Source organism: Acomys minous, assembly GCF_964271855.1.
Source record: "Acomys minous genome assembly, chromosome: 7".
Classification (NCBI taxonomy): domain Eukaryota; kingdom Metazoa; phylum Chordata; class Mammalia; order Rodentia; family Muridae; genus Acomys; species Acomys minous.
The window spans coordinates 105,081,105-105,203,000 of record NC_140488.1 but is presented as its reverse complement, the minus strand read 5'-3'; the positions used below and the strand labels follow the sequence as shown (position 1 = coordinate 105,203,000).

Sequence of the window (121,896 nt, the reverse complement as noted above, 5' to 3'; positions counted from 1 at the left end):
CAGAGATCCACCTGCCTCTGCCTCCCAAGTGCTGGAATTAAAGGCATGCGCCACCACTGCCCAGCGAGACCGAACTTTTAAAGTGTTCAAACTGTAAAAGACTGTGATTCTTTTCAAATTTGGAATGTTTCATGTTGTGATATTAAAATTAATAAACATGTGATCTTGGGAACAAATAAGAATGGAAAATTTGAGGCCTAGGTGCTGTAAGAAAACAGGCTGTGATGCCGGGCAGAGGCAGGTAGATCGCTGTGAGTTCGAGGCCAGCCTGGTCTACAAAGTGAGTCCAGGACAGTCAAGGCTACACAGAGAAACCCTGTCTCAAAAAAAGAAAAGAAAAGAAAAGAAAACAGGCTATGTAAACTATGAGGTTAGCAAGCCAGTAAATAGCACCCCTCCATGGCCTCTGCGTTAGCTTCTACCTCCAGGTTCTTCCCTGATTTGGCTTTCTGCCATACTTCCTTTGATGAGGACTGTGATGTGGAGGCATAAGCAAAATAAGCCCTTTTCTCCCCAAGTTATTTTGGTCATAATGTTCTGTAGCAGCAATAGAAACCTAAGGAAGACACATGCTTTAAGAATTAGCTTGTGGCCAGGTGGTGGTGGCACACGCCTTTAATCCCAGCACTCAGGAGGCAGAGGTCAGTGAATCTTTGAGAGGCCAGCCTGGTCTACAAAGCGAATCCAGGACAGCCAGGGCTTACACAGAGAGACCCTCTTGAAAAACCAAAACCAAACAAAACAAAGAATTAGCTTGCTTAACACTCTGCCTCAGGCTTTACTCCATGGTTCAACTGATTCTAAAGATCAGTGGACATGAGAAGTAGAGTCTTCCAGATCGCCACTGAACATGGGCACCATCTGAGATTTTCAAAGTCACTATCATTCCAGATTTGCCCTTTATAGTTACACAATCATTCCTCAATATTATCCTACTGGCTCAGTTAGCTCCGTGTTCAACAACAGCCTATGCTGTTTTTCTTGAATACCTGATGGGAAATGGATGAATGAAGACAAATAGAGATAAGCTCTGCGAGGGAGATTTTATAGGACACTCCAGACAGGTCCCCACTGGAGCTGAGAAGAGAGCATAGTGACAAGACAAGTCTCGTAGCTTGTTTCACCTTACGTGGATAAATAGTTTTAAGATTACTGTTGACCTTTAGTGAAACTTCAGGATCCTGAAAAAATTGACTCAGGGTTACTGTTTCCTCTTTTATGGAGAAGAGAATTTCTGAAGGCCCGTACAACAGTACTTTTGTTGACCTCTGTCAGCAAAAATCCCAACTATGATTCCAAAATGAATACTATGTAGTTTATCGTGAACCACCTGTGAGTGACCATGGTCCAGAAACGATTCTGGTTATTGTAAATGACATATCCTATCAAAGAAGTGCTTCTATGAACCTTTTCTAGTTATAGGACAAAAGAAATCTATAAGCCATTTACAAAATCCACTGGCCCATGGTACACAGAGCAGAGAACTCTGCTCCAGGCTTCAGATGTTGTCTTAGGGCATTCTTAGCGTTTGGGTCAGTGAAGCAAATGGCCTGCCAAGTGAGTGCATGTTCAAAATGGTTACCTGGTAGTCAGCGGAGTGTTGGATCTGAGACAGAGGTGAGTGACGAAGAGGATAATGAGCAGCCAACATGAGTTGGTTCATTATCTGTGGCATTCCAACTCTTCCAATCAGGAACTTGTGGCGAGTGGGTCAGCAACATTTTCAATATACTTGTTGTAGCTTTTCAAGAACCTTCAACTCATACCTCACTCAATACTATAAGTTTAACCAGGACCCAACAATTGGGCTTTAGAAAACCAAAATTTCTTCATATACTCCTATGCTGGGGATCAATTCTAAAGGTTTCACATCAGAAGGAGACCTCCCGTTGCATCAGGAAGAGATTTTTCACACTTCTAATAACTTAGCTAACAGCCAAACATATAGATAGTTCCTGCTTTTTGTTTCATTTTAGAAATTGTTGTCACACTGATATAGGAGAAAGAGGAATTAAGATTTTTTTCACTCTAGTTGTGGCCCAAACTATACACAACCCTATTTTTCTTTGTTAGTTTGTATCTCTTGGTTTTTAAATAAGATTGGAAATAAGCAATGGACCTTTGCACTCCTGTATCAATATTGCTCTTGGTCTATAAGGACAGCACTAATAAAAAAACACCTACCCTAACTTGAAATCAAGCTGTTCTTGCTCTAAATAACTGAATATCATGTTAAAAAACAAAACAAAACAACAACAACAAAAACAAAGGCTGGGCCTGGTGGCGCATGCCTTTAATCCCAGCACTTAGGAGGCAGAGGCAGGTGGATCTCTGTGGGTTCCAGGTCAGCCTGGTTTACAAACTGAGTCCAGGACAGCAAGGGCTACACAGAGAAACCCTGTTTCAAAAAACCAAACCCAAACCCAAACAAACAATTGGCAACTCTGTTACAAGCAGTATTTGAATGATCCTTGCATTGGTGCAGAGGCAGGGTGTGCCCATTCTGTTACACACATAAACACCAGCACTGCTCAGCAGTACCAGACTGACAAATGACTTATCCCTAAAAGTCAAATGGTACTACTCTTATGAATTTACTAAAGTAGATTGGGACTAAATCACCACACAAGGGTATTCAAACCATGTAAGACACCACATGACGAGGCCTGGAGAGATGGCTCACAGGTTAAGAGCACTGTCTGCTCTTCCACAGGTCCTGAGTTCAATTCCTGACAACCACATGGTGGCTCACAACTATCTGTAATATGATCTGCTGCCCTCTTCTGGTGGGCAGGTGTACATGCAGATAGAGTACTCATACAATAAATAAATAAAATCTTTTGTTGTTTTGTTTTGTTTTGTTTTGTTTGAGACAGGGTCTCTCTGTGTAGCCTTGGCTGTCCTGGACTCACTTTGTAGACCAGGCTGGCCTTGAACTTGAATCCCGAGTGCTGGGGATTACAGGCATGCTCCACCACGCCTGGCCAATAAATAAGATCATAAAGAAAAAAGAAACCAGTGGGTGGTGGTGGCGCACACCTTTAATCCCAGCACTTGGGTGGCAGAGGCAGGCGGATCGCTGTGAGTTCGAGGCCAGTCTGGTCTACAAAGTGAGTCCAGGATAGTCAAGGCTACACAGAGAAACATTGTCTTGAAAAACAAACAAAACAAACAAACAAACAAAACAAAAAACAAAAAAAAGAAGAGTAAGGACTTAGCAACACACCAGACCAAAGAAGGATGCAACATCCGTGCAACACAGACTCCATGAAGAGAGGGAACCCTACACCAAAGTTTCACTACTTGTAGATGATAGGACTTAATACATAATAGACCCTAAAGCTTCCAAACAAACATACCAACAAACACAACCTGATAGAGCTAATGAAAACTTTCAGCAAAGTGGCAGGAGACAAAGTTAATATAAAAGAATCAGTACCAGGCTGTGTGTGGTGGCACAAGCCTTTAATGCCAGCACTTGGGAGACAGAGGCAGGCAGATGTCTGTGAGTTCAAGGCCAGCCTGGTCTAGAGTCCAGGCCATCTGTGTTTCTCGTATAGGGCACTCATGACATCAAGTTTGATTCTAAGTAACTTTCCACAGCTATTCTGGTAAGATACTTCTTATAACCAAGGGGCCAGTGGCCCAAGAAGCCTAAGGCTGGCTAAGGAACCAGGCAGGAATGTTGATAGCTACTACGATCATCTGGCTGCCGGGATCCTGGAAGCGCCTGATAAGGAAGGAAGCCTGATAAGGAAGCCTGAAGCTGTGAGGCCTCCTAAACTAAGGACTGGCTGATACCATCTGCAGGCCTCTGGGATCTGGAAGGCTCCTGACAAAGGAGCCCAAAGGATGGTCTGGTCTCATAATCTAAGAAATCTGCCTTCCTCCAGGGAAGAACATTTACTCCTCCTAAGATAACTCCGCTCAAACCTCCGGTGGTAATTACAGCTTTGAGACTTCAGGAGAACAGACCTGCAGATAGGCTCCTCCACCCCAAGAACCATCTCTGCCCGTAAGCCCCCTAGGGCCCCAGGTGTCACGTACACATAGTGCTATTCCCACAGAGGCACTGTCATCTCCCCTTGTTCTGGTTAAAGGACAATCTGCTCCTGTTGAAGGTTGACTTATTCTTTTATTTCCATGCAACCTGGAACAATCCTGGTTACGGTTGCCATGTATGGGATAGCAAAACACAAGAAATACCCTAAAATAAGTTATCAATGGAAAGCCAATAAAATAGGTTGTCCAGCTCAGATTATGGCACTGTAACTGTAAAAATGAAGCATTACACTTATTAATAAAACCACTGATAAGTTGCCTAGTTGAGTGAAAATGTAGGAGGCAGACATATTAATGGATGCTAATTTTTATATAAAAATGTGAACTACAGATGATTTGTAAGTTTGTAAAATATTACTAAAGTAATTTATAAAGCAATTTTAGCTATGAATATCACTCATGGGTAGGAGGCTTGGGACATTGAAGACTGAAGTGTGTGTGTGTGTGTGTGTGTGTACGTGTGTGTACGTGTGGATACACATGCATGCATGTGTGTAATTATATTTTGCTTTTGTGCATTATTTGAATTTAAAACTTGATGTATTTGTATTCCTTAAAAACTAATTGTTTGATATTCAGAGCATCTGTGTACCATATTGCTCCTTAAATGTCAATGGCCCAGAAACACTAAAAAGTATTTCTCTTAGAAGACCTACCGAGTAAACTAACCTGGGTCCATGGGGCTCACAGAGACAGAACCAACAACCAAACAGCATGCTTGGACTGGACCTAGACCCCCTACACATATGTAGCAGATGTGCAGCTAGGTTATCACGTGGGTTCCCTAACAATGGGGGTAGGAGCTGTCTCTGACTCTGTTGCTGCCTCTGGATCCCTTTCCCCTAGCAGGGCTGCCTTGTCTGGCCTCAGTGGGAGAGGAGGCACTTAGTCCTGTTGCACCCTGAGGTGCCAGGGTGGGTTGGTAACCATGGAGGGCTTCTTCTTCTCTGAGGAGAAGGGGAGGGTGAAGGGTGGAGGAGGGCCTAAGGACAGGACTGGGAGGAAAGGAAGGAAGGGGCTGCAATCAGGCTGTAACATGATTAAACAAACAAACAAACAAATAATGAAGCTGAATGTTGTAATATTAAGACCAGTTGTCAGGCTGGAGAGATGGCTCAGTGGTTAATTAAGAGCACTGGCAGCTTTCTCTTTTCTTTCTTTAAATATTTATTTAATTTTAATTTGTGTACGCTGGTGTGGGGGTGTCAGATCTTGGAGTTACAGACAGTTGTGAGCTGCCATGTGGGTGCTGGGAATTGAATCCGGGTCCTTTGGAAGAGCAGGCAGTGCTCTTAACCATTAAGCCATCCCTCCAGCCCCAAATGGCTGCTTTTTCAAAGGTCCTGAGTTCAGTTCCGAGTAACTACATGGTGGTTTATAGCCATCTATACTGAGATCTGGTGCCATCTTCTGGCCCGAATGTGAACATGCAGGCAGAACAATGCATACATAGTAAATAAATATATCTTTAAAAAAAAAAAAGAAGCTGGGTTCGAGGTCAGCCTGGTCTACAATGCAAGTCTAGGACAGCCAAGGCTACACAGAGAAACCCTGTTTTGAAAATTAAAAAAAGAAGACCAATTGTCTTAAGACCAAAAATCCATAATAGAGTTAGAACTATGGAAAAAAGTTAGCTTTAGGGCTCAGAGGATACATACACTGTATACATAATAAATAAATAAATCTTTTTTTAAAGTTAGTTTTATGTGTTCCTTCATAACTTGCATCCACTGATTACAGGTGGGACTTCTGCATACAGTATCAGTCACTGTGAATTAATGCAGGCAACAGCACTGGCACGTTTGGAAAACAGTTTCAAATCAACTATCTCTAGTTCTTACAGTCTTTTTTTTATTTTTTATTAATTTATTCTTGTTACATCTCAATGGTTATCCCATCCCTTGTATCCTCCCATTCTTCCCTCCCTCCCATTTTCCCCTTATTCCCCTCCCCTATGACTGTGACTGAGGGGGATTTCCTCCCTCTGTATATGCTCATAGGGTGTCTTTCTGATCTTTCTTCTGAGCTCATCCCAGTACCTTGAGGGAAATGGATATGATATTATACTCCAGTTTCAGGCCGAGCACTCCAGAGTCTCTTAGTCTCTACACTTTGACCATTTCTGACTCTCTGCATTCATTTCCATTCTATTGGCAATTGGTGGTTTCTCTGGGAAGGAGTCGGTTTTCTTTGGATATGGGCCCTGAAAAGCTGCCCATGTTCCAGTGTGTGGCTATGAGCCCATGCACATACTGGCAGCACTGAGTGAACTCAGTGGGTTTAAAAAGAATGCATAGATTTTGCACTTTCACTATTGAGTATTTTATGCAGTTATCTACCACGAAACCTGAAAAATCTGTAACAGAGTCAGAACTAGAAGAACAGCTTTGCATCCTTTCAGACTTTACATCCATTACCTGCGTTCATGTTTTCCTCATCTAATATGCACCCTTTCTTGCTCTTTTCTCTACATGTTATAGTGTACTCATACTACATTTCTTCTTCTTCTTCTTCTTCTTCTTCTTCTTCTTCTTCTTCTTCTTCTTCTTCTTCCTCCTCCTCCTCCTCCTCCTCCTCCTCCTCCTCTTCTTCTTCTTTGGTTTTTCGAGACAGGGTCTCTCTGTGTTAGCCTTGGCTATTCTGGACCAGGCTGGCCTCAAACTCACAGTGATCCTCCTGCCTCTGCCTCTCAAGTGCTGGGATTAAAGGTGTGCACCACCATGCCCGGCCATTGTTTTTTATTACTTTTTTTTTGAGTCAGGGAATTACTTCTTTTTTTAAAACAAATTTTAAAACGATTTATTTATTTACTATGTATGCAGTGATCTGCCTGCATGTACCCATGCAGTCAAGAAGAGGGCATCAGATCACATTATAGATGGTTGTGAGCCACCATGTGGCTGCTGAGAATTGAACCCAAGAGCTCTGGAAGAGCAGTAAGTGCTCTTAACTGCTGAGCCACCTCTCCAACCACCCCCCCTCTTTTAAAAAAAAGATTCTAAAAATGTATTATGTATACAGTGTTCTGCCTGCATATACCCAGCAGGCCAGAAGAGAGCATCACACAACAGGGTAGGCTCCTGGAAGGATATGGCGGAGACTCTTGCTGAGACCCCTAGTAACAGAGGTTATGGAGACTGAAAAGGCCAGGACAGGAGTCTAGACAGGACTCCTAGTAGAGAGGGGGGAACTCCAATCCACCCACAAAACTTCGATGTGCAGGGATAAAGATAGAGCAGAGATTGAGGGAATGTCCAGCTCATGCCTGGCCCAACCTGAGACCCACCCCATGGGAGAGAGCCAACCCCTGACACTATTGATACTCTGCTATGCTTGCAGACAGGAGCCTAGCATAGTTGTCCTCTGAGAGGCTCCATTCAGGATTGAAACAGATGCTGAGACTCACAGCCAAACATTGGGTGGGAGTCTTGTGGAAGAGTTGGGGGAAGGATAGAAGGATCTGGAGAGGAGAGGAGAGGACCTTTGCAAGAAAACCAACAGAGCCAATTAACCTGGGCCCAGGGTGGCTTGTGAAGACTAAAGCATCAACCAAGGGTCATGCACAGACTGGACCTAGGCCCCCTACACACATGTACCCGATGGGCAGCTTGGGCTTCATGTGGGTCCTCCAGTAAGGGGAATGGGGGCTGTCTCTGACAAGGACCCTGTTGCATGCTTTTTGTTCACTTTCCCCTGGCGGGGCTGCCTTGCCAGGCCACTAAGGAAGAGGATGTATTCAGTCCTGATATGACTTGATGTGCTGGGGTGGGTTGGTGTGGAGGTGGCTCCCATTTTCTGAAGGGTAGAACAGGGGGGAAATGGGGGAAAAGGAAGGGAGCATGGGACCGGGAGTATTCTTTTTGTTTTCTTCTAGAAGTTTCCATCTCATTTTAAAAAAAGATTTATTTGTACAGTGTTCTGAAGGAGAGATAAACATGTTTTTTGTTTAGATCACAAGTGGGGGATGAAAAAAAAAACACTTGTAGCCGGGCACCCTGGTGCACGCCTTTAATCCCAGGACTTGGGAGGCAAAGTCAACGGATAGCTGTGAGTTCGAGGCCAGCCTGGTCTACAAAGTGAGTCCAGGACAGCCAAGGCTACACAGAGAAACTTTGCCTCAAAAAACAAAAACAAAAACAAAACAAATCAAAACAAAACGAAACAAAAAGCAAAAAAGAAAAAAAGACTTGTGAGAGAGCAGGTGATGTTTATCCCCTTAGAAGTCAAACCACCATGTGGGAGAGATTGGTTGTTAACCAGCTGAAAAACATCCTTGAACAAATTTGAGAGGAGGTATAAATGTGAGCCAAAAACAAGAGGTGGGGCCTTTGAAGACTTGGGATAGTTTTGGCTGTTCATGCTCCACTTCGAAATGCTCCTAGAGAGAACCGCTTGAGGGAAGGCATCAGGGCTCCAGGCTCCAGCTGAGGTTCCAGGTTCTGGTTGCTCCAGGTACCATCAGAAGAAATCCTGCTGATTACGCCAGGAGACTCATTCCTCAGAACTGATATCCTTACGGTTTTGTTATATTATTCTTTAATCTCCTTTTTCTATTCTTTAAGTTAGTCAGGTTATAAGTGAGGTAGTGAGGTACTCTTGGTTATTAAGTTTGTAATAAAATGTTTGTTAAGAAAATTGAGCCTACAGTGTTCTGCCAGCATGTGTGCCAAGAAGAGGGCACCAGATATCATTAGAGATGGCTATGAGCCACCACATGTGGTTTCTGGGGATTGAACTCAGGACCTTTGGAAGAATAGACAGTGTTCTTAACCTCTGAGCCATCTCTCCAGCCCCCTTGAATTGGTTTTTGTACAAGGTGAAAGATAAGAATCTAAGTTCATTCCCCTTCAGGTAGTATTCCCCATTTGTTGAATACTTTTTTTTTTTTTACCAATGTATATTTTTGCCTTCTTTAAAAAAAATTAAGTGGGCTGGGCGGTGCTGGCACATGCCTTTAATCCCAGCACTTGGGAGGCAGAGGCAGGCGGATTTCTGTGAGTTCCAGGCCAGCCTGGTTTACAGCGTGAGTTCCAGGATACCCAGAGCTACTACACAGAGAAACCCCATCTCAAAAAACCAATGTGTATATATATATAAATTAAGTGGGCATAGGTTTACTGTTTTATATACAGGTCCTCGATTATATTCTATTTTGTTCCTGTCTGTTTTATGTCAGTACCAGACTGTCTTTTTATAGCACTATAGTTCTGTAGTATAATTTGAGGTTGGTCATTGTAATACCTCCAGAATTGTTCTTTATTTACTTTTTCCTTTTTGGTTTTTTCAAGACAGGGTTTCTCTGTGTAGCCTTGACTCTCCTGGACTTTTGTAGACCAGGCTGGCCTCGAACTCACAGCAATATGCCTGCCTTTGCCACCCAAATTCTGGGATTAAAGGTGTGTGCTCAGCATTGTTCTTACTATTTAGGATTTCTTTGGTTATTCATGGTCTTTGCTGATTTTAAGCCTGTGACATATGACATAGGAATGTTAATAAGTAATTTCATTAAGCCTGTAAATTAATTTTGGCAGCATGGCTACTTTCCCAGTATGAAATCTGTCAATCCAGGGGCACGGAATATCTTTTTATCATCTAGTATCTTCTGTGATTTTCTTTTCAGTATCCTGATGATTTTATTGTTGATGTCTTTCACTTCTTTGGTTTCATGCATTCCTAAATACTTAATTTTTGAATGGAATGTAGAAAACTAAAAAGAATACATGGTTGGGTGGTGGGGGTACTACAAGCACTCAGGAGGCAGAGGCAGGCAGATAACTGAGTTCTAGGCCAGCCTGATCTACATAGTGAATTTCAGACCTGGCAGGGCTACATAGTGAGATACTGTCTCAACAAAACTAACCAAGTACATGAAGTTAGTTCATAACCACTTACCCACAATGCCAAATAGTCCAGTAGAAACAACAAAGATTTTTGCATTTAGGATGTGACTTGGAATTTCACTTTCTGTCTGTAGGATCTTGGGCATGTTACTTTACTTTTCTGAGCTTCAATTTCTTTTTCATTCTTTTAAAAATTTATTAGGTATACAATGTTCTGCCTGGAGGCCAGAGGTTAAGAGCACTGGCTGCAGCCGGGCGTGGTGGCGCACGCCTTTAATCCCAGCACTCGGGAGGCAGAAGCAGGCGGATCGCTGTGAGTTCGAGACCAGCCTGGTCTACAAAGCGAGTCCAGGACAGCCAAGGCTACACAGAGAAACCCTGTCTCGAAAAACCAAAAAAAAAAAAAAAAAAAAAAAAAAAAAAAAAAAAAAGAGCACTGGCTGCTCTTCCAATAGTCCTGAGTTCAGTTCCCAGCAACCACATGGTGGCTCACAAGCATCTCTAATGAGATCTGGTGCCCTCTTCTGGCCATCTCTCCAGCCCTGGAGCTTCCATTTCTTTATCTGCATAGTGGAAGAATTTTAAGGCCCATACCTCATAGGATTGTTGGGGAGACAAAATGAGCTCACACAATTTGATTATGAAATTTTGGGTTTTCTTTACTTCCTTCCATGTGTCTGCTCTGATTTAAACTACCTAACACAACACACTCATCAAGTGGCCCGGAAGCATTCTAGACAGTTTTGTTTTCTTTAGTCCGTGTAGTGAGGCTGTGGCCTGATATGGTTTTCATTCCCCATACCTGAGACACAATATGCAGAATGTGTGTTTGCTATCATATGGAAACATTTGTTGAAGTTTGGCCTAGAAGGTAAATGCTTGTTAACATTTAATACCTCATCAGTAATATTATGGAACTCGAGACACAGCTTTAACAAACCTGAATATATATTAAAGTAGCCAGAAGCATATGCTGTTAATGTACAGCTTAATATGGCCATCCTAACTAGTGGAATGGTTTGAGTTATAGAAACCAGGGGAGGTCCAGATAGCGTCAATAGGAAGTAACCGACTCTTATGCCCATATCTTGAAATCCAGAAATGGACATCATGGTCTTATTTTCCTCCCCTACAAAAAAAAGCAACAACAACAAAATACCACTCCCTTTACCACCACTCCCCCAAAGACAAAATACTTGGTTTTGTTTTTTGCATGTGGGTTTTATTTTTTATTTTTATTTTTTACTTTGTTTGTTTCTTCTTGAGAACGGGTCTTACTCTCCAGTCTAACCTGGCCTGGAACTCACTAATAGGTAGCCCAGGCTTGTCTCAAATTCTCAATCATCCTGCATCAGCTTCCCAAATGCTGGGTTTAGAGGTGTGAGCCATCAAGCTCAGCTAGAGGATGAATGTCTTTCAACTTCATCTGTACGGCTTTTTTTTTTTTTTAAATTCTGGCCCTCTTTTGGTTTTCTTCCCGTTTTTTTTTTTTTTAAGATTTATTTGTTTATTATTTATACTGTATTCGGCCTTCATGTGAGCCAGCAGGCCAAAAGAGGGCACCAGATCTCATTATAGATGCTTGTGAGCCACCATGTGGTTGCTGGGGATTGAAGTCAAGACCTTTGGAAGAACAGCACTCTTAACCTCTGAGCCATCTCTCCAGCCCTAGTTTTATTTCTTTTCTTTCTTTCTTTCTTTCTTTCTTTCTTTCTTTCTTTCTTTCTTTCTTTTTTTGAGACAGGGTTTCTCTGTGCAGCCTTGGCTGTCCTGGACTCACTTTGTAGACCAGGCTGGCCTTGAACTCACAGCAATCCACCTGCCTGTGCCTCCCGAGTGCTGGGATTAAAGGCGTGCGCCACCATGCCTAGCCCTAGTTTTATTTCTTAAGATTAAAAAGAATATATATGTGTGTGTGTGTGTGTGTGTGTGAGAGTGTGTGTGAGTCTGTGTTGGGGCATGTGCCTACAGAGGCCAGAGGAAGGCATTAGATCTTCTGCAGCTGGATTTCCAGGTGATTGTGAACCAGAGCTGAATTTGAGTGTTTTGTGGGAACAGTGCTCCTAACTACAGCACAGTCTCTCGAGCCCTATCCTTTGGTGTTTGTTTTGGTTTGGTTTGAGACAGACACAAACTGGCCTTGAATTCCCTATGTAGCTGAAGAGAAATGTGAACTCCTAACCCTGCTGCCTCCATCTCCCACGTGCTGGGCTTACAGAAGTGAACCATAGTGGTGGGTAGCACTCTCTTAAAGTTACTTTCCTTGTCTCAGGGCTTGTCTCTTGACTTAATTGGCTTGTGGTACAGTAAGGTCAGTAAGCAGGTGGGTCAAGTAATCTTTTAAGCCCTATGGTCTCCTGTTGCTCATCACTCTCAGTTAAGCCCCTAGCCTGTATTCTAGGCTCTTGTTTATCAATGCAGTTCTGGAGGAATGTGATGGAGGACACCTTGTACCTAGTCCATTAGAAGACAGTGTTCTAAAACACTTGGCTCTGGGCTATTGCTAAACACATCCTAGTAAGTTTGGTTGTGCAATATAACTATCATGTGTATATGTGTGCATTTTAGACCTCTTTCACAAAAAGATACATTCACACACACACACACACACACACACACACACACACACACACACACACACACAAAATAGGTATTTATCTACCTTGCCCAAAACACTGAAAAAAATATTTACCACAAGAGAAAAATGTATTTTGTAAACCCGGAAAAGCTATTCCTATACTAGATAAAATTAGTACAATCGAGTAGATTGCTCTAATCTAAGGAGTTGGGCAGAGCCCACCTGTATTAGTCAGAGTTCTCTAGAGGAACAGAGCTGATAGAATGAATGTCTCTCGGGATAGAAAAAGGACCCATGACTGTGGTCTAGCTAGTCCAATAGGGCTGTCTACTAATGGAAGGTCCAAGAATCTAGTAGTTTCTCTGTCCATGAGCTGGCCTTCAGTATTCTCTGGAATCCCAAAGAAGTAGGCTCTAGTGACAGTGAAGAAATGGACTTACTAAGGAGGCCAAAGCAATAGACAAACAGAGCAAGCTTCCTTATTCCATGTCTTTATATAGGCTTCCTTCAAAAGGAGTGGCTCAGAGTAAGAGTGGAGTTTCCCATCTCACAAGATTCGAAGTAGAAGTAGTTCTTTACTCTTCAAATGATTTAATTAAGCACAACTCCCTCCCAGAATCCCCAGCCACTTGCGTTTCAGTTAATTCGAGGTGTAGTCAAGGTGACAAGAACGGCCATCACACCTCCACATATTAGTAGCAGAGCTGGGATTTGAAGGCTTGATTCCCGGGGCCTCAGTGGAATACATCTGAGTTGGCAAACTGACACAGAAATGTTTTGTCTCCCTGAGGGAGTGGCCATACCATTGTCCCATTTTTATTTCTCAGTAAGTGGTTTGACAGCGATGCTCAGTAGAAGCACAAAGCATCTGGCCAGAATCCAGAAGTGCACAATTTCTAAGAGCTTGGATCCTAAGCACTTGTCTTTGTTGGGTTTGAGCAACATAACAGCAGAGAACCGAAGGGAGAATGTGCAGATGCAGTGCCACATGCCATTGACCTGAAAGGTTACGTATGCTGTGAAATTCTAGGTACTCAGTCATGGAGGGATTCTGGCACATTTTCTTTTTCATTATGTCATGTTGTATCAGAGGAGATATGAGGAGCCAGCCTGTCACAGCCCCTTTCTAACTGTGACTCTGCCTGATAAGTGATGCAGTCTAGTGACCTTCCCAGTCTCACATGAACACACCATGTAATACTTGCTTTGGGTAACCTTCCAAATGTTTCACTTGTATCTACTAGGTTTTCAGTTCTAGTTTTGTAAATACATTAAAAATTTGAAATTATTTCAGAGAGCAGAAGGACCAGGGAAGGATCAAAAAGTCTGGACGTGGTGGCACACACCTTTAATCCCAGCACTGGGTGGGGGTGTGTGTGGAGGGGAAAGGCTGGTGGATCCCTGTGAGTTCGAGGCCAGCCTGGTTTACAAAGCAAGTCCAGGACAGCCAAGGCTACACAGAGAAACTCTGTCTTGAAAAAAGCCAAACCAAACCAACCAAACAAGCAAACAAACAAACAAAAACCAAAAGAGGAAAAAAAAAAGAAAAAGAAAGATAAAGTAAGAGATGGCTCACTTGAGGGTGGGGGGGGGGTCCTGTCTACATCTCTCATACCTAACAAAGCAGTCTGGAAACATGCTCAGTATTACTACTCTCAAGCCTAATTTCCCTTTTTCAAACTTGGGGCAGGGGGCAAACATGTTCAGGTAAAGGATAAGGATAAAACCCAACTAGATAAATGACACAAGTGACTCATTCAGTTTTTCTTTTTGTTTTTGTTTTTTTTTTGTCTTTTGCAATAAAGATTTATTGAAAGCCTCCTACATTCCAGGCATTATGTTAATCCTAAAAGTATAATAGTAGGCAACATGGCATGGTTCTTGTACTTATGGATCATACAGATATATAGATATACAGCAAAGGATAGATTTTAATCAGTTACACTGAGGCTATCTAATTATATGATACATATGACTGTATATTAGTAAGGATTCTCTAGAGCAGCGGCTCTCAACCTGTGGGTAACAAAGTCTTTGGGGGTCACATATCAGATATTCTGCATGTTAGATATTTACATTATGATTCAGAACAGTAGCAAATTACAGTTATGAAGTATCAATGAAATCATTTTATGCTTGGGGGTTGCCACAACATGGGGAACTGTATTAAAGGGTCACAGCATTGGGAGAAGGTTGAGAACCACTGATCTAGAGGAACAAAACCAACAGAGTGAGTATATATTGTGAACGGGGACTTATTAAATTGGCTTACATGATATGGGCCAGTTAGTCCAACAATGGCTGTCTGGATGCTGGAGAGATTGAGAATCCTGTAGTTGCTCAGTCCACAAGGCTCGATGCCTCAGCAGTCCCAATCTGGTGCTGAAGCCTCGAGGATTCTTGGAGAGTGCTAGTCTTCAGTTTATGTTAGAAGGCTGAAGAAGATGGGTTCTGATGTCAGTGAAGGTAGTAGCAGCAGCAAAAGCAACACAGCAGATGCACTGACCAGCAAGGAGCAAAGGCAGATAAACAACAACAATACTACTTTTCTCTGAACCTCTTTATATGACTACTAGAAACTTATGCTTACACTGGAACAACCAAGAGTCATGTTTCGTAGTAGATGCAGATCCAACCAAGTTGATAGACAATACTACTATTTTCCAATCCCACAAATCCAGATACAATGATGGTCAATTTCAACTGGCAAGTTCATTAACAAACACCCGGGGGTATCACTAAAGCATACCTTTCAGTGTCTGTGAGGGGCTTTCCAGAGAAAATTAATAAAGGGGGAAAGATTTGCTCTGAACCTGTGTAGTGCCATCCATGGACTGGAGTACTGATCCAATAAATTGGGAAAAAGAAGTCAGCTGAGCTTTACTGATTTACCAGGATGTGAGCAAGGCAACCTTCCACTGTCACAGACAGGAACTGATCCTGCTTTCAGACCTGCCTCAGGACTGTATCCCCTGATACAGTCCTCCCTTAAGTTGCATCTTGCAAGGAATTCGATAATAGTTATGAGAAAAGAAATGTCATTATATGGGAAGTGGAAGATAAGAGCAAAGGGATAACAATCGGGATGTGATGTGAATAAATGATAAAGAAAAAAGAAATGTCATTATCTTTAGATCATTAAGAAAATCTAGGGGCTGGAGAGATGGCTCAGAGGTTAAGAGCACTGGCTGTTCTTCCAAAGGTCCTGAGGTCAATTCCCAGCAACCACATGGTGCCATCTTCTGGCCTGCTGGCTCACATGCAGGCAGAATACTGTATAAATAATAAATAAATCTTTTTTGTTTTGGCTTGGTTTTGGTTTTTCGAGATAGGGTTTCTCTATGTAGCCTTGGCTGTCCTGGACTCACTTTGTAGACCATGCTGGCCTCGAACTCACAGAGATCCACCTGTCTCTGCCTCCTGAGTGCTGGGATTAAAGGCGTGGGCCACCACACCTAGCAATAAATAAATCTTTTAAAAAAAAAAAGGAGAAAATCTACATATTTGGTGTCAGAAATATTAGGAGTGAAAATTACAGGAGTAAAGTGACATACATGATGGGTAAATTTCTCCATTTAACTTGAAGTAGTAAAATACTGCCTCTAAGTAGACCATGAAATATAAATTATATATAGTAAGAGTCTAATACCTTTCTTATGCCCATTTAATCAGAGTGGTAGGACATACAATGTAAAGCAATAGTAATAATACTTCTGGCACATTCTGTCTCCCATTCCCTATCCCACTCAACACTGTAAGGAATTGTAGACCATTTAATCAATCAACCCTCTTCCCAGATTGTTTTTCATCATGTATGATTTTATATAAAACCATGTATGACCCTTTGCCATTAAGATCTTCTGGGAGTGGGTGATCACAGGCTTGCTTTTAAACTTGGTGAATTTGAAGGGCTTCTAGATAATTCTAGTAAAGATATGTGATCATTTGCACTGATTACGCAGGCAGATCACAATATCAAGTTGGAAGGCTTCATATACAATGTAATTTAAAGTCTTTGAGTTTGTCTATGCAGAATATACAGTGAGGGGGAAAGCTTTTTTCTCTTTCTTTTTTTAAAGATTGCTGTCTTGACTTTCCATCGCTGTGATAAAACGCCATGACCATGTAACTTGAGGAACAAAGGGTTTATTTTCTTTACACTTTGACATCACAGTCCATCATTGAAGGAATTCTGGGTAAAACTCATGGCAGGAACCTGGAGGCAGGAGCTGATGCAGAGGCCACGGAGGGGTGTTCCTTACTGGCTTGCTCTCCACGGCTTGCTAAGTCTGCTTTCTTATAGAACCCAGGACCACCAGCCCAGGGTGGTACTTCCCACATCGACCATTCATCAAGAAAATGGATCATAGGCTTGCCCACAGGCCAAAATAATTCTCAATAGAGGTTTCCTCATCTCAGATGCCTGTAGCTTTTGTCAACTTGAGAAGAACTAGCCAGCACAAATACTGAAAACAACAGCCAAAAAGGCAGGGACAGTTGTGCTATCACAGAAATAGAGGAAGAGAAATAGGAAACAAAGGAAGAGACTGTTTCCTCTCAAAGTGAGCAGTAAACATTGCCAAATATTGTCTTAATAATCAAATAAGATGAATAGAGAACGTTCCCATTGGCTTTTCTGACACGCTTGCCATGGTGATGTTTTGGTAGAATGATGAAGACAGAAGGAAGACTGGAATAAGCCAAGAAGTAAATGGGAAGTTAACAACTTTTGGTTATAAAAAGAAAAGAGATAAGATGGCTCTCCAGGAAGTATGCAGAATCTAAGTAAGTCTTTTGCCCAAAGATGGGTAAAACTTTTTTTGTTGTTGCTTTTGTTGAGACAGGGTTTCTCCGTGTAATAGCCCTGGCTGTCTGGGACATGCTTTGTAGACAAGTCTGGCCTCAAACTTACAGTAATCCACCTGCCTCTGCCTCCCAGAGTGTTGGGATTTCAGGTATGCCACCACATCCAGTGATGGAAAAGACTTAAGTGGGTGCTCCATGGAGAAAAGGGGACTCTTCTTACACAGAAGACCCTTCTCTGTCTAGGCCCACAGAAAGAAATGTTATTCTACAGTATGTCAATTAAATGACATTTTCCAAAAAGATCAGTAGATATCAGAGAACTGAGCAGGGCCTAAGGAAGAAAGATTGGCCAGGCATGGTGGCACATGCCTTTAATCCCAGAACTCGGGAGGCAGAGGCAGGCGGATCTCCATAAGTTTGAGGCCAGCCTGGTCTATAGAGCGAGTCGAGGACAGCCAAGGATACACAGAGAAACCCTGTCTTGAAAAACAACAACAACAACAACAACAACAAACAGAAAACAAAAAAGAGTAAGAAAGATTGAACACCATGGAAAGGCTGGATGGAAGAAACCATCCTGTATGACATTGTCCTTTTTATTTGTCAAAGCCCATAAATTACAGAAAACAGTGAGTCCTAATTTATCATTATCAGCGCATCAATTGTAACAACCGTGCCACACATTTGGCAAAATGTTACTGGTAGTGAACACTAGAGGGAGTTCCGGATATATAGGACGTTCTCATATATCTGTACTTTATGGGAATTTTCAGAAAAACCTAAAAATGCTGATTTAAAATAGAAAGAAGGAAGGAAAGAAAGAAAGAAAGAAAGAAAGAAAGAAAGAAAGAAAGAAAGAAAACACAGGCCAGGCACAGTGGTGCATGCCTGTAATCCCAGTACTCAGGGAGGCAGAGGCAGGAGGATCTCTGTGAGTTCCAGGCCAGCCTGGTGTACAGAGTCCAGGACAGTCAAGGCTACACAGAGAAACCCTGTCTTGAAAACAACAAAAAACTCCCCAACCAACTAAATAAACAACAACAACAACAACAACAACAATACAAACACAGTCTACTTAACAAAAAAAAAAATCCTTTACCAAAGGCCTTGTGACAGTTATTGGTGTGGTGTCTTTCCAGTCTTTTTTCTTTCACTTTGATTTTCTTTGTTTGATCTAGTTTGTTGTCACATCTGTATCTCAAAACATTTGGAGATGATTTTCAGAGAAAATAGCATAAAAGGAAGGCATACTGGCTGTTTTATGTCAAGTTGACAGAGTCTAGAGTCATTTGGGACCAGGGAACTTTAAATGAAAAAGAGGGCCACCAGATTGGCCTATGGACAAGCCTGTGGTACATATTCTTAATGGATGATTCATGTGGGAGGGCCTATTTCACTGGGACAGTACCATTCTGGGCTGGTGGTCCTGGGTGTTATAAGAAAGTAGACTTTGACTCCCTGGATGTTTCCCAAGAGCACCCCACATCCCCCATCAACCCCTGTCCCCACCTCACACAAGCTGCCCTCCTGAGAGGCAAGGACCCCAAACCCCAGCTTTCCCCATGTATTCCCACCTGTGTTCCATTTGACCAGCACAGAAATATTAAAGTCCTCTATTTACCGGGAGTGGGGGGTGGGTTGGGGTTGGGTTTACAAAAAAGTAGACTTAGCAAGGCAGTAAGCAGCACCACACCATGGCCTCTGCATCAGCTCCTGCCTCCAGCTTACATCTTCTTAACTGCTCTGTAGAACTGTAAGTGGAAGTAAACCTTTTCTTCAACTTACTTTAGGCCATGATCTTCTCGTAGCAATACAAAAGTGACAATGAAGCCTGGAGTGGTGGTGCACTCCTTTAATCCCAGCACTCGGGAGGCACAGGCCAGCCTGGTCTACAAAGTGAGTCCAGGACAGCCGAGGCTACACAGAGAGACCCTGTCTCAAAACAACAACAACAACAAAATAAATAAATAAACAAATAAGAAAGAAAGAAAGAAAAGAAAAGAAAAGTGACAAGGAAAACAGGTTTCCTAACTCTCTAAAAACAAAACAGGCACTGAGTCCATTCTGTAACATCAAAGTAATAGTCACAAAAAGTTCCTTTCTCTGATAATCTGTCCAACCAGCTCCTCAAGGACACACAGTGAAGAAGCTCTCATAAGTACCGTGAGCAGCACAGTCAGGAGCACAGTGAGTGCTGGGCATATGCCAAGGTCTCCCAGTCAACCACATAGCCTGTCTCCCATACTCTCTGCAAGTAATGATTCCTGAACATATATGGACTTCTGTCACATTACTTTCCACTCTGCAGTCCTTTGGGCAAGCCATTTAAGTTGAAGCCATGAGATCCTGCAAGATAAGCTACCATGCCTGCTCTGGGGCCTCTCTGGGTCACTGATGCAGTCCTTGCACAGAGATGGTAGATAGGAAGCAGCATCAGTATCCTCTGTACACCCAGGTCTTCTCCCATGTTCTAAGGGAAATCTACTCAAGGGCAAGATAAATGGATATTTAATGACATGTCTAATCTACTGTGCCCCAAAAATGTACATTTTCTTCTTAGTATCTGTAAGTAATTTTATAGAAAATAAAACAGTATACTCTTACACCTCCTCAAATGACCTGTTCATCTTTTTCGGTGTATGTTCCAACAATTTGGGATGAGAAATCTTGAAAGCCTTAGTAATTAAGTCATTTTACTCATATTTGAATTATTCAAGAAAAACTATCTTCCCACTAAAAAGTATAGCAAAATATCCTTCCTCCTTTCTGCCTATTGTTATAGAGGCAGAAACAGGCACCCAAATGAACAGTTTTTTCCTTCTACAGATTTAAGATTGTTAATGCCTCCTTTAATGGTGGTCTATGCATAAAAGATTTTACCAGTTCATTTCAGATATATAAGCTTGTAGCAAAATGAACTGCTTTTTAAAAATTATTATTCCTACATCCATTCTCCAATTTCTTTAGTGAAAAACATGCTCTTTCATTTGGGGATGCGGTTTACCTAATGAAAGATGACACTTTTGTTGTTGTTGTTGTTTTGAGACAAGGTTTCTCTGTGTAGCCTTGGCTGTTCTAGACTCACTTTGTAGACCAGGCTGGCCTCAAACTTACAGCAATCTGTGAGTTCAAGGCCAGCCTGGTCTACAAAACAAGTCCAGGACAGACAAGGCTGTCTGGAAAAACCAAAACCAGCCAACCAACCAAACCAAACCAAAACAACAAAACAAAAGAAACCGGGTCTTTTCTGTTATTCGGTGGCAGTCCAAGTCAAGACAATATGATACTCTATTGTATTACAACTTTAGACAACCATTACATATCGGAAATGTTCCCACTGTTTGCTATTATTTGTAGTGCAGAATTATTTTTTCTTTAAGAAAGAAATTTCTTCAAACATACTTTGACCATTTCCTTAGATTATTTTTCCTAATAAAAGGAATCATTACATCAAAGTGTTGTAAACATCGTGTCACATTAATTCTGCCATTACACTTATCAGAAAGGACAGGTTAGAAGCCAGGCATGGTGGCATAAACCATTAATCCCTGCACTCAGGAGGCAGAGGCAGGAGGATCTTTGTGAGTTTGAGGCCAGCATGATCTATAAATCAAGAGAAACTTTGTCTCAAAAAACAAAAACAAAAACCAAGGCCAGGCAGCGGTGGAGCACACCTTTAAGCCCAGCACTCGGGAGGCAGAGGCAGAGGCAAGCGGATCACTGTGAGTTCGAGGCCAGCCTGGGGTACAGAGTAAGTTGAGGACAGCCAAGGCTACACAGAGAAACCCTGTCTCAAAAAACCAAAAAGTAAAAAACAAAATTAAAGGCCAGGCAGTGGTGGCGCACGCCTTTAATCCCAGCACTTGGGAGGCAGAGGCAGGTGGATTGCTGTGAGTTCAAGGCCAGCCTGGTCTACAAAGGGAGTCCAGGACATGCAAGGCTATACAGAGAAACCCTGTCTCAAAAAAACAAAACAAAAAACCAAAATTTTAAAATTTAAAAAGGATGAGGTTGAAGGGATAGTGGTTAAAAGAGAAACTTACAACTGGTCAGCGTACACAGAATAAGTAACAGTGGAGTGTTCAGCCACAAATGGAGCATTTATATAACCCTCCAGGCTCAGAGCCCATCACAGAAATGAAGGCAAAGATCACAAGACCCAGATGTGAGGGAGGATGGAAGCTAAACAGTGCCTTCTGGATGTGACAGGCCTGCTTCACGTGTGAGCTCTTGGCAGCTGGGGTTGCCTGTGTAAGATCATGCCAACCAACAGTCTAATCTAGGGGGAGGGGGGCGATCACAAGCCTCCACACATCCCAGGAGCTATTGACAGTTGGTGGCTTCTGGGAGAGTCAGTTTCCTATAAGGTTGGGGTCCCTGGTAAGTTGATCATGCTCCAGTGGATGACCATATGCCCAGGAAGTATATGGGCAACACAAATTGGAATCAATGGATTACTAAGAAGCAAACAAACAACAAAAAATGAAGACGGTACAGTGGTGGGGGTGGATTTGGAGGGAGTTGGGAATGAACATGATAAAAATGCATGCCATAAATTTTTAAAAAGAATGACAATTTTTTCAAAGAAAGGACAATCTGGGGATACTCAGAAATAAACAAGTATAGAACTAAATGTTTTGTATTTTGAAAGGTGCATAGTGGTATCTTAAATGCATTTTTATGGCTAATGAAGCAATGTACATTTTTCTACTGACTTATCTTCATGTAGTGTTGCATAATTTCACCCAAACTAGATGAAGGTTCTCTAATAGAGCAGAGCCAAATCCAAAACATCTTTAAATTTTAACCTATTGTATTTGTACCATATTGTCAGGAAACAACTGTGATAAGGTTTGTGGACTAAATAAATAAACTATCTTTTCATAGTTTTTGTGGGTGGAGCACTAACTATGTCTCTATCTCAAGGTCTCCTTGGAGCTGCCACTCATGGTAGTGATGGGGATTGTGGTGTCATCTAAGGGCTATACTGAAGGAAAATGTGTTTCTAAGATCATTATGTGATTAATAGAAGGCTTCAATAAAGTCTGGAAGCTTATTAAATTGAAGTCTTTTTTCCCCTCATTACTGGCCAAAGGCCACACTTAATCAGTTTGTCTAGGTAAACATGCAAGAGAGAGGGGAAAATTAAAATGTAACTCAATCCTAGAAGTGACAGCCCATAATTTACAAAATTCTACTTGGAGGAAACAGCTCTCAGGTGCAGTTGAACCTCATGGAATGGACTAGGTGAATGCATGGAGGCTGCTGACTGCAACTGTTGAGAGGCCTGAAGGAAGCATTTGTTGAAAAGATGGATTATAAAAAAAATTCAATATTAAATTTAGACACATATTTAGATTGTGTGATGGCTATTTTTGGTTGTCAACCTGACTACATTTGGAATTAACTAAAAACCAAGTGGCTGAGTACACCTGTGAGGAACTTTTTCTCTTTCTTTTTTAAAAACATATTTATTTATTTATTGGATACGAGTCTCTATCTGCATATACACTTAGATGCCAGAAGAGGACATCAGATCCCAGTTAGGCTCCATGTGGTTGCTGGGAATTGAACACAGGACCTCTGGGAGAGCAGGTGCTCCTAACCCCTGTGCCATCTCTCTCTCTCTAGCCCTGAAGATTTTTCTTTTTCTTTCTTTTTCTTTTTGGTTTTTTGAGACAGGGTTTCTCTATGTAGTCTTGACTGTCATGGACTTGCTTTTGTAGACCAGGTTGGCCTCGAACTCACAGTGATCCGCCTGCCTCTGCCTGAGGATTTTTTCTTAATTAAATCATTTGAAGTAGGAAGATACACCTTTAGTTGGAGCCGCAATTTTTTTTTTTCTGAGACAGGGTTTCTCTGTGTAGCCTTGGCTGTCCTGGACTCACTTTGTAGACCAGGCTGGCCTTGAACTCACAGGGATCTGCCTGCCTCTGCCTCCTGAGTGCTGGGATTAAAGGCGTGTGCTACCACGCCCTGTGAGCCCCAACTTTTGATAGAAGCCTATATAAGGACGTGAAGAAGGAAGCGTGCTCTCTTTGTCTTCTTGCTATCTTTCAGGCAAGGTCCTTCTTCCACTGGCACTACAGCCTACTTCTTCAGGATTCCAGCGTATACTGAAGACCAGCTGAGACACCCAGCCTCGTGGACTGAACAACTACTGGCTTCTTGGACTTTGTGTTCACAGCCTGTCGCTGTTGGATGATCTGGACCACAGCCTGTAAGCCACTATAATAAACTCCTTTCTATGTACACAAAGATATTCTTTCTATTGGTTCTGTTCATCTAGAGAACCCTGACTAATAGAGAGTTTGGTACCAGAAATGGCTCTAGAGCAATGCTTCTCTACTTTCTTAATACTGTGACCCTTTAATACAGTTCCTCATGCTGTGGTGACCACCAACCACAAGATTATTTCACTACAACTTCATAACTCTAATTTTGCTACTTGTTCTGAATTGTAATGCAAATATCTGATATGCTATGCAGGGTATTACTCACAATTGGGTCACAACCCACACGTTGAGAATCGCTGTTCTAGAGTAACAGAAGGATAAGAACAAAAATTTAAAGTATCTGGAATGGGCTTTTCAAGTTGCCAACACTTATAGTTACTGAACACTTCTCTAGTTACTGAAGCCTCTCATGGAAGATCAGAGAGAACTAAAAGCCCATGGTGTGAACTATTTTGCAAATGCTTATCCTGATTTGCCGATTGTGAGAGGCAATGGATTTGGTGACGGTATATAAAAATTTTCAAAATTTGTGGAAAAATAAGGAAAATGGTGGGACTGGTCGGTTGCTCATACCATCTTTGGATAAATTGACAAAGGAAAAGAATGAGTTCCATGATGAAATTAACCAACTTCTAGCATCTTAGAATACAGCAAAGGACAACAATAAGTGATAAGACTGCCCATCTCCAGATGTACACAGACAGTCTAAAGAGTTCCAAGTGTACCCTGGAAGAGAATCTTCTCTCCAGCAGCCACAGAGTTCAAATAGTAGAAAATCAACCAGAAACTCTAAGTTTAAAGTTGGCTTAATTACAGTGAAAATCCCAGCCTCGGAGGATGTCAGTGGATAAAGGGCATCAGTTGGTAACAAACAGGATTCTAGGGGCTGGAGAGATGTCTCAGCAATTAAGAGTACTGATTACGGGGCCTGGAGAGATGGCTCAGTGGTTAAGAGCACTGACTGCTCTTCCTAGAGGTCCTGAGATCAATTCCCAGTAACCATATGGTGGCTCACAACCATCTATAATGTGATCTGGTGCCCTCTTCTGGCCTCCAGGGGTACAACAAGCATGAGCAATGTATACAGAGTAAATAAATAAAAAAAAAAAAAAAAAAAAAAAGAGTACTGACTACTCTTCCAAAGGACCTGGGTTCAATTCCCAGCACCCACATGCCAGCTCACAACTGTCTATAGCTCTAGTTCCCAGGGATCTGACACCCTCACACAGGCATGCATGCAGGCAAAACACCAAAGCCTGTAAAATAAAAATAAATAGTTTTAAAAAATGGGATTCTGTAATTTCGGATAGGGATGTATGGGAGGACCCACTGACACCAACAGCTTTGAAGTCTCAGATTCTCAAGGGATTATCTTACCCGTGGAAGTAGTTTTTCCACCCTCAGAAGATGTACTCCCACCCATATCCACTGAAATATTGCCTTTTCTGCCTTTGAATGATTGGAAATTAATCCTTCACTGTCTGTTAAACAAGCAGTGACTTTCTCTGAAGGAGACTCTGGGCAAGACAATACCGACATCCTTGAGGGCCCACCAGCAGTTGCCTCTGGACCTATAACCAGACTTCAGGCTAAGCAAGCTCCTGGGGGGGGGGAGGTGGAAAGTGCAGTCCATGAGGAGGTGCACTGTAGTACTAAAGAGCTTACTGAGCTTGCTACTTCACTCAAGCAGAGGTCTGGGCAATGTGTGTGGGCACAATTATGATTTGGCTATTGTTTTATCTGGAAATAAAGCATTACATAAGGAGATAAGATTGTATATTGAGTTGACAAGGGGTGAACTTTGATGTTTATTCTTGGTTGTCAACTTGACTACATCTGGAACTTAAACCCAAGTGTCTCGGTAAACCTGTGAGATCTTTCTTCTTTTTATTTCCATTACGCCCCCCCCCCCAGGCAGAGTTTCTCTGTGTAGCCTTGGCTGTCTTGGACTGACTATGTAGACCAAGCTGACCTTGAACTCACAGAGATCCACCTGTCTCTGCCTCCCACAGTGCTAGGAGCACAGGCCTGTGCCACCTACTGGATTTTTTTTTTCTTAGTTAAATCATTTGAGGTAGGAAGATACACCTTTAATCCAGATCTAGGCACACCTTTTCCTGACACCCTATATAAAGGGCACAGAAGACGAAAGCTTGCTTTCTTTGCTTGCTTGTTTTCCTTCTAAGAGTCACACTAAGACCTTTCAACCCTCTAATACTTGTGCGAAGTCATTTCTTTTCTGCAAGAGCTAACATTTTAAATTATCTTCCTCAGTCATCTTATCTACGCTTACTGTTTATTTGGTTCACACAATATCAAGACTACATGTGAATGTCTAGGCTCCATCTCACCTGAGGTAAGACTGCTGTATTAGACTATATCTCTGTTCATGTCTGACATAGCCCAGCAGTTCTTTTCAAGCTGGATTCTCCTGCAGTTACTCAGTCTCAGATATCTCCATTAACCTAGCTACTCAAGCTGAAAACCCTGGCTTATACCTGAATCTCATTGGCCACACCTCATTAAGAACCCCTTTGGGCTGTAACAAACTAGCCAGAATCCTTTTGTTGTTGTTTGTTTGTTTGAGACAAGTTTTCTCTGTGTAGCCTTCGCTGTCCTGGACTTGCTTTGTAGACCAGGCTGGCCTTGAACTCAGAAAATGTCGTGCTTCTGCCTCCGAGTGCTGGGATTATAGGCATGTGCCACCGTGCCTACTGCCAGAATCCTTCTAATTTTCATTATTCTGGGATAAAGTCCCAACATCTTATTTGCTACTCTAAAAGCCCGCATTCCATTTACTCATACCTCAAAACACGTTTTCAGGCAGGAGTCAGGTTTTGAAAGTATGATAATATCAGTCCTTGGCCTAAAAATTCTCTAGTTGCTTTCCCACTGTAGTGGGAATGACCATCAAAAACCTCTGTCACCTAAAGAACATGATAGTCTTCCTCTCCTGCACTTATTTTTAGATTTCATCATGTATGCATATGGACACACGTGAAGGTCACAGGACAACTTTGTGGAGTCATTTCTTTCCCTTTCCTTTCCCATAGGATCTGGGGAGTGAACTCAGGTTGCCAGGTTTGCTCTATTGCTGGAGCCATCATGCTTGCCCCTAATTAAAAAAAAAAAACCTCATTAAACCATCTCATCTATTTCTCACTACTGTTTCCATCCATTTAGTTATGTTGATCTTGCTGCTGCTCTTCTGAGATTCCAAGAATCCTCCCAAAGCACAGACTTTATACTTATTTCCTCTAATGCACATGGCTCATTAATTTTATTCACATCTTTGTTCAAATATCACTTCACCATGAAGGTTATTTCTGCTTTCCCTAAATAAAATAAACTCATTATTAGTTTCTGTCAACTTGACTAGGCCATCAGTTGTATAAATATATCATGTCCACGACCCAGGTTTTACATTAAAATAACATTTGCGCTGGTAGATGGAGTAAATCAAATTGGCTCTTGACTGTGGGTAATCTTTATCCAATGAAGACAACAAATAGAAAATAAAGGATGATCTGTCTGGTAGCAAGAGACTGGCCTGACTGACATATGTGGGGCCACTCATCCCTTTTCTTCCTGTTTTAACTAGCACTGGCTTTCTTGGGCCAGCATGTGGACTGGAAACTTCAATTCTGCTGTTTCTCTAGCTCTTGTGTTAGACGGCTGATATCAGAGTTAGACAGTGTTAGACTGACAGATAGTAGAGACCTAGAGGACATTTAGGTTGGACACCTTCATAGTCAACTGCTTGGCAATAGACCCAGAAAAACTGAGTATCAAAACTGTAATAGCTGTCAGAAAAGTTGGACCTGAGTCATACTTCATGCCCTGGGAGGAAACATGGCATCCTTAACTGCATGAAGGGTTAAGTAGGTAACTACTTACACCTGGTGCCAGTACCACTAAACCTTAAGACATAACCAGTGGTAGTCTGAGTGAGAACGGCCCATATAGGTTCCTATGTTAGAATAATTGTCTCCAGTTGGTGGAATTGTCTGGGAAAGAGCAGGAGATATTTTGAGGCTTCTAAAAACCCTGCCCACCCACCTCACCCTCAGATTCTCTGCTTCCTGGGATCTAATAGAATAGTGAGCTCCCAGGTGCTGCCCACCAAGATAAAGTCGAACTTCTGAACCCATTCGGTCAAGTAAATACTTCCTTCTATTAAGTTGCCTTGGTCATGGTGTTTCATCACAGCAACAGGAAAATAACTCATGCATAACCCAAATAGACTTAGCAGTCACCTGGACAGGACAATGTCCCTCAAGAATAGCTATTTATTCACAAGAGAGCTTTTAGAAAATAAGATTCAGCCTGCCTAAACTGCATCTCAAGGCTCTGTTCTCCTTGGCCATTGTTTGTCCTTGCCTCATAATTATATACTCTAAACTAACTGTGTCTGTCTTCGATGCTACATTCCGTGTGTCTCATCAGAATTCTTTTAATGAAGATCACAAGGACTAGGGAGACAAAGAGAGTCCAGACCAAGATGGTGGTGACATGTGAATTCAGACTGAAGCATCACTGTCTGTTTGTGTATCTCCTGTTTACCAACCATAGACCCCTAGAACTTTTCAGATCTCTCTAACCACATAGGCCAACCCCTTATAGTCACACACACGCACGCACGCACGCACCACCACCACCACCACCACCACAAAATCCCCACCTCTTTTTCTCTTGAGAACCCCTAATATGTTTTCATTTCTTGCTTCAACAGATTATCCAGAATTTGGTAGTTTGAGGTCATAGAAATTTCTTATAGTTCTGGAGGTCAGAAGGATGCCATGTTTCACAGGTCTGAACTCCAGGTGTTAACAGGGATAGTTCCTTCTTAAGCTTGTTGGAGAATCCACATCGTCCATCCCTCTGTCAGTTCCTAGTGGCTCTGCACATTTCTTGGCTTGTGGCTGCCTGCTTCTCCTTTTAAACCCCATAACAGTGATTCCAGCTTTTCTCACTCTTGATATTGATTGTGCTGACTTCCTGGCACAAATTTTAAAAGGCCCTTATATGTTGTGCTACATGGATCACCTAAGAAAATCTTAAGTCTTATGGTCAGTAGCTTTAATTATATATGTAATCTTAATTTCTCCTTGTTATCTAACATATTGACAAATTCAAGGAATTAGGTGGGAATAATTATTCTGCCTACCTGAATGCCTTCCTCCAATATTGGTTTTTTGTTTGTTTGTTTGTTTTTGTTTTTTTGAGACAAAGTTTCTCTGTGTAGCCTTGGCTGTCCTGGACTTGCTTTGTAGACCAGGCTGGCCTTGAACTCACAGCAATCCACCTGCCTCTGCCTCCCAAGTGCTGGGATTAAAGGCATGTGCCACCACTGCCCAGCCAATATTGTTTTAATTTTCTTCCCAATATACCATACTTAGTTGGTTGTTGTCCATCTCCCTTGTTAAAATATGAGAGTCCATGAATCAAGGGGGTTTTGTTCACTCCTGTGTCTTGGGCTCTGAAGATATTGTTTGAGCCATAATAGATAGTGGACAAACTTTCTGACTAAAATTATAGGGCTTGCAATTTTGTTAGTGAGAAATTAGTGTTCCTGTTTTAAAGAGGAGCCCTAAATTTACATAGGCAACCATAAGCTGTGTTTTGCAAAGCATTGTTTTTGGAGACCTAAAATGGTTACACACTTTGTTCCTTCTGGAGTAAAGTGGAGACTATAACCCTTCACTGTAGCAGTTAAGAGAAAACTTAAATATTCCAAAATTGCTTAGGTGTGGCCTAAATCCTTGAAGTATTAGAGGCTTTCCTTTTGGTTTCTTGTCTTTTTTTTTTCAGAGCTAAGGACTGAACCCAGGGCCTTGTGCTTACTAGGCAAGCGCACTACCACTGAGCTGAATCCCCAACCCCTTCCTTTTGCTTTCTTGTTAGCTGTTTTGCATCTTCTACTGTGGGAGTTTCTTTCTTTTTTTGAAGCGGGGGGTTCAAGACAGGGTTTCTCTGTTTGGTTGTTCTGGAACTCACCATGTAGGCCAGGCTGGCCTCAAACTCAGAGATTCGCCTGCCTCTGCTTCCCAAGAGGTGAGTCACTACTGCCTGGCTTCTGTAAGAGTTTCTGAATCCATGCAGCAAAGCTCCAGGGAAAATGTAGTGGGAAAGATTTGTAAGTGCTTGCTTTACTATTTTTATAGAATAGATCCAAAGGTAGGCTAACAGACAAGTTGCATACACGTGGGCACCTCCTACCCATCATTACGTTTAGGGAGGTCATGTAACTTCATGAATGGGAATGCATTGTGGATTAGACTACCGGAGTTCAATGCTCTGCTTCTCCAATAGCATATAACTATGCTTAAGTTTCGTTTTCTTTTCTTTTCTTCTTCTTCTTCTTTTTTTTTTTTTTTTTTTTTTTGTTTTTGTTTTTGTTTTCCGAGACAGGGTCTCTCTGTGTAGTCTTGGCTGTCCTGGAATCACTTTGTAGACCAGGCTGGCCTCGAACTCACAGCGATCCACCTGCCTCTGCCTCCCGAGTGCTGGGATTACAGGCGTGCGCCACCACGCCCGGCAGTAAGTTTCTTAAACAGTTTTCTACTTGCAAAGTGGACAGCCTTAGCTGTTCCAGACTCATTTTGTAGATCAGGCTGGCCTTGAACTCACAACGATCTGCCTGCCTCTGCTTTCCAAGTGCTGGGATTAAAGGCGTGCACCACGCCCAGCCAGCCAGTGCTCTCAACCTCTGAGCCATCTCTCCAGCCCATGTTTTGAAATTTTTATTCGGGGTTTATGTGTTTTTCCTGATTGTGCATGTATGTGTGTGTATGTATGTATGTATATATACATATGTGTATGTGTATATATATATATCTCACATGTGTACTTGGTGTCTACAGGTCAAGAAAGGGCTCTGCTGGGTACCCCAGCACTCGGTTTACAGATGGTTGCACACCACCACAAGGGTACTGGAACCAAACTTGAGTCCTCTACAAGAGCAATGGCCGCTCCTAACTGCTGAAAGGTGTTAGCCCCAAAGAATGCTTTTTTAACAAGCTATGTTTAAGCAGTTGTGATGTATGCCAAAGTCTGAGAGCCACTGTTCCATCCCACTCACATATTAGTATAAGCCAACTTCACTATGGCATTCTTCCTTCTCTACTTTTTATTTTTATCCACATTTCCATATGCATACTTCCATTGTCTACCTACCCACTTAAAAGCCTTCAAGGGCCTGGAGAGATGGCTCAGAGGTTAAGAGCACTGCCTGAGGGCTGGAGAGATGGCTCAGTGGTTAAGAGCGCCGTCTGCTCTTCCAGAGGTCCTGAGTTCAATTCCCAGTAGCCACATGGTGACTCACAACCATCTATAGTGTAATCTGATACCCTCTTCTGCAGATGAAGCACTCACATGCAATAAATAAAGTAAATAAATCTGTACAAAAAAAGAGAGAGCATTGCCTGCTGTTCTTCTAAAGGTCCTGAGTTCAATTCCTAGCAACCACATAGTGGCTCACAATCATCTATAATGAGATCCTGTGCCCTCTTCTGGCAGGCAGGCAGAATACTGTATAAATAATAAATAAATAAATCTAAAAAATTCTTATGAAATTCTTTTGAGCCTATGTAACATAGGGTACTTTGCTTAAAAACATGTTATTTTCTACTTAATAAAAACTTCTTATTTCTCAAGTGGGAATAATAAACCAAGATAGAGGAAGACATGCTGGAAGATAATGCTTTTTCTTTTTTCTTTCATTCTTTTTTTTTTTAATTTTTTGAGTCAAGATCTATGTAGACTAAAGGCATACATCCCATACCTGGCACCGAAAGACATTTTATACCATGAGGCACAGGAGCAATAGGCTGAGCATTCCCCCAACACGTGCCTGTGTGGTCTGTTATCATTCTGTTAGCAGTTAGTGGAAACCAAAAGTTTAGAGGTGACAGCAATTCCAATTAAGATTTTAAGGTCCATCTCATTTGTAGTTATGGATTATATCATGAAAATGGTAACCACAGCTGGAACTCAACATTTTTCATCTCCTAAATCTTACTTTCCATCCAGATTTTCTTCATTCATTCTCTAGGTACTTCCTAGAATTACTTTTAATCGTTTAACATTTTATTTATTCAACGTGTCTCTCTGGGTATTCGTTCATGTATGTGGGTACCCGTGTCAAGATCTCAAGATAACCTGCAGGGAACAGTCTTTGCCTTCCACCATGTAGTTTTTGGAAACTGAACTCAGCTTGTCTGGCCTGGCGGTGAGGGCTTTTATCCACTGAGCCATCTCACCAGCACTGGAGGCCTAGATGACTAATATAGCTTCTCCAACTTCTGTCAGTCCTTACAATATAAATAAATTAATTTTCAAAATATATTTTTATTTATTATGTATACAGTGCTCTGCCTACATGTATACCTGCAGGCCAGAAGACAGCACCAGATCACATTATAGATGGCTGTGAGCCACCATGTGGTTGCTGGGAATTGAACTCAGGACCTCTGGAACAGTAATCAATGTTCTGAACCTCTGAGCCATCTCTCCAGCCCAAATAAATTAATTTTTAAACATTGAATTCAAATAATTATCCTGCTCAGTAGCTTCTTGTGTTTGGCATTTGACTGTAAAATTCAGATACCATAGATATCAGGCATTTAAACTATTCCCTGGAATGAGGCTAAAATCTGGCTCTAGTCTTTCACTAACTTTGGTTTTTACTTTTCCCCAATAAGCAAGCTCTATTCTCTAACATAAGTGACCCTTTTAGCTCTTAGTGCAAAGTTCAAGATACAAGAAAAAGAAACACAGACACTGAAATCCCTAACAGCACAAGTTTATTTACAATTGAAGTTAAGGAATATATATACATATACACATATGTATGTATATGTATATATGAGTTTTTGAGACAAGTTCTTGATATATATATCCCTGGCTGGCCTGGACCTCCCTATGCAGACAGGCTGGCCTCAAACTTGCAGTCATCCTCTTGCCTCTGCTTCCCAAATGCTGGGGTCACAGGCACGAACCACCGTGCTTGGCTGAGTTACGGAATATTTTTAATTCATGCTGAGAAAACAGTAATACTTCAAACTTACATGGATATATTTGATAGTGAATACAAGAGGGTGCTGAGAAGGACTTTGGCATACACAACTACTAAAAGCAGGTTATCAGAACACTGGAAACACCATTAGAATCAAGTTATCAGAACACTTACATATATCACCTACGTATACGTTACACCAACTTCATGGACACCTCATGTTCTACCTCCTCAAGCTATTTGAATAAATAGCATTCAAAGTTAAGCGTTAAGACTGGGAGTAGAGAAGAAAGACAGAAGTGATAAGCATCACAATATCTCAGAGCCTACATATATGAATACAACAATAAAATTAAGAAACAGTGTTTCAATATTTTTGTGTGAAACAATAGTCAGCAATGTTTAGCGCATGAGAAGACACTGTTTTGGTCCATCCACTTTCTCCAGCTTTTCAAAGTGTTTTCTGGCATTGCGGATGTTGATCAGAGTAGCTGCAGAAGCTGAGGGTGGGGGCAGGGAAACACCCAACAGAGTAAGAAGGGCAGTCAAAGGAATGTCTGTCTAGTAAAAGCAAATAAATTAAAAGATCCAAATCCTTCAATGTATGCCAGAATACAGGAGCAGGAAGCCTCAAGCTATCAAGGTTTAATATTTCTAAAGCAGATTTGCATATATCCTAAACATAAAATTTCACAATCTTTTGGTTTGAGACTAATAGAATAAACCTCAATATTTTTGTTACCTTTAAGTATTAACCTAAAATAGATAGAACCAGAAGAAGAGAGATAATTTAAACACACAGGAATGTTCTGGAAATACTGTGAGAACCTTTAATCTAATGGTTGTAGGGATATCGCTTCCATGGTATGGAAATGATAAATACTGCCCCTTAACGCCTAGAACAGAAATACACAGCTGTAGAGCATACAGTGATCCACTAAGTGGCTCAGCTTTAATAACTTAGAGGGTACGTGGCTAGTCTTTTACAAGTTCAGAGATCTGGGTTCTCATTTCTTTAAGACTCATCAATTTAGTAATCTGAAATTTTTTGGTAATCTGAATTCTTAACTTCTCATGGAGAAAAACAATACGTGAGAAAAATTATTTTTCATCCCTAAAATTATGCCTATTAAATAAAGTGATTCAACATGACTACTATAACCACTAGTAGTAATTTCTTTCACTGTGGCTTTATATGTATGGATGGATGTGTATATGTTATGCATTATTTATATATAATATATCAGCTTTACCATGCTTACCATTTGTAAGTGTACAGTGCAGTGAGATTAAGTGCCTTCATGTTATTGTACAACTACTTCACCTGGAAATAATTTTTAAATATCTACTAAAGTACTAACTTGATGGCATTTGTTTAAAAATGCTATGACTTTGAAACTTTGTCAGCCAAGTTTAAACTTACGAATGGATGGATCAGACATCACGACCATGACGTAAGTGTTGGATGTAAATATGTCAATGAAAGCAGCAAAGTTAGAGTTCCTCACTTCCATACTCTGGAAAGAGGCAGCCAGCTTGCTATGGGAGAAAGGAAAATGGTAGTTAAAGAAAAGACTAAAATAAGTTGCTTTTTATTATATTAGAAAGCAGTATGGTACTGTATCTTAATTTACCACATTTTAAATGTCCAAGGACACTGTACTGATTAACTTAACATGTTTAGAGAGTGACTAGGAAATAGGATATGGACTGATGTAGACTCAGAAGGGAAAGTGAGCTTCAATCTAGACATATATTAAAAAGTGTTACCAAAGATTTGCTAATAGTTCTTATAATTAGCATACAAAGTAATGGGTTTTATTATGGCAATTTACACACACACACACACACACACACACACACACACACACACACACACACACTTTGTTCATATTTGCCCGCATTCTCCAAGAACCTTCTCCCCTCATTACTGCTAGCCCCCTTTCCCCTAAAATAGTGCACCTATCTGTTATCATGTCATGTGCATCATGTTTTCTTTTCTTCTCCCTAATCAAACTTAAGATATCTTCCTACTCTCTCACGGTCCCATTTCTTATTTTTATGACCTGCACAGAGAGCCACAAATTTAAGATTTACTATGTATAGTGCATGTACACCTGCACACCAGAAGAAGGTACCAGATCTCAGTATAGATGGTTGTGAGCCACCATGTGGTTGTTGAGAATTGAACTCAGGACCTCTCGAAGAAGAGACAGTGCTCTTAACCTCTGAGCCATCTCTCCAGCCCCCAAGAGACACAAATTTAATGTAGATTCCTCATACAAGGGAAAACACTGTATTTGAGTAGCTTATTTCACTTAACATAGTATTTCAAGTTCTATTTATTTTCCTGCAAATGTTTCTTTTTCCTTGTGAGGAATAATATTTCATACTGTATATGCATTAAGTTTTCATTATCTGTGAATCTGTTGATGGGCACCAAGCCTGGATCTATTATAAAGATAATGTTAGTAGATCAGCAATAACATGGATGTGCAAGTATCTCTGAAGATCAGTGGTTCTTCACCTCCCTAATGCTGTAAACCTTTATGTGTGGTGACCCCCAACTATAAAACTATTTCATTGCTACTTCATAACTGTATTTTTGCTACTGTTATGAATCATGCTATAAATACCTGATAAGCAGAATAGCTCACATGCAACTACCAAGGAAGTCATGACTCACCAGTGGTTGAGGACCACTGGTCTATAGTATTCTATTAATCAACATCTGCTTTAGTGTTGGTATCACAACATTTTTGTCACTATGGCTCTGTAGTATAATATGAGATTATTATGTCCTGGTCATTCTGCTTGGGACTGCATTGGCTATTCAAGATTATGTAATTCAATATGAATCCTAGACTTGGCTTCTATAATTCTGTGAAGACTGTAATTTGAATTTTGATGGAGCCTACAATGACTATTTGTACTGCTTTCAGTAATATGGTTACAATATTAATATTGCCATCTATGAGCATGAAAGGTCTTCCCATCTACTACTGTCTTCTTTAGTCTTCTATGGTTTTAAAGTTTTCATCTTAAAGGCCTTTCACTTTCTTCATGTGGTCTAATTTAGGTTACTTATTTATTTGGAAGCAATTGTGAATGTCATTTTCCCCCAATTTCCTTTGTAGTAAGTTCATTATTGATGTACAAAGAGGACTACTTTTAAAAAATATTTTTAAGATTATAATATATCCTTTCCCTTTTCACTTTCCTTCCTCTGAACTTTCCCATGTACCCCGCCTTGCTTGTGTGTGTGCATGCATTCCTAAATATAAAAATATAGCCAGCCGACTGGGCACAGCAGCACACACCTGTAATCCCAACACTGGGAAGGCAGAGGCAGGTAGATCTGTGAGTTCGAGGCCAGCCTGGTCTACACAGCCAAGGCTACACAGAGGAACCCTGTCTGTCTGTTTTTCTTTCTTTCTTTCTCTTTCTTTCTTTCTTTCTTTCTTTCTTTCTTTCTTTCTTTCTTTCTTTCTTTCTTTCTTGTTTTTCAAGACAGGGTTTCTGTGTAGCCTTGGTTGTCCTAGACTCCCTTTGTAGACCAGGCTGGCCTCGAATTCAGAGATCTGCCTCCCTCTGCCTGAGTGCTAGGATTAAAGGCATGCGCTGCTGTGCCGGTGCTGAGACTGCTGTGTATAGTATTGTTTTTTGTATTTTTTAAAGTGCTGGTTTGGTAGTCATGAATTCCCATAGTTTTGCTTATCTTGAAATGTTCTTGTTTCTTCATTTACTTTAAAAGATAGCTTTCCTGGATGTAGCAATTTTAGTTGTCAGTTGTTTGGTTTCAGGGCTTGAAATATATTATGCCATGTTTTTCCAGCTTTTAGGCTTAGTGATGAAAGATTTTATGTTATTTTGACGCTTGCCTTGGCAGTGAGTTGGCATTTTCTCCATAATACATTTCTTTTCATTATAATTTTGGCTGATTTGTCATGGCAGGGCTTTTCCTCAGTCATGCTTACTGGGGGCTGAAAATACCTCATATCTGGCTATCCGTTTCTTTCCCTAGATTTTGGGTTTTTTTCTGTTTTAATATCATCGAATATTCTGCTTATGGCTTTACAATTTTAAAAATTAGATTTATTTTATTTGTTTTGCTTCCATGTATGTCTGTGCACAATGTGAAAATTTTCTGGAACTGAAGCTCCAGATGGTTGTGAGCCACCATGTGGGTGGGAGGAACTGAACTCAGGTTTTTTTTTTTTCTGTTTTTGATTTTTTAACACAGAGTTTCTCTGTGTAGCCCTGGCTGTCCTGGACTCACTTTGTAGGCTGGCCTCGAACTCACAGCGATCCATCTGCCTCTGCCTCTCAAATGCTGGGGTTAAAGGCGTGTGCCACCATGCCAGGCTTAAACTCAGTACTCTTTTTGTTAGTTTCTTTTTGGTTTTTCCGAGTCAAGGTTTCTCTGTGTAGCCTTAGCTGTCCTAGAGTCACTTTGTAGACCAGGCTGACCTCGAACTCACAGCAATCCACCTGCCTCTGCTTCCAGAGTGCTGGGATTAAGGCATGTGCCACCATGCCCAGCTGAACTCTGTACTCTTAATCACTGAGCCATCTCTCCAGTCTGATGCCTTAACACTTTATCTTAGCTCTTCTCTAAGATTCTTAAGTCTGGGCTCTTGAACGTATCCTAAGAATTCCTACAAGTTTTGGCCATGTTAACTTTTTTCTTTATCTATACCTCAGGGTATTTTGTCCTCTATTTTTCTTATTCTTTTCTTCTGCTTCATTTTGTATGCTGATGATTCTTCTCACTGTGCTTTTTTGATAGATTCTTTCATTTTCTGAAGTTTAGCTTGGTTCTTTTTCAGAACCCCAACCTCCTTAGTGAATGTCTTCTATATGGTTTTTGCATTTTGCCTCCACACTGCTGACCTTTCCATCTACTTTGATAGCTTTAGTACCTAGGCCCTGAATTGATTTCCTTACTTCAGCCATCTGGTCATTTGAGTCCTTTACTTGAATACTGGTATCTTTTAAATAGGACTTTGAAATCTTTTCTTTCCAGTAGTACGGAGGAACGGTGAGCATATGAACACATGAGCTCAGTGTCACAGTGGCTCATTCTCTCTGGCTATACTTTGTTGTATTTTGTGTATCTGCTGAGATATGGCTTCTAGTTTTACTGTTTCTTTTTCTTGCTTATTTTGTTTATTTTCTGGGAGTCCTCATGGTGACCTGCCTTTAGTTGGGTTTGTATTTCTCATAATTACTTAGTAAGTGAAGCCAACCCAGTAACAGAAACAAAGGTTTGACAAAAAGCCTGGTGTTAGCATGCTGTAAAAACCCTTTGTACTTCCCTTCTGTCTTTAAGGTTCAAGACAGAGGGACTAGGACACTATGGAAAATGTATTTTAGTTGTTTACAGCCAAGATTATTAAGGATTAAAAGTAAAAAGAGCAATGAATGTGGAAAAGGGAAAGGAAGGAATAAAGTATAAGAAAAGGAAAAGAACAAGGCTACAGGTATGAGAAACAATAGAGAAAACAAAGAATAGGTGCAAAAAAAAAAGTAAGGATTCTTATAAAGGCTGTTCTTCCAAGATACAAATTAAAATAAAAGCATTGAACACTTAAAATACAAACATATAAGTTATTAACTACATAAAATAATATCTAAAACAAGCTATCATAATGTTAGTCTTTCTTTCTTTCTTTGGGATGAATATAGTTGCTTCCCACTTTGGTTATCTCTTTTAGCTGTTTCTGTAGATAGACAGCTGTCAGTCTCTGCAGTTTAAACAAATTAAAGGAGTATGTCTTCCCTGTTATAAGAAGGCTCTGTGTTGTACTTGCTTTCTGCAGTAGTTTCCAGTCTGAAACACTCCATGCCACCTACAGCCTTATCTTTGGATTATTTCTGATCACAGCTTCCATGAGGAGCTTTGTGAGTCTGGGGCTCTGAGGGAACATGAAAGTAGGGCCAATACTTGTATTTACTTCTGTCATAAGATGTTGTGTTTGAACCCAGACCCCTGCTGTTTATTTGCTAGTGGCCCATACATCTTGCCTGCAAATCCTTGTGTCCATCCATAACAGCATGCCAGGTTCACCATAACTCTTTAGTGTCACCATGCTATTGCTTGTGCAAGCAGTGCTGGTGGTAGTGCTTTCCCTTTATTCTTTAGCTTAGTCACTCTGGGGCTCTTGATTCTTCCTGCCTTGTTGTATGTCTACCTTGGTATCCCTGGGAGTCTCAATGCTTCTGGTGTGTCCAGTTCCTGGCTGTGTCTCCGGATCCCTGTTCCTATGACAGTCATGCTCAGGAGGGGACAGCTTCTCCCTGGTCTTCTTGGTGCCCTTGATTCCAGGGGAGGCAGTTTGGTATGTTCCTGTCTTGTTGCTCACTGTTTCTACTGAAGATGATTTTCCCTCTCAACTCAGTTTATTTCTTCTCTATGCTGCTCTTATCCTCACATGCCAACACTTTTCACCTGTTCCACTTGTGCCTTGCTTGATAGTCTGGCACTCTTTCCTTCTTAGCAACGGTGTTTCCTTTCTAAAAATCCAGGGGTTTCTCCTTCACCAGGTCACAAGTTCCCTCTTCCTTTTCAAAACTTTCTTGGATATTTAAAAAAATATATTTTATTTAGTTTTAATCTATGTGCATTGGTGTGAGGGTGTCAGATCTTGGAATTACAGACAGTTGTGAGCTGCCATGTGGGTGCTGGGAGTTGAACCTGGGTCCTTTGGAAGAGCAGGCACTGCTCTTAACCACTGAGCCACCTCGTCAAGCTCTGGATATTTTATTTTTATTTCCCAGATGGTATCAAAGATCTCAAAAGGTTAGTTAACTTGCATATTCTTATATGTTTTTGTATCAGTTTGGTTCACATGATGCATGGGACTTGGGTTGTTTTTTCTTTAAAATTCCTGAATATAGTAACTTTTTCTCTTAAATTCCCATGAAGAACTAATATCCTTGCCCAATTACTTTTCATGTTCAAAATATAAGCCTATTATGCTTATATGAAAAGGACAATGGGCAACAGTTCAGTCAGTTGCAGGATCCCTTAGAACTCAACTTCTTATTTGATTAATCTAGTGTAAACATAAATGCAGTCAACCAGTTTCTTTGAATGTCAAAAATGACAACTATTTCCCAGGCATGAACAGTTCCGATATAGAAAGTCTCTTACCTACAGCTCAGCTTGAACTGCTTGATAATGTTGCTGATTTTCTCAAATCTGTGAGCATCACGCTGTTCTTTACACTGATAATGAGAAATCACCTGTGAAAAGGGATATTATTTTTTAATTCATGCAAATACTCATATCACTATTACTAATTAAAACAGACATCTGGAGCCAGGCAGTGGGGTCTCACACACCTTTAATCGCAGCACTCAGGAGGCAGATGCAGGCAGATCTCTGAGTTTGAGGCCAGCTTGGTTTACAGAGTGAATTCCAGAACAGCCAGGGCTACACACCTGTCTCAAAAAATCAATAAACAAGCAAACAAGTAAGTCAGACAACTGTGAGTCCTTTGGTCATTCTAGTTCGTTGCTGTTGTTTTCTAGGTGCAGTGAACTTTGTTGCTGGTATTCAATAGATTAGGGCTCCCTGGGTCCCTCCCATTATTCTGGGGTCTAGGATGGAAACTGTGAGGGGAGATGCTCAGTGTTGGGCTGAGTTGGAACAGGGACTCCTCAGCAGCTGAGGACCTCTCTCTTGCTCTCATGTCCTTGCTGGGATGGGTGGTCCAGGGCTTCTTACTCCTTGGAGGCCATGTAGGCCATGAGGTCCACCACCCTGTTGCTGTAGCCAAATTTATTGTCATACCAGGAAATGAGCTTTACAAAGTTGTCATTGAGGGCAAGGCAAGCCCCAGCATCAAAGGTGGAAGAGTGGGGGTCACTGTCAAAGTAGCAGAATTTTGGGGGCGTTTTTTGTTGTTGTTGTTTTGATTTTCAAGACCAGGTTTCTCTGTTATCTTGGCTGTCCTGAAACTCACTTTGTAGACCAGGCTGGCCTACAGAGATTCACAGAGATCCGCCTGCCTCTGCCCCTCCCCCCCCCAGTGCTGGGATTAAAGGCATGCACCACCACACCCAGCTTTAAAGTTGCAGTTTTTTTTAACAGAAAGTTTTTTAAAGATTTATTTATTTATTATACAGTATTCTGCCTGCATGTATACTTGCAGGCCAGAAGAGGGCACTAGATCTCATTATAGATGGCTGTGAGCCACCATGTGGTTGCTGGAAATTGAACTCAGGACCTCAGGAAGAGCACTCAGTGCTTTTAACCTCTGAGCCATCTTTCCAGCCCCAGGTCCTAGTTTTAAGAACTGAGTTGCTACCTGGCATCCTGTTTCTTGGCCTCTGTGCCATATCCTTGCCAACAATTTCCATATTTATTTTAAAAATATACCCAGAATCATTTAGTTATAACTTGGTTAGATCATTCGTGTATTCTCTAGAGATGATTTTTTGACTCATGATGGTATGACTTTTGGCTTACTGTGATGAGTAAGCAATAGTCAGTAAAAAACATATTTTGAATTTTTCCAGGCTTGGAATATATTGAGCAATTTTTTTTTTTTGATGCTGAACAGCAACAGGGAACCATAGGTTCCAGAATACAAAGGTCAATTCCCAGCCAGCCATGGTGGCACATGACTTTAATCCCAGCACTGGGGAGGGGGGGAGGGGCAGAGGCAGGCGGATAGCTGTGAGTTTGAGGCCAGCCTGGTCTACAAAGCGAGTCCAGGACAGCCAAGGCTACACAGAGAAACCCTATCTCAAAAACCCAAAAATAAATAAACAAATAAATAATAACAATAACAACAACAACAACAACAGCAAAGGTCAATTCCAAGATTAGAAAAGTGAAGGTCTGATCACTCAGGGAATTTGCACTGCTAAGCAATGAGCTTATCAGAATATAAATCGAGCCCAAGTCAAAGGGCATTTGGTGTCTTCTCAATTATCTCACCCACCCCCATAGGGTTTCTCTCCTGGACTCACCTACCTCTGCCTCCCAAGTGCTGGGATTAAAGGTGTGTGCTTAATTGTTAAATCTTGCCTAATTAAGATGGCCTCCAGATTAAAATAATATAAAGTGGAAATAAATAAAAATATCAAGCTGCTCTTGGGCAGTACCTAACGTTTAATTTTAAAGAAGTCTATAACAAACTGTTTAAAAGCCTTTACTAGATGAGCCCAAGTCTTGACTAGCACAAATGACAGACATCCACAATAGCTAAAATACCTTCCTAACATCTTCCAATTTAAAAACCACAAGTACACGAAAGGCTGACAAGAACTTGTGAATTTCTAGCAGAAGAAATCCACATCATTTGCCAGAAGAGAATTGGCCCAGAAATCCTGACATGTTACCTATTCGAAATATAATTCTTTTACCAGTGACAGACCAGATAGATGCACCTTGGATTTATCTCCCTCAATACAAATCATCAGTCACACAAAAGCTGTCTGTTAGGAACAGAGTTTGCATTGGGCTATCATTGCATGCTAAGTGTGGTAGGTAATGACAAGCAAATACCACTGAAGCAAGGTTTGTTGTGCCATATACATCAAAACAAACAGAACAGCTTACATCCTTATTGATACAAACATTAGCCAGAAAAACAAATTAGGTTGAGTAGTAATTCTGGGGAAGTGAACCATACCAGTGGACTGACACAGAGGGGTACTCTAGTTAGGATCATAGCCTGGGTTCTACAGCTAGCAGGAAGAGTGTGTTTTCATAAAGGAAGAGGGGAAACTACATGCATACATTCTCTATCCTCTGTTACTAATTAATTACATGCTAAGGTTTGTGGGGCTGCATACCATTACCCTATCTATCTATCTATCTATCTATCTATCTATCTATCTATCTATCTATAGGGTTTCTCTGTGTAGCCTTTGCTGTCCTGGACTTGCTTTGTAGATAGGCTGGCTATCTACCTATGTATTATTTTTTAATTTGTAGACAGGATTGTCTGTGTGGCCTCAGCTGTTCTGGACTCACTTTATAGAGGAGGCTGCTCTCGAACTCACAGAGATCCACCTGCCTCTGTTGGGATTACATATGTGTGTCACTGTGCCAGGCCCTGTCTCATTTTAATGTATACAATAAACATTGTTCCTCTTATTTTGTAGAAAAGGCACAGAATGATTAAGGCATTTGAGCTCACCCAGCAGTGGTAAAATTCAGAAACTTAGTTCTTCACTTGGAGCTGTTTTTAGCCTTACATTAAACGAGCTTACTAAAATTACTTATGCACTGTGCTCTGACAAATTAGCTTTTATTACTATTTTGGTGGTGGTGGTGCCCTTTCAAGACAGTGCTTCTCTGTGTCACTGTCCTGGAACTTGCTCTGTAGACCAGGCTGGTCTGGAACTCAGAGATTCACTGCCTCTGCCTTTGCCTCTCCAAGGCCTATGCCATCACCACCCAGAGGCTATTACTACTATTTTTAAATGTATACATTGGGCTGGAGAGATGGCTCAGTAATTAAGAGTACTTCCTGATGTTCCAGAGGATACAAGTTTGGTTCCCAGCACCTATGCCAGGCAGATCATAAGTGCTTGTGTCTCCAGCTCCAAGAAATCTGAATACCTTCTTCTGGCCTCCATGGGTACCAAACACACAATGGCAACCTCACTCTTAGGCAGATAGACACACAGGCACACACACTCAAACACACACACACACATACACACACACACACAAATCTTATATATATATGAATATATATACATATATATATATATATATGAATAACAGGTTTTTGCATCACCCACTCACAGCTGATACTGTTGTTAAATTCAAATTTTTTTCCTAAGGAGAAAAGGTTTATTTAGATTCATAGTGTTCTACATTCCAGCCTATAACTGGGTGAACCCACCGTGGCAGGCCGAACACAAGGCCTATATCACAGCTGGAATGCATGGCACAGCAAAACTGGAGGGAGGGACAGAGGAAGGAACAAAAGTCTCCCAATTCCCCTCAAAGCCATATCCTTAGTACTTAAGGACCTCCCCCAGGCTCCACCTTTGAAAAGTTCTACTATTTTACAACAGCATCACTTCAGAATCTCTGGAGCAGTGGTTCTCGACCTTTCTGATGTTGCGAATCTCCAACCATAAAATTACTTTCATTGCTACTCCATCACTATAATTTTCTTATTGTTACGAATCATAATGGAAATATCTGTTTTCCAATGGTCTTAGGCAACCAATGTAAAAGGTTTGTTGGACGCCCCCAAAGGGGTTATGACACACAGTTGAAAATCACTGCTTAAGAGTGCCACATGGGCTGGACATGGTGGCTCATGCCATTAATCCCAGCACTCGGGAGGCAGAGGCAGGCGGATCACTGTGAGTTTGAGGCCAGTGCTCTACAAAGTCAGTCCATGACAGCCAACGCCACACAGAGAGACCCTGTCTCGAAAAAGAAAAAAGAAAAAAGAAGAAAAAAAAAAGAATGACACATGGGCTCTCAGAGAACACTTGGGATCCATACTGTAACAACATCATAGACAAGAACTTTAAATAGGCCGTGCTAAAAAAAAAACATGAACTTTTATGAAGCGTTACATTTAATTTATAAGAAAAGTAGAACTACCAGCATGTCTCTTACCTGCTCTACTCCTCCATCTGAACACTGACCACTTTTTTGTTTTTTCTTTTTCTTTCTTTCTTTTTGAGACAGGGTCTCTCTGTGTAGCCTTGGCTGTCCTGGACTCACTTTGTAGACCAGGCTGGCCTTGAACTCACAGAGATCCACCTGCCTCTGCCTCCCAAGTGCTGGGATTAAAGGCATGTGCCACCACTCCTGGCTTGTTTTTCTGGTTTGTTTTGTTTTATTTTTTTTGAGACAGGGGTTTTCTGTGTAGCCTTGGCTGTTCTGGACTAGCTTTGGAATTTAGGCTGGCAGCAAACTCACAGCGATCCGCCTGCCTCTGACTCCCTGAGCGCTGGGATTATAGGCGTGCACCACCACACTCAGCCTCCATCTGAATTTTTAAGTAAGTCATTGAGTCTTTTACATGTTAGAAGTTTTTATGTTGTATCAATCTTTTTGAGAAATGGGTGGGAGGAAGAGTTTTCTTAATAAAGGTTGGTGAGTAATAGTAATCCTTTACCATAATTGTATAGTTATTACTAGAACTAATCTGAAGTCTCTGACAAGGCGTAACTGCCAAAATCTAAATCTTACTACTTACTGAAAGGTTATTTACCAGAGGACTTTTTCCACACCACTTGCACACAATATTGCTCTATAAATAAGAACATACCTGCTGATGTGAATGGGTGTGGTTCTTCCTTAAAGTAGTAACATGCTGGTTTCTGACTGCAAGAAGACAGTTTGAAATCTATCTGTAGAACAGAAAATCCTTACCAAAAAAGTAGCTCTCTCAAACAGAAGCACTTCATCAGCCTCAATGATTTCAGCAAAATTCCGCAGGTTCATTTCCAGTTGCTGAACATTGGGAATCAGCTGGTAAACAATGCTGGACCAAGCCTAACAGGACAGAAACACAACTGACTATTACTAATAGGTAGCTAGTTCAAGGCCTTTGCAATGAGTAAGTACCCTACAAGAAACAAGACAGCAAAACACATTGATAATTGAGTCAAAAAATACAGACGTTAAATATAACAGAAATGAAACATCAAAATTAACCTAATACTTGATTTGTATCCTTGAGTTGAATTTCTAGAGTTCAAACACTTGAGAAATGCTGGAGAAATTTCTTTTCGTGAGCAAATAGGTAATTTAGTGCCATCATGTAGCCTTAGGAAAAAAAAATCACAAAGTATGACCTATTGTACTAAAACCCTTCTAATCCAGACATCCAACAAACATTGAAGTCCAACATGTACACAGCTTTAAAAGAAGAAATAATGCTATATTCAACATACATCCAAGAGTCAATTTTTTTGAAAATATCAGAGCTACAATGAGATGTAGGCCCTCCCTTCAAAGATAGAACATGTCATTATAAAAGGAACAACTGGGATTATGATTTTCAAATGTTTGGTGACATCTGTAAAAATTACGGATTCCTTTGAATTTTAAATGGCCTATCATATGACTGCGTGAAACTGACTTTATCCAGGAGTATGACCAATAAATGCATGCAGATGAAATTTGTTTTACCCTCCTAAGTATTCTCTTAAAGTGCTTGTTTCATATTTCTGCTATAAAATCTCCTTTACTCTCACTCCCAATTTGCCTGGTTAGGTGTACTTTGTTCTTCTGTCTCCTATAAGATGTCAGGAACCTTATCTTAGCCATTTGTGTAGGTGACAGCATCCAGGAGATAGACAACGAATGCTTGTTGAATAAAACTTAATATTAAAAAAAAATGTAAGTCAGTTCTATGCAACATTAATGTAAGAGATAGTAGTAGCGCCATGTCTCTGTTCCAATTAGTTTTTATTACTCAGGCGTAGTGTTCCAAATTCCCAGGTTGGTGTTAATGTCACTGCTGAATTTACCTTGGAGAAGGCACCAAAGCTAACCACAGCAGAGACATTGTCACTCACAGCAGTGTTGTGATTAGCCAATTGTCTTTGGTCGTGTTATGTATTGCCATCCTTCACACCGCAGCTGGTTCTTATCAGTGCGTCATGTCGATCCTTATCACGGTTACCTGTTCTATGGGAATAAGGCTTTGAGAGAAATTCGGCCCATATTAATCTAGAACAGTACTTCCTAGACAGGTATCTCAAAATGTGGTTATTTAGAGTGAGCCTGGGGCAACATTAATACTGGGGGGAAATGAACGAGTTGAAAAATCAGTGGGCTATTTTAAAAATTCCAATGGTTTTCCTCCTTGCAAGTCAGGTTTCTGTGCTTCTGGTTGTAGATGCTTGTCAGATGAGTTGATACTGAAGCTCTAGCTACCAGTGACGGAGAAGGAGCCTTTACCACCCAGAGTCACACTTGTCAATGAATACCAGAAGCAGTCTGAAGGAGAGGTTTGACCATATGAGGACACAAAGGTAGTTAGTCTTTAGACCACTAGTAAGCCAGAAAAACAGAAGCAGAAGCCTATGTACCACTAAGGTAACTTCAACTTCATCCACAGAACTACTGAGGTAACAGCCTCTAGACTGCAGATAAGTGTGATAGCCATTCCAGCAATACTAACAACAAGGGTTGAATGCTCCAATTCCACATGAAAGCTGAAGTTACACTGTACAATATACATATCGTATCTTGTTCTAAGATTGGCTTCTCTCATTTATCCACTAAATATTTTTCTTCTGGGGCTATCTGAATTTAGGCCCATTAGCGGATACCATTAGCCCCTGCACATTAGCCACAACTACAATAATCATCGAGACCATAATGGGTCCAAATGGATGGTGGATGTTAAACGACAGTTTTGCTATGACAAAGAACAGTAGCAGACTAATCATATCCAAACTGGCAAAGCCAGTGTGACTTGGTGACAATGTTGACCCAATCTAAGATTAAAACCAAAATTGTTGGACGTTAAGTTTGATGTTTTTCAAACAATTTGTTATAGATTATTTTCTTTTTAGTACAACAAATCTAGATGGGTATGAAATAGTTTAAAATATTTTAGTTTTGTTAATATCTTTTTTAATGTTTATTCATGCTTTTACAGTGCAGAACTGGGAAACATACACACCTTATACAGAGTTTCATCCCAGATAGATGTTCGGAAACACGAACATTCTAATGGACGTGATAAACGCCTTAAGTCTTCTTCGCGTTCTTTAAAAATCTGAATTAAAAAATCCAACAACTGATCAGCATATAACAGCTCTCCTCCTTCATTGCAAAATCTGATTTGTAATTATTTTATCATATTTTGACCAGGACCTCTTACTCTGGGTTCATAGGAATCTTGAGTGTTATTATTTCTCAAACAAGGCTATCAGTGTGTTAATAACTATTAATTAGATTTCTTCAGGCTTATCCTGTTTTTGCTAAATATTCATAGAGATCACTGTGTTAGAAAATAAAATTAATCATATACATCTTTTTTTGTTTTTGTTTTTTGAGACAGGGTTTCTCTGTGTAGTCCTGGCTGTCCTGGACTTACTTTGTTACCAAGTTGGCCTTGAACTCACAGCAATCTGCCTGCCTCTGCCTCCCAAGTACTGAGATTAAAGGCATGTACCACCGTGCCCAGCATAATCATACATCTTAAAATATAGGTATACTCCAATCTGCCAAATAGAGATCATTTTAATATGGCAAAACCTTTATTAAATTTTTACAAATCAAAATATGTTTAGTTCTCCAGTATTATAGAAATACTGTTTTATTTATTTTTTGGGTTTTTGACACAGGGTTTCTCTGAATTGCCCTGGCTATCCTAGAACTCGCTCTGTAAACTAGGCTGGTCTCAGACTCACAGAGATCCACCTGTCTCTGCCTCCCGAGTGCTGGGATTACAGATGTGCACCACCATGCCCCACTCAGAAATACTTTTTAATAACATATGTTTTAAAAGATGTATTTATTACTTATACAGTATTCTTCCTGCATGTATGCCTGCAGGCCAGAAGAGGGCACCAGATCTCATTACAGCTGGTTGTGAGCCACCATGTGGGTGCTGGGAACTGAACTCAGGACCTTTGGAAGAGTAGCCAGTGTTCTTAATCTCTGAGCCATCTCTCCAGCCCTTAATAACATATTACATGATTATATGCAAACTCATATATTTATATGTTTAGTATATTGAATTTGCCGTACATATAACCCATACAAACAAGTAAGCTCTAGCCAACTAGGATTTGTTTTTATGTATACATACTCATATATACAGAGAAAATATTTGTATAAAGAGTGTACACTCAGCCGGGCACAATGGTACACGCCTGTAATCCCAGTACTCAGGGAGGCAGAGGCAGGCAGATCACTGTGAGTTCGAGGTCAGCCTGGTCTACAAAGCAAATAAAACCCTGTCTCAAAAAACAAACAAACAAAAAACCCATGTATATTCAGATGTTTCCCTTTGTGGGTGGATTGCTAGTATGCATGTACACATAGTGATGGCCAATTCGTTTTAATTTTTAAATTATGTCTTAAATTAAAATATACTACTTTCCCCCTTCCCTTTCCTCACTCCAGCCCTCCTAAGTCCTCCCTCTCCATTTTGTCCCTTGTCCCACTTCCTTTTTTTTTTTCCGATACAGGGTTTCTCTGTGTAGCCTTGGCTGTCCTGGACTCCCTTGTAGACCAAGCTGGCCTTGAACTCACAGTGATCCACCAGCCTCTGCCTCCCGAGTGCTAGGATTAAAGACATGCACCACCACTGCCCAGGTCACTTCCTTCTTAAAATGATAGTCTTTCCTTTTGTTAGTATTCTCATATGCATACCCACTAATAAATAAAGACAACAGCTTCATTTTTTGCTGTTTGTGTGTATTTTGGTTTAAGGGCTGACTACTTTGTACTAGGTAGCCAACTGCTGTCTAATTGGACTTAAACTCCAACAAGAGAGAAATCATGCCTGATACTAGAAACCTAGTTAACTTCCAAGGACTAGTGAAGTCATTAATATTTTTCTTCTTTTTATTTATTATTTATACAATATTATGCCTGCATATACACCTGCAGGCCAGAAGAGGGCATCAGATCACATTATAGATGGTTGTCAGCCACCATGTGGTTGCTGGGAATTGAACTCAGGACCTCTGGAAGAGCAGCCAGTGCGCTTAAACTTTGAGCCATCTCTCCAGCCCTAAGTCATGGATCTTAGAAGCGAATCTACTATTGCCACCTTGCTAGACCAGTATAATTCCCTACTATATTCTGGGTTTGCTTTTGTTTTTGTTTGTCGAGACAGAGTTTCTCTGTGTAGCCTTGGCTGTCCTGGACTTGCTTTGTAGACCAGGCTGGCCTCGAACTCACAGTGATCCACCTGCCTCTGCCTCCCGAGTGCTGGGATTAAAGGTGTGCACCACCACGCCCGGCTCCTACTATATTCTGAAACACATCCCTTATACCTACATATAACTACCATCCCTTACCAAAGAAACCCCTCTTTACAGGAAATGAAGACCATCACAGGAAACCACAACTGGACACAAAGGAGACATTAACAAATCTTGGGGAGCCCAGGCCCAATGGATAGTTGTACATCACAGCTCCTGCATCTATGGCTCAGGGAACATTACAGAAGAGGGGCAGAAAGGACGTAAGAGCCAGAATACTAGGAAGTATTCTGTTAAACACTCTTCCCTAGACATGTCTAACCTGCCTTTCCCCCCTTTTTAAAAAAATTTAATTTATTCAGATTACAACTCAATTGTTATCCCATCTCTTTTATCCTCCCGTTCCTCCCTCCCTCCCACTTTCACCCTATTCCCCTCCCCTAGGTCTATGACCAAGTGGGACCTCCTCCCCTACTATATGGTCATAGGCTATCAAGTCTCATCTTGGTAGCCTGCTTATTCTTTCTTTGAATAACCTGCCTTTTTATGCTAAGTACAACATTGAAGGTTTATGGTTCTCTAGAATTTTGGCCTACTCTCCAAATTTCATCCTTGCCAGCCCCCACAATCAGTTGAACTACTTGCTTACAATAAGTCAATCTCAACATCTACTCTCCCACCCCCATTTCACATTCTGTGGGTTCTGCTGCTCTGAAGAATGTTTAATAAAAGATTTTAGTACTGAGAGTGGGTTCTACAGTAAAGTCCTTTTCCTTATTCAAGACTATTTCATAAATATACTTTGATCAAATCCTCCCTCCTCCTAGATCCTCCCCTCTCACCCAATTCCATGTTTTTTCTCCCTAAAAAAAAACAGCCCTCAAAATAAAAACATTGCTATACCCCTAGAGCAGTGCCTTGTTGAACCATTATCAGAGAAGCTTCTTGCAATAGATGGTGATTATCAGAGACCTACAACTGGTGGACACGGTGCTCAGAGTGAGAGCCTTCGGCGTACTCAGCTCCAAATGAGATGTCATTAACCCCAATCCTGATAGGCTTTGGTAATCTACTCAGAGAAGAGGCAGAAAGATTCTAAGACTTAGCATAGAATCTTAAAAAAAAAAAAGATTTATTTATTATGTATGCACTATTCTGCCTGCACAGCAGAAGAAGACACCAGGTCTCATTATAGATGGTTGTGAGCCACCATGTGGTTGCTGGGAATTGAACTCAGGACCTCTAGAGGAGCAGCCAGTGCCCTTAACCTCTGAGTCACCTCTCCAGCCCTAGAGTATAATCTTAAGGATGCGTTTCTGGATTGGTTTTGGTATAACTGGGGTTAGTTGTATAATCTGATTACAATTAAAGGTGCGATTTCAAGAAGTAATGAGAACACTCCAAAGAGTCTGGAGGTTATGTGGAATTCAGATACTGAGGCATACAAATTAAATAATTATAGAGACTATATTCTGACAACCACAAATGTGACTATTTTGGTCAAAATGAGTATAATGGATTTGTCAGCCAATCCCAATTTTGCTGTACAAAATGGATAATGATAAGAATGAGCTCAGATTTGAATATCCGGTTCAATTCCAGTATAGATGATCCAAAGCTTCTCTATTTGCCTTGAAAGATACCTTTACTTCCTACAGCCACAGGTCTAAGATCGCTGCAAAGTGAACTTGGAATCTCACCCTGTGAGCAGATAAGTTACAGTGCAAACTAAATGCCCAGCTCCATGACACAGCTGCTTGGAAATCATGGGTCCTGGCTATGAGGAAATGTGATTCTGGAGGGTGGATTGGTCTCATAGAGGAAAGCTTGAAGAAGTGGGGGATACCTTAATTCTCAACTCCTTGCCCATAGAAACCGCTACTACATTCTTATCTAAGAAGAATTCAACTTTTCCTGGGAAAAAAAAACCCAACTGTAATGGCCTCCTCGGAGGCAGCTACAAGAGAGTTCTGATTTGTTTCTATCATTGTGCTTTGCTTCTAGCTCTATACAGATTCAAGAATCAGAAGATTTCTATAGGTGACATACAAAAGCATGACCCATGAGGAATTATTCTGTTCTCTAAAAGAACTATATGATTTTTCTAAAAATATAGACAAAAAATTCAGGGATAATTCTGCGAATAGATATTAAATGTGGAGACTATAGTAGAAGGAACATAACATTCACTTGGGCCAAATCGATTGGTATGGATCCAATAAGCAGAGGATTTGGAGTGAAGGGCTAAGAAAGCATTCTGTTTGTTCAGTTCCTGGCTGAGATATGAATGGAAACAAGCTATGCTAGCTGAAGTTAAAAAAATGTCAGACCTGCATTGATCTGCGACACCAGAAGGAATCTAAAGGCTTAGGGAGATCACCATGTTCCACATTTGTCATCTATAATCTATCTATCAAGACTTGGAGGTCCAGAACACAGTTATGGTGAGAAACAAATTAATAAGAGGAACCCTAGCTCCCTTCCCCAGGTCTCTCATCACTTTCCTCTACCACAGGCCAAAACTTAGAGTGGCAATTGCCACCACTTAACTGGGAAGCCTATCAAAGAGAAAGTGGGTGCTGGAGGAGCAAGAGCAATGTGGAGACATTTTATCATCAAATACAAGGAGGGCACACTTATTTGATTGGACAGAAGAACCAAGGTACCAACTCACAAAACCTATAGTTTTGACTAGTTGATCATATAAATAAATAACCTATAAACGAACTAGATGGGGTTATCTACTACATTCTTATTTGGTCTACATAAACATATTATTTAGGTCACATGATCAAACATCTAGCATGAATCATAAAATGTCATGGCTCTTCAACTGGTATCCAGATTTGTGCCACTTTGTAAATCCAGAACTGCTTGATTGAAAGAGGAGGCTGGGTCAACTTAAGAAAGGATGCTGAGGAGTAGGAGCGGGGTGTGGTGGCTCACGCCTGTAATCTCAGCACTGAGGGAGGCAGAGGCGAGTGGTTCTCTGTGAGTTTGAGGTCAGCCTGGACTACAAAGACTGCCCTGTGTAACAGAAAAACCCCATGTCAAAAAACAAAACAAAGCAATAAAATAAAATAAATAAATAAAGGAAAGAAAGGATGCTGACACAGTTACATTCAGGTTGCTCTCCAGATTTCAGACTTCTTCCAGACATGGCTTCCAGAATCAGTTGTGCTAATTCCTTAAATGAAATACCCTCCTATTTCTTTGTGTCTTTCTCTTTCTACACAAAAACACATCTGATTGGGTCTGTTCTCTGGAAAACTCAAACACACATAAACATATATAGAAACATTTATCATAGCTAAAATTGTTATTTTGTGAAATTTTTATTGTTAGACTTTTTAGTTTAGTACTTAATGAAATAAATGATCTTCTCAATTAAGTGAAAAGTCTCTTAAGATGGGGCTGGAGAGATGGCTCAGAGGTTAAGAGCACTGCCTGCTCTTCCAAAGGTCCTGAGTTCAATTCTCAGCAACCACATGGTGGCTCACAGCCATCTATAAGGAGATCTGGTGCCCTCTTCTGGCCTGCAGGCATGCATGTAGGCAGAATACTGTATACATAATAAATAAACAAATCTTTTTTAAAAAGCCTCTTAAGACTATTAATATATATATATTTGATGATATTTATATGAGCATTTAAAAAGCAGTAAGAGAAATTAAAAGTGATTGAAACATTAAAAAGGAGCTCATTTGATGGAATGTCTAGATTTGTTACAATTTTGACTAAAATTTGTTTTTAAAAAATGTGGTACTGGGGATTGAACTCCAGGTATCAAATAGGCCAGGCAGCACCCTACACTGCTATATCCCCACCTATTGAAGTTATTTTTAAAAATCACAAAATAGCCGGGTGGTTGTGGTGCACACCTAGCACTCAGGAGGCAGAGGCAGGTGGATCGCTGTGAGTTTGAGGCCAGCATGGTCCACAATGCGAGTCCAGGACAGCCAAGGCTACACAGAGAAACCCTGTCTTGAAAAACCAAAATAAATAAATAAATAATAAATAAAATAAAATCACAGAATAAGGAACTGGAGAGAGGGTTCAGTAGTGAAGAACATTTGCTACTTCTACAGAGGGCTCAAGGTCAGTTTTCGGTTCCCAGCACATATGCAATTCCAGCTCCAAGGGATCAGACAGTATCTGTGGGTTATGGAGCATGTTTTCCTTACTAAACCGATTATCAAAAGCTGCTTTAGTATGAGGCTCGCCTTAAGACTCCAAGCCAGAGGCTAGGCGACGGTGGTTTATAACTTTAATCCCAGCACTCGGGAGGCAGAGGCAAGTTGATCTCTATGAGTTCAAGGCCAGCCTGGTCTACAAAGCAAGTTCTAGGACATCTAAGATTACACAGAGAAACAGAAAAACCCTGTTATGGGGAAAAAAAGAAAAGAAAGAAAGAAAGAAAGAAAGAAAGAAAGAAAGAAAGAAAGAAAGAAAGAGAAAAGAAAGCCAAAAAAAGAGAAAAGACTCCAAGCCAAGGAGAAATTAAATTTAAATTCTATACAACCAGTCTAATCTAAAACTACTTTCCTTAGTTCTTCTCTATGACATAGAGAAGGATTTTTAAAATCTTATCCTTAATATCTAATGCTCTTATTTTACACCAAACAAACTGAAGGTAGACTACATCTATGTCTTACTATCTCATAGATAGTTAAGAGTTTGCCTATTAGCTGGGCGTGGTGGCGCACACCTTTACTCCCAGCACTTGGGAGGCAGAGGCAGGCAGATTGCTATGAGTTCGAGGCCAGCCTGGTCTACAAAGCAAGTCCAGGACAGCTAAGGCTAACACAGAGAGACCATGTTTCAAAAAACAAAAACAAAAACAAACAAACAAACAAAAAAGAGTTTGCCTATTTTACTATCTCTTCTGTACTGAGCTCCTTTCTGGGATATTTTGGCCTATTGGTAGTTAACTTTATGTGTTTTTGTTGAAGAGATGAAAGTTGATATTTCCTACTCTACCCTTTTTAGTCATCTCAAAGTTATACTCATGCATACTAATTCACTTACGCCAGAGCAGTTGTGAGGGATCCTGAGTAGTGCTTGACACAGTGTGGTAGGCACTTGAACTGGTGCATATCACTTTCCTAAATTAATCCAGTGACAATAGCAACCTCCCCTCATCTTACTCCTGGTGGGTGTATTAGCTGTGTTTTTAAAATGATAATCGATATTTAGTGAAAGCCCATGCTCAGATTCGTACCAAGTTCTGCAATACAGAAGGCTACAATGACCTATACTTTTATATATATATATATATATATATATATGAAGTCAACAAAGCACACAAACCATTTGGTACAGCACCTTTTCAGTTTCTTACCAAGTCTCGCTGATCCTCCTGTACCAAATCCATTTTGTGTACCAAGCAAAAAATTTTGGCTTCTGGAGAATTCTGCAGAATAGCCTCAAGGCATGACTGATAATAATGCATGTCCTTTTCAAGTTCCCGGCTCTCCACATCAAAGACATAAATCAGAACCTCCACATTTCGAAAGATGTTGTCACGCTGGCTAGTGAAATAATTTTCCATGAAGGTGTCTTGTCTGGTAGGGAAAAAAAAATCTAGATAGTAAACAAATCCTCTCCTGCTTGAAATTTTATTGTTGAATTAAGTAGGATATGACCTTAAACTTTAATTGAAAGAGCAGCAACTAAATGTTAGTTAGAGCTCTACCTCACTCTATCTCCTCTACTTCAGGGTCATAACTTGCAGTCTTATAAAAATCCTTTGCCTTTCTTTTTATATTTGCTTTTGTTGTTATTGTTCTTGAGACAGGGTCTCACTATGTAGCCCTGGCTGGCATAGAATTCACTATGCAGACCAGGCAGACCTCAAACTCACATAGATCCACCCAGCTCTCCATACTCACCATGCCTCTTGTCTTTTAGTGTTAAACACACTTACCTTCTGTTCATTCTTTTGAGTCTGTAGCATATATTAGTCACTCTTTCACATGTTATTTGTCTCCTTTTTCTATCTAATTAACTCCACCTTGTTTCTTAGATTTCAACCCAATCCATATGTCCTCACAGAAACCATCCCTGCCTTGGGCCAGCTCACTCACTATAGCCCCTTTACGAACACATTCCTCTCATTTACAATGCTTACCACAGATGCAGTGCTGTACTTATTTGTATGAGTTTTGATTAATAGTGTTCAATTCTGGGGGGAGGGGAACGTGAGGGTGAGACTGGGAGGAGAAGAGGGTGGGGGCTGAGATCAGGCTGTAAAGTGATTAAACAAACAAACAAATGAAAAGTGTTCAATTTTCTATACAACCAAATAAGGATCATCTGTGATATTATCCTCTGCTGCCTTACAGCTTTTTTTGTTTTTGTTTCGTTCTGTCTCACAGCTTTTAAAAGAAGGGTGAGCATGGTGGCGCACGCCTTTAATCCCAGCACTCAGGAGGCAGAGGCAGGCGGATTGCTGTGAGTTCAAGGCCGGCCTGGTCTGCAAAGTGAGTCTAGAATAGCCAAGGCTACACAGAGAAACCCTGTCTCCAAAAACCAAAAAAATAAAAAAAAGAAGATGATGAAGATGACAACTACCTAGAAGTAATTACTAAAATGGCTAAGAATAATCTGGCAAAAGAAATATTAGCTAAGAACTCAATATTGGTGTCAGTCAATCTGAGGAAGAGATCTAATTTATGCCACTGAAAAATAGGCATGATCTATCCCTTAGTATACATACTTAGATGAAGCTTATATTGGAGCTACTTAAATATGTCTTCTGCAGAGGAAATTTTCACAGTTGTACAAAATGCACATCTATCTATCTTTCTTTCTTTCTTTCTTTTTTGGTTTTTTGAGACAGGGTTTCTCTGTGTAGCCTTGGCTGTCCTGGACTCGCATTGTAGACCAGGCTGGCCTCAAACTCACAGGGATCCATCTGCCTCTGTCTCCTGAGTGCTGGGATTAAAGGCGTGTGCCGCCACCGCCCGGTGCACATCTTTATTAATCAATGGACAATTGTGAAATATTTTTAGCTACTGCATCCATGCTGATGATAGCTTCTCTAGGTGTATTTACCGTGCTGATTATACTAGCTGACATCATTACTGCCATCAGCTGCATAAATGAATAGGCACATAGTACTTACCCACCACAATCCCACAGGTTCAAAACCAGGTTTCCCAGAAATCGAACATGAGAATGTTCTACATCAACTGGAAGATAAATGTCACAAATCTAGTATTTGTAGTAAACATAAAATTTAAGGCAAACAAACCACAAGCCCATGGTGTTTAGAAGGACCAAAGTGGAGTGAAATGCTCAAAGCCATAACAAGAAGGTGATTTTCCGTTTAGTCATGTGGTTTAGTGGCAAGGTAGGCACCTACACTACCCTAAGCTAAGGAATTGGCTCTTGTGTGAGTCATTTTTAAATTTCAGTAGTTTAGTACCCCAAGCAGAAACAATCTCCAACTACAATATTAATGTTAAAATTTAGCACGCAAGACAGTGACATACACCATTTAACAGAGATTTCCAAGCCCACTTTCTTTCACTAGCTGCCCCACAAAAATTAAAGACAGAAAACAAACATAGAACAAACAGAAAACACAACAAAACTAACTACTATACTGACATCCTCTTCAGTTAATGAGTCCACTGGGTTTTTTTTTTTTTACTTTTTAACTCTCCTGACCATATTCAATTCACTTTGAATTGAGTCCTTTGTAGCATCTCTTAATTCTATTCCTTATTTTATAATCCATCACTCAACATGAAGGAAGGCCCTTAGCCTCATAGCTACACTACAAGAAAGCTTTACTTATTACATCATCCATTAGGCTACTGCAAGGTTCATCTTCTTTACACTACTTTGAACATATCACTCCCCATTCAAAACACTCCCAATGGCTCCTCCATGTTTAATGGGGGTACACTCAAGGTCCTTCTCATTTTTACTTTCAAGCTACCTTTATAATCCCCAGTAATTCACATTAACAAATCCTTTTACTTCAACCCGTTATGTTTTTATTCATAATCCTCCCAGCCCTGCTACCTCCCCATCCCCCACCATATTTTACATTCAGGGGTCGCAAACTTGCAAAAATCAGGCCATGTGAGCAAATCTATACCATTAAGCTGGCTAAATATGAGGGTAAATATCTACCATGGGCTCACAGAGGTATGAGTTATTCAACTATTGTTCATTTTCCATGCAAAATTATTGGCTTGGGTTTAAATAGTAGCTTAAGCTTTCCATTTAAATGAAAATTTTTACTTGCGATTACTACTTCCAATTTTTTTAAAAACAAGGCACAGGCCAAAGAAAACACATCTACAGGCCTTATCCAGCACACAGGCTGGATGTTTGCGACCTCTGCTTTATTGTTCCCTCCCACTATCCATTGCCTTTTCCATCCTTTGCTACAAAGCCCTTTCCTCCTTTCAAAGTTAATCCTAAAACCCAGACTAATTCACCCCTCCTCCAAAGGCCCTCCTTGCCTGAAAAAAAAATCCCACTTCCCATGATCTCTCCCTCTGAACTCATTCAAACATTTATTAAGCAACTACTCTCTGCCAGGCACTAAGAGACCTCAAGAAGGACTAATGAAAGAGTCTGTCATGAATACTTCCCAAAGTCTAGCAATTTTATTCTATATAATTGATGGGATAGTTAACTCAGTCACATGGTGATCATTCTTGAGGCTATCTCCAAGCTGTTAACCTGAACAAACTGCTATCTACGTTTTTTACAATTTTATCTTCTCCTTCTGTATAGACACAAACCATCATGATAAAGTAAATCATATAGACTTTCAAGTCAAACAGACTTCAGTTTCTATAACAGCTCTACCGCTGTGTGACTTTGGGCAAGTTGTGAAAGCTTTTAGAATTAGCATTCCCTTCTGTGAAAATAAATAGGAAAGAGTGCCGTATTGACCTCACAGGAGTGCTGTGAGGATTCAAATAGCTATGTACATAAAGTGCCTGGCACATAGCAGATGCTCAAACGACTTCCTTTTCCCCCTTACTTCCCCCTCCTTGGAAAAGGAATCATATCTTACATGTCTTTGTATTTCCAACAGAGTCTACGAGAGAGTAGGTGCTCAAACTGCTATTAATTTGAAGACTATGTATACGGTCTAGTACTAAAAAAAAAACGGAAAGAAGTGCTACTGAGAAAGGGAAAGACAATAACAAAAGAAGTGACAGGATTCAGTGACATTTTAGATATGGGGTATATGGGATAGAAATCTGGTTTCTACTCCCATATCCCAGAAACAGTTCTCATCAAGTGACCAATGGTCCCATTGTCAAATCCAGTAGACTTTTTAGTCTTTGTCTTACTTTCTGCAGCATGACACTGTTGACTACTCTCTTGTCCTCAAAAATAATTCTCTTCTCTTGGTCTCTGGCAGCACATCTGCAAAACTCTCTGGAAGATCCTCCCTCATGGGCTCCTATTCTTCTTTCTGTCCCATAAATGTCAGGGTTCTTGGGGACTCCAATAGTGGCTACCTTCTCAAGGTAAAATAAGTGTCATAATATTACATTTATAATTTAGATACTAACTAGGCAACATTAGTACAGATTTCTCTATTTTCTGACTCATATACTGTATGTCTGTACTGTAAGTATCCCAAAGTCAAAATAGCCAATTAACTCATCTCTCCTTTCATCCCAACCAATCTGATCCTCTTCCGGTTTTCTCCTTCTTGGTGAATTTAACCAGCTGACTAATTTAAAATCTCTCATCCTTTCAGTCTTCTTTTTCCCTCACAACTCTCCAAGTTTCCCAGAAAGTTTGATTGACTCTGCCATTTAAGCATGCCCCCAACCCACTAGCTTCGCACCATAACTACCACTACCCTGGTACAAATAAAACTCTGGCCAGTGCCTAAAGTTTTGAAAAACTATAGAAATTTACTTCCCACAGTTGCAAACTCTTGAGAATTCTGAGGTCCAGCCACCAGTGAAAACCAGGCTTATAGGTGGCACCTGTTTCTATCCTTGTATCACTCCAATCTGTCATCCATATTACAGATATAGTGATACCTCCAAATTACAACATTCTTTTCAATGACCATGACTGTGCATGCATAACTGTATACACTGAGAAGGCCAGAATGGTAGCCTCAGATAGTGGTTGTCTCTAGAAAGTTGGCTTGACAACAAAGAACAAAATGGACATCTTATACTTAGATAATGTTCAAAGCTTTCACAAATATTATTTTGAATTAAAAAGAATAACTCTGACCATGCTACTTTTTTGTTTAAAACTCTCTCATGGGTTGACTACCTTTCTTGATATATATAAGATATTTTATATATACACCTCATTTCCTGATTCCCTGTTAAATTTATGTTCCCTGTATGTCCCTCTCGTTCTCCTATTTACCTTCCTGCTCTGTTATCATGAGATCAACTGAAAAGAATAAAAAACAGAGCTTTGGGAAGTCATAGACACTTATGGGGCAGAAAGAAGAAAACATTATAATTAAGATTACCTTTTCTTTTTAAAGCAGGGAGGGGTAGTTAAAGACAATGGAAGAAAATCAGGGTAATAAAGCATTAAATAAAAAGCCAAGAGAACAGAATTGTGAGAAGATAGGAAACTTGGAGCCGTCAACAGTGTTTTGAGACTAAAATACTTCATTATTATTTTAGTGACAAATTTACCATTCCAACAAACACATTTTAACATCTAGCTAATAAATTACTGTCATCATTTTTCTTTACTTCAAATTTCAAAATGCAGACGTTAAATTTAACAAAATAAAACTTTGGCTTTTTCTAGGAATGATAAACCAGGAAAACACACAAACGACATTTTAAAAGTAGTATGCTTTTTACTACCTTTAAAGAAAATCAGTAACCGCATCAAAAAAGGATAACGAATAAAACACAATGTACTACATGTATTCTGAACTACATTTAGCAACAAACACAGAACTTTCTTCATTAGTGACAAACTTGTTAATGATGATATGCTAAAACATTAAAACCAATATTTTTCATTATATTTTTTATTATCTTTAAGAACATTCGGGAAATACTAACCAAGTACCAATCAACTTTACTACATGAGATATTCTTAGGGGCAGGAACCCCATCCCACTGACAGCATCTGGCAATGCAATACTTCCAGATACATACTTGTTGAATGAATGGCCTATTTAAATGGCTAGGATTATATAATTTGTACCATGCTGCTCATAATGATGCTGCTGGATTAGGCCAAAATTATTTTCAGCTGTGTCAGTAATTCTGAAATTCTTGGATTCAGGGTAATAAACTAATTCTGCTGATCGATTAGAAACAGAGATACCAGTGGTACTGAGAAAAGCTGTTTCAATCAAGTGTATAGAGTTTAAAGTATGAAGAAAAGGTCTTCCAGGAATTGATGAATAATGTAATATAGACAATGTAATATGGACAATATCATGTAATATTGACAAATTATTATTTGCCATAATAAACAGAAGAGTTATACATTCACCATCTATTAGAATAAAGATAATATGAAAACTAGAATAAATGAGAGTGGGTATAAGTTACAGTTGTTCAATAAGCATCTCTATTGTGCTGAAAACATACAGATATTAGGCCTATATATTTAATCTGGAAGAGAAAAAAATTAAATATATCAAATCAGGACATAAGACAGAAAAACATTTGGACAAGTGCACTTTCTAGAGGCTAGGTGTCAACTCTACAAGTGTGACAAGCCATAGGAAACTATCTTGATCAACATTTTTTGACAATGAGTTCAAAATATAATTAAACCATGTCTGTATTCAAGTCTTATAAGAAAAAATATACCCCTACCCAGATCTAGCCAATGGACAGGACATTCTCCACTGGAGAATGGAGAGTGGAGAGTGCGGACTGACTTTCACACGAACTCTGGTGCCCCATATTTGACCATGTCTCCTGAATGGGGAGACCTGGTGGCACTCAGAGGAAGGATAGCAGGCTACCAAGAAGAGACTTGATACCCTATGAGCATATACAGGGGGAGGAGGTCCCCCTCAGTCACAGTCATAGGGGAGGGGAGTAGGAGGAAAGTGGGAGGGAGGGAGGAATGGGAGGATAGAAGGGATGGGATAACAAAGAAAAGGGAAAAAAGAAAAATAATTAGACAAGTTCGAAGAAATCTTTAAAAAATTTATGTCAAATGAGGAACCAGAGATGTTTAAAAGGTAAGGATAACAAAATTTGGGAGGTAGAGAATGAGTAAGACAAACTGAGATATTAAGTATTCTCAAATATTTGTAGAGACCAGAAGAGAACCATAATAAAAAGAAAGAAATATAGACTTGGTCCTTTTATCTAGGAAGTAGCTTTCTTTTATTTTTTTTTCCCTCTGTGTAGCACTGACTGTCCTGGACTCACTTTGTAGACCAGCCTGGCCTTGATCTCACAAAAACCCGCTTGCCTCTGCCTCCCGAGTGCTGGGATTAAAAGCGGGCACCCCCAAGGAAGTAGCTTTCTAATCACCAAAACTTCCTGAGTTATCGAACTCTACACTATACTCCAAGCCCCACACAGAGATAAGGCTCTTTCTCCTTTGTATCCCAGAGTCTAGAACATAATGTCATCAAAACCAGATAGGGGCACCTTATAAAACAGCGCTAACATGTTGCTAAAAGTACAAAAGATGCTGGAAGGCCAGAGTGGAATCTGAAGGCCAGGCAGAACAATGCCCTCCTCACCCAGAAGCCAAGAACAAAGGCAGAATTCAGATGCTTCAAAGTAGGGCACTCCCAGGATCCCTGATTCATTGTTTTAGTAGCCATGATAGCCAAGAAAGTCTATACGAACATTCTAGCCATAAAGTTCAGTAGGATATTTCCCAACTCAGAGTAGGTGCTCCAAGGGGAAGATATATGTATATAAAGAAAGAAAAACAGCAGACTGCAGAGCACGTATCCCTCTCCCCTTACTATTTCCACGTTTGACTTTTAATAGAGACAATGACTAACTCCTGCATTAAAAACATCTTAGGTTTTATCGCACACTAGTTAATACCTATGATTTCCCCTCTGTATAAAAAGTTATAAACAAGCATTCTCACAAGATAGCAGGCAAAGGGTCCCTATGCTTATCTAAGAAACAGCAGGCTATATAAGAAGTTAGCTAGGAACATTCCACTTTGCAGGCAACCTGGAAAGGAAAGCAGCCCCCCAGGATAGTGAGCAATCATAACCAGAATTAGGCCAGACATTCTGAGAAATGCAAAATGGGAAAGCATGCTCCAAAGCAAATTCATCAACCTGTGCATTCTCAAGCCACTGCAATCAAGTGTGTTATGCAGATTAATAGCCAAGGTCACCTCACTTTACAATAAGATGAAGCATCTTACTTGTTGCACCAAGTCGACGAGTGTCTCTGGCAATATAATTTGCAAAGATAATAGACCTCATGCTGGTCTTACCAGATCCACTTTTACCCATCAACAGCACCTAAGGACAAAGTAAGGACAAAAGTTAGCAAATCTAGTGTAAAGAGAGCCATTTTTCCTCTGGAACTGGCATTTTATAGAACTGTAAGGACCAGTGACTAGGATGGCTACTTGTATCCAACAGTGATCGCATTCCAAAAGCCACTTACCTGCTGTGAGGTACAACAGCATTTTAGCAATACAACTGTGGTGAGTTTGTTATTAGACTTAATGTTTATTTAGAACTACGGTAGAAAAGTATCACCTTAGTGGAAACCTAACCCTATTCTCTTATAATCAACAAGCACATTCTAGTATACCTACTTTTCTGTTCAAGGTCAGTTTTTTTTTTCCACTCCAGCCCATGATTTCATCTCTTCCACATAGGTCTACAATTTCCTTTCTGTCTCTTCTTCTTCTTCTTCTTCTTTTTTTTTTCTCTCTCTCTCTCTGTCTCTCTCTCTCTGTCTCTGTCTCTCTCTCTCAGTTTTTCAAGACAGGGTTTCTCTGTGTAGCCTTGGCTGTCCTGGACTTGATTTGTAGACTAGGCTGGCCTCAAACTCACAGAAATCCGCCTGCCTCTGCTTCCAGGGTGCTGGGATTACAGGTATGTGTTACTAGGCCCAACTTCTGCCTCTTCTTTTTAAGTTTCTTATGCCCTAACAAAACTGGGCACTTAAATTACACCTAAGAACAAGCTTATTGCTGGTTGGTGGTGGTGCACACCTTTAATCCCAGCACTTGGGAGGCAGAGACAGGTGGATCTCTGTGAGTTTGAGGCCAGCCTGGTCTACAATGTGAGTTCAGGACAGCCAGGGCTCTGTTACACAGAGAAACCCTGTCTTGGAAAAAAAAAAAAAACTACCACCAAAAATAAATAAATAAATAAATAATAAAACAAAAAACAAAGAAAAGAAAAAGAAGCTTATCTACATGTGGTTTTACCTCTTAATTCTCCTAGCCTCCAACTTTTAGCATTCAGTCAATTTAAGAGAATGCCTTATAGTGTCTCTGCTTTCAGCCACCTAGGGAGTCCTGACTCTGTCTGTATCCACACTGTATTCTCTACCATCATTTTTTCTTCTTTCTACTAAGTCTAACTTATCCTCCAGGACTTGGTTTCACCAATCATCTCGAGAATTTTCTCCGGAGCTGGGGATGGAGCTTAGCACTAGGGTACTTACCTAATCCAAGTGAAACCCTGCGTTCAATCCCCAGTGTCCTCCCCACAAAGTTTCTCTGACCCAAATACCAAATGAGGCCAGCATTTCTCAACCTGTGGGTAGCAACCTCTTTGGGGAGTGATGTCAAACAACCTTTTCACAAGGGTCACCTATTACAATTTACAGCAGCAGCAAAATTACAGTTATGAAGTAAGAACAAAACTAATTTTATGGTGGTGGTGGTGGTGGTGGCGAGCTCACCACAACATGAGGAATCCTATTAAAGGAAGCATTAGGAAGATCTAGAACCACTGCCTTAGGCTGATAGGTATCTCGCCTGCCCCCCAGTGGCACTACTTTGTCATTGCAGACCATAAATCTCTGCAGTCTCTCCTTTTGCTAACTGTTCCACAAGACTCTAAACTCTTGAAGGACACAGGAAGCATCTTTGTATCCTTTGTATCTCCAGGGCCTGATATATATAAAAAAAAAGCTTGAAATACACTCAGCAAATAATGAACAAGCTATTAAAATAAAGACACAATAATACCTATCTGGTTGAAAGCAAGACCTTACAGCCATCTTTTTTGTATTAGCATTTAACACAAGAAAAACACCTGTGAACAATGTCACATATTCTTACACTAGGACACAGAGTAAAATGACTTTCAAAGAGTCCTTTCAAACACCAAGCTTATGAAATACGGTTCAGTTAACTTTCCTTTCCAAATGAAAGGGCTACTTATTTTACCTTCCAGCCTAAGATATTTTATTGAAATGTGTGATTATAAATATGAGGATATTAATGAAAACATATTGGAAATGGGCTTATTCAATCCAACAATTTAGATATACAGCTTTACCTAAAAAAATGTAATTTGTTAGCTAGTCTAAAATTAATATGGAGGTTTTCCCTGTCCTTTGCACAAAAAATTAAGTAAATGATGAATGAAATTAACTAAAAATTAATTAAACAACAACTGTATATATTTCAGATGGAGGCTGGGTGTGGTGGCACACGCCTTTAATCCCAGCACTCGGGAGGCAGAGGGTGGAGGATCTCTGTGAGTTTGAGGCCAGACTGATGTACAAAGCTAGTCCAGGACAGGCAAGGCTACCCAGAGAAACCCTGTCTTGAGAAACAAAAACAAAAACAAACACAAAAACATTTCTGGGGGTAAAAACTGATCCTTTAATGCATGGATATTGTAGAATGATTAAATCAAATGAATTTTTGCCCTTTCTTTTCACAGTTCTTTAAGGTTTTCACTGAATCTAATTTTTGTTCCTAATTATGTAGAGATTTCCATCATTTTTAGGCATCCTTGTTGATAGCAACATCAGACATTCATCAAAAACATCCTCCTAGCCAACTTGAGGCCCAGAATTAAATTGTAGATGAAGTCAGGCTAGAAATATTAGACCTTTCCATGAAAAGGCGAGGGTAATTATATTTGTGCTCTCCAGGGAGCATACTCATGCAAACTTCCCAATAGCCCTCTGAGGGTTATTACCAGCCCTTTACAAACGACACTAAATCCCCAAAAGGTCAAGAAATGTGCTTCAGAGCGACATTCTTAGGGATACTGTCTAAGTCCCAACATAAAAGTGCAAAGCAAAGAACATCCAGTTCCAGCTAGGAAAAAAAATGTGTGTAACATTTGACTTGGGTTAAGGAATAAATGTGCACATGGGGCTCTGCAATATTTGTATATGGCTTGTCTCAGTGAGATTAACTTTAGACAAAGTAAGTCTGACATTAAATAAAGGGATGAGAATCTAAAAGACCACATAGGTTATCGCCGTAGTCCAGAAAAAGACAGATTTCCTGAACTGCAGCCTCTTACCTTGTCCTTCGTGTTTTTGCTGTACCTAACACATCTTACCTTTTTCTTCATGGCTGCATTTGGCATTGCCCACCTGTAGATATAAACCAAAAGATAGTGTCCCCATGATCTAGTTGCCTTTGAAATAATTTTAAAAAGTAAACAGAGAGCTGCAGAAGAATACTCTTTAAAACAGCTAAGTACATATGAGACCTCGTTTCAGAAGTCTTCATGCTCCCAAATTATAAAACCGGGTTTATGTTCCCTGTTTCCTTCGGAAAGCCCAGGGGATGCTTCCTAGGAAGACATATTTAGGAATATAAACCATTTAAATACAAGATTTGATATTTTGTCATAAGACTGAAGCAATGCTGTGGGTACGTCTATACACCAAACGATATTTTCATATACTGTTTTGAATACTATTTTTAAAATTCAGCTTCTTATTTTTCAAGCCTGGAAGCATCTTTGGACCTTCAATCGTCCTTCCAAGCTATATTTCATTCATTAAAGGCACAAAATACATATAACGCAGCTCTCAAATAGGCATGTTGCACTATACGTCATTGGTCAGCAAATGTCTGTCCTCTCCCTCGTTTTTACCACCAACAAGGTGATATCATCAAATCACCTTAATACAAAACGCAAAACAACACGGAACTGTCTCAATTAGAACACTACGCATAAACCAGGAATCTCAGCTCCAAGCAAAGGGCTGTTTCTGTTCTCTTTTCCGTTTTTTGTTTTCTGTCATCAAGGGCATGATGCCAATCAACCCTACTGGTAAATTAAAGCAATTTATCACTGGAGGTTAGGGGCTATTGCATTTCACAATACACTTCACAATTAGCACGCCCTCCCTCCCAGGTACCACATAATAAATACCCTTCACCCACCCAAGCGATCCTTCGGGTTCCCCCAGTGGAGGCTCCACTACTGGGCTCAGGTTCTCTTTCTCCGTCTTTTTCTCAGAGTCAGATTCTTCCATCGCGCAACAAGTCCTTCACAGTGCCTTCTAAATCCGCAGTACTCTTTTCTTCTGGCTCACCTCCTCTACTGCCTATCTACGCTCAGTGCCTGCAACCCGCGGGGCCTGCTCTACCTCTGCCTCCGCCTTTGTCCACTGGGGGGCCGCTTTTCCCACAGTTACCTTTACCGACCCGAACTTAGTCTCAAGGCAGGGCCGAGCAGGCCAGCCCAAAGAAGCCAGCGATTCGGTGCATGCAAAGGGAGAGATGGAGGAGACGGAGGGTAAGGTGGATGAGGAATTGGTCCTGAGTTTGGGCCTTACTCCCCAAGGTCTCAAGACCCAAAGGTAACTTGGTCCGCTTCTGTGCAGACTGCAAAGGCTGAGGTAACGGAATGAGCTGACCCGAGCTGCAGAAGCAAAGCGGTCACTGCCTGGAGGCTCCTCCCGACCTCGCCGCCAGTCAGAATCCGCCTGAGGACGCCTTTACTTCCGCGCCCGCCCTTCAGGAGTGCTGGAACCTCACCGCAACCACGCTACTGCAGCCCGGGATCACGTGGGAACCTGCCGTAGTCCCAGGCCTGTCACGTGCCGCTACCCTTTGGGGGTGGCGGGAGTGCTTGGAAGAATACCATAGAGACTGCTCTAGGAAAGCCAGAGTGCCACCCGCCGTCATGTGGCGGGGGCTCTCATTTCCGCGCCATAGGCCCTTAGGGCGGCCCGCAGGCGCTGTGAAAGTGATGGACGTGGCCCCGCCCACCCACTGCTCAGAGTTAAAGGAGAAGGTTGCAATTCCAGCACCTGCAAGCTAGCTGTTTTTGCACTTTATGCTTAGGGTTGTGTGCAGAAAAGGCTATTGTGGTAACTTCCTTCCATTAGTCCATATGACACTTCTAATAATTAAAAAAAAAATCAATACATCTAGAGTTCTTTAAACTGCCTTTCACATAGAAAACTCAATAAGTTGTTATTGCCAGGACCGGATACACACACAGGACTTTAACACATTCACCACTTAACATTCAAAATTGCAAATGTATTTAAATTTTTTAAAATCAAGTGTAGTACTTGTACACACAGAATTTAGTATGGAAAATAAGTTCTCATAAGGAGTTAGGAAAGTATAAAACTGATAACAGAGCATGTTTACTATATTTGGGTATAGAGAATGCCAGAAACAAGACGCCAATTAATAATTCAAAATAATTGCTTCTGGAGTGCAGGACAGAGAGTAAGAGGTGACATAAAGGGAGTGTTAATTTTCATCTTAAACCCTTATGTATTAAATACAGATTACATACACATACACATTATGTATATGCACACATTACTTTGATAAGAAAAGATAGCAAAAAAACAAAAACAGCCATTAAACTTTTCCTTTAATCCCAGGACTTGGGAGGCAGAGGCAAGTGGATCTGTGAGTTGCATGCCAGCCTGGTCTAGATAAGCATGAGTTCCAGGACAGCCAGGGCTACACAGAGAAAAGAGAAAAAAGAAAAGGTAGCGAAAGTATTGTAAGCTTCCACCAACCCTAGCTGGGGTCTTGTATGATCCTTCCTCTACACAACTTCCATGCCTCCTGAAGAGAAATCCTCTATTGGAGTTACCCTTTTGCAGCCCCAACACCACCATCAGCCTCCTCCCATCAAACATTAACTGTCAAAAGGGGAGAGAGGGACCCAGCAATGACCAAAACAAACGAAAAGAATTAGGATAAAACTATATGTCATCTAAAACTTGTGGAATACATGGCCCTGGAGAGATGGCTCAGTGGTTAAGATCACTGTTTGTCCTTCCAGAGGACCGGGGTTCAATTCCCAGCAGCCACTTAGCAGCTTACAACTGTCTGTAACTCTACTTCGAGGGGATCCAACACCCTCATGCAGACAGAGCATCAATGTACATTTAATAAATTAAATACTCTGTTAAAAATTCGATGTTAGAAAGCCTGGTGGTGGTGCATGCCTTTGATCCCAGCTCTAGGAAGGCAGAAGCAGGTGGAACTCTGTAGGTTGAAGGCAAGCCTGGTCTACAGAGTGAGTTTCAGGACAGAGAAACTCTGTCTGGAAAAATCAAAACAAACAAAAGCAAAAGACATAGGAATACATGTAGATCAAAGGAGAATAAATAGTAGAACATATTCCATGCAAGTAAGCAAAATGAAGCTGGGATGACCACATTAATAGCTGATAAAATGACATCAGCTCAAGCCTAAAACTCCTAACTTTGACTGCAAGTTATGAAAGAGACATTATACAATGATAAACAAGTGACTCTACCAAGAACATATAACAAATATACATATGTATGCTCCAAGCATCCCCTAAATATATGAGGTAAATTTCTACAGAATAGAAGAAATAGACAAGTCCAAATAAATAGCAATTATAGACTTATATACTTAATTTAAAAGCAAATTAAACAATCAGAGAGAAGATGTATGAAGAAGTGAACTTGAGAGAAACCATAGACCACCTGGCCTAACAGAAATATATAGACTATTTCACCCAACACAGTCCAAATGCTCAGTTTTTCACTTGGCTAGAGCATGTGGTCAAAGGTAGGCTGTATGTTTGACTATGTCCAGCAAAAAAAAGTTGAAAAAACTAGCATTGGAATAATAAAAAAAAGCTTTTTTTATTACAATGTAATAAAATGAGAAATAAATTTCAGAGGAAACACTAGAATGTATTGAAATTTATGGAAAGTAAACAACATTCTTGAACAGACACTGGTCCAAGGAGAAGTTTTTATTTTATACTCATTTGCATTTTCTTGGTAGCTCTTTAGTTTTCAGCATTCCTGCATGAATGAGTCAGTATATAGAGATGGAGAGATGGCTCAAAGGTTAGGAGTGCTGCCTGCTCTTCCAGAGGTCCTGAGTTCAGTTCCAGGCAACCACATGGTGGGTCACAACCATCTATGATAGAACCTGATGCCCTCTTCTGACCAGCAGGTGCACATGCAAGCAAAACACTGTAAACTTAATAAATGAGTGAATCTTTAAAGAAAAAAAAAAGGTCAGTATGTATTTGCTGAGTGTTTATTATGTGCAACACAGTGTTCCAGACAGCAGATTTAATACATTTGGTGCCTGTGTTTTGCTTTAGTCTCATATTTTATTTTTTGCCTTTGTTAGTGTCAGTTTTTAAAAAATACCTGTGGTATGCCTCTTCCTTTTCTTTTCTTGTTTGTTTGTGGTGTTTCTACATGTGAATTTATGTTTCCCCCTTTGATAATCTTGACACCTTTTTTCCAGTTGTAGCTCGTGTGGTATCTATAACTTTTCACATTTAAGCCTCTATTTATTCAACTATTAGTTATTGGGAAATACCTTTTAACTTCCACTTGAAAGGTGATGAAACATATGTCTTATTACCTGTTCTTCTGCTTGTTGTATTATCTTGATTTTGGCTTTTCTAGCGTCCAAATTTATCCATTTAAATTAACTGGGCTGTTTTTTGTTTTGGAGCCAGGGTCTCACTGTGTTGCCCAGCCTGGTTTTGAAGCCATCTTCCCGCCTCAACCCTCCAAGTAGCTGGAACTACAAGAATGTGTTGCTGAGCCCAGCTAAACAAAGTTTTTCTAAATAATGTGTCTAATTGGTACTTGATTTAGTTTCTGTCCTGGCCCTTTGTAGTGTTGGGACCAGGCTATTTGTCTCACTCTAAGGTACCCTGTATTGCATAAAATAGTACTTTTCCAAGCAGCTGTCTCTATACAGATCCATACTCTACACTATCTGTTAGGCACCACCCATCTAACTCAGACATTTAAATTTAAAGAAGATTGTAATCATATTAAGTTTCTTTTCTGATTACTATGATATGACACTAGAAATAAGTAGCAGAAAGAAACTAGTAAAAATCCATAGGTGTGTAAAAATTAAACAGTGCACTCATGTGTATACCCAGTGAACAAAGAGGGAATTACAGGGGAAAACCAACATGATGTTTATAGCAAAAATGCCTACATTAAGAAAGAAAATAAATTAACAAAATGAAACAACCCCATGTTCCTTCTCAAGTAACTACAAAAAAGTTCGAAGTTAGAGGCATAATTCCATCTAGTAAAGATCAGAGCAAACCATTGAAATACAAATAAGCAAAACAGTACAAAAGCTCAAGAAACCTTTTAAAGTTAAGTAGAAGTAGCAATCCTTTAGCTAGGCTAATTAAAAAATGACCCCCTCCCCCCCAACCCTTAAATTGTAAAGGAAACAAGAGCAGCTACACCTGACACTGCAGAGAGTCAAAGGATTATAAGAGATTTGCTGTGAACAATTTTAGGACAATAAACTGAATACCCTGGACAAAATGGATAGATCCTTTTAAAATCGTTTTCTTTTTCTTTCTTCTTTTCTCATACAATACATTCCCCAGCACAGCCTCCCCTCTTCCCAGTTTCCCCTCCCCCAGCCTCCCTTCCCCCTGCTCCTTTGTTTCCCATCAGAAAAGAACCAAACAATGTAAATTCTTAGAAATACAAAAGGGAAGCAGGAGGAAACAGACCATATGAACTGATCTCTAAAAAGTAAGGAGATTGAATACTCAACCATGTCCTACAAAGGAGAACTCCTGGATAGCCTCATGGCTACCTTCTATCAAACACTTTTTTTAAAGAAAAAGAGAGAGAGGACTACTTCTAAACTCCCTTTGGGAAGAACAGAAGAACTTCATGAATTTTCTATTTATTGAAATATATGTGTGTGTGTGTGTGTGTGTGTGTGTGTGTGTGTGTGTGTATGTGTGTGTGTGTGTGTGATTTAGAGAACAAAAATACCCATTACCCATTCACCTAAAAGGGCCCTTGAGTATAAGAACTTACTAATATATTTGGAACTTTTTTCTCTACCTCCACAGGTGTAATCACTATGCTGGATTTTAGTAAATCTCAACTCACTACTGTTTTTATCATATGTATATCTAGTCCTAAATGATGTGGAGGTTGGTTTTTCGTGGTTTTACTATGTATATTCTGTCTTGATTTGGTTGAACCTAATCTGAAGATTTATATTCTTCATAAAATTATCATGACCCCGTCACATTGTATACACTCTAAATATATATAATATCATGAGGGTTAGTTTTAATTGTTAACTTGAAAGAAATGTAGAGTCCCCTAGGAGATGGACCTTTGAATATATCTGTGGCAATTATCTTTGTTTTTATATTTTTGGTTTTTTGAGACAGGGTTTCTCTGTGTAGCCTTGGCTGTCCTGGACTCACTTTGTAGACCAGGCTGGCCTCGAACTCACAGAGATCCACCTGCCTCTGCCTCTGAGTGCTGGGATTAAAGGTGTGCACCACCGCACCCGGTTCCTAAAGTAGGCAGCATAACCCGGACTATAAGAGTGGAGAAAGTGAGCCAAGCTCTGGCATGTTTGCATTTTTCATTCTGTTATAATTATGTATGTAATATGACCAGCTCTATCAAGCGCTTGCCACCATGACTTCCCTGCCATGATGAACTGTTACAAAGAACGACACAAACAAAACAGAAAAGCCCTTCGTCCCTTCAGTTGCTCTTGTCAGAGTATTTTATCACAGGTACAGAAAAGAAACTAAGGCAAACAGGTTTCAAAGAAAAAGAGAGCTAAGTTATCTGTAAACAGGACAACTTTAGGGTTCATGTACTAAAGCTTTGGGGCCTCTAAATGGCCTCAGACTAAATTTGTACTTTATACAGAGTAATCTGAGGTTGAGAACAGCAACAGTAGTTTCTTATATGCCAATCACTAGTTGTATGAAGAAGAACAAATTCCAAACAAGCTCTCGCTCTCTCTCTCTCTCTCTCTCTCTCTCTCTCTCTCTCTCTCTCTCTCTCTCTCTGTCCCTCCCCTCCCTCCCCCCTCCAGAGTTTCTCTGTGAAGTCTTGGCTGCCCTGCCCTGAACTCACTTTGTAGACCAGGCTGGCCTCGAACTCACAGTGATCTGCCTGCCTCTGCCTCCCAAGTGCTGGGATTAAAGGCGCATGTGCCACCACCTCCTGATCCTAACCTTTCTTATTAGGGCACCATCTTGTTGTTACAAAGAAGAAAATGACATAAGGCAGAATTACTTTTGGCCCAAAGACCCAGTGTACTTCTCAATGTCTGAGAACCCTGAGACATAAAGTTGGAAGGACCTGAAAGGATCCGTGAGAACAGACATTCTACCGATGCATAATATGAAACCTTCGCTATGCAAAAGTGTTCTGAGGACCCGATGAAAAGACACTGCACTGAGAAAAAGCAGAGATGTTGCTGATACCCCATCCTGCTGGTGCCACACTGATCTCAGCAGATTCTCTGTGACAAATTCCACAGACTGAGGTGATAACTTCAAAGGAAGGAGGTCTCCTGGAACCAGCTGTAGAACGCTTGGCTGGAAAAAAAATATTGAGCCGTAATTCTCGTGGCAATTTATCTATTCCTGATAGCCTAGGCTGAGATTTTTAGCGAGAAATTGGAGAAAAGATCATCCCTTGAGATGGAGTCACTAGCCATGACCTTATCTCTGGGAAAACCAGTGCTTCACTTTATAAATCATTTATAAAATTACAAAATAGTATCATGATTGATAAAAATTTTCCCAGAAACAAAATTTTATTTGGCTATACGTGTGTTGCTGGAAGTGGGCTTTGGTATATGGTTAAGAGAGCCTTAACTAACAAGAATTAAAATAGTTTATAATCACACTTTAAGGATTCACAGAAATGTAGGTTATTACTGACCATAAGAATCTTTAACCTGGCCGGGTGTGGTGGCACACGCCTTTAATCCCAGCACTCAGCAGGCAGAGGCAGGTGGATCTTTGTGAGTTCGAGACCAGCCTGGTCCACAAAGAGAGTCCAGGACAGCCAAGGCTACTGTCTCGAAAAACCAAAAACCAAAAACCAAAAACCAAAAAAAAAAAAAATCTTTAACCTCCTCTTGGAATTATGCCATTCATCTTGGATAATTTTGTACTTTCCTGTGCCGAATAATAATGATGTTATCTGTCCCATCTGTGATTGCTTCACTACACACATCTTCCGTGTTCTGTCTGTGATCACTTCAGTGAACACATCTCCTAAGAGTTGTAATACTTGTTTCATTATATATAAAAATCTTTGCTCAACTTTTTAAAATTTTATTAATTTATTCATATTACATCTCAATGGTTATCCCATCCCTTGTATCCTCCCATTCCTCCCTCCCTTTGATTTACCCCTTACTCCCTTCCCCTATGACTGTGACTGAGGGGGACCTTTTCCCCCTGTATATGCTCATAGGGTATCAAGTCTCTTCTTGGTAGCCTGCTATCCTTCCTCTGAGTGCCACCAGGCCTCCCCCCCCCACCAGGGGACATGGTCAAATATGAGGCACCAGAGTACGTGTGAAAGTCATACCCCACTCTCCACTCAACTGTAGAGAATGCTCGACTTTTTATACATAATATATATAAAATAACTTATTGTATCACTCTAGGTTCAGAAACTTGTGGTAGGCCAGTTTCAGATAGTTTCATTTCACCTGTAAACTGTATCACTTTTACTCATATTATAATTTTCAAATGTATAATATGTTTACAGATATGCCCTTAGTCGCTTTGTTCCTATTTGATTTTTTGTTGTTTGTTTGTTTTTGGAGACAGGGTTTCTCTGTGTTAGCCTTGCCTGAACTCACAACAATCCACCTGCCTCTGCCTCCTGAGTGCTGGGATTAAAGGCAGATTTTTGTTTTTGTTTTTCGAGGCAGGGTTTCCGTGGGTAGCCTTGGCTGCCCTAGACTCGCTTTGTAGACCAGACTGGCCTCGGACGCATAGAGATCAGCCTGCCTCTGCCTCCCAAGTGCTGGGATAAAGGCGTGCACCACCACCACCCGGTTTGTTGTTGTTGTTGTCGTCTCCTGACTGCTTGCCAAAAGCTAGGATGCTTCAAGCCTGTGTACGTCACTGAGGCATCCTTGAGCTTTAAAGCATTGAACAAACTGGAAATTACAACATGCCACATACTGAACTAAAAGTCTGTGTTTTGTGTTTTTTTTTTAAATAAAAAATTTCAAAAAGTTAAAAAAAATTGATTAAAGAAAAAAAAAAAAGAAAGCTTCAAAATACACTCAGATTCAAACTGCCTCTGTGTTTGTTTATGTTTGTCATCGCCAAATCCTTACCCACATAACCTTCAAGGACCCTTGTCCCAGAGACCCCCACACCCAGCTGGGGTGGTCTGTGACATACTGGGAAAGAACCAAATCTGTATTCATGCTTTCCACGTGAAAAGAACACCCTATGGAAATTGGTAACTCCCACAAAGGATTAAGAACTTAAATTTCCTATCATTTCTGACATAGATAATGTACTCACCCCAGAGTTATTCTAGCTGATAAGATAAGCTGCTCTGAGAAGCTGATGCAGGAGGATGCTAGCCTGAGGATTGTAGTATGCCTTTTTCCTCGGGGAAGCTGCTGAAATCCCGTAACTCAGTGCATACCCAAGAACAGGAAGAAAGCTGGAATCAGGCATAGCTTCTCTCAATAGTCTTCAGCCGTGGGCCCCTGGCTGTTACTGTGATGGATAGAGCCATGAGATTGCTTAAAAGCCCATCAGCATGCTCCCTCTGGGCAAGGCAAGAGTGGGAACTATGTCACCCTACCAGTAAGGGGCAACTGAGCATAGTATAATAGGGAGGGATGGTGGAAATTTCATGAGCACCTGGTCCTGGCAATTGCATGGGTCTGCATGCAGCTGGCCATGTCCCTAGTTACAGGGCAAACCTGATCTCTTGGTTTAGGAAGGTGGTATTTGCCATTCCTGCTGGGTTACTTCACCTATACCCTACAGTGCATGGCACCAAGTGAGCTTGGTTCACAGTCACTCTTACTGATGCACATTAGGTTTAGGCAGCTAATCTAGCTAGTGCAATAGGGCATGAGGGTTCCCACAGCGGGGGTCGGGGGTGGGGGATGGGGGGCAAGGCTACTCTATCTATTTCGCATTATAGAAGTGGGCTCCCATTGTGTGAGTACTGTGACACTTTCTAGTAGCTTGAATCGCCAGCATCCACACTGGGAGAGTTTACTGGGATCCTGATTCTCCCCTACAAAGGGAAGACTCCCCCTCCTGTGGCTGTGAAGCTTGAGTAGCATATAATGGAAGGTTTTGTCTCTCTCTCTACGCTATCGCAGGTCTATGGGTATTAGAAAGTTATACGCCTTTAATCCCAGCACTTGGGAGGCAGAGGCTGGAGAGTTGCTGTGAGTTCGAGGCCAGTCTGGCCTACAAAGTGAGTCCAGGGCAGCCAGAGCTGCACAGAGAAAGCCTGTCCCCCCAAAAACCACTCCCCCCCAAAAAGAAAGTTATACCACCCTCGTATTGATTTGCCCCACAGTCATTCATCTCAAAAGGCAGCCATAAATCTTTGTTCTGTTTATGGAGGAGAAGTCAGTGCTGGGAGATTTAATTCATCTGTCTTGTGTTTCAAAATTAAAAGTTAAATTTGGTATCTCTTTGTCTGACTCCTCCAGGATTTGGAAACTCTTACTGAATATGATTATAATGGTTAAAGTAACTATCGGCATAAGAAAAAGGACAGGACTCTCTACATTATTACCTTGATATAATTGAACAGTTGTTAAGGTTTCAACTACGTCATATTTCAGAATTAAACTCATTTAATTGATAAGACCAGAGAGCTTTAAAGACTTAAGGTTGCCCTTCTGGGATCAATGTTTCTAAAGCTTTTCTGAGAAAGCCAGAATGGCATCAAGCTTGCAGGGTCCCACAAATTTAAAGTCACTTCCAGGTGGGCCCAGCCAGTTGAGTGTATCTGGGGACTTTGAAAAGAGAATTTTCTCAAAATTGTAAGTATTATAGTGAAATCTGGAATCAGATAGTGAGTCATTGTCTCTTACCTAGCATCACGAAATATTAAAAGTACCACCTGAGAGTCCTAGAAAACAAACAAACAAAAAACAACAACCAAAAAAAAAAACCTCTAGAAAAGCAATAATTATCAGGCAGAATCTAATAAGATCATTGCTGTGATTTTGTGAACAAGAATAATCTTTCCTTGAGATTATTTTTGCTTAAAAATGGAAGGGAGACTAAGGAGATATTTTGTCTTTTAATGGGGAATTTTTCATTGATTGCACCATTTCAGTTGTCAAAAACTGAGCATTGTTTATTATCTTTGAATTACCTTGAAACTCTTGGTCAATTGTAGGTAACTGGAATGCATACATATGTCTTTTAGGTTTATATATATTGAGATCGCATCCCTAGTTGAAAAATCACTTCTGCATTTTATCTCTGTGTTCCTTTAATACATATAAAGCTGAAGTTTGACTTTTTTTTTTTTTCGAGACAGGGTTTCTCTGTGTATCCTTGGCTGTCCTGGACTCACTTTGTAGATCAGGCTGGCCTCAAACTCACAGTGATCCACCTGCCTCTGCCTCCCGAGTGCTGGGATTAAAGGCGTGTGCCACCACTGCCCTGCGTGAAGTTTTCTTAGTGAGAGAGGAAAATATGTGTGTGCACGAGTGTGGCTAGAAGTCAACCTCAGATGTCACTCCTCAGAAGACTCCCACCTTGCTATATGAGACAGGATCGCTCCTGGGAACTGATGCTCAGTGTAAGTTAAGAGTCCCAAGAAACTACTTGTTTCTACCTTCTTCAGTGATTGGAAAATAAGCATGCATGACTGCACCCAAGTTTTTTTTTTTTTAGATTTATTTCTATTTTTGTATATAGTGCTCTGCCTGCATGTACACCTGCACACCAGAGGAGGGCATTAGATTTTTAAAAGGTGGATATTGAGGCTTGAACTCATGTTTTCATGCTTGCATGACAAACATTTGATTGAATGAGCTATTTCCCCAGGTCCCAATTGTATACTTTTTAAAGCTTTTTTTTTTTTTGAGGTAGGATGTTGTGTGTTCCAGTATAGCCAAAGATGACACTGAACTTCTTATCTTTCTGCCCCTAACTCCTTAGTGTCTGCAATATAGGCATGTGACACCACAGTAGTTTTATGATGTGCTAGGGATTGAATTCAGTGCATGCTAGGATGCACTGGATTGCCTAACTGAAATTGTTGGGTTTGGGTGGAAGCTGAGAAAACTCAATTCAGATGTAGAAGCTTAAAATGAAAGCTTTATTTTCTGAGCTCAGGGAGGCGACTAGTTCGGAATCTGAAATGCTTCCTTGAGGGGATGTAGTATTGCTTTAAAAAAAAAAGATTTTATTTATTATTATGTTAACAGCGCTTGCCTGCATGTACACCTGCAGGCCAGAAGAGGGCGTCACATCACATTACAGATGGTTGTGAACCACCATGTGGTTGCTGGGAATTGAACTCAGGATCTCTGGAGGAGCAGACAGTACTTTTAACCACTGAGCCATCTCTCCAGGCCGGAAGTAGTATTGCATAAAGGTGAAAACCGCATAGTTAAAGGTGAAAACCGCAATTAGCTCATACCAGTGGGGGTGGGATGGAGGGACACGGATGGAGAACAGAAGTTCAAGCTAACCTTGAAAGTGTGCCTGGCAGTTGGGGCCAGCTGGGCTTGTGGTTGGGAATTTTTTTTTCTGATTAATAAGGTCATTGGTGGAGGATGGGCGGTGGTGGCGCACGCCTTTAATGCCAGCACTTGGGAGGCACAGGCAGGCAGATGGCTGTGAGTTCGAGGACAGTCTTGTCTACAAAAGCCAGTCCAGGACAGTCAAGGCTACACAGAGAGATCCTGTCTCAAAAACCAAACAAGCAAACAAATAAAAAATAAAACCAACCAACCAAACAAACAAACAAACAAAAAAAAACCAAACCAAACCAAACCAAACCAACAGTCGTTGGGTATATTGAACATAAACATAGTTTATGGTCTTGCTACCTAGAAAGAGCAGGCCTCAACAAAGTATATCCTTGGCTACTCTTGTTCATTTTGTGTTTGTGTTATTCATGTTCTTTACCTTTTCTGAGGCTCATTTTTTGTTTTTCAAGACAGGGTTTTTCTGTGTAGACTTGGCTGTCCTGGACTTACTCTGTAGAGCAGGCTCGAACTCACAGAGCTCTGCCTGCCTTTGCCTCCCAAGTGCCAGGTGTGTGTCACCACATCTGGCTTGAAGCTTCCATTTTAACAGATTGCATCAATAAATTATTGTGAAATGGTTCACAATTTAATTTTCCTGTTACTTGTTCAGGTCATTTGATTTTTGCCTGCTGATATTGAGATCTAGAGAAATTAAAGGTAGAGATTTGATAAATGAATTTAATGGAAATCCCTATATTGTTTTTACAGATGATGAAGACAAAAGCTCTTTTTGTTGCTGTTGTTGTCGTCTTGTCTTGTAAGCATGGAGTGGGGAATGGCTAAGTGGTTAATAAAACTTGCTGAACTTCCAGAGGACCTAAATTCGATTCCCAGTAACCACATAGCAGCTCACAATTGCCTGTAATTCCTGTTCCAAGAATTACATAGGCAATCATAGGCCTCTGACTTCCCAGGGCATTGCACTCATAACCCACCCCACCCTACCCCATCACATATACATAATTGAAAACAATAAAAGTAAAATTTCTTTAATGTATGAATGTTCTCTGTGCATATATGCTGCATTCCAGAAGAGGCCATCAGATCCCACTATCAATGGTTGTGAGCCACCATGTGGTTGCTGGGAATTGAACCCAGAACCTCTGGAAGAGCAGACAGTGCTTTTAACTGCTGAGGCATCTCTCCAGCCCCAAAGTAAACCTTGTTTGTTAAAAGGCCCCTCGAAACTGCTTGTAATTCCAGTTCCAGGAGATCCCAGGCCTCTGGCATCCCAGGGCACTGCACTTATATGCACACAGTCCCTAACTCCTACCCATACATATAACTAAAAATAATAAATCTTTAAAGCAGAAAGTGAGTATAAATGTATTATTTACTGATCTTTTTTGTGTGTCTTTTTTCTTTTCTTTTTCTTTTTCTTTCTTTCTTTTTTTTTTTTTTGAAGCAGAGTTTCTCTGTGTAGCCTTTACTGTCCTGGACTTGTTTTGTGGACCAGACCAGGCTGGCCTCGAACTCACAGAGATCCGCCTCTCTGTGCTGGGACTACAGGCATGCACCACTACACCCTGCTTTTACTGACTGGTATTAAAGGCAGTTCGCAAAGATGAGGAGATGGCTAAGTGGTTAAAGCACTTGCTGATACAATGCAAGACCCAGAGTGGGTGGGTGAAACAGCCTGCCTATAATTGCCATCTAGCAGGCAAGGCTAGCGAAATTAGTGATCTCTGGATTCGACTAAGAGACCGTAGCTCAATGGAGAAGGTAAATGAGTGACTGAGGATGATTTCTGGTATCAACCTTGGGCATCCATATGCACACGCATGCACACATACACAGTTCTTAAATTGAGACAAAGGAAAGTCACAGATAACGCTTCTTTAGAAGAATTTAATCCAACAGGTATGGTGGTGCACTCCTGTAATCCCAGTCCTCAAGGAGGAAGAGGCAGAGGCAGAGGCAGAGGCCGAGGCAGAGGCAGAGGCCGAGGCCGAGGCAGAGGCAGAGGCAGGCAGATCTCTGTGAGTTCAAGGCCAGCCTGGTCTAGAAAGCATATCCAGGACAGCCAGCGCTACACAGAGAAACCCTGTCTTGAAAACGAAGGAGGAGGAGAAGAAGGAGGAGGAGGAAGATCCTATGAGACCTGTGAAACTTTTTTTTTCTATTTTGTTTAGCTTCAAAGTCTTGAATAAATAACACAAACTCAGTGACACCCGAATCTCTGGAGATGAGTGAAGAAGTGCTGTGACCAGTTATGGCTTCATTTCTGGAACCAGAGCAGAAAGAAGGAGCAGAAGAGCTCCAGAAATGAAAAAACCCAAAAATGGCAGGATGCACACACACAACATGGTTAAGCTCTAAAACCAAAAGGTACCCCTTTTAGGAAATGTACAAGTGTATATGAAGAATGCCATTTGTGAAAGTTACAGAATGGCTACATTAGGAATCAAATTTATATGTAAAACTAGTCTTCGGAGTTTCAGAGCAACATATTTCACTTGTAAGTGTTCATTTCATGAAATCAAGAAATAAACATCAACTCCCTTCTGTAGAAAAATTTATTAACTCCAGAGTGTTCTGTCAGCATTTTCAAAGTAACTATAATACAGAAGTAACATTAACAATTACTTTTGGAAATAACTTTATTTCTTTGGCAGCCTTTGCAATTAAACCTAAACAGTTTTGTATCTGCTTCTAAAAGGCAAACTCTACCATATTGTAATCATACTACGTTAGCTGCTTTTTTATGGTACAGACATTTTTATACTCTTGGCAACTAAATGTGTACTTTTTTTTTTTTTTTTTGGTTTTTCAAGACAGGGTTTCTCTGTGTAGCCTTGGCTGTCCTGGACTCACTTGTAGATCAGGCTGGCCTCGAACTCACAGTGATCCACCTGCCTCTGCCTCCCGCGTGCTGGGATTACAGGCGTGCGCCACCATCGCCCGGCCTAAATGCGTACTTAAAAGCTATTTTCTAGATACTGGTATACATTTTTAAAACATATTAGCACAAAAGGCAAACGTTGTGTTTAAATCTCACGAACTTAGTGTCTACAAAAAAATATATTTTGAAATTAGAAAGCCAACATTTGTTATGTTGGTATTTTGTTTGTGCTTCTTAGTACTACACAAATTATGTCTCTTAGATCTGTAGAGCCTGAAATACGTAAGAACAACTTAAAACCGGTTTCGTTACCTTCCTTACAGCGGCTCCTGATCTTAGTGTAGCTGTTGTTCCAGAATTTGCTGAACGCCTGGCTACTGCTGTTCACATTGTTGCCCCTATAACTTCTCTTCTCCAGTTTATATGCTCAGCAAATTCCCATTTTGTCTTCAAAACTAGCCAAAAGGCACTTCATTTTTAATGCCTTCCTGTTTCCAGGAAGGATATCTCCCTGTTTCCATGGCAACCTCACACCCCTGTTTTATCACACATAAATTATCTATGACTCACAAATATGTGTTTGCTTTCTATCTTTAACACCTAAGATGGACCTTATATTTTCTCAAATAACGTTTGGTGAAAAACACAAATGGGCACCAACACACAGTCATCAAAAAGCTTAGGGTTAATACAGAATCAATCTGAGGACTTTCAATAGTCAAGCAAATAACAGCTGCCTGCATTTGTCACTATTGGAACTGGACAGCAGGAGAACAAAGCTGTTAAGTCTAGGACTAGAAAAAAAAGTGAGGCTCTGGATAAAATAGGTCACCTCAAAAGAAGACGCAACTGATGAATGGTAAAAGGGGATATTTGAGTCTCTACTTTAAACATCAAACCTAGTTCACATGGCACTGGAGGTTGCCCATAGCCTGGCTTTATTTCATAATTTCATATTCATCCTTTCTATTTTAGTTTACTCCAATAAACACAACATACTCTTCTACTCTTAGATTGCTTGCCATCGTTCCTAAGACTTTCTGCCTGTGCTTAAAGTGTAGTCCAATTGCAGCTGTTATATAACTTTCCACCACTCTACATCTGGATTTACTCTTTGCCTCCCCTGTAGTCACCTCTGACTTACTTAACAGTGGCTAAAGACAGGCTTGGTGCCAATCAAACAGGGTAGGACTGCAGATGAGTAAAGGTTAGTCGGGCACAGTAAGTAGGGCAGTGTTCCAGAAAGTGAGCAAATGTATTTCAAAAATGAAAGAGGAGGCTGGGGAGATGGCTCAGCAGTTAAAATGCTTACCATGCAAGCAAGAGGACCTGCGTTCAGATCCCTAGAACCAAACTGGGTAGGCAGAAGGACCTGCCAACAATCTCAGCCTTGGAACACAGAGACAGGGGATCCTGGGAGCAAGCTGGCTAGTGAGACTAACAGTATGGATGAGCTCTGGTGTTTGAGTGAAAGACCCTTCCTCGGAGAATAAGGTGGAAGAGCAATGGAGAATTCTTGATGTCAACCTTAGTGTCCACACACATGTGCACATGTATGCCCCCACACATACAAGCATGCATATGCACACTTACACATACCACATATACATAAGAAGAAAACATTAAAGATGAAAGAGGATGTCTAGCAGCTCTGGCTGGCACATGCACTGTTTGATGTTCTTCTTCCGAACAGAAGCCAAGACACGGGTTTCCTCCTGAAAGAAGCGGTGCCCCTCATCAGTGAGCTTCCAGAGGAAAGAGCTAGACTTTCTACCCATGTCATCTTCAAGTTCAAATGGCAACTTTTCAAAGTAGGTCAGGGAGTAGAGGTTGTGGCAAATGGTGTTTTTCCAGCCCTCTGGTGCTATCTGGAAATAAGGGAAATGCCGTTGAGTAAAACTGTAGATCTGTTGTGCACTGAGGCCACAGGAAGGGCCATTTTTTAATGCTAGAGCAACTACATGGCTATAGGTGAGAGGAGGGCGTGTCCAGGAGTCCTTCTTCTGGTGGGAGCCATGGTTCAGTGTGTGCTTCTTGGTGTTTTTCTTAGAGGATGTGCATTCTTTCTCAGTCTTCTTTTCTATGAAGTCAGGGTCACGGGTGATAACGGGCAGGTTTTGTTGCTGACATTGCTCAGTGTGGTGCACCACTCTATTATTCCCTAAGCAGTCAGATTCATCAGTCTTTGGCCATGGTGCACTTGGTGGAAATGTACGACTGGGATTTGGAGCCTTATGCACGACAGGGCACACAATGTTGGGATTCACCCACATCCATAAGTTGGGTTCAGTGGCAGGACCATCATCATGAGAACTGGGTTTCTTCTCCTGAGGCAGAGTTGGTGGTTTTAGCAGTTGCATTTTGTATTTGGATAAATTCTGCTCGGCGAAAGAGCACTGATCTGTGGTGCAACGCAGGAAAAATTCATTCCCCATGTCCCATTCCAGCATCCCTGGGACTTGGCCATGGAGATTGTACCAGAAGTCCCGATCTTTTAGCTTTACTTCCATCTTTTCTGGAGAGATAGATGGAGGAAAACTTCCAAATGGATCAAAGTCTCTCCTGCCCTCTGTAAAGCCTGGGTACTATTTAATGCAAAATGTCTCATCCAGAGTGCATTCTATCAGTTGGCCTGCTGGAAGTGCTGACACTAGAACGCCGAAATTTCACTGATCCAAGGTATGGCTCTGAGAAGCCTCAGCTTTCTGGAACACAGCACAAAGGAGTCCCCCAGAAGATTATTTTAGCAGGAAAAAACTGCTTTTAGATATTTTCCAAGTCTTTCCTCGCTGTTGATCACAAATGATGCTTTGATAGCTCTGTAAGGTAACATGGTGCATACCATTAACTCAGTGTCACAGATCTGGGATGTGACATTTACAGAGTCTTGAACTGTATACCTAAATAAGTACGGGATAGCTGGATCTACACCCCTGTCATAACCTTTCACAGTGCCCATGGGCTGCTGATCTCATTCAATACACTAAATAAAGTAGGCATAAAAACCCAAGTTGTAGAACACAACTGGGGCTATGAACAAGCTGCCCCTGTTAGGCTCATACTCATCCTATTTTCAGTCCTCTTCTGAGAATCACTATCCTCCTTCTTCTCAGCTTACCGTCTTAGGCTATGGCTTCTAATTTACACTTGAAATACTGCACCATCAAAAGCTTGCTATATCATCGGAGAACTTAACTTTCATATAGGTTCATGTTAAGAAAATATGATAGGCAGATTTGGGCCCAGGGGTCCCGCTCAAACTAAGGCACCAGCCAAAGACAATACAGGAGGTAAACCTTAAACCCCTACCCAGATCTAGCCAATGGACAGAACACTCTCCACAGTAGAGTGGAGAGTGGGATATAACTTTCTCACATACTCTGGTGCCTCACCTTTGACCATGTCCCCTGGAGGGGGAGACCTGGTGACACTCAGAGGAAGGACAGCAGGTTAACAAGAAGAGACTTGATACCCTATGAACATATACAGGGGGAGGTAATTCCCCTCAGGAACAGTCATAGGGGAGGGGAGTAAGGGGAAAATGGGAGGGAGGGAAGAATGGGAGGATTCAAGGGAGGGGATAACCATTGAGACGTAACAAGAATAAATTAATAAAAAATTAGAAAAATTAAAAATTTCAAGAACAAATAGGAAGATGCCATTTGGCCAGTCTCAAAAATTCTATAAAGTATATGATTGGACTAAAACCATTATATAGGGTTATATCTCAAAGGTTCCAACAAATGCCCATGAGAACTAGTAAAGGGCACTGATTTCCTATGCATTCCCATTTTCTGGTGTTAATTTGCTCAAAAACATTGTTTCTATAAGCTTCCTGAATGATTTTTTATTATACCACTCTAATAACTAATAACAGTATAATAATATATATAATATATAATAATAACAGTAACAATAGTATGAACAGTCAATATTTATTGAACTCTTTAAGTATGTTATGTGATTTAACTCTATGCCAAAGATTAGTCTATGAAATAAGCAATCATTCTCATCTTATGTACTAAAAAATTCTAAAAGCAAATCACACAGCTAGATATTGGTAAAACTGACTTTCAAAGCTATGCAGAGCATCTGCCTTTATTCACCATTTTAATTTGTACAGTCTCTGTATCACAATACAGAGTCTTAAAACATAGTTATCATTTTAGCATCATTGCTTTATAATTCATGTGTCAGAAACAGAAACTTACTAGGATTTTCACTGTGTATTCTGCTTTTTTGCTATGGTGTATTGATCAAGAACTTCTGCCTAAAATTGCCTGCACTCAAGTACCTTGGTTTAGCTAATATCTACTCATCTTTCTATATTTAAATTTTTAGTCTCTCTCTCTCTCTCTCTCTCTCTCTCTCTCTCTCTCTCTCTCTCTCTCTCTGTGTGTGTGTGTGTGTGTGTGTGTGTGTGTGTGAGAGAGAGAGAGAGAGAGAGAGAGAGAGAGAGAGAGAGAGAATGAGAGAATATGAGCATATATATATATATATCAAAGGAGAATTTTTAGGAATTAGTTCTCCCCCACTTGAACTCAGGTTATCAGGCTGGGCACCAAGGGTCTTTATCCACTGAGCCATCTCACTAGCTTGCCTCTGCTGGGATTAAAGGTATGAGCCACCCCACTCAATTCTTTTAATATTCAGAAGCACCTCTGTTCCCTGATATTGCTTCTCACCCAAAGGACTGGTAAAGGAGATGGCTGGTAAGTTTTAGGTTATGAAAAAATATTCCAAGTAAATCCTTACGTTGTTACAAAGCTCCTGAACTGTTTCACTAATGTCAGGGGTAGCATTTAAAGGATGGAAAACCACCTTCAAGGGTCTTCCATACATAAAATTTAACTTTTGACCATACATATCATCACTAACTGAAACATTTCAGTTAGTAACAGACTGTGTGAATAATATCCAAAACTTATGAAAAGAACAAATACTTCAGGGTATTTAAGGTCTGTTACTTTTGCATAGCAAAATGCATGAAGATTTATTTTAAGAAAATGCAAATGTAGATATATACTTCTATATCTATATGTATCTATAAATGTTTCTATCAGTGGCCAAGCAGGAAAGAACACAGGAAATGCAATGAGTTAACAATAATTTTTTTCAGAAAAATAAATACCGTATCAATGGCTGTTATGTATTATTATATAGATTGTGTAAATCTATATAATATAATATAATCTATATTATATAGATTACTATGTAGAGTCTGTACCTAAGAACAGAATATGAAAGGCTGTCTATTCTTTGTTTTTAAAGCCATGTGCCCCAGTTCTGGTCCTATGCCAATCTGCAGAAGGTGCCTCTTTCCTTCTTTTTTTCTTTTTGGTTTTTGAGACAGGGTTTCTCTGTTTAGCTTTGGCTGTTCTGGACTCACTTTGTAGACCAGGCTGGTCTTGAACTCACAGCGATCCACCTGTCTCTGCCTCCTGAGTGCTATCTAATTCATATGGGAGAGTCATTTATTCATCACACACTTGTAGAGAGGGACTCTGGTTTCTACTTTATGCATAGACCAGCACCCACATAACTAAGAGCTTGTAAGAATTATAAACATTGATTGGTACACATAATAATCAGGTAGAAAAAAATCCAGTAAGATGAAAACATTTTTTAAAGAGAATAATAAAAAAATCCATCCCTTATTTATAAACTTATGCAAATTATAATGAAATGCAAAATGAATATATAAATCTGAATACTACTAAAAGACTAGGTACATAGTAAGAGGTCAGGATAATGGGAATTACTAAATATTCATAAATTAAAGAATGCTTCAGTGTTTATAAAAAAAAGTTACAAAGAAACAGCTCTAAGAGATGACAAATGAGATGTTGTTAGGCTACCAGACGAGGGCTGAGGAGGTGGCTCAGAGGTAAAGAGCACTGGCTGCTCTTCCAAAGGTCCTGAGTTCAGTTCCCAGCAACCACATGTTGGCTCACTGCCGTCTATCATGGGATCTGATGCCTTCTTCTGGCATGCAGACCACTCACATTAAATAAATAAACAATCTAAAGATAAATAAATAAATAAACAATCTTTTAAAAAGGGGGTGGGGGAGATATTGTTTAAAACATTTTTTAAATAAAAAAAAAAAGGCTCCCAGCCCACCACTCAGTTCAGTATCTGTGAAACTCAATAACCAGTTCTATTCTTTTACCTTGACAAGTCTGAGATGTGTTTTCTAGGTAGTTGGGTAGTTAATGAATTCAAAAGTAGTAAAGTCCTAAAAAGACATCAAAACAAAACAAAAATAAGATTAAATGAAGGAGGCAGGAACAAGAGCAGGAATAAAAAGCAATAAATTAATCCCACTGTGTTTGTACTTTATAATAGACTTAAAAGTAACTATATGAGCTATTTTTAATTATTGTATTTATATAGACTTAATATGCTACTCAAGCCATTTGACTTGTTACCAAAAAAGCTACATTAAATTTGTAATTACAGGAGCTGGAGAGATGGCTCAGCGGCTAGGGGCACTGACTGGTCTTCCAAAGGACCTGGGTTCAAATCCCAGCACCCCTATGACAGCTCACAACTGTCTAACCCCAAGATCTGACACCCTAACATGAATATACATGTAAGCAAAGTACCAGTACACATAAAATAAAGGTAAATAAATTAAAAATTGTAATTACAGTATATAGCTTTTAGGGAAATCAGTTCATCAAATTGATAACCAATGGACAAAAAGGGATTTAAATATAGTTTAAGCATCTGGTTTATGAGCTATCTGAATTTAATAAAGTTGAGTAGTAAATAAAAGGCAAGTAGTAATGAATTGCCCTCAATGTACAAAAGCCACTGGACACTAAGAAGCATGTACAAATATTTTATTTTCATTAGTTTCTCTTCCTAGCAATCTGATTGAAATTTGAGTTCCTAGATACTTTCTCTACCTACATACCGAAATTGATTGGGAGATGGCTCTGTGGTGCTAGCCATCAAGTTTGATGACTTGAGTCTGAACTCTGAGACTCACACGATGGAAGGAGAGAATTGACTCCACAAAGTTGCCCTATGACTTCCATACATTTGTGCGCTGTGGACTCTGAACATCCTCCCCACATGAACACATACATACATACATGCAAGAAGGCCACAACACAGTATAGATATATTTAAAGATGTGCACGTAGCAAATTATAATAGACACTGAGAATAAATTATTGTCATTTTACTCACCAACCTATTTTTGCCATGCTATACTGTTTCCTCATTTATAAAACATAATAAAAATTTACCTCATTTAGTCATTGATATCAAATGAAATAATGTAGATTCTTTAATAAGTTAACTAGGTATTATATGAATAACTAATTTTAATGTTTAATATATGAAGTCCCATAAATATAAGATCTTATTTATTTTATTCTTTTGAGGAGAGATATTGGTTCTTTAAGACATTTTAAAGTTCATTTAATTATTTATTTCTGTGTGTGTGTGTGTGTGTGTGTGTGTGTGTGTGTCCATGTATGTGCAGATGTATGGAGACTGGAAGATGCTTTTGGAGCCTCTGGAACTGTAGTTGCAGGTGGTTGTGAGCCACTCAACATTGATGCTAACCAAACTTGGGTCCTCTGAAAGAGCAGCAAGTGTTTTGAATCATTGAACCATCTCTCCAGCCTGAAATATAGGTTTAGAACCGTGAATATTTTATACATTAACCCTGTTGGAAGATAAGGAGAACTGATTTTAACAACTATATGAGAAAATCTTGACATCTTTTTTTTTTTTTTTTTTTGGTTTTTCCTGACAGGGTTTCTCTGTGTAGCCTTGACTGTCCTGGACTTGCTTTGTAGACCAGGCTGGCCTCGAACTCACAGAGATACAACTGCCTTTGCCTCCCAAATTCTGGGATTAAAGGCGTGTGCCACCACGCCTGGTCCGAATCTTGACATTCTTAAGAACACATTTTAATCTTTAATTTTGAAGGCTCTTCAAACTCTGCAATATGAGTTCAAAAGCCTCATACAAAATTTTGTTTTATTTTATTCCAACACTTGAAAAGTCCTGAAATGTGGGGAGACTCACCAACTTATTCAGGATCCCTTTGCAGTGATAGGATGTGCTGAAGGCTAATTAACTCCTTTATCTCTTCGTGTTTTCCAAAGGTATGACCTCACCTTCGTGGGTAAGCAAAGGAGAGTCTATGAAACAAAGCCAAAATTAAGTCAAATAAAAAGCTTGTCTAAACAGTTACCAACAGGGGCAAATTTCACATAACCAGCGCCAAAGGTTCTATTACAATAGGTCCTAAAATGACTTATAAAAATGTAGACTGTGCACAGAGAAGTGACAGGCTTTTAGGTCTAGTTCGTATTTCATCTGTTTTTGTCATTCTCAAGGGGACAGTTCGCAACAGCACGCATATGCTAAATGTATACAAATATAGTAGCCAATTCAATTTGGCAGAGTGATTTCACATATTTTGGTAAAGCCTCTCCTGTTTGCTTCCAACATATAAAGAATAGTAAATAAAACTACATAGAGATACATCACACAAGACAATAAATCTCACACATTAAAAAAAAAATCCCTCATGATACCAGAAATGTTATAAAAGTGATGAGTAGAACTGAACTAACCCTTTGAATATCAAACAGGAGTTAGAAATCCAGAGTGTGGCTGTCACCCTGTCACCCAGAATCCTCATCCTGACATTTAGTACTGCACTGAAAGCTGGAGTGCCAGCAGGGAGCTTCTGAAACTATTTCAGAAAGAAAAGGAGCATGTGTGAGACATTGGTTGCTGTGAGAGAACACATGTGCAAAACAACTTGGAGAAAGACTTATTTTGGCCCCAACAACCTCCAAAATAAATCTTTGTGTTTGAGTAGCTGAATTCTGGAAACTTCCAGAGGTGTGCCCTATCCCACCACTTGTCTTCTCAAAACACTATTATCAGTGTAAAAAAAAAAAATCCTTTGCACTCTTGACTTGGAAACGGGTGGGGTCTGGCCAGTTCTTCAGATTCCCTCATGATGTCTTTCCTATTGCTGAGATGCAGAGCACTTGAGTTCATTTTAATGGCTCTAATCTTTAAAGCTGCTACCATTTCCTCGGCTCCAATTCTACACAGGCTTCTCTTCTCCAGGCAAGTGGCCTTTCCAAAGTCCCAAATGCTGGGATGCCATAAAATTTCCTCTACCAATTAGTCCATTGCCTTTTAACCTAGTCTTCCACAAAGTCTTAGGATGGAGATAAAATGCAGATCAAGTCTTTGCCAGACCGAATACTCTCTGATATAATTCCCAACTGTGCTTATTGCTACCTGAAGCCTCATAAACAGAGCCTTCACTGACGCTATTTATATAAGCACTCTGATCTTCTGGGAACCCGCTTCTCTTACCTAGCACACTCCGCATACAGTGGTTTATGCTTTCTCTAGCTCATACCACCAACTTATAAAAGTTCCTCTCAAAACCTGACTCCAAAATTCAGGAAGGGGAAATGAGAGGTTGAGGGTGGGGCAGACAACTGTCTGAGAGAAACAGAGTGAGAGCCTGAGCCTGGACTCCACTGCTTTTCTACTTTCCCTCACTTAATTCCATGATTGTTGCTAGCCTATAAGATGGGACGGTACCACCTACATTCAGAGAAGGTCTTCATCCCCTTATTTCTTTCTGGAAACAATTTCATAGAAACTTAACAGTTGTGTACTTTACTAATCTCTTAGATGCTTTTGAATCAAACGAAGTTAACAATCAATATTAATCATCACGAGGAACATAAACTAATGAGTTAAAGTATATAAGAATAGAAAATCAAGCCGGGTGAGAGGCAGAGCAGGTGGATCTCTGTGAGTTCGAGGCCAGCCTAGTCTACAAAGTTAGTCCAGGACAGCCAAGGCTACAGAGACCCTGTCTTGAAAAACCCAAAAACAAAGCAAAACAAAAACAAAAACCAACAACCAAAATCAACCAAATACAACCAAACAACAACCAAATATACAAAAGTTATTAATAAGAGAACTTAACAACTATATTATGAATACATTCATAAAATCATAATAATGTATAAATGCACCACATTCATCCATTCTTCTATTGAGAGACATCTAAGTTGTTTCCAATTTCTACTTCTGCCTATTATGAATAGAACAGTAATGAACATGGTTCAACAAACATCTCTGTGGCAGGATGAAGCCATATTTGAGTACATGCCCAAGAGGGGTGTAGCTGGAGTTTAAGGTAGATCAACTCCCATCTTCCTGAGCAATTGTCACCCTGCTTTCCATAGTGGCTGTACAAGTTTGCACTCCGTCTCCACAGCATATGATATCACTTGTTTTGATCTTAGCCATTCTAACTGGTGTAAGATGAAATCTCATAGTTTTGATTTGCATTTGCCTGATAGCTCAGGATGTTGAGCATTTCTTTAGGTGTTTTTTTAGTCACTTGAGTTTCATCTTATGAGAGTCCTCTGTTTAGATCTGTACCTTAATTTTAATTAGGTTGTTTTCTTGAAATCCAGTTTTTTACGATCTTTATACACTTTAGTTATTGGCTTTCTATCAAATGGTAAAATTATTTTCCATTTTTGTAGGCGGGTGATTTGTCCTAATGATGGTTCCCTTGGCTGTGCAGAAGCTTCTCAGTTTCATGAGGTACCATTTATTAATTGTTGATCTATTGCCTGTGCTAACAGTGTTATCTGTTCACAAAGTCTTCTCCTGTGCCAATGCATTCAAGGCTATGCCTCACTTTCACTTTAGCATATCTGGTTTTATATGAGGGCTTTGATCCACTTGGAGTTGAGGTTTTTTTTTTTGTAGTGTGGTAAGTACGAATCTATTTGGATTCTTCTAAGCACAGCTGTCCATTTTGACCAGAACTATTTGTTAAAGATTCAGTCCTTTTTTTCCTAGTGTGCGTTTCTGGCTTCTTTATAGAAATATCAGGTGTCCTCCATAGGTCCTCCACTGATTAGTGTGTCTGTTGTTTTTTCCCCCAATACATGCAGTTTTTATTACTATTGCTCTGTAGTACAACTTGAAATCAGGGATGGTGATGCATCCAGCAGTTCCTTTATTGTTCAGGATTATTTTATCCATGATGGGTTTTGGTGTTTCCGTATGAAGTTGACTGTCCTTTGAAGGTCTGTGAAGAATTCTGTTGGTGATTGCATTGCATTGAATCTGTAGATTGCTTTTTGGTTGGATGACCATTTTTACTGTATTAATTCTACTGATCCATAAGCATGAGAGATCTTTCCATCTTCTGATTATCTTCTTCAATAACTTGAAGGTTTTTTTTTTTGTTTTTGTTTTTAATCATACAAGCCTTTTACTTTCTTGGTTAGAGTTACACCAAGGTACTTTATGTTATTTGTGGCTATTGTGAAAGGAATTTTTTCCTTAATTTCTTTCCCAGTCTATTTGCCATTTGTATGCAGGAGGGCTACTGATTTTTATGAGTTAAATTTGTATCCAGCTCCTTTGCTGAAAGTGTTTTTCAGCTGTAGGAATTTCCTGATGGAATTTTAAAGGACACATATGTATACTATCATCATCATCTGCAAATACAGATACTCTGACTTCTTTCTTTCCAATTTGTATTCCCTTGGTCATCTTTAGTTGTCTTCCTGCTCTGCCTAAGACTTCTGGCTTTTAGAGTTTCCATTGAGAAGTCAAATGTAATTCTAACAGGTCTGCTTTTATATGTTAATTGGTCTTTTTCCCTTGCAGCTTTTTAATAGTCTTTGCTTTGTACATTTAGTGTTTTGAGTAGAGGGGACTTTCTCTTCTAGTCCCGTGTACTTGGTGTTCTGTATGCTTCCTGTACTTTAACAGGCATCTCCTCCATTAGGTTAGGGAAATTGTCTTCTATGATTTTATTGGAAATATTCTTCTGTTTCTCACCTGGCTGCTTCTCCTTCCTCTATTCCTATTATTCTTAGATGTGGTCTTTTCCCAGTCTCTCAGATTTCCTGGATGTTTTGTGCCAGGGGTTTTTGAGGTTTAACATTCTCTTTCATCAAGGTATACATTCTTTTTTCTACCCTGTCTTCAGCGTCTGAGATTCAATCTTCCATTTCTTGTATCCTGCTCTCTCAGGTGCCTATTCAAGTTCCTAAATTTTTAATAACCAGATTTCCCTCAGTCTGGGTTTTCTTTATTGATTCTTTCTCCACATGTAGGTCTTGAAGTGTTGTGTTAGTAATTTCCTACCACTGTTTGTGTTTCCATAGATTTCCTTAAGGGATTTATTCATTGCATCTTTAAGGACCTCTATCATATTCATGATGGCTGCTTCAGGGTCTTTTTCTTAGGCTTCAGCTATGCTGGGCTATTCAGGGCCTGCTGTTCTGGGTTGCTGGGCTCCAGTGGAGACGATACTGTCCTGATTGTTATTTTGTTTTTGTGCTGGGTCTAAGTATCTGGAATTGAGAAGATCTTAATTTCTAGGTGCTGATACCTGGTCTTAGATTTGTTTCCTGGTGTCTGTAGCCTCTCTGGTTCTTGGAAGAGCTCTGTGGTTGTCTGTTGCCTTGTAGGAAATTCTTCTGGAGTCCTGACAGATTTAGCCCCTGGGGGTTCCAATTAAAATATGTTTCTGGGTATTGAGAGCTGATGTGTAGGAATGGAGATGGGCTGGGGGGGCCACAGGAGGAAGGAAAGCAGGGTGCTCCACCAGGATCTGCTTAGTCCCCTGGGAATGGGGGCAGAGAGTGAGGAGAGGTCACAGCAGATGGGCTGCTAGAACTGGAGGATGGGCCTAGGGGATTGGACTTGGAGGAATGGAAGGAGAGGTGAAGGTCTGCAGTCAGCCTATTTGTTTCCCTGGTCAGCGAGGCCTGTGAGTTCCCAGGGAGTGCTTGCAGGTGCTGGGTGCTGGAACAGAGCAATGAGTGGGTGGAGCGAGGTTAAGAGGGGGAAGATCTGTGGATCCACTGGCGATAAGAGGGGGAAGGGAGGCTGCAGCAGGTGTCTTGCTGCAGAGCTGGGGGTACAACCAGGGGGTTGGGTTTGGAGGAGCCGAGGGAGAGGTGAAGATCTGCAGGGAGCCTACCTGCTTCCCTGGCCCGAGTGGCCTGAGCTGTCCCAGGGAGTGCCTGCTGGAGTTAGATGCTGGGATAAGCCAAGAGTAGGGAGAGAGACTAGGAGGGGAAGATCTGCCAGATCCACTGGAGATGGAGGCAGGGTGGGGGAAGGGAGGCTGCAGCAGGTGGTCTGCTGCAGAGCTGGGGATGAAACTGGGGGATTGGATTTCCAGGAGCAGAGGGAGAGGTGAAGATCTGGAGTCAGCCTACCTGCTTCCCACGCAGGAGTGGCCTGTGGGTTCCCAGGGAGTGCTTGCTGGAGTTGGGGTCTGCGGTAAAGCAATGAGTTGGGGAGGGAGGTTAGGAGGGGGGAAGATCTTTGTCATCCAATGGAGGGGAGAGAAGGGAGATCTCAGCAGTGGTCTGATGCAGAGCTAGAGATGAGACTGGGGGGGGGGGATGGGATGTGGCGAAGAGCCAGGAGAGGTGAAGATCTGCAGTCAGCTTACCTGTTTCCCTGGCAAGAGTGGCCCATGGGTTCTCTAGCAGTGTCTTTTGGCGTTGGGGGCTGGGATAAGCACTGGCTGGGGTGGGGTGGGGGGAGAAGGGAAGCTAGCAGCAGGTGTTCTGTTGCAAGGCTGGGGATGAGGGGAGAATTGGATTTGGAGGAGCAGAGGGAGAGGTGAAGATCTGCATTTAGCCTCCCTGCTTTTCTTTGGAGTGGCCTTAGAGGTGGGGGCGGGGGTGTACCAGGGAATGCCTGAAGGAATTATTTTCTGACCCCTGCATGCACAATGTGGTACATGCATATGCACACAAGTGTGTTCATGCATGCATATATAATAAATGTAACACTTTTTTTCCAATTGGTAAATGAAAATCTCATGGTCAAAGAAGTGATCAATAAACTGGATTTTCCAGATTGATATCAGTCAACATATAGCAAGAGTAACAACAATATAAAAGCACAATCGAGAGAAGTGGAGGCTATGCTGAGATTATGTACCATTCATCTAATAGAGCCATCAATGGAGTATTAAGTGAATGATGAAGAATTAATAACTTAAAAGAAATGACTGCTAATTCTCTAGACTTGAATAATATCATACATTTTCATATCAAAGCATCATAAAATGCTGACTTACTTTTAGACACAGGGAATAAAAACCTCATAACATCAAGGAAAAAAAATATAGGTAAGAGCGGATGGGGGCACACTGGTCTTCAGAATTTCCCAGAGGCCAGATACATTCTATTCCTGAGATGTTATTTATCTAAAATAATCTTCTCTCAATATTTACAGGATTGTTTGAAATGCACTACGTCACAATGATGAGCAAATTCTGTTCTACTGCCATTAGAATCCAGACTTCAGCAGAGTGTGCCTAACTAGAGACAATTAAAGCTAGTCTTATGCAGCAGTGCAACAATAGTAAATACTGCTGCGGAGGCTGTGTCAGAAGCAGGCTAATCAATGGTGTTAAGACTTTAATTGATAAAGCCAGAGTACAGGCATAAAGCCACCAGTTTATTTTACAATATGATGATGACAATGGAGGTTGTAGCTCTGTGCAATGCAAACTTGTATAATTTGGAGAACATGTAGGTCTCAATACTTCTTTTCTTTGAAGAATTGTCCCAATAGTTCATACGGACTTTGAGACCTTGCTACAGGATGACAGTTGAATACTTCACTCTATCCCAGAAGGTAATGAGACCTCCGTGCAGGACACTTACCACAGAGTAGTACTGCTTTCTTACACATTTAAAATTAGAAATAAAACATATAGAATGCACATAATGTACATATTCAGTTTGATCAATTTTGACAAATGGATACATATATGGTCTTTTTCTTTTTTGGTTTTTGTTTTTCTTTTTCAAGACAGGGTTTCTCTGTGTAGCCTTGGCTGTCCTGGACTCACTTCGTAGACCAGGCTGGCTTCGAACTCACAGCGATCCACCTGCCTCTGCCTCCCGAGTGCTGGGATTAAAGGCGTGTTCACCACCAGCACCTGTCTATGGAGACATATATGAAAATGCCATCCAGAATAACTTTTAGAACATCTATCTAACCATAGAAGATTTTCTTTTTTTTTCTCCTTTATTAATTTATTCTTGTTACATCTCAATGGTTATCCCATCCCTTGTATCCTCCCATTCTTCCCTCCCTCCCATTTTCCCCTTATTCCCCTCCCCTATGACTGTTCCTGAGGGGGATTACCTCCCCCTGTATATGTTCATAGGGTATCAAGTCTCTTCTTAAACCATAGAAGATTTTCTAATCCTTTTTGTAGTCTCTGTTCACTCATTCTTGCAGGTTACTTCTTTTTTTTTTACATTTAATTTTATTAATTTATTCAGATAACATCTCAGTTGTTATCCCATCCCTTGTGTCCTCCCGTTCTCCTTCCCCCATGCTTTCACCATATTACCCTCCCCTAGGTTGCAAGTTATTTCTACCTTCTATTTTATGGATGCTTGTGTCTTATGTAAATGAATTATACAGTAATAACAACAAACAATAACAATAATCTTATGAACCACCTGAAGATTTAAAAAAATCTTTCTTTTAAAAGACCATCAGTTAGACTGAGGAAGGTAACAATGGATGCTAGAAATATTTTAAATATTGAAATAAAATAACTTAGATCTTTGTACTTTCTAAATTAGTCAGGTGTGAGGACAAAATAAAGACCTTGTCAGAGGTTCCTTAGAGACCACTACATGCAAAGATACGCAATAAGAATTTTGTAGCCATAAGAAAATGAAAACAGAGAAAATGAAACAACCAGCAAACTATGTTTAATATTCTGTGCTCAAAATGGAAAAATATAAAAATATCCAAAATATAATGAAGCATTATATGGTCAGTTCAGACACACTAAGGACTCTGTCATTGTTAATAGGACAGAATTACTGAAGAAGGCTTTGGTAGAAATTTTTGCAGTTTGGTACCTGCCTACTAATATATCTCTCTATAAAAGTATCTATATCCGTCTATCATCTATCTATCTATTTAAGTTCAAAATAGGATGAATTTAAATGTCATTTATAACACCCAAAGCAGAATAGAGAGACTAAGAAGCCAAGAGAGAAGATGGTAAACAGAAAACAAGATAATGGAAATGAGTGAAAAATATATTAATAAACAAAATAATCTAAAAAAAATTAACCTCACTCTGTAAAACCAAGAGTATCAAAAGATTTTTCCTTAATCTTTTCCATAAAACCAGTTTATTTTACAACTTACCCAAAACATACCCCTTTTAACAACTCAATTCATCTAGCATTCATATTTTTTCATATAATGATTTTAAATTGCTTAAAAACACAGAAACTGCTTGAAATTCAGAGATGTATTTAAGGTCAGAGTTCTTCCTCGATATTTGATTTTTTTTTTCTCCAGTATTGTGGGTTTGTTTGTTGTTTTGTTTTTAAACAGGAAGGTGCTACATTTCTAGCTGCTGGCTTCAATTCTACCATGCTTCACATCTAGCTTTTTTTGTTTGTTTGTTTGTTTGTTTTGAGACAGGGTCTCTCTCTGTGTAGCCCTGGCTGTCACTTTGTAGATCAGGCTGGCCTCGAACTCACAGCGATCTGCCTGCCTCTGCCTTCCGAGTGCTGGGATTAAAGGTGTGTGCCACCATGCCCGGCTCATCTAGCTTTTTTGAGTGTGGTAAGTGATGGTTTACTTTCATTTGAGCAAGGTAGTTTGGAGTATCTGCTACTTAGAGGAATTCTATAATTGATTTTGCACTGACCATATATGAATCATTTCTATTCTATAATGTACCCTAAATGCAACTTCATCTTCCAAAATCCCTGATACAGAGTAAAGCTTTTTATCAGTTGCCACAGCTTCTGCATTTTGTTTTCTTGAGGTTTTTTAAAGAACATGTATCTTATACTGAGTGGCAAACCTATTGGAAAGTTACTTTTTTCCAGCCCCTGGTACATTATGTGAACCTTGATTATTAATAATACCTTGATTATTAATGTGAACCTTGATTATACTACTTAATATGAACTAAGAACTACAGTTGTGCATAGTTTTCCCTAAAATTCTACTTTCTTCTACTACTTGAAGTATTTTGGAAGGGTTATAAAGATCCTAACCTAGAAAAATGTCCTACTACTTACTACTGCTGTACTCAGTCACCCTGGAAAAACAAGATTGGGGGGCAGGGGACTGATGTGGGTGGGGCTTTTTCAAGCTGCAGCCACCCCATGGCAAGCAAGCCTTGCATTTAAACAAAGCTAATAATCTGAGCAGTGCGCTTCAGTTAGTCATGAAGTCAGTGCTACCTGGGTTAATCCTGCTAGGATCCCAAGAGGAAAGACAGTGTGCTGCAATTTGAGATTGAACTACTGGTTCATGGTCTGCGAACTAATTTACCAACACTCTCTGCACAACAGCCGGCGTGAGTGTTCAGGAAATAGAAAAGACTGGTTGTGACTGAGCTGTGAGAGTTAGGATCTATATTTCCAGGTAGCTCAGTAATGCCTAAAGAATGAAAGACATTCATTTGGTTTTATTTTCATTTCAACTGCACTGGAGTCAAGGATGAAGTGTCACCTTCTACTCAAAGAATGAAGCCTTCAGGTAAGGTTGGCTCCTTTCTGAGCCATCAGAAAGTCATCAAAAGAACATAGAGTCCGCAGTTTCTGACCCCCCCCTTTTTGTTTAGTTTTTGGTTTTTGGAGACAGGGTTTCTCTGTGTAGCCTTGGCTGTCCTGGACTCGCTTTGTAGACCAGGTTGGCCTTGAACTCACAGAGATCCACCTGCCTCTGCCTCCCGAGTGCTGGGATTAAAGGTGTGCTCCACCACCGCCCAGCCCATAATTTTTCTAATTTGTAAGTTTCTCTGGTCTCTGGAAGGATCAAACGGATCATGCCATACTGCCAAAGTTACACACAGCCAGCCAGTCAGCCATCAGTGTCTTTACTTCCTTCAAGAAATGAAATCTTCACATTTCAGGATGTAGTAGGACATATATTTTCTAGATGTAGTGGGGCATGGCTTGTAAGCATCAGGTTGATGTCCCCATTGCCAATTACGAAGTAGTCTGCATATCTCCTTTCTGGAGGAACCCTGTTCACACAAATCTCTCTTACATTTTCTTGCCTCAGAGGTGAAACCAGCGCATCCACACTTGGCCGCAGTGTGATATGTGGAGCCAAGCTGCAGGTGAGCATCACTATCAGTCTGCTCCTCCTACTGAGGCTCACGGTGCAGGCCTCACATCAGGTCCAGGGGTACCTGATCAGGCTGATGCAGGTCAGGCAGGTCACTGCCCCTAGGGAAGCCCAAGCCACCACAAGGGTTGCACATCTCACCCTAGGCCTCAGCAGAGACCATAGCCACAACTAAAAAGATTTCTGGAATTAAGTTATAGACTATTAAAGCTACCCTTAAAAAACAGCAAAACATTAACTATTAAAAAGATAGTCTGTAGCTGGGTGGTGGTGGCGCACGCCTTTAATCCCAGCACTCAGGAGGCAGAGGCAGGCGGATTGCTGTGAGTTTGAGGCCAGCCTGGTCTACAAAGTGAATCCTGGACAGCCAAAGCTGTTACACAGAGAGACCCTGTCTCGAAAAACCAAACAATAGGCTGTGTATATGTGTGTATAGGTATGTTTCTTATATATATGTGTGTGTATTAGCATGCACTCCTCTGTTTTTGAGGGGACAGTTGCTTATGCACAGGCATATGGAGGCCAGAGGTCAATATTAGGGATTTTTATTATGTCCTATCTTAAAAAAAAACATATATGGGGCTGCAGAGTTGGCTCAGTGGTTAAGAGCAGCGCCACCTGCTCTTCCAGAGGTCCTGAGTTCAATTCCCAGCAACCACATGGTGCCTCACAACCATCTGTAATGAGATCTTATACCCTCTTCTGCAGATAATGCACTCATAGGCAATAAGTAAAATAAATAACTCTTTAAAAAAAGAAAAAATACATATATGTAGGTAACAGTACTTAACAATAAAAAAGCTAGGAGCTGGAGAGAAGGCTCAGAGGTTAAAAGCACTGTCCGCTCTTCCAGAAGTCCTGAGTTCAATTCCCAGCAACTACATGGTGGCTTACAACCATCTACAACGTGATCTGATGCCCTCTTCTGGCCTGCAGGTAAGAAATGCAGGCATAGCACTGTCAACATATAAAAAGCTATACAAAAACAGAAATAAGGCAAGTGGCAATATTAATAATGAGGAATACAATAAAAAGTAAGCTATATCAACAATAAAAAGGATGTTCCAGAGCCGGGCGTGGTGGCGCACGCCTTTAATCCCAGCACCCGGGAGGCAGAGGTAGGCGGATCTCTGTGAGTTCGAGGCCAGCCTGGTCTACAAAGTGAGTCCAGGATGGCCAAGGCTACACAGAGAGACCCTGTCTTAAAAAACCAAAAAAAAAAAAAAAAAAAAAAAAAAAAACCAAAAAAAAAAAAAAAAAAAAGGATGTTCCAGGTCTGAAGAGATGGACTAGTAATTAAGAATACTTGCTTATTGCTCTTCTAGAGGAATCAGGTTTAGTTCCTTGTACCCACACCAAGCAGTTCACAACCACCTACAACTGCAGTTCCAGAGGATCCAATAGTCTCTAGCCTCCATGTGCACCTGGCACAAACGAGGTACGTATAAACTTACACACACACACACACACACACACACACTCATGCTCATGCACACACAAATAAACACGCTTTCATTTTAAAAAAGGGTACTCCACAAAAATAAAGACAACAAGAAACTATGTATTGGAACATATGGAAAAGCTAGATAAAACGTTTAGAGCAAAACTGATAAAATTACAAGCAGACATCTACACAAACAAGAAAATTAAAAACCCCCTCTTCTGTACAGATGAAGAAAAATAACAGGAAGCTTTAAAGAATGCAATTAAAAATAGTGACAAGAAACAGAAAATACATCGTATTTAAGGATTTGCAAAAAATTACCATAAACTAGGTCACAGTGGGAGTTTTAAAAACGTTGACTAATCTGTAACACACAGATACTTCACTGCTGACACTGAAAAAAGCCAAAAAAAAAAATATTGCTTAGAGTCTTCCAAGTCTTCGCACTAAATGAGTGATTGGAAACTGGGGGGCATTATGTTAAGTCTAGAGGAAAAAATGCAAGTGTCACATATCTTCTTTCAAATGTGGGGGCCAAAACTGTTTACCTAAACTTAAAGTAGGGACAACCAAAGGTTGGGAAAGGTTGGGCACAGTGAGTGAATAAAGCAAGGCTGTATTTAATTAGCTCACATCATATATACAAGTTAAACTATCATCTTAAAAGCCATTATTACATATATTACATACATGATGAACAAAAATACATTATTAAAACCAGTTTATGAATAAAATGCTCATTACTGAAAGAACTCATAATGAAAATGACAGCATATTCTAGGCCCCAAAATAATAATGTAATTTTTTTCATCATGTACAAATTATATGTATTAAAGTATACGTATTAATGGCTCTTTTTTTTTTGTTTGTTTTTGTTTTTTTTTTTGGGGGGGGGAAGCTTTTCCAGGCAGGGTTTCTCAGTGTGATTTTAGCTATCCTAGACTCACTTTGTAGACCAGGCTGGCCTCAAACTCACAGACCTCCTTCTGCCTCTGCCTCTCTAGTGCTGGGATTAAAGGTGTATGTCACCACTGTCTGGCTGTATTAATAGCTTTTAAGATAATATTTTGAGATGCAGTAAAATGGTATTCAGAAAGAACAGTTATATCTATAAGGAGCAATTATATCGAAAACCAAAACACATTTCATCAGTAATGCTTCCTACCAAAATGACAGGAAAGGCCAGTCAGTGGTGGCACATGCCTTTAATCCCAGAACTCAGGAGACAGAGGCAAGTGAATCTCTGAGAGTTTGAGAGTTCAAGTCCAGCCTGGTCTATAGAGCCAGTTCCAGGATAGCCACGGCTACAAAGAGAAACTCTGTCTCAAAAAAAAAACCAAAACATAACAATAAATTAAAAATAAAAGTGACAGGACAGAAAAAAAAAAGTTAACTTTAATAATGAAGTTATATACTATACATATATATTGCAAAGCACAGTATTTAAAAAAATCTTGGTTTTGCATTATACTCTGAAAGTTAAATATTTCAGTAAAAACCCCAAGGTTATAGAAACAAAACCTTTAAAAGTTAATCCAGATATTGCAGGGAAATGCAAATACTTATAGTTACAGAAAGAAAGCACAGTAAAGGGATTTGTCCTACCAGAGACCAAGACTTGTTAAATTACTAGGATATGACTAAGACTGTTATTAATGAGGAAAGCAAAGAACAACACAAATCCACATATAAATCCTATTATCAACACATTCATTACTATCATATATATCATATATTATTCATATTATCAAAGCATTCATCCCCTAGCATGCTATAAAACTGTTATTTGTTATCTATGCTCATTCGATGATATGGTCAATGAAGATTGGCATTTATCCATTTCAATTAGATATTCCTACTGCCTTAAAAAATGTGGAGCCTCAATAAATACTGGTTAATAAATAAAGACACAAATGTAAAAAAAAAAACTAAAATTCTTTTTAAAATGCAGAGAAACAATTGCATTATGTCCTTGGACTATGGAAGGATGTCCTAGAAATAGGAAAAAAAAATAGATCACGTAAAATTTAAAAAGTCATGGGGACTTGCAGACATGACAAAAATGTTATAAATAAAAGCCAGAAATAAGCTACTAAATACTTGGGAGATTTATAGGACAAAAAAAGCCGGAAGACATACAGGACTCAGGAATGCACAAGGGATTTACAACTGCATAAGAGCCTTAGGACCCCATAAGGAACTACGGCATACCAATAAGAAAAGATCAGGCAACTTAGTAGAACTGGCCAATCACGTACAGAGCTCAATTTGCAGGAAAAAAAAACCCACACCTAATAACAAAAAAACCGCTAGGGGCCTGACTATTATTCAAAGAACCTCAAGCTAACCAACAACAAAAAAGGTGACACTGCATCATATAGGTAACAGCAGGCATTCTGAAAGTAACTCAGGGTTAGAACCTAGAAACTGCAGCTTGAAGCACATATACAAGAGATTGTGCCATATTTTTCACACCCCTTTACTTTCGAGTAGTATGTTTAACCTAGGTTATTATTTGTCAGTTTATTTCTGCACCTACTAACTCATCTCCTCCCATTTTTTATCTTTTATTTTTGAGAGTATAATATAATTACATCATTTCTCCTTTCCGAGTTCTCCCTCTAAAACCTCCTGTACATCACACCCCTCCTTGGTCTCTTTCAAATTAATAGCCTCTCTTTCTTTTCATTGTTGCTGCACACAGACAGACGCGCAGGCACGCATGCACACAAAACCTGTATTAAAAAGCAACAAATGAAAGAGACTTAGTTTGGGTTAGAAGGGGCAGACTTCTGGGAAAGTTACAAAGGTACAATGCTGATATGAACCAAATTTTGAAGGAAGCTTATCTGGAATCTGGTTGGTCAGAGTTAAGTCAGAGGTATAAATAAAAGCATGAGAGATGAAAAAAAAAATCCACTAGAGGATAAAATAGTAAAACAAAAAGCAGCCAGGCAGTGGTGGCTAGAGCCTTTGATCCCAGCACCTGGGAGGCAGAGGCAAACAGACAGTATTTCCAGGCCAGCCTGGTTTACAAAATGAGTTCCAGGACAGCCCAGGCTACACAGAGCAACCCTGTCTGCTCTTCCAGAGGTCCTGAGTTCAATTCCCAGCAACTAAATGGTGGCTCACAAGTATTTATAATGTGACAAGGTGCCCTCTTCTGTCTTGCGGATGTACAAGCAAGCAGAACAAGGCATACATAATAATAAATAAATAATTCTAAAAAAAAAAAAAACAAAACCTAAAGAATTACAGAGCCAGGCACCTTTAATTCCTGCACTCGGGAAGCAGAAGCAAGGCCAGCCTGGTCTACAAAGCGAGTCCAGGACCGCCAGGGTGACACAGAGAAACCCTGCCTCGAAAAACAAAACAATCTAGCAACCACCACCACCACCACAACAAAAGGGAACGAAACAGCAAAATCAGATTAAAGAATATTATGCGGGTTCAGAAATATAATATTTTTAGGAATACTGAATATAACCCATGAGAGCCGACTAAAAAAATTGTTTCAAGTTTGAGTAAACTCCGAGAGGGTTACTACCAGTGACAGGAGACCACAGGTATATGAAAATGTCACCAAATGCCTACCTATATTTGAAGAGAAATGACTCTAATGTCCCAGAGCTGTCCACACGACTGGAAATAGCGGGAGAAAGCTTTTACTGCCACCACTCACAAGAGCCAACAGAACGTTCCAGAGTCGGGTCTTACAGGCTTTCCTATAGGACAAGGCTAATGACGTAAGCACCGGAATTGGCCAATGAATGACAAGGTTATGGAGGCGGGGTTAATTCTAAACCTGCCAATAAACAATAAGGGTTTTTGAGTGGTAGCATCACAGGCCAGCCTAAAGCAAGGCCTCTGACATACCGGAAGCATAGGTGCTTGGTGACCACACACAGAAAGTGCTCCTTACAAAGGACGCTGCACGGTTAGGAGAGATGGCTCAGAGGTTAAGGGCACTGTCTGCTCTTCCAGAGGTCCTGAGTTCAATTCCCAGCAAACACATGTGATCTGGTGCCCTCTTCTGGCCTGCAGGTGTACATGCATTCAGGGCACTGCGTACATAGTAATAAATATATAAATCTTAAAAAAAAAAAAAACAAAAAAACCCCAAAAAAAACAGAGCCAAGTACAGCGGCACACGCCAGCGGCACACGCCATTATTCCCAACACTCGGGGAGCAGAAGCAGGCCCATGCCTGTGAGTTCGAGGCCAGCCTGGTTTACAAAGTTACTCCAGGACAACCAATTCAAATATCCGTAGAGATTATATTCCAGGTGCCACATATGTACAATATGAGTTTTGTCTAAGTCTTGATTACCTAGCTTATTATCTTTTGAAATCTATCCATTTTCATGCAAAATTTATTATTTCATTTTTCTTCACAGCCAACTAAGTAAATATACAGCTAACTTTCATTCATATATGTATATGAAATCAATGCTTTATGTCCCCATTGGGAAGTATAGAAAATATTTTCTTCCATTCTGCAGTTGTTTCTTTCTCTCTTTTTTGAATTCATACACACAGTTCATAGTGTATTTATTTCCCACCTAGCTTGATTATGTCTAACTTTCTTTTTCTTTTACATATACATTTATGTTATTGCACATATATACAATAAACTACTTACATCAAGAAGAACCATGAAACAATCAAGAATTATATAAATGCTACTTTCATAGTGTTTTGGCTATTTGTATTCGGCAGCCTTGAAGAAAACATCTTTCCTCTCTTGGTGTGTCTAAAATTCTGAATGGAAATCAATATCTATTATATCTTGTCATTATTAACTTAAAACATCTATCTAGACCTAAAAAACATTTTTTTTTCTGAGACAGGGTTTCTCTGTGTAGCCTTGGCTGTTCTGGACTCGCTTTGTAGACCAGGCTGGCCTTGATCTCACAGTGATCTGCTTGCCTCTGCCTCTGGAGTGCTAGGAGTAAAGGTGTGTGCCACCACTGACGGTCCTAAAAATATCTTAACCAGGAGATGTGGTGCAGCACACCTTTAATCCTAGCACTCCAGAGGCAGAGGCAAGCAGATTGCTATGAGTTCCAGGCCAGCCTAGTCTACAAAGTGAGTTTAGGACATCCAAGGATACACAGAGAAACTCTGTCTTGAAAAATAAACCCCATCTTAATCCCTGAACAACTAAGGTTAATTGGAAAACAAAACTATGTGGTTTCTTTCTTTGAAAAAATTATTATTATGCATACAGTGTTCTGTCTGCATGTACGCCTGCAGGCCAGAAGAGAGTACCAGCTCTCATTATAGATAATTGTGAGTCACCATGTGATTGCTGGGAATTGAACTCAGGACATTTGGAAGAACAGTGCTCTTAACCTCGGAGCCATCTCCTGTAGGTTATTTCTTTATTCGGTTAATAGTTTCCTTTGCTGTGAATAAAATTATTCTTTTCATGTCGTCTCATTTGTTAATTTTCAGGGCTAATTCTAATGCTGTTGGAGTCCTATTCAGACAGTTTTTTGCCTATACTTAAACCTTCAGGTGATTTCTTAGCAGTTTTACTATTATTTTAAAATTAAGGCCTTTGGTCCATTTTAAGTTTATTTTTATGTGGGGTGAAGATGCAGATCTCTTTTCAATCTTCTACAGAGATGCTCAGTTTTGCCAACAGCCAGAAGGACAAATTTCCCATGTTCTCACTTGTTTGTTGATCCAGCTTTGAATCTTTAGAGGTGAATGTATAACCTGGAATAACCACAGAAACCATAAAACTACGAAGGGGCTGTGCAAGGCGGGTGAGGAGCACCAGAACAGGATACAAGTGATAGGAAATGGGAAAAGAGAAAAATGGGGGAGGGTAATGGGGAGGGAGAGGAGGAGGAAGGATGAATACAGAATGAGGAGGGGAGGGGAGAAAAACAACACTAAGGGCATTTAAAAAAGCCATAAGGAAATCACATTATTTTTTTATGTACCTAAAATTGCACATAATACACATATATGTATTATATATGTATAAGTATACATATTTTTAATGAAATTATGCCTCTTGGATTGACAATGCTCTCATAAGAGCCATAGGCTATCTAACAAAAGTCTTAGTATTAGGTATGAGAAATAGCCTTCCTTTCTTTTTAATTTTTTTGTTTTCTTAATTTATGTATATGGTTGATTTTCCTGCATGTATTTCTGCACACTATGTACAGTATATATATGGGGATCAGGGCTGGAATCTGACAATTTTGCTGATAGTATTATTCTTTCATCTACTCTTGTGATTATTATAGTTTTATACTGTATATTTAAATCAGGAAATGTGTTTCTTCCCATTTTTGTCTCATTTAATATTTCAAGACCACTTGTGATTGCATATAAATTTTAGAATGAATATTTTAAAATGTTATTAGGATCTTGGTGGTAATTCCATAAATATGTAATTTGCTTTGGGTAATACAGAGTCTTCCAATCCATGAAATATGATGATGCTGTCCCATTTATTTCTGTTTTTAGCCATGGTTTGTTTGCCTGTTTTGGTGTACATTTCTTTCCTCTATTTTGTAAGAATTCATTTTACATTATTTTCTGAAGCTATTCATAGCCTAGAAGTCACTCTGTAGCTCTGGCTGATCACATACTCTTGATTTTTACGCACTACCATATTCAGCTTGCAAATGGAGATTTGTCTTTTCAGGACGTTAGCAATGGGACTAGAACTGTAACTGGCTTTTGCCTACAGATATCTTTCCTGTTACTTGGCTGTATTCAAGTATTAGTTCTAATATGTATTTTGCGGAGTCTTTAGGATTTTATAAAGTCATAGCCTCTATAAACATATAATTTACTTTAGTTTTCCATTTGAATGCTTGCTCATTATATTTGTTTCCTAATTAGTCCAGTTTCCAGTATTATGTTAAATACACGTGGTGAAAGTAGGGCATCCCTGCTTTGCTTCTGATCTTTCAACGAGAGCTTGTCGTCTTTATCTATTGAGCATTATGTTATCTGTGGGGTTTACATATGTGACCTTTACTCTGCTAAGTAGTAGTAATAGTTTCTCCCCCACTTTTTGTTCTGAAAACACATTGAGCTTCGTATAATGTTTTTGGCATTAAGGCGTTGGTTCTTTAGTCCATTGATTGATGTATATATACTTACCAAGTGGTGACCGTATATTTGGTTAACCTCCTTCTAGATGTGGATTTGAGCATTTTTCTGGATGATGTTTACATTTAAATTATATTAAAAAAGCATATTGCATACTTCATATGGGTGAGCCTCATCCACCCCACTGAATGAAACAAGTGGCAGGGCCAGCAAGGCTTTGTCTTCTCTGCCTTCAGGTTGGAACATTAGTCTTTCTAGACCTTCAAGTTGGATTGCAGCTACGCCATATCAATGTTCTTGAGTCCTTGCCTTACTCATTACTGATCTTTCTTCTTAATTATGTGATTGAATTCCTTATAGAAAATCTCCCTCTTTCCTTGCCTCCCTCCTTTTCTCTTGTCCCTTCTCTCCCTGATAGACAGCACTGATAGGTTACCATCTTAAGAACCCTGGCTCAGCTAGATACAGGCCATTGTTTTACTCCCCATGAGTCATGAAACAAGTAGGGTTATTTATTTACTTTTAGTTTTAGCTCTGCCGTAGATTGCTTGTGTCTGTGTTAAATAAGGCCATAACAGTATAGTTGGTAGTGAAAATATAAAAGTAGAGCTGGAAGGGAAAATCCGTGGCTTCAGACTGGCCATTCTAAATGTACAACATTTCACTGAGGTGCATAGTTTGGAACCGGACAAGCATTTGGGTAGTTTCCTTAATCTAGCTATGTGATGTTTACATAGGTGAGCTACAATGTTTACAACAAAGTGACTTTAAAGGTTAAATCACTAAAACTTGCATTTTCAAAACAATAAAATAATAATCAAATAGTTGTGAATGGAACCAGAAGATTAGTGACAGGTGACGCTATACAACAACGTCAATGCACTGATCACCACTGATCAAAAGAGGCTTTAGCTTTAATTCTATATTAGATGTACCTTACCTGTGTAATAGTTTAGAAAAAGAAAACTTTTCAAAGAAAAACTTCAGAAATACCTATTGTGTATAACTGATGAGTTTTCTTGACATTTATTTTTTGTAAATCATATAGATCTACTGTTCCTCATATATTCAATGCTTGTTTTAATTTGTGTTTGGTTATTTTTTTTATTAGATGTTTTGATTTCTTTTCTTTTCTTTTCTTTTCTTTAGCATACTCTAAATACGTTTATTTGTGAGGTATGTGTGTGTGTGTGTGTGATTGCCTTGATCCCTTTGCACCTTCGTCTTTTGAGACTGAATGCGAAGCTTATCAATTTGGTAGGAGTGAGTAGCCAATAAACTTTAGAAATCTGCTTCTCTTCACCCCTTTTTGCCCCTCTACCATGGCTGGGGTTAGAGGCATATTTTTTTTAAACATGGGTTCCAGAGATCCAAAATCTCAGGTCCACATGTTTGTGTGGCAAGCACTCTAACAACTGAGTTATATCTCCAGTCCCATTAAATATTTTCTTTGTTGCTATCATACTGATTGCATATAGTATCCTGACATAGTAACCACATTTTAATTAATTCCATCTCAACTTCAGTCATATTCAGATCTCAACTTCTTTTGAGATGTACCATGTATTTTACATTATTGATACAGACTTTATTATGTAATCTGTGCCCCATTTCCCTGAAAATTGTAACAAAGATTTAGAATTCTTTTTATGTGTGTTTTTAGTGCAATGGAAAATATAAAAGCGAAGTTAAAAACCAACATTACAATAATACTACTTTATATTTTTGTCTATACCATTTACCAAAGGCATTCTTTTTCTTTCTTTTTTCTTTGTTTGGTTTTTCAAGACAGGGCTTTTCTATCCTGGACTCACTCTGTAGAGCAGGCTGGCCTCAAACTCTCAGAGATTTGTCTGCCTCTGCCTCCTAAGTGCTGGGACTAAAGTCCTGAACTACCACACCCAGCTCCAAAGGCATTCTTAACTTTCAAGTAGATTTGGATTACAATGAATAAAGCAACCTTTTATTTCAATGTTTAAAATCTCCCTTCAATATTTTTTATGGGAGGCCTTGTGGCAATTATCTTCCCTAGCTTTTGTTTATTTGAAAATATAGATTTCTCTCTCATTATGAAAGGTCTATTTTCAGTGATTTTAGAGTTCTTGCTTTATGGTATTTTTTTCTTTCAGTGTTCTGTGTATAGTGATGTGTGTGTGTGTGTGTGTGTGTGTGTGTGTGTGTGTGTGTGTGTGTGTGTGTAAGAGATAGAGACAGAGACAGAGAGAGGAGATAGATAGAGAAAGAGAGAGAGAGAAAGAGAGAGAGAAATATCATTCTTTGCTTTCTGGTCTTTAATGTTTCTTGTTTAAAAAATAAGCTGATAATATCACTGGGGATCTTTTTAATGTAATCAATACTTTCTTTTGGCTTTTAGATTTTCTTTTGACCTTATTCCAAATATTCCTTCAAATTTGTTCCCTTTCTCTATTTATTTATTTATTTTTGTTTCTTCTTTGACTCGATTTCAAATGCCTTGTTTTCAAAGTTTCATTTTATTCCTTCTAGCTGCTCGGTTAAATTGCTTACTGTCTGTTGAACTGCTTACCCAACACTTTAATACAGTTACTGTATGTTCAGCTCCTGGAACTTCTAGTCCTTTTATCATTTTTGTTCCTTTTATAATTTTTATTTCTCTTGGCTGATCTGCTCATTTTATGTTATTTTAATGGAAATCTTGTTCTCTGTTCTTTTCTTTAGCCTTTTAAACATATTGAAGCTGTTGTGGGGGCTGGCTAAAGAAGACTTGGTTCCCTTTTAAAAGACTAGAGTTTGGTTCCCTACACTCATGTTACATAGTTCACAACTGCCTTGGCCTCTGATCTACAAAGCGAGTCCACGACAGTCAAGACTACACAGCGAAACCCTGTCTTGAAAAACAAACAAACAAAAAGCAAAAACAAGACCAAAAAAAAGTAAAAAAAACCATATGGATGGAATCGTAGGAAGATGGGAGAGGGTAGATTGTGGGAGTGGTCAATACGTATGTGTACATTTGTGAAATTATTATTATCATCATCATCATCATCATTATTATCATTATTATTATTATTTTGGTTTTTTTAGACAGGGTTTCTCTATGTAGCCCTTACTGTCCTGGACTCACTTTGTAGACTAGGCTGGCCTCCAACTCACAGCGATCCACCTGCCTCTGCCTCCTGAATGCTGGGATTAAAAGAACAAACTTGACAAAAAATATTTCTAGTCGAAAGCATATTTTCATTCTGTAAAAACAAAGAAAGAAAGAGAAAAGACTACTGTTGCTAGATCCGCACCGTTGAGGAAGAGCGTTGGTAATTGGTTTGCAGGAAGAGTTTGGGAAACTTTGGCCAAGCAAACTCGAGGAAGCCTAGATTGCTAAAGGTGGACCTTCAGGGGTGGCTCTGGTGACGGCTCAGGGGATCAGAATGCTGAGGGATAAAAGCAGGCCGGATAAAGATGAGCAATCTAACAGAGTGGCCATCTTACACTGTGGCCACTAATCTGGAGGCATCTCGAGCGGTTCTAAGATTTTGGGAGACGCTGAACTGAAAAGCGGAAAGACTAGTTTATCTGCTGGAGGAAACTGCAGCACATACTGGCGGCAGCGTGGGCATGACTGTCTGCTTTTAGTAGGATTGACAGAGTCAGGAGCAAAAGTGATTCAGGGAGGAACACTATGAAAACTAGCAGTTTATTGAGAAAATGAACATAAATAAAGTACCAGTCAGTGAGAGTGTCTTAGTTACTTTTCTTATTGCTGTGATAAAACATCCTGACAAACATACCTCCAGGGAGAAGGCATTTATTTTGGCAAACACTTTGAGGGGACAGTCTCCTGTGGCAGGAAAGCTGACGGCAGGAGTTTGTTAGCACATTACATCTCCAGCCAGGAAGCAGAGAATGATGAGCTTCGCTGTGCAGCTGCCATCCACGATTGCTTGGTTCTTCCTACTCCCATTACCTTAAGCACAGGAACCCCTCACCGGCAGACCCAGAGGCTTGCCTCTCGTAGTTGCCTTCAGATACTGTCAAACTGATAAGCAACGCCAACACCACAGAGGGTACAGGTGCAGCCATTAGTGCCATTAAAGAAATTAAAAGCAAAACGACATCAGCTTGGAACTTTAGGATACAGATTTCTCTACACTTGCATACCAGGTCATGGGCTAGGAAAAGCAATTGTCATGTCCAAGGAAACACAAATTAGATTCTGTGAGAGACACAGTTTGAGGATAGTTCTTTATAATAAAAGAAAGCAGGTGTTTTATAATCACAATAAAGGACTCAAGAATTACTGTAAAAGAAAGAATTTATTTACTATTACCTGAGGTGATTTTTTTTTTCTTTTTAGTTCATAAGATCATCTTCTTCCTGGCTTTCCTTTGATGAGAAAGTAACGGAATTTGAAAACTGTCTGTGGTTGAAGCATACTTATTTGTCTGACTAACAATAACAGATTTTTTTATTCTTTGAAAAGTTTATGCATGTATACAATGTGTATTGATCATGCCCATCCACCGCTGCTTCCTTTCAAAGGCACTGAGTATTCTGGGCCTGCAGCGGTAGTAGAGCGCATCACAGGCAAGTCTATACTTTGTTACAAATAAGAGGCAGAGAGAGACAGAGGGCCCAGAGACAAGAGTTCTTCTCTTCCAGGGTGTTCTTCCATTGGCATACTGCTCCTTACTTACCTACCTACTAAAGTTACTAGAACCTTCACAGATAGGGGAACACTTGCTATCAAACTATCAAACCTTAACATATTGGCTTGAAACAGTTTCCCAGGAAAGTCATCGATCTCTGAGAAAGTTCTGAGAGATGCAAAAACTAAATCAGGCCCTGGAAACAATCCCCCCCAGGAAGGTGGCAGATATGTCATGGTGTACAGTCACAACTCTTGGTGAGTTAGGCTAACGTTGCCCTTTTTGACATCAATAAGACACACCAAACAGTGGGTAACCATCACCATGGCCACTACTTTACTGTAAAGGGAAAGATCGGAGGCAGGAGAAAAGGCCCCCGTAACTTACCATAAAAAGTTTCAGATTTTTTTTTCCTTATGAACTCACCTTGTAGATTTTTTTGGTTATATTTTAGGGTTTTGACATGTTTAATTCTGATGGTTGTTACCTTCAAAGATGGTTACATCTATGAAGGGATGGGTCCTGTACACCCTCTACTTCACCAGTCTCAATGACATCACACATTGATTTGTTTTTAGAAAGAGTTCACATTATTCAGAACCTGAAACCATTTTCCTCTGCAGATGGACTCTTAAGCAGCTGTAACTGAAGACTTGTTTCTTTCACAAGGTAAGTGCAGCCCATCCAAGTGTATGCGGTCCACTGTTTACCAGGCACAGTGACATCATGGAGCTACGTGGAATGTTATAGAGATCCCTAATGACTCAGGAACATATCATTGATCATTTCTTTTGCTAAGAACTATAAAAAAAATCCCTGAAGCTTTATTATAGAAAATAACTCAATTTTTAAACTCTTGGCCTAATTCCTGAGTTCCGATACCAGTCAAACAGTGCCCACTGGATGAGCTGTGTTGTTATTTGCCGGGGATAAAAAAAAATGACTTGCTCGAGAAGAGGACTAGGACTTTATGTTTAAAAAAGTGTGTGAAGTAGTGGGAGGGTATGTGCGGGGTAGTCAGAGGGGAGTAGGGGCGTGGTATGAGGGATGGGGTGGACATAATCAAGATACATTGAACACATGTATGAAATTGTCAATGAACTAAGCTTTGAAAGGGAAAAATCTGTGCAGGCTGTGTTTGCACACTACCATTATCTGCCTACTTTCATAATCCAAGCTACTGAAATTTACAAGTATTTTAAATTTGGAGGGCTACAAGTGTGCCTAAATTGGAAGTGTTTGCCCAGCATATACAGAGACCATGGTTCAAACCAAAACACCACACGAACTAGACAACGGTGTTATCTCAGCACTCGGGTGGAGGTAGGAGGGTCGGAAGTTCAAGGTAATTCCCCCACTACAGAGCAAGTTTAAGGTCAGCCTGAGATAGATGAGATCTTGTCTCAGATTTTTTGTTGTTTTTTTGTTTTTCAAGACAGGGTTTCTCTGTATAGCCTTGGCTGTCGTGGACTCACTTTGTAGACCAGGCTGGCCTCGAGCTCACAGCGATCCACCTGCCTCTGCCTCCCGAGTGCTGGGATTAAAGGCGTGTGCCATTTCGCTTGCTTTGTCTCAGTTTTGTTTACTAAATGACATATTATTTGACCAAGTTAGTGGTCTTATGCAGTTCTCTAATAAATCTAATAAATCTCTGTAATCAGACTGTAGAAACCACTCAAGAAAAAATTTTTAAATAGAATGATAATAGTTCCTTTCATATTCACTTTGTCATATGCATTATGTTTACATTCAATTTGACTCAAACATGAACCGATAGATTTCATTGTATGTTCCAAAATACTGTTCCATTTTTATCTGTGCACACTGGGAAGAGCCTTTCTCTCTTTCAAGTTGGGAAAGAAGAATGTTTGAGGAGGCGGTAAGAAGCTTCCAAAAGGACAGAGTAAACTAAAAAAGTGATGATTCTAGGGGCATGGAAAATTGGTGAGAAGGTTCATCTGAAGCAGCAAAACGTGTACTGGTAAATGTACCCTGCCAACACTTTGTGAGAACCTGTGTGGTGATTGTATCACATCATTGTCAGAAGTCCAAGGATGGAAAGAGTTGGGTTTTTTTTTTTTTTGCTAATCTTTCGTAAAAGCTATTTCCATAGCCTTAGATACTGGTGAATGATCAAGTAATAAAGCAAGTAGCTTAGGGTCAATTAATTATGTTTCAAGGGGGATGACCTCAAAGAGAACTAAATATAGATGAGCTGAATACTATTTTCTGTAATGCATACCTGCATTACAATTGATATGATGGGAAATGATACAGTAGGGAAAGTAGACAGCTTATTTATAATACACAATATGTGAAAGCAATGTAAATATCCGGTGGATGAGGGCTGGAGAGATGTCTCAATGGTTAGAAGTACTGACTGCTTTTCCAGAGGATGCAGGTTCAAATCCCAGCATCCACATGGTGCTCACACCTGTCTGTAACTCCATGATCTGACACTCTCACACAGACACACATGCAGACAAAACACCAAATGCATGTAAAATAAAGTGAAATCCAGTGGGTGAGTAGATAAAGAAAATAAGCCAGGCACCGAAAGATAAATACCATACAATATCAGTCATGTAGAACCTAAAATAGTTTATAGTATAGAAGCTAGGAGTAGAAGAATGGTAAGGAGGAGATTATGTTGTTGAATGGTTGAGTGATGTTGGTCAAGGGATACAAGATTTCAGTATCGAACACGGGTGCATAAGTTCAAGAGATTGATTGTGCTATACAGTGGCTATAATGAAAAGCACATTATGTTATTTTTAAATATTTATTTGTTTATTATGTATACAGTGTTCTACCTGCACGTAATGAGGGCAGGCCAGAAGAGGATACTAGATTTCGTTATAGATGGTTGTGAGCCATCATGTGGTTGCTGGGAATTGAACTCATGGCCTTTGGAAGAGCAGCCAGTGCTCTTAACCTCTGAGCCATCTCTCCAGCCCAAATTATACCGTTGAAATTAGTAAGGCAGTGGATGCTAAGTGTTCCTATTACAGAAGTGATAAATATAAGAGGTAATAAGTGCCTAATTACCTAGAGCTAGTCATTTTACTATATATGTGTTAAACACATATGCATGTTTTAAAACATCATGTTATACACATAAATGTAATTTTTAATCTGTGGATTTGAAAAAAATGTGATTAAAATGACATGAGGATACCTAATTCCTGTGAAGAAATATATCCTTATACTAAATACCTTTAGTTAAATAATGATCATCATAGCTTAAAGCAATGCTTATTTATTATCTCACTTAGTTTGAATTAGGAGTTTAGGCAAGCCTTAATGGGTTCCTCTTCATCAAAACTTTATCAGATACTAGTAAATTAATGACCAGCTAATACAACACAAAGCTTTTAAAGAAAGATTCAGTTTGTTGTAATCTTCTATAGCCTCAGTTAGCTGTCAATTTAGTCTAGAAGACGCCTGCATTTCCTCATGAAGATGCAGACCTGTCTCTCTATAGGATGACACACAGTGTGACAAAGTGCTTCATCAGAATGAGCAAATGGGAGATCATGGCCGAAGCCACAGTCATATGCTAATCGTGGACCTGGCACCACCTTATTTCTGACATTAGAAGCAAGTCACTAGGTCAAACATGTCTTCGAAAGGAGAAAAAAATTACAGGCTATGACTGGTGTGAGGTGGAATCGTTGGGAATGGTCAAAGAAATAGCACTAGCAGTTGATCTACCCTCTAGAGCTTCATGGTGAAATCAAGATAAGATCAGTATGAGATGTGTGTTGATTGAGACAATTCTAGAGTACTGCTTCATGTCAGAACCTCTGGCACAAAAGGACACTACTATATTGCCAGTGAAAGAAAGTATTGCCTGGAGATCAGGCTGTGGTTTCCCATGAAGAAAACGTTTACAAAAGGACAGAAGTCTCTTTTTTTTCTAATTAAATTTTTTTATTAATTTATTCATATTACATCTCGATTGTTAGCCCTTCCTCTGTTTCCTCCCATTCCTCCCTCCCTCCTACTCACCCCCTTCTCCCCTCCCCTATGTCTGTGACTGAGGGAGACCTCCTCCCCCTATATATGCTCTTAGAATATCGAGTCTCTTCTTGGTAACTTGCTATCCTTCCTCTGAGTGCCGCCAGGCCTCCCCATCCAGGGGACATGGTCAGAAAAGGGGCAAGGACAGAAGTCTCTTAATACATCAACTCTGATTATTCTCTTCTGGGAGTGGATCAATCCTAAGACAGCAACAGAAGCTCCTCTCCTGCCCCATGTCATGAAGCAGACTCTAACTTGGCTATTCTTACAAGTGATCCATCCCTCAACTCAGTGACTACTTATATCCCCACACCCCCATAGTCATAGCATCGGCTAGTGTCTTCTCAAGTGTGTGTCATGTCTTTATTCAAATGAAATCTTAGAAACTATCCCACAGTTCAATGTGTCAGACGATAATGACGTTTTATCACAGATAAATAAAAATCACCTGAAGTTGCTCTGTCTGTTGTGGAATCTGGTGTGGCTTGTGGCCTTGGTCCTGCTGAGATGTTTCAAAGCCTTGTTAAGAATGCCTGGGTCCCCACAAAACCCTACTATATTGGGGTTTGCCAGGAAATTTGGGTAGGAGTGGGTTAATGACCCTAATCCTTTATAAAATCAGGAGTGCTCTGTATAAGAAGCAAAACCTTGAAAGGCTCCAGTCCTGCACCTGCCCATGCCCTTCATTAACTGCTCCCTCACTCAACTCCCGATGAATAAGATGAATCGTGTCAGCTAAACTTAAGCAAGCTATGCTAGATGGGAGCACCCGTGTATACTTACCGAAGGACCATTTACAATGCGAAATTAATAAATGTATCTGAGAGAAAAAATCACTGGAAATTACAGGTAATTAAATATAAAAGACATTTAAGTTGAAAATTGGCAATAAATGGATAAGTAAACTTGGGGTTGGAATGACTTTTTGGAACTTTAAAAAATCATTATTAAGCCAGGTGGTGGTGGCGCAGGCCTTTAATCCCAGTACTTGGGAGGCAGAGGCAGATGGATCACTGTGAGCTCCAGGCCAGCCCAGTCTACAAGGAACGTTGTAAGAAAGCCAGGGCTACACAAAGAACCCATGTCTCAAAAATGTCAAAACCAAAACAACAACAACAAAAAAAAAGTATATAGAATTTTAGAAAGTTAACAAAGCTTAAGTAAATGAGTTGACAATCACAATTCATGTATTTTGGGGTAAATTTAAAAATAGTTTCACTGATATCATTTTAAAATAAAAATTTGTTATTCTTTATGGTAAGATTACGCCATTTGCAAGAAAGTGGATGCAAGTGGAAATTATCATATTAAATGAATTTACTAAGGCTTAGAAAGGCAAATGCCACATCCCAAAATTATTTTTGGGTCTGGATTTTATCTAGGAACAAGAACTAGTGTATGGGCATATGGCATGAAATTAGAGGCAAAACTGTAGATGAATGAAAGAGACTAATGAGAGTAGGAAAGGCCGGAAATGGGGATGGTAGTGCAAATAGGAACACGGTTAAAGTACATTTTATGAGCTGGAGGATGACTCCACCTATAAAGCACTAGCTTTGAAAACATGAAGACTTGAGTCTTCATGAATTCACATAAAAACCCTGAGTGTGGCCAGGTGTGGTGGCACATGCCTTTAATCCCAGTGCTTGGGAGGCAGAGACAGGCAGTTCTCTGTGAGTTCAATGCCAGCTAGGGCTCCACAGAGAAACCCTGTCTCGAAAAACAAACAAATAAACAAAACAACCAACCAACAACCAAACAAAAAAACCCGAGTATGGAGGCATGTGCTTGTAAGTCCTAGTGCTGGCGAGGCAGAGACAAGGAAATTCTGAGCTTTTTGAATCATCCATGCTAGCTAATTTGTGAGCTTCAGGCCAATGGGAGACTGTGTTTCAAATATGGTGAGAATTATACCTGAGAATGTACTATGGCCTTACATGCACATGGACATATGCTTGCACACAGACTCACACACATGTGCAAAGTATATATACACACAGAAACATAAAAGCACACAAATATGCACATGTGCATAAAAGAACATTATCAAGTAAGCAGATAATGACATATCTTGGTGTGGATGCGGGGAAAAGGAAACAATTCATGTGCTGCTTGTGGGAGTGCAAACTGGTACAAACACCATGGAAATCAGTGTGGAGGTTCCTCATAAAACTGAAAATAGGGGCTGGAGAGATGGCTCAGAGGTAATTTGCACTAACTGCTCTTCCAAAGGTCCTGAGCTCAATTCCCAGCAACCACATGGTGGCTCACAACCACCCATAATGAGATTTACTGCTCTCTTTTGGCATGCAGGTGTACATACAGGCAGAGCACTGTATACATAATAATAAATTAATAAATTTTAACAAAAAACCTGAAAATAGATATACCACATGATCCAGCCATACCACTCTTGTGCATATACCCAAAGGATCCTTACAGAGATACTCATTTACCTATATTCTTCACTGCTTTACTCACAATAGCCAGGAAGTGGAGACAGCCATGACATCCATCAATTGGTGACTTGATAATGAAAATATGGTACACAATGGAATATTATTCAGCTGTTAAAAAATGAAATTATCAGGTGAATGAATGGAGCTGAAAACAATCAATCTAAATGAGGCAGCCCAGACACAAAAAGATAAATAGCTCATGTTTCGTCTCATTTCTGTATATTAGCTTTGAATCTTCAGATAGGTGTGCTCCATTTGGAATACTCACAGAGGTCAGCAATTTAGCAAGAAGCCATTAGGAGAAAGAGCTTTCAAGAGAAGAGAGACAGAGCACAGTGGTATAAAAGGTTAAAGGTGTATAGTGGAATAATGGGATAAACACGGGAGGGGAGGGTAGGGTAGAGGCAAGAGTTTGAGGAGAGGTAACTAACACTGAATGACTTGTGAAAAAGCAATATGGAAACCTATTACTATAGAAGCACCATAAAATACACACACACACACACACACACACACACACACACACACACACACACACACACAGTTTAATTGGAGTTACCCTATAATGGAGGTACAATATCCCAACTAGGCATTTCATGCTAACAAACAAAACACCTAGTACTAGGAATAGGTTACCTCTTTTTGAGTTGTTGGCTCATAGAGGTCACAAACTTTCCTCTCCCCCCAGAATACCAGACTATTGCCAGTACTCTTGACTACTGTCCAGAACTTGATGATCAAGACCCGACTGTTAAAGACACCACAGTCACAGAACACGAAGAAATCAAGCTGTACTCACCTGGAACCTTCATTCCTGCTGGATAGCATTTTATGGCACTGGAAGGTGCTATGCATACTGCTAGAAGAGAAGAATAATCTGTAGTACTACACATCTGTGACTACTGCAAGCTAAAAACCTGTTCTGACCAAATATGCGCTCTGGTTCAATGGAGGCACAAATGTTAGAAGAGTAACCAACCACTTTCTTATTGGATCTAAGGCCTGCTCCATGAGATGGGATTCATACTTGAATTTAAAAATAGCAAACTCATGTGGCTAGATGACCATAGGGGAAAACCCAGTTCTGCTAAATGGACACATTATTAACATAATTCCTAGTGACTTATTTAGCTATATGCATAGATCAGAGCTTTTCTCAACCCTCATCATAAAAGCTGAGATTCCTAACTGGTCAATGTGCAGAGAATAAGAGACTATGTGATGGTAAGCCCTAAATGGGGCATACATCTCTCTCTCTCTCTCTCTCTCTCTCTCTCTCTCTCTCTCTCTCTCTCTCTCTCTCTCTCTCTCACACACACACACACACACACACACACACACATACACACACATGCACTGCCCTGACCAAAGCTCAGGGATCTTTGTGAAAGAGGTGGATGTAAGAGGTAAGTATAAGAGCCAGAGGGGGTCGATAACAAGAAGGAAAGAATTTTTCAGACACAACAGAGCAATTATTCATATGAACTCACAACAGTTGTGACAGCATACGCAAGCTCGAGTCAGCCAGAATTCCAGGATAAAAATGGGAAGGTACACACAAAATCCCACCACTAGCTGAGGAGGGGGGGGCATCAGCTTTCTTTAATGATGTGACCCCTAGTAGATTGACTACACACCTGGCAGACCCTACTCTTAAGACTAGCCGGGCTGGCTGGGCGGTGGTGGCGCACACCTGTAACCCCAGCAATCTGGGAGGCAGAGGCAGGTGGATCTCTGTGTGTTTGAGGCCAGAACAGCCAAGGCTACACAGAGAAACCCTGTCTCAAAAAAAAAAAAAAAAACCAAACAAAAAAACAAACACAAACTGGGCTCGATGGAGAAAGAAGAAAAAGAAGAATAAAAAGATGAAGACGAAGAGGAAGAGGAGAGGCGGAGGAGGAAAGGAGGGAGACTCAAAATTGCTTAGGAAGGGAATGGGATAGTGGAAAGTAGTTATGGGAAGAGCTGGGGAAGGAAGGGCAAATATGCTCTAAATATATTGCATGAAATTCTCAAAGGCCTAATAAAATAGTATTTAAACAAGTACATTACATACTTGTATGAAAAATGTGCTTATAGGGCTGAGAGGGGGAACACTTTTTCTGGAAGTACAAGTAACTGAGGTCTAACACTCAATAAAAAGCCAGGCAAGGCCAGCACCCCTGTAACCCTAACACTGAGGGGAAGAGACAGGTGGGTTCCAAGAGCTTGCTAGCCAGGCCCCTTAGATGAAGCTAAATGTTGCTGGTTCAGTGAGAGCCCCAGTCTTAAAAAATGATGCTATCAATGGCTTCCTCTGGCTTCCCCTCTCACATGCGTAGGTACTCATCCCTACCTTCATCCGCATGCACCATGAAAGCACACTCAAACACACAAAAGAAAACAACTTTATGAAACTCAGTGCTGTGTATACCAATACACACCAATAAAACCTTTAATTTACTAAAGTATTAAAAACCAGCCTGGGGACTTACATAAGTTGGTAAAGTACTTTCCTAACATGCATGATGCCTAGCAACACATTAAACAAATATAGCAACAATGCACACACACACACACACACACACACACACACACACACACACACACAGGCTGTGGTGGCCATGCCTGTAATGCTAACACTAGGAGTAGAGGCAGGAGGATCAGAAGTTCAAGGTCATTTTCAGCTTTTTAGCAGGCTCAAAGGCAGTTTGAGGTTAAAAAAAAAGTTAAAAGATGAGCAGAATGTACATACTGACATAAAGAGCTAAAACAAATGTGAAAAAAACACATGAATTATTCCAAGAATCTGAAATGATGGAAACCCGGTAAGTCTTATTACAATTTAGAATGTTCTTCTGTGATAAAGATGTGCTGCCAATGACT

At 40.2% G+C, this 121,896-nt stretch overlaps 2 protein-coding genes across 4 annotated transcripts; both read right to left on the bottom strand.

Moving 5' to 3' along the window:
* Window positions 1-14,348: 14,348 nt before the first annotated feature.
* On the bottom strand, window positions 14,349-67,511 carry RRAGB (Ras related GTP binding B). Of its 3 annotated transcripts, none has more exons than XM_084791093.1 (11): window positions 66,736-67,511; window positions 65,900-65,933; window positions 62,773-62,872; window positions 58,472-58,555; window positions 56,555-56,621; window positions 54,770-54,992; window positions 47,172-47,267; window positions 44,906-45,028; window positions 39,695-39,786; window positions 33,962-34,077; window positions 14,349-14,915 (listed from the first exon to the last, which is right to left on the bottom strand). In XM_084791093.1, exons 1-11 carry the CDS (start codon window positions 66,825-66,827, stop codon window positions 14,908-14,910), a joined length of 1,035 nt encoding a protein of 344 aa, XP_084647219.1. In that variant the 5' UTR covers window positions 66,828-67,511; the 3' UTR covers window positions 14,349-14,907. The 3 variants fall into 3 exon arrangements, with proteins under 3 accessions (XP_084647219.1, XP_084647217.1, XP_084647218.1); XM_084791091.1 differs by lacking the exon at window positions 14,349-14,915 and adding an exon at window positions 32,393-33,038 and having other exon boundaries at window positions 66,736-67,509; XM_084791092.1 differs by lacking the exons at window positions 14,349-14,915; window positions 58,472-58,555 and adding an exon at window positions 32,393-33,038 and having other exon boundaries at window positions 66,736-67,509.
* Window positions 67,512-82,744: 15,233 nt separating this feature from the next.
* Window positions 82,745-104,498, bottom strand: FOXR2 (forkhead box R2). The gene is made up of 4 exons (XM_084788905.1): window positions 104,439-104,498; window positions 89,252-89,367; window positions 87,375-87,440; window positions 82,745-84,021 (listed from the first exon to the last, which is right to left on the bottom strand). Exon 4 carries the CDS (start codon window positions 83,710-83,712, stop codon window positions 82,825-82,827), a length of 888 nt encoding a protein of 295 aa, XP_084645031.1. The 5' UTR covers window positions 83,713-84,021; window positions 87,375-87,440; window positions 89,252-89,367; window positions 104,439-104,498; the 3' UTR covers window positions 82,745-82,824.
* Between the last annotated feature and the right edge of the window lie 17,398 nt (window positions 104,499-121,896).

Bases quoted from the DNA above. Each gene is read 5' to 3' on its own strand.
- RRAGB (XM_084791091.1), bottom strand. From the start codon at position 66,827: ATGGAAGAATCTGACTCTGAGAAAAAGACGGAGAAAGAGAACCTGAGC. The intron at 54,993-56,554 runs GTAAGTACTATG...TTTCCCTACCAG, and splicing joins AACCTGTGGGATTGTGGTGG to ACAAGACACCTTCATGGAAA. The intron at 34,078-39,694 runs GTAAGAGACTTT...TTTCTCCCATAG, and splicing joins CAGTTCAAGCTGAGCTGTAG to CAAGCTGGCTGCCTCTTTCC.
- FOXR2 (XM_084788905.1), bottom strand. From the start codon at position 83,712: ATGGAAGTAAAGCTAAAAGATCGGGACTTCTGGTACAATCTCCATGGC.